The sequence below is a fragment of the Poecilia mexicana genome, unplaced genomic scaffold (assembly GCF_051168715.1).
Source record: "Poecilia mexicana isolate PSO_F unplaced genomic scaffold, ASM5116871v1 scaffold_13, whole genome shotgun sequence".
Classification (NCBI taxonomy): domain Eukaryota; kingdom Metazoa; phylum Chordata; class Actinopteri; order Cyprinodontiformes; family Poeciliidae; genus Poecilia; species Poecilia mexicana.
The window spans coordinates 26,542,972-26,677,802 of record NW_028263382.1 but is presented as its reverse complement, the minus strand read 5'-3'; the positions used below and the strand labels follow the sequence as shown (position 1 = coordinate 26,677,802).

Sequence of the window (134,831 nt, the reverse complement as noted above, 5' to 3'; positions counted from 1 at the left end):
GCTCTTCTACAGCGTATGTAGATACTCTGTAATTATGTTGTAATTTTAAGCTCTGGTGCTTTCATTGCTGCGTCCACAGAAATACGGGGAACTTTTCAATTGCAGCTCGTCATGCACTGGTATAAATTCATTCCAGATAAGATAAAGTTGAGAATGTGGCAGGAGCTGCTGTTATCGCTGACATCTGGGCTAACCAGTCAAATTTTATCCATCTGTTAATTTGATTCCACAAACATTAAAACACTTGGAGCTTCATGGGCTTCTGCACGTAGCATCCAGGCAAAGGGTGTAACTTTTTGTTGAAAGCTGGGGCACTAATCTAACATGATTCAAGATCAAATGAAGTTATTGTCAAACCCTCTCGCATTCCTGGCTCAACGCTCAAACAGGTGGGTTAGGGGTTAGGGTTAGAGTTAGGGGTTAGGGGTTAGAGTTAGGGGTTAGGGGTTAGGGTTAGCAGGTGTCACGGTTGGAAATGATGGAGGAATCGTCCAGTCGGACCGTCAGCTCCCCACAGCTGGAGAACGGATGAACAGCGACCAGACTCCCACAGAGGTCACGCTTTCCTCAGCGTGAGACAGGTTTTCTGTTCCAACAGTAATAAACTCAAACACGGCGTCAGAGCAAAGTTTAAGGCTTTCCCCACAGTTGTCCTTGCCAAAAGAGGAACTCCCGTTTTCTCTGAGCCAGTCAAATTTCGGTCAGCTGGGAAGGACTCCATCCCACACACACTGAAACACTTAGAGCTGCATGAGTTTCTGCACGTAGTTTGCATTCGAGGGTGTAACTTTGTGTTGAAAGTTGGTGGAGAAAAGCAGTATTTAGAGGGTTTGGCAGATGCACCCACATTTTTGCAAATGGAAGGCCTTGTGTTGTGCTTACAAAGGTCAAAACTTAAATGTGAATGCCACACAGTTTTCTTCAATAAATTATACGTCCTGATGAGCCTCCGCTGATTAATAGTACAACAACCTTTTAGCATGTGTTAGACATACTTAGAGTCATAAAGATGTTAAAACATAAGTCATCTAATCAATCTATATAATGTCTTTCACTTGGTGATGGAATTACTAAAGATTGAGCTTTTCATTGATGGAATGGGTCTGTATATTTGCTCTATGCTTGCCTACAGTGGAAAACAGTCAAATTTAGTCATATTTTCTGTGAAGAATACAACAATACAGTTGAGTTTCATTGCCTGATTTTATGAAGTGCTCACAAACATCAATAACATGTGCTTCCATAACAATCAAAATTTGATATATTAAAGAATTGGAACAGTCAGAATAAATTACCACTGTGTGACCCAAATGCTTCCTTGTCAGTGCAGACTTTATATTTTTCATGTCATTCTGATTCCACAGCTGTGCCTGGATTGGCCGACATGAACCTGTTGTGTTACTCATAGCAGATGAGACACAATGTGTCTTTAACATAGCAAACACAATTCCTTCACTGTGAAATAATACGATAAGACAAGTACTAGTTCATTTTCATATATTTTCATGTCGATTCTGCAGCTGTCCCTGCTTCCGTACTCTCCAGAAAAGCACATAATGTGCAGGATTCTATTCTTCCCTTACAAGAGCTGAATATTTTTCATTTTAATTTTCATTTCAGAATTTTGTGACTCTCCAAATTTGGTCTGTCTTCTGTTAGTTATCAAAACAGAGCAAGCCGTGCATCACGTTCCTCTGTGTTATATCCTGGAGAAGGTGCAAAACAAAGCTGCTTAATCAGTTTAAAACTCATTTGGACATTTTACATTGCAATAAAAAGGTTCATGGCTATAGCCCGTTCTTTTTTATTCATTCATTTATCTCATCAATCATGTCTAATACGGCAGGATTAAATCAAAGGCAACTGGATCTTTGATCAGTTTTACCCAAAGACATTTCAACACCTGTCCAGGAGTGTTTGTCACTTCTGGACGCTGGCAGGTGAACAACTTGGAGCTGGAAGATGAGATGATGTTTTGTAAGCACAGGGAGGCCTTTATAGTATCACCAGTCCAATATAAGTTACCAACCTGCTTGACCCTCACCTGGCTCATTTGGGTCTGTTTGGAGTGGATTGTGAGCTTAGTGAATCATTATAAGACTGCTAAAGTAATTTCTATGGAATGAGTTTCAAAACAGGGTTATATATGCTTGATAGACTCCAGATATGGCCTGTCTTCTGTTAGTTATCAGAAGAAAGACCAAAGCTGAAACCACATCCTTCCCACTTGGTTAAGTGTTTGTCATCCCCTTTTGACAAATCATCCATCAGTGCTATTTCTGGACATCTTTGTCCAGTACCTTGACAATCTTGTTGCCAAATGTGTGTTATTTGCTGTTGAGGTGCAAACGTATGGTTTGATATACTCCTGCTTTGCTGGCTCTGTTTTACCATGCATCAGTAGAGTTGCTTGGTTTTGCTGATGTTCATGTCAGTGCAGAAAAACAAAAGAGAAAAAACAAAGTCTCAGTTGTAGCACGCCATCCAGGTCACAGATCTTGGTTGAGTAGATTAAACAGCAAAGCTGCTCAGGTCTGGTTTCCTCCCACTTAAGGAAGTGGTCCAGGACTGGGACACTGTCCTGCAGAACCGGGGTCTGGTCTAGTTAAGGAGAGGATGGAGAAAAAGAAAACTTTGGTTAGTTGTAAGATATGCCTTAGATTATGTTTAATTATGAAACCAAGTAATACACGGGAAATAAGTCAGGAAATGTTCAGCTTTAAATTACTTTATTAAACAATAAATTAGGTTTTAAAAGTCTAACTAATTTGCTAAAAAAAAATGTTGTTGTTTTTTTTAATTAAGAAAATTAAATTCTACATTTGGACAGTCTGGAACTTGCTCAAAAGAATTCAGACACTTAAAAAAAAAACTTTTTTTTTAGAAAAGAAATTCTAATTTCAAAAAATGTAGGACTTTTAAAACTTTTTTGACAGAACTTTATTTAAATGTTTTTTCAAGCTAATTTTCCACTTCTTTGTGAGAATTTGAGTTTTCTGTGTGTTTATTTGAGGTTTCTGTGTTCAGTTCAGTCTCTGTGTCATCCTGTCCACCTCTTGATTGCTCCCAGCTGTGTCTCGTTCCCCTGATTACCCTCTGTGTATTTAAGCCCACCATTGTCTCTTGAAAGTTGTGTCTGTGGTCAGTCTGAAGCCAGGTGCTACCAGTGTGAGGCTCCTTGCCTCTGCTCACCTGTGCTGCCTGGATTTGTTTTTTGTTTCATTCATTAAATCATCATACTAATCTGCTGCCTCACCTTTCTGCTTCTGGGTCCAAACTAACAAAACCACAAATCATTGACATTCTCAAAAACTTTTTTTCATTAAAAATTCAGATTTTATCACAAAATTACATGCAAAAAAAAAAAAATATATATATATATATTCTGAAGATTTTTGAGGTTTTAGAGCAAATTTTTGATTTCTCAAACTTAACTTTTTTTTTGTTCTCTAAAAAAAAATTGTCCACACAGAAGTTTATCATGTCAGTCACAAACTCAGTCATGAGATTGATGTCATCTCCATGTGGTTGGCAAAGGGAAATCCAGTTTGTGGACTTAAAACGACCGTAGGGCTTCTTGGACTTCCTGTGGTCACTGTCTCACTAAACATTTCATTACAGGTAGTCTCTTGAAGCTCTCCACCTGAGCAAGCATGTGGTGACAGTGAAAAGAAAACTAAATTTTAATAGGAAGAAAGCTCCATTAGAAACGGACTCGGAGTGAGCACCTATCTTTCATAGCTAAATGGAGACAAGAAACAGCCAAAGAGGTTTTTCTTATTTCACATCAATGTTGTTTTCCAATAATCAGAATCACTTCCAGATGAACTCCAGACAGAAACAAAGTCAAAGTTAAAGACTTTGTTTATCTTTTCTCTTAATAAAGAAAAGATGTGTTTACAGTTTCTCTTAAACCAGTAAAGTTGCATCAGCAGAGAACCTCTCCCCATTGTAACCAGAAGCGATACCAGAAGGAAACCCACATATTTTGGCTGTTGAAAACATTTTTACAGGGAATTAAACAACTTCTTTTGATTAATGATGGGCTTGGCTCTAGATCAGCCAATGTGGGTCCTCGAGGGCCGGCATCCTGGATGTTTTAGTTCTCTCCCTGGTTTAACGCACCTACATCAAATGATGGCTCACTAGAGGCCTAAGAAGAACATTGACAAGCTGAGAAGGTTGTTTCTACCACCAGGGAGAGAACTAACGCATGCAGGATGCCGGCCCTCGAGGACCGACTTTGGACACCCCTGCTCTAGATTAACCTTTACATAGAAATATTACTGAAGGCGGAAAACCACTTAAAAGATGCCTTTACTGACATGGTAGAATAGAAGAAAATTGACAAGTAGTGCAGTGCTTTGATTTTCTTGAAACTATAAATAATTGTGGGATTTTTGATGCGCTTAATAAATGATATAAATAAAATAACTTTGAGGGATTTGGATTGTTAATATACAACATAGATTACCCGTTAATTAATACATCTATTGGTGAACAATGCTGTTGTTGAATATGGCTGCGGGGCTGCAGGGTACGAGATCTCAGCTCACTGCTTCCCCCTACTGGACGATTTGTGTATTAAGTGGAAATACTAAGCAATCGATATACATCTTGTACTGAGCGGTGTGGTGTGGGAAGGAGGATTCATCACTATTGGGTGTACAGCCAAAAAAAAAACAAAAAACAGCAGTTACTGTACTTCCTCCAGTTATCACAAAAACAACAGCTTTCAAACAGCCAATGCTTGGAAGCGTTGCCAGCTGTTCCTACACTGGCGACGCTGACATTAAACGGGTGGACTGCTGAATGTTTCTCTGCTACATTCTGCAGTCCACACACACACATACTTTCAGACACTGCCTTCAAATTAGACAATTATCTTAGCCTTCCTGAGAAGAAAAAGAAATGCAAAAAAGTTCTTGCATAAATGTCAACATTAGCGATGAAATATCAAGCAAACATGACATGTAGACACATACACAATTTATGAGTCATGTTATTCTTATCTTAATTACAGTCTTTTTAGCAACCAATAAAGTTAAAATAAAACCTCAATTACTGTAAAAGATCTGCTTCTGAGGCAGCCTTTCTCCTTAGTTGCCACAGTGCACACATTCGCATCACAACCAAACAATTTAGCACACTGATGCATACAACAAGCTGCTTACAATTAATCCCACATTTTGGAACCAATAAAGAAACGTTAGAGAACAACCCAGTGTTTCTAAATAATGCATTTTTTTTTATGTTGAATTATTTATTTAACAGTCTTCCTGGTTTGTGTGGGTGTTATGGATGTATGATTCTGTGCAGCACAAACATGTGTTTTGACCAAATGTCTGGACAAAAAGATGCTGTGACTCGGTGATCTCAAGCAACAGTTATAAATCTTGTAGAGTCGTTTTTCATGATTCTGCAGTCCAATAGTGAAATATTATTGCATTATAGTGTTCCAGTGGGCTGATATCCAGTTTCCCCCTTCCTTCCTGAGTTTAAGTCTTCTTGATGTCATCTCACATCCTCTTTTTTGAGCACTCACTCCAATGACCTTTGACCCTTCTCTAGAGCTTCTATGCCAGCAGCTCCTCTTTCCTTTGCTTTGCTGATCCATTAAAACTCGCTTCTCACTTGGTAATCAGCTAACCAACCCACCACTTCTTGAACATTTATACCTGATGTCTGGTCAGGTGTGCATCAGGTGATCTCATCAAGATTTAAGAAAGAAAACCTAAATATTTAATATGATCAGACTTATTATCACTTTTCTAATTATCTCTAATCCTTTTCAGTCCTCCTGAGAATTATTTCACTTCAACTAGAAAATAATTTTACTGTAATCAATGATCTTCCTCTTGTTCTTTCCTTACTGTTCTCTTTTAGCTTCTCTTGGCTGCTGATCAAAAACAAAAATTCAGTAGAACTGAATTGATATTGATATGTCTGGTTGTGGCTCTTTTGCTTCAATACCTCCAAGGCTGCCCTTAGCTGTTGTGTTGCTACAGTTATTTTGTTTTACTACTAAATTTCTACTTTCCACTTTCCACCCACTGGGGAAAGGGGGCTTGTGCCAATCTCCAGGGGTCGTTGGGAGAGAGGCAGGGTACTCTGTCAACAGGGTACAGATCCATCAGAGGGCTCACAGGACCAGAAACCATCATTTTCAACAAATACAGACTTGTTGAAAATGGCTAGGTGAATGTGTAAAGTTCATGCAGAAAGACCCCAGGCTGTGATTTGAACCCATGACCTTCTTGTTGCAAAGCAACTTCTCCAACAGCTCTTGAATTGCTAATGTTTCAATTTTCACAAACTCAATTTAGAGTTTTTAAATGTTTCATGAGTGATAAATCTTCAGATCTGAGGTTTACTTTTCAAATTTGATTAGTTCATTGAATAAACTACAAATGTCGCATAGCACTTTAACTGAAATGCACTGGTTTCAGGTTGAAGAAAAGCTTACCCATTGATGAACTTTGTAAAAGTCTGGAGGATCTCATTATTTATATTTGTAAAGCGTCCAGTAAAGGCTGGGTGGAGGTTGGCACTGACTAATTGAGCATGTAGACAAATGTGAAACTGAGCCCAGGAATTTACTGAGTTAAACAACCACAGGCTAAAGAATACATTTTTAAGTATCCCCATTGGGCCTGGAGTCACAAACTATCCAGCCGGTGAACTTTCTGTTCACACCTTAAATGGTGCCTGCCTGTTCTCGAGTGGCTCACATATCAGAGGCTGTCCTTTCCTGTTTGGTGCCCTGGGCAAACCACCTTGCCGGCACCCCCCTCTTCCTCCAATGAGGGAATGACATTATAACATGACTTAAAGCTCAAATAAGTGGACTTTACATAATATTGTCCACTTAATTGCTCTTCAAGCTGAGCCTCTGTATGTACGGTTGTTTGCCATGTGTCTCTCTGTTGCATTATGATGGATTAGAGACCAGTCCACACTGCGCCATTGACACCACCAAACCATGATCCTGAAGGATTATGGGACAAAGAGAAAGCACGACATCACCAGGTGACTCCGAACCCATCCAAGCACAGAACAGATGCTTAGAACAGATGAATGTGTAAATGTGCCAAAGCTTTCTCCAGCTGAAAAGAAACAAAACTGAAGGTATCATCTTTGACCTAAAGAGGAATGATCTAGAGTCAACGCACAGCTTCAGCTTTTGCAACAAGAAACCAGCGATCAGACCCGAAATCTGGGTGTAGTGATGGACTCTGACCTGAACATTTACAGCCACATATAGACAGTTATAAAGTCAGCCTTCTGTCACCTGAAGAACATTTCCCAAGTTGCAATGCATGGATGAAGCTCATCCATGCGTTGAACGCTGCTGCTCACCAGGAAGATGGAGCGCATCACCCCAGTTTTAAAGTCCCTACACTAAAATCTATCTCAGAAAATAGACTTTAAAATACTGTTGAGAGCTTAGAAATCACTGAACACAGTCCATTAAAGCAGTGGTCCCCAACCTTTTTACCACCACGGACTGGTGAAGGCTTTGCAATTTTACTGCGGCCCAGGGGGCGGGAGGGTAGTGCAGTAAAAATCCCCCCTGCTTCCCACCCCGATTGTCGCTTGGGATATTCGTAACTGATCCTCCTGTACTGTGAGGTGCGTCACGAGTGATCTGGTCCAGATGCGCCACAAAAACGAACCTTTTATTTTCATGAAAATTGTAACTCTCAATAACGGCAAATCAATGGGAACCCTGAGCTTATTTGTCTGCAATGAGACGGTCCCACCTGGGAGTGATGAGACAATAACACCTGAGGTGTGTTGCTTAAATGCACAGGGTGCTTGGTCTCTACGTGGCGAAGCAGTTTGAAATCTTTGTAGCCTCATTATCAAACAGGTCGCAGCATATTATACAGAGCGGGCTTGGAATGTGGGAATCACCTACCAGGTTAAATCCATTCTCCTGTCTCTTCTCTGGGCCTTCTCCCCTTTGCAAAGAAACTTTCCAAGGCCATCTGTTTCTCACTCATTTTGCTGCTTGTGGGCTCAATGTTGGTGCGCAAGACTAACCGAGAGAATCCAGTTAAATAATTTTCCAAACAAAAGATCTTTCAGAATCAAATAATACATAAAACGGACATATTTAATTATTTCTTGTGCGGCCCGGTACCAATTGGTCCACGTACCGGTCCACGGCCCAGGGGTTGGGGACGACTTCATTAAAGATCTGCTACTGTTGTTGTATCAACAAATGCAAGAGCCCATAGGCAAATTTTCAAAAGCCTTTAATAAAATGTTGAATTCCCCAGGTGTGACCAGATTGGAGAGCTTCAGGTCCTGCTCCAGCATTTTCCAGGTGGAGGGATCAGAAAAGGAGAATGCTTTTTGTTGTTTTTTTTTTTTTTGTTTTTTTGCCAAGCTCAGAACTACTAGAGGAACCCTGAATGTAATAAAGCCCTTAAGAGGGGCCGTTTAGGACAAAATCTATGTTTTGTCTCTCACACACTACGAAAGACTCACGCACACTCAAAAAATACTCAAATTGTGCATACACACTACTAAAATGTCACACACGCCCACAAATTTTCTCCTACACACATACACAAAATCCCAAAATTGCACATACACACCAACATGTCGCACACGCACACAAATTTTATCTTTGTCGCACACATACACTGTACTAACATCTCGCACACGCATACACAAAATACTACAATTGCACACATACACTACTAAAATATCACATGCAAACAATTTTTTTGTCTTAGTCACAAGACTAAGATTGCACATATAAACTAATAAAATATAGACTCATTATTTTGTATGTCAGAGACTCAGTTTTGTATGTGTGAGAGGGATTAAATGTTTTGTATATATGGAGACTGTGGTACTTTTTTGCATTAAATGTAACATGACGTGATGCAGTCAGCAGGAGAATGGATTTGTATATCAAAGTGTACCAGTGTGAGAATCTGCAAGTGTTTAAAGAATATGAAGTGCAATTGTGAGTGAGGTCTGTGCTAGTAGTGATGAAGAAACAACTCTTGCTGTGGCTGTTATGTTGGCATCTAGGGTGATGCCAACATATTTTTAAGATGCTACAAAATCCATGGGCACACCTTGTCTGGTAGTGATAGCAGGGAGAAATGCGGTCACTTTATTCCTGTTGGAAAACAAAATGCCCTTTGTCTTACTTGCATCCAGTAGCTGTAATAGTTGAGACTGAAAGCTGTTAAAAGAGGACTGCAAGCATCCAAAGGTAAGAGCAACTGATTTTGGCCAACAGTCAATTACTGAATTGTCGCCATACAATGCAATTTTAAACTTTTTCAAGTCATCTGTGGGATATTTTTCTTGGAACTGAACAAAAGCTATGGGTTTGCCAAGTTTCACTGGTTTAGGAATTCACAAAAATATGCCACATCAATATATTCCTCATTCACTTTTGTGGGTGTAAAACTCCAAGGGATGGTGATCGACACACCCAACCGCACAGACACGAGGCAAAGATATGCACATGAACATGTTTTGATGTGGAAAGAATTTTAAAAATTGTCACAAATAAAAGCTCACATGCTTAGGCAGCTGCTTATGTTTTAATGGAGTTGGAATGGAAAACAAGACAGAGAGCCAGAGTGGCTCCTGGTTCCCAGAGATTGTGGGAAAAGTGGCCCACCAAGGAATGTTTCTCACCACTCCTGTTCGTGTTTTTTCCCATATTTTTCCCCAAACTTGTTGGTTCACACCCAGATTCCTGGTCTGCAGAAACCAATCTACTCCAATGCTGAACTCTACAAAAACATTGATCCATTGATTATCACAAAAAGCAGCTTGATTGTTCATCTTTGTCCTTTTAAGCAGATAGTTTTGTGGGGCTGGTAGAGTTCCTTCCAGAGGTTTATGCCACTCATAAGCACACGGACCGAAGCGTGTGTGAGGCACTCTTCAGTGAGGATAGCTCGTCTCCATCCTCACTTGTCCTTGTGCAGGCTGTTTTTACAGCAGAGAGCTCCCTTCTCCACAGCAGTAAAAGAGTAGTAGTCCAGCAAAAAGGAAAAACAAGTAACTAAACAACAGGTGAATGCTACATTTCACAAAACTCATGAAATGAACTTTTAAAGTCTTACCAGATAAACGTTACCGTTTTTGCATAAGCGGTTAGCGTCAATACAGCCTCCCGTTTGATTTTATCCATCATTTGCGGAACGCCCTCGGTAAATGAAAAGGAGGAGCTTCGAGCTTGGGATGAAGCAGCGGAGCATTTTCCTTTTTTTAAAGTGAGATTTCTGTGTCTCCCAGTGGTCATTTTTATAAGTTCTTTCCTCACATAAAAACAAAAGCTGCTCAGATCAATATATATTAAAAAAATCAACATCAACATGAGCATTTAACATGATGCATGATCCATGGCTTCAGTCTTGTTGGACAGCCATAGCAGATACACGTATTTGGGTAGTACACAGTAGATGAAGCATTTAGACCTAAACAGAAGGTTGGGAAGATCAATAAAGGATAAAAAGGTTACAACTCTGTTAAAAAGCTGTGAAAAGGGTTTAGAGGAGGTTTGTAGGTTTATCAGATGTTCAAATAAAGGGAGAGGCTGTTTGCTACCATGCAATGTAACGTCTGGGTGCCTTAGTTCTACATTGGCCATTCTTGATGTTGTAAATTAGCCATGTTGGAACTTCTTAGAAAATACTGTCAGCAGTCCAGTCTAACAGGATTCAAGGATTTAAACATAGTTTCCCCTAAAATAAAAAAAATAAATAAAAAAAGTGGAGATGGTGAGAGCCATCAGAAGATACTCAGGCTATCACAGACATGCCCAGAAGAAATGAAAGTTCAAGTTGCTGATTGTCCATCAAACTAGAGAAGAAGATGGTATTAGACAGCGAGAACACAAGATTGTGTCTCTCTGTTAAGTGACAGGTAATGTATATGTGAGCACATTTATTGGTACATCTTGTGAAAATGTTTTAAAATCCTTAAAAACAGTTTTATTGGAGTAGCATGTGCTTAGGCCAAAAAGTGTGTAAGAGTGGCAGTGTATTTTTGAGATTTCTGTACCTCATACTATCCTGCTCTGGCAAGATAGTCCCAGTTTTTTTTAAACATTCATTACTACCCTGACTCGAGATAATGGTTAATTTAGTTGAAAAGTCATTTTTTTGTGATTATAGCCTCACTTATGTGTATCGAAATATGTGTATGTGTACCTCACTGGTATTATAGGTTTATTTGTCTTTCCTAGAGTGAAGAGTGACAAACAGCATTGCACCTCATGTTACCTTTATTATGATGAAGTCATGAATTCCTAATTAAAAGGTTCTGGATTTTAATCCAATGTTAGTTTTGCAACTTCAAGGACATATACACAAACACACACATGTGGCTATCTTTGTGGAGACTTTAAATTGACTTCCATTCATTTCTACAGCTCAAACCTTACCCCTATCCTAACCCTAACCATTATGTACCTAACCCTATGCCTACCCAAAACTCAATTCACACCTTAGTCCTAAATCTAATCCCTGACCCAAAAACAGCGTTTCCCCTTGTGGGGATCAGGCTTCGGTCCCCACAAGGGGCAGTAGGTCCCAACAACGTAGTGTCAGGAAAATGATCCCCACAAGGTATTAAAAACAAACGCACTCACACATGCACACACATACACACACACATAGATAGATAGATAGATAGATATGTACAGCATATATGGATATATAGATATCTATATATAGATATAGAGTTAAAGATATAGACAGACATAAAGTAAAACATTATGGATGAGAAAAGGAAGGAAACGGTCTCTGAATAAACCTTTGAAACCTGTGTCTTGTCTTTTACTGCCCTCTGATGGACTGTGAAAATCTCTGCTTGACTGGTAAAAAAACCAAAGGAGTGCAGTTGTGTAAACAAAGTGTCCCAATTTTGTGACTCCTGAAAACCAGGTTTACATCAAAACATTTTTACAATGATGGTTTGGAGACTAGAGCGCTCAACTGGTACTAAAGAAACCTTTTTTCATATTATCTGAATATGTTCAAGCAGAATTTTAAACAAAGGTTGAGTTAGGAAGTCGATGGACCAGTGGTAATTGAGGAAACATCAGTGGCATATATGTGCAGCAACTTGATATGCAGCATAAATTATGGAGCCTATTGCAGCACCAGCTGGGTATTTAAAAAAAATTAACATGAGCTGACAACAGGGATAAAATTCACAAGAGGATGAGTTCAGTGTAATGTTTGCAACAGAAAAAAATGCAAAGAAAATATGCAGAAAACTATATCCCACTTATTCCCAACAAGAGCTTATTGCATCAAAATTGTATAGCTAAACAACCTCCTGCTGTTCCTGATAAGAAAAAGGATTCAAGCTCTCTCCAGATCTACCGTCTACCCTCTTAAAGTTGTTGCTAACAATAGAAGAGTTCGTATCTAATCTGACTGAACACCTACTGGCTTAGTCATAAAACTGATGTGATGACACACGTCTAAACAAAACTTACAGCTTTTTCTGCGTATTTAAGCTAAAAAGCAGGGAACACGATGATAAAATGCCCATGCTACTTGTCAAAAGCTCAATTTCACTTGTTTCTTCTGATTTTCACTCACTTTGGATATTATAACACCATCTTCTATCCTTTCTTTTACGGGTTATTCAAACATGACTGTAAATCTGTGTTCCTCATTTCCGGTCCTGAGGGACCGCTGCTGTAATAGGATGTAGCTACTTTTTGCTACTTTAGTGAAATTTTAGTTGTGTCCCTCCTCCAACATACCTGAATCAAATGGCTTGATTCCCTCCTGGATTTGCAATAAAGTTCCTCAGAGTATCGCTAAGGACCTCATTATTTGACTTAGGTGTGTTGAAGCAGAGACACATCTAAAGGTTTGAAGAACACTGGCCTTTCAGGGCTGGAATTGAAGACCCACGGTCTAAGCTTTTAGTTGTGTGATGCAAACTAAAAGTTGACTATTTTATTGTTGTTCAGGAAATCAAGATAATAATCCATGTTATGTTGATTTCCTGATCAATACAGTCTCAGTAACTTATTGTATAAGCTCAGTTAAAGCATCTCACTTTAACTAATCTTCATTGTGGTTCTCCTCTGAAACATATACCATTTTAATGCAACATTGGCAAATATGTTATCCTTTAAATTATGTCTTAAAGTTCGTGTTTATATTAACTATTTCAAAATAGTTCATGAAAAGTAAAACTGGACTGAAATATCCTTTCTTGCACAATCATCTCCAAATATTTCAGAGGACAGAGCCAGTCTTTCTTCATATTTTGACCACAAAAACAAAACATTTTGCAATTCATAATATTCTATCTGTTTATTGCTTTTCTTGCACCATAAGGGTACATGCTCTGGATGACATATACTACTTATATTGTTGACTGATAATATTTTACTACACAAGTAAAGTTACAAAAAATCAATAATTTCTTGAAAGCATTTGGTTTTTGTTCTGGGAAAATGTCCCTATGCTAGATTTCTTTTAGTATCTTTGCGCACATTGCTTACCTAGAGTGGCAAAGAGTGTAGTGTGGCTTATTAAGTGTTAAATTATAATTAAGATTTAAAAATAAAAAATCAGTATTAAAAGAATACAGCAGTGGGTTATGTAGTTGTAATTCTGGTCAGTTCTGGAGATGTAGAACACCAGGGGAACAGCGGCGGAAGGATACAATTTTTTGTTTTAAAGGAGCCGAAGCACAACGCCGGCGTCGCTGGATTGAGGTTTCCGGGCAACACTAGAGTGCAGGCTATCCATATTTCCGAGACTGTAGACATTTATATTCCATCTGTTTTGATTGTCTTATCAAGGTGACATTCTCTGCGGTAATTTAAAGTAAGAGTCGCAAATCAAACATTTGTCTCCTTCGCAGAGCTTAAAAACTCAACGGAACAATGGTGAGTATCAAGCTAACACTTAGCATGTTAGCAAGGCTTCGCTGGCGTCTCGATGCTAAGGCTTAAGTGGTCGCTGTTGAATTAATTCGTGTTTTAACGTGAATGTTTCGTTTAAGCATTTGCAAAGACCAAAACTCTACTTGACACATAGTTTGTATCTTAATTTTTCAGGACGGCGGGGAAGCCTAGCAAACATATTTACCTAGTGGCGCTTCCTATTATTGGCAGTTCACTTAAATTTATAATCAGCAGCTCAAGTTAGAGAGCTCCCTTTAATTTTCTGTTATCCACAGTGGAGCGCAGGTTTCAGAAATTGTTACGGAAACGATTTAAAATGCGACACCAAGCAAACATCCAGGTGGTTGTAGTCTGCATGCATAAAGGTTGGCAGCATGTTTATTTTTTTTTAACCCGTCAGTGGGCGTGGTTGCAGCGTCTTTGAGTGGTTTTGCAGTGTAATAATAGTCGAAATCCGTAGACTCGTATTGTTTATTTAACAAGAACGCCTTCGGCGTTCGGGTTAGATGGCATGCTAACAACCATTTTGTCATTTCACGTTAGCTATTAATGCAGCTCTTCCTGCAAAGCGCATCAGCAGGATGGTTTAAATGCAGCTTGACATGCGCAACAAGCAGATGGGGGTTTTATGATATCTGATGACTGCAATTACATAACAATACGCCTTGCAGGTAGTAGCTGGCTGCACGCTTTTAGCTACAGTTGTCCACATTTCAGTCTTCCAGCTATGGCAGCACCACCATGTCACCATTCTTCTCGGTTACGTATTGCGCCACAACGTTGAACCGCATTCTGCTTCTGCTGAATGATCCTCTTTGCCACCCCTCCTCTCGCGTCCTTCCCCCCCCGCATTGAACCAAAACATGCTTGGTGCAGCAGCCGCAGTGCATCCTCCAAATCGGGAACTAACTAGTTTTGAACGGCCCAGTTAAGGAACACAAATGACTCCCTGCCTCTTTCCCGTCCCTGTGTGTTTCACTGTTGGACTTCTCTCATACTGTTGCCAAGAAAGAAAGAAAAGAAGAACGAAAAACAACGTGCAACATGTCAATTTTGTGCGCTATCATCCTGTGTCACATACCGGCATATCATGCTACAGTCTTAACCAAACTACAGTTTGTTTTCACTATTTATACTTGTCGGCTTATAATTTGACAGTTTTACCATCATTTCACAGCTGCTGTGCTGACTACATTTCTTACAGCAAATGTGTGTGTGTGTGTGTATATGTGTGTGTATATATATATATATATATATATATATATATATATACACACACACACACACTTCTATTCTCGACAGTGTGGATAGTCTTGCTCTCCTTCGCTTACCCTCCCACCCCCCATTTCATCTAACATGGTGACTCATTGATTTTGATTCGAAGAACACATGGCGTTACAAACACCTCAGGCTCTAGAAATGTTGGCTTTAATCTTTTTTAGTTTTGAAAAAGGACAACAACAAAAAAGAAATCTGCAAAGTTGCGCTATCTACATTTTGGAGGGAGAGGCACAAAATGCAAACCATCTATCCGAGTTGAGTTTTGTGCCAACATACAGTTATGAGCCCATCTTCATCACCTAATACAGTTTATTCAGCCTCGCAGTCTTCCTCAGGCTGCATAAATATTCAAAGCAGCATTCAAAGCACGGCCAAACGATCCGTCCTTGAGGTTGTTGGGTCTCTGCGGCCTGAACTTAATATTTGCCCATTAAAGAATATTACAAAGAGATGGTTAGCTGCTGTGATATTCAGTGTGCTACATAGGCGACCCTGTTCGTGTCTCACTAATTATAGCAGGCATGTGTATTTCGGGCTGTGGAGAATTTATACCCGTCCCTCATCACACTTTCTCAGCCTGAAGTGAGCACATCGCCTGACTTAGATAGGCCTCTTCAGAGTTTACAAGCAGGGGAGAATGATGTCTTGGATAAGTGTTAGTTCTGGTGCGAGAATAAGTACAGCACATGGAGAGATTACTTTCACACAGTTTGGAAATGCATTGTCTGACCTTCCAGAGCAGAGTCGCTTTTGCTTTTCAAATCACTTGTTGAAAGATCATTTGTATACAAAAATGCACAAAGTTTCAGATTTGGCAGGGTGGACCTTTAAAAAAAAAAAAGTAAACTCTTTAAAATATGATAGATTTTGCTGTAGAAAATTTATTTTAGGTTATAAGTAGTGGTTCAGCTGTTGCAGAATAGATCTTTTGCACACTTTGAGCTTTTTTTATTCTATTTTTACTCAGAGTATAGGTAGGGATATGATCCTTAAAGAGGCATTTTTATTCAGTCTTTTTTCTTGTCTTCTTTATCACCTTGTCTAAATTTGTGTCCTTGAACATCTGTGCAAGCAAACGCATTTAATTTACATTAAATTTGAATCTTGTAACTTGCACGTTCAATACATTCTACACTGAGCAGAAATGTGAAAAGTGCTTCTTTTCTAGTAGGTCTGCCTGTGCTTCACTCCGTTTTGTGCTTTTGTTTACAGGCTGATCAGCTGACAGAGGAGCAGATTGCTGGTGAGCGCATACCTCAGCCATGTTTGGCCTGCTTTATCTTTAGAAGCACCTTAATTCGTCACCAAATGTGAAAAACCAGCAAAGGTTGCGTTTTAGAAATGGGTTCATTCTGTCACTACAAGTATGGTTAAGATCTTGTGAATCTAATAACCAGATCTTTTGGGTTTTGAAAGACAAAACTTTTTGAGGAAATATATGCTTATTAGAACATTATTTTTACTTTTTACTTTTACAGTTTTTTTTCCAATAGTGCATGTTCTGAAGAAGGTCATATTCTATTATTGGCCATGATTAGTAAAGTTTTCAAAAAGTTCTAGTTCTTCTTTGTATTGCATGTCTTTGCAGATGTGTTGTTAATGCTCCACATAGTTTAATTATTGACTATTATTAAGAGTTTGTGTTAAATAAAGTCTGAAGCCAACTGGGGGCCACTGTTTCTGTTAATGTGCAGAGTTCAAAGAGGCATTCTCACTGTTTGACAAGGATGGCGACGGTACGATCACCACCAAGGAGCTCGGCACGGTGATGCGCTCTCTGGGACAGAATCCCACCGAAGCTGAACTGCAAGATATGATCAATGAGGTTGATGCTGACGGTAAAGAAACCAAATAAAATTTCTCAACCATATCGGTCCTATAAAACAAAGACACTCGTGTCTGATTTTTCTTTATGTTCTAGACATTAAAGTGTTCAGTAGTCACTGCAGATGTTTGTCCACCCCAGCCTTGAGACAATTCCACGTATTTTATACTATTGCTAATATTAAACAGTTATTTTGTTCTTGGTTGTGATGGTGTTCAGTAACAGTTGCCCTGTTAGCCAAATTAATGCTAACTTGTTTCTCTTTAACATTGTAGGAAATGGAACGATTGACTTTCCCGAGTTCCTGACTATGATGGCCAGAAAAATGAAAGATACAGATAGTGAGGAGGAAATCAGGGAAGCCTTTAGGGTATTTGACAAGGTACAGCATTAAATTAATCAGCAGTCCGAAGCAAAACTGGACAATGTTTTCATCTTGATACCGTAACGACGACAAGAAAAACGCATTCAAAACTATTCCTAAGTGGAAAAATGTCTGAGTTTTGTGTTGTCCTAAAATAAGACATTTTACCCAAATTATTCTACATGATGATTTTTTTGTATTGAAGTGTAATTTGTTTGTTAAACACATTAAAAAGATATTTGTTTTTAGTCGTAGTTGAACTTTCTAGAGACGTTTTAAGCAAAGATGCAGGAGAAATATTTTAACATCTTGGTTTTAAATTGTCTTTGGGTAAAGTAACTCATAATGAATATTAAACTGGGCTCCGTTTTTACTTTTTTGAACTAGTCTACGGAAACAAAGAAACTAGGAGACCACTGATAAATCATTTTCCTTATTTTTGGATGATCGTCAGTTCTTGCATGTGAAGAATTGACTTGTCCATTGACATTTTCTGCCCCCACAAAGGTCTGAAAAACGGCCACTGTCCTCTTTTGCTCCACTGTGAGACAAATCCGCCCACCAGATCACGTCTGCTGTCAACGGTCGCCCCGCTGTCACTGGCTATGTCTAGCAACTTCTCAGACCAAAATATTTATGAAAGCAGGTCAACATTTTTCTGGATATCGGTGATCGGCCTGAAAACCTGGTCATTTCCTCGTCTGTCAGGGTTTTGTATTAAACATCGAATTACCAGTTTGTTGGATAATTGATAAAAAGGACTGGCGTTTTTCCTAAAATGGAAGTTCAGTCACCAGGCTAGTCTATTTTCCCATGGAAGAGCCAAACCACAGAGAAGAAATTATGAATATTACAAGACATCATATGTGTGTCCTACCTTCCCAAAATAAGATTTTGTCTTATTTGCAGGACGGTAACGGCTACATCAGCGCGGCGGAGCTACGGCACGTCATGACCAACCTGGGTGAAAAGCTCACAGACGAGGAAGTGGATGAGATGATCCGCGAGGCCGATATCGATGGTGATGGCCAGGTCAACTATGAGGGTGAGTTGTCTTTACTACCAACCCATAAAATAAAACCCTTTTTTTTTTTAAAGAAATATTTCTAAACATGTATATCTAAAAAAATGTCACACTGTCTTCTTCCATCCAGAGTTTGTCCAGATGATGACCGCCAAGTGAAGAGAGCGCTGAAATTTCTCTCAATGTTGCTCGTCCCACTAAGATTACCGTCGTCTAAGAAACTTAAAAAGCAGGAACAGTTATCAAATGTCGAACAACCACCCCCTTCAAAAACCACTCGCCTGTAGGAATTCTCTCAATGTGTGCTTCAAAACAACCAAATAATACTTCGAAGGTATCTGTTTAAAAAAAGAAAAGCAAACAAACAAAAAAAAAAACCGACCAACAGAATAATCCCTAAAGAAGTTAAAGGACCAAGCTTTAAGAGGGCCAAAGTCCTCCAACTTCAGACCAAGAATCTGCTGAGTCACCCAGCTGCTGATTAATTTAGAGGAAAGAGCAACACAGAACTGGTAGAAGGATAGAACTTAAGGCTATAATCTGTACAGGGACGTTGGCTTTTTAATTCTTTCCAGATAGTCTTCAACAAGGGAAAACTGTCTTGCACCTGTGTTAACTCTTTAAAAGAAAAAAACACCAAAAAAAAAAACAACAACCATGAATCGAGTACTCTTCTTGCATGCACCCTTTTTGTGGCCGTCTCTTGTGACAACAAGGAGGCTCTGAACCCATCAGAGGTAGTGGTCAGTTTGTGTACACACTGGAGGTATATACATGAACATATAGCTATATATCTGTACAATTTGTCTCACTATTGATTATTGCAAGAGCAGTTAGTTGAGATGTAGGGTGTTTGTGCTCAGCTGGAGGCGAGCGGCTCGGGAGTTCAGGAACGGAAGAAGAACTTGAGACGTAAAGGTTTTCTTTTTTTTTTTTTTCCTGGTGGGATATGATGTTGTGGTGTTTTGAGCCGTAGGCTTTACGCCGCCTGCGGCACAGATCGGAAACAGGCGCGCTCTTTGCTGTTTCAGAATGACTATCGTGGGGGGAAGAAAACGACAAAAAAATAAACACTGTAATAACTGCAGTTGATACATTTGTTCCGCAAATGGATATGAAAAAAAAAATATATATATATTGATGTGATGCTTTTTAAATGTTACGTTAATGTATTGACAACAAACTTTGGTTACGAAATATATCTATAGTGTATCGTAAAGTTTGCATTGCCTATTGTTCTAGTACAAAGATCTGTGACATGTTTCCTCTTCGGATTTAAAATGTGCCATAATACTCTTTAAATGCATCTCAACCTTGCAAGGCTCGTAGTTCATCAGAATATTATAAATCAACCTATAACAATGTAAAACCTTTCCATGCAGTCGCACTTTGGTATCAACCATGTGGATGTTTAAAAAAAAAAAAAGAAAAAAAATGTTCTAAAAGAAGCAAAACAAACCAAATGTCACTGTTGCTGCTATAATAATGTGTATGTTTCACTCATTTATTGTATTTGTGTCAGCTCTTCAATTTGTAGTCCAGTGAGCAAACTCCAGTCTGCTTGTTGTTCTAATGCACCGAAATTCATATATTGTTCTCACAAATGATCCTTACGGTTGGGCTGCTGTATCTAATTTGGACTGTTGGATGGGGCAGGAAAATGCTTCCGTAGCGAAGACGTGCAGGATTTGGTTTAAAGCGTTTTCAAAGAGGGTGGATTCAGAGCGATTTGGTTAGAATAAATGATTGAAAACGATTTTTGCGCGGGGCGAGTTTTAAATGCAGCTTTGAGATGCTTTTTGAGACACGTTTGGAATAAAAATGTTTTAATGGACTAAAAGCTGAAGGTATCTCACAAATGTAAAAAATGTGATATATTTTCCATAAACCAATAAATTAAGCTTTACTTCACCCACACGTGTTTGGTAACCTTAATTTAAAATGATTTGCATGGGTTCAATGTACTCTATGCTTATTGACACAATTTTTGAATTGTGCACTGAGCCTTAAAATAAATCTGGCTCTTATTTCAGCTGAGTAATCGGATCCTTAAAGCTAAAAATATTTTAAAAGATTGAGGTTTGATTAGGAGTCATAGTCATGTTTAACAAGTCAATTGGCCAACATGAGATGATTAAAGTGATGCAAAACTTGCTGGCACTTGAATTGCCTTATTGCTGAAAATGTGCTATATAAATAAAATTCTTACCTTGAGATTTCACTATTTTCATTACTTTGTTTGTGTGGGCCGTAAAAAGAGTACAAAGTGTCAATTGAACCACAATGGCTTCAGTTCATAAATTTAAATGGGTCTTTACAGACATGAAAAGGAAGTAGGAAGGGATTAAACTGCACAAAATGACCCTGACAGGAAATTGGCTCCTTGCTTAAATTTGCCCATATTTACAGCTGACGCAATAAATCAAAAACTTGTAATAATTAGAGCTGTTAATGGAGCTGGATGAGGATCAAAGAGGGATGATGTAGAAAGTAAAAATGAAAAATTTCCAAAGCTCAAATGTAAGACAAAAAAAAAAACTTGCACCTTTACCAGGTTGTATAAAGTTGGCCTGTTTGCAGCTCTGAGATGCGTCTCTGGCTGTTCTGTAGCAGAGCTCTAATCCAGACAGCCTCAGACTGGGTCTGGGCAGGCCGGGTCGCTGCAGCCCTTCACTAGAGAAACTCAGGCTATTTTTAGTGGCTCAAGAGATTGCTACAGGAGCCCGTAGTAATCCAGGTCAGCAGGGGTCACGACCTCTCACACGCGGCCCTAAGACTGCTGTGTCGGTGAGCCAATGGCCGGTGGTTTTTATCTGGAGCAGCTGCTTCTGATTGGATGGGAGCCCGCATGCTAATTTAGTGCTTAATCCGATAAGTTGAATGATTTATTAAATTGGATCCAGCCTTGCGAGACAACAGCATTACCAGCAGGTGTGATCATCCGGCTCTGGTTGTGTAATGGCAGACTGGAGCGAGGAACAATGCCAGCACTAACGACTTAAGCAATCGAAATAAAAGCAAGGCTTTAAATACCTTTGACTGCGACAAGAGTAGAAACGTATACTTGATTTGTAAAAAACAAAAAAAAACAAAAACTGCTGCTTTAGGAAAAAAATTAAAGATTTGAACATCCTCTTCTTGGATCCCACTTCATGTTTAATCCCTTCAGATTAAATTCAACATAACCGTAATTTTAACCTTTAGCACTTTCAACAGCACAAAACAACAAAAGTACAAACTCACATATTGGTTTAATTTGTTGTTTTCCGTTCCTCCAGAGGCTGACGGATGTTAAAGCGGACACATTAAAGTTTTTTTTTTCCAGAAAACGTTTTGGGGTTTTATGAGACGTTTTCGAACAAGCCCTCATGTCTGTGGCTAACCGCTGATATTTTTAATGATTTCCCATTGTCTAAGCCCTCTGGGTTTTCCCCCCTCAGAGACAATATGCCATGACTTTCTGGGAACAAGAACCTCTCTGAATCAACATCAGGAAACCAGCTGCGATCGGGTACCAGCCCTACTTCTGCTGATGACATGATTGTTTTTGAACGGAGCCGACCACAGTTTTCTGGTTTTAAAAGTAAAACTGCAGGCACTCGTCATAACAGGGCAACTTTTTTTTTTTTAAGTTTGTTCAATTGTTTTCAGTGTGTGACAGATCTGAAACTACAGACTGAGCAGGACACTTTCACTACACAGCCACACTTTCGTAACATGTCAATAACTTTAACATTGTTTTGCAGTTGGTTAGCACTGTTGCCTTGGAGGAAGAAGGGCAAGAGTTTGAATTTCAGCTTTTTCTCCATGATGTCTGCATGTTCTCCACTTGCATGCATGGGTTTGACCCCAGGTACTGCAGCTTCCTCCCACGGTCCAAAACTAATTTTTAAATTGCTGTGAGGAGTAAGAGTAGTTCTTTGTCCAGTGTGTCTCTGTCTAAAACTCATCATTAGTGACACGTTTACCTTTTTTTTTCTCCTTCTGTAGAATTACAAAATAGTCTAGATTAATCTTACTCTTAGAATGTAAAATAACTCAAACCATACAGTTTTCAGAAATGGGAGTTATTGTCTCCTACACACTCTAGTTTTTAAACTCTACATGTAAGCATTATGCAGCTTTATTGTGGTCCACTATTGAAGACACTTTCTAGAAAGTGTTTTTGACAGATGACATGAACATCTTTTGCAATTTTAAAGCTAAAAAAAAAAAAGTTTGGAGACAATGAGGTATGAACATGCGTCACAGAAAACAGCCAAATACATTAGGATGCTGCAAGTAATATTGCTTTAATTCAGTGATTATACCTCTACCCATCTTAAAACTGCTTTTCCCACTGTTTTATTTTTGCAATTTTATTTTTACTTTCACCTCTAAAGAAGTTTAATTGTTTCTGGAAGACAAACATTTTAAAAATGATAAGCAGTTAACAGGATATGACTGATTTGATGGAAATCGACTCATTGATGAGCCGTGAAGGTGATGAAGTGAAGAAATTAGAAATATCACAGGAGGGTTAACACAAGATGGCGCTGTTTTACCGAGTTTAACTGAATTGAAACTTCCCCGCTTAGGTTGAATGCAAAAATAAATGCATTTAAAACAGGAAGTTGATCAGACACCAAAAAGTAAAAATAGTCACACACAGACACAAACAAAACATTTCTAAAGCTTGCAATAATTTATGAAACAGATAAGCACTCGGCTGGATGTGTGTTAGAGACTGAGTGTTTAAATGCGCCGCACCCTCTACACACATTTTTGTGTACATTTGCAATGTAACTTAATCGCCCCCCTTTGTTTTAGAAAAACAAAACAATTTTTCTTCTTATTCCTGCAGAAAGGCTTTGCGTAATAATATGGAAATTACAACATTTAGTGTCAACTCCAAGATCAGATTTTGATTTTAGGAATTACAGGCTTGTTTTTATTACTCTTACTTCTTTCAAGGGCTTAATGTATAAGTTAAAAAAAAGACACTTTTGCTTTCACACTTTTTATCTGTTGAGTTTCCAAATGTAAATTAGAACATCTACTTAAACTCAGAATATTTGGGCTTGAAAAGTAAGTCATGCTTCCTACGATGCTCAGTTAGAAACCTACTGATGAAAGACATGCACATGAGATTTTTCTGTCGCGTCGTCTTTCTCCAGTTTTACAGCCAGTCCAGTTCCAGTGTTTTAATGGCAAGTTCTCTCCCCTTTCTCCCATCACAGCAGTCGGTTTACGCTCCTCATGGGAGTTGCGAGAGAAGCAGCCGTTCATGTTCTGGAATGAAACCAGAACATGTGAAGAAAACCCATTCTAGAAGGTTTTCTTCTAGAAAGCCATCTGCACCATTCAACAGAATGTAGTTCATGCACGACAGAATGACAATATTACAACTAACTATAACAAATACATTTAAAAATTATGATTTGGTTTGTGAGTTTGACAATTGCTTGTAAAAAAAAAAAAGAAAAAAAAGTCTTCTTGTAAAAATTTTCACATCCTTTAAACTGAAGCTGCAACTGAAAACTTTAATGTCTTTCCTTGGGTTTTTTGGTAATAGACCAACACAAAAAAAGTGCATAAATGTTTTGTTGTGTATTTTTCACAAATAAAATTGTGAAAAGTCTGGCATGCATATGTCTAAACACCCCCCTTTTATTCTAATACTCATAGATCAACAACTTGAATTCAGAAATCGCCTAAGAAGTAAAGAGAGACCAGTTGTGTTTAATCTTAGCATAAATCCAGCTGTTCTGTGAGGGTTTTATAGATATGTTAGAGAAAACCAGTTTATGTTGTAGGTCACCAAATTGAAATTAGTTGTAGACTGCTGAGAAAATCGTTACTTACCCTGAAAAGGTTTGTTCTGTGAACTTCAATAAATAAAATAACAGAATTGTTTTGGGAGAAAGATTACCAGAAGGACACTTCTCGGATTACAAACCACAATGCGGTCGTTACAGGTAACAGGGCTGGCGCCAGGGCCATACATGCTGAATTTCCTGAAAACATGATAAAACAGGTTGAACTGATGAAACAAAGCTGTGATTCACAAATCCTCCTGCAGACTGTTCTGATGTATTAAACATTTCCAACAGAATCTTGTCTTTCTTATAAATGACTACTGTGTCAATTTTATTTTCTTTGTCATACCAGACAACAAAATTATTTCTATCATACAGTTTCTTTTAAACTCTTTAGTACAAAGGTACAGCGTACATCACAAACTTCAATCTCAGAATAACAACCATTTGCTATCCTGTAGTGTTACCTCATAAACAATATAAAATTTACATAAACATGATCACATAAAGTCAGAAATATGGCTTGCTAGATTTGACTTGGGTAACATATCTAAAGTGCCTTCCAACAACATTCAGAAACGTTTTATCTTCACATCTTACAGTAGCTTAAGCTTACATAAAAACTAATCATCACTTTCTATACCAGTGTAAGGTGCACTTGATTCAGCTAAAAAGCACCGCCGTTTTCCCGATTGGTGCCAAACAGTCTGGTTTTATAACAAACAGCAATAAACCACCAAATAACTCTATATTCTACTACTAAGTTAAGAACCGTGTGCACTTTACTAACCTAAAACCGGAATGAAACAAAGCTGTATTTTACAAATCCTCCTGAAGCCGGATGTCACGTTAAGCTAACAGGTTCTGGAGCGATTACACAGTCTTACACTGCCTCCTACTGGTAGCTTCCTGCTACTACAATGAAAATAATTCCATTACATCCCGAATTCTGATACTCGAGAGATTCTTGAGGTTTAAAAACACCTCATCTACCAATAGAAAAATAAATAAGAGAAAATTAGCCATTATTAATTGTATTTTTGTGCATGTCACAAAGTTGCTTAGACGAGATCTAAAGGCATATGAATATATAGTAACACTTTATTTGACGGGATGTGCATCAGACTGACATGACACTGCCATGATCATGAAGGAGTCTTTATGAATATCTATGACTGTTGTCATGAAGTGTCATTCGGTAAATAATGACACTTTTAATGCAAAGTTGCTCTAAAAATTGCCTTCAAAGTCCATTAAAAGTGGCAACACAGGTGTCGTGTCATGTTTATATCAGTGTCATGTCAGTCTTTTGCACACCCCGTCAAATAAACTGTTACCAAATATATTTGGGAGGAACCAAAAGAAGAAGAAGAAGAAAAGACAGTCCTCATGTGATTATGTGCATGACACTGGTATCACAGACGTGTGTAAGCAATTAAATGACACTGTTTAAGTCTCAGTTCACCAAAATGAAATTAGTTGGACATTGCTGAGAAAGTTGCTACTTAGCCTGAAGTGGTTTCTTCTCCTAACATCTTGCAATCATTAAAACAATAGAATGCATTTGGTAGAAAGAATGGCCAGAAGGACACTTCTCGTATTACAAATAACAAAAGCTATTCTTATCGTTTTACTTTGCTACATCATCATACATGAATTCAATTTGCATTCAAAGTACTTGAAATGAGGATCTGAAATTATTTTTCCAGTTTCTCTATGTGTGAAATGACAAAACAATTTCGCATTCCGTTCCACTTTCTTATTCTCGATCTTTCAGTATTTTTTTATTTTAATGCTCCAATGTGCCTCTAATTTTCTTTGTCTGGTTTGTGTGCTTGTGCAAAAAAAAACAATCCAGTTTAGCCTTTCAGACGATTTAGATTAGACCACGCAATCCAAAAATACCCCCCAAAAATGTTACATTGAACCAGGGTTTAATTAAATATCAGAACTTTTTGCAGCTCTAATGGTTGACAAGGCCTTGGCGTGTGTCATGTTGGGTGAGCCACAAAAATCAGATGATGGGACAACCAGCATTTCCACAGCTCCTTTGGAAATGTAGCCCTTTATCTTTGGAAAAAGCAACTTAGTTATGAGTAAAATATAGTAGAGGAGAAAAGAAAGCTTGAGTTGCTTTTACGGAAACAGAAGCAAAGAAAATCTTCTTAAATATAACAATTAAGACACTGCACTAACGGAGAAAAGAAGAAGAGAGCGCGCCGTGGCCGTCCTCATCATCTCCTCCACCGCAGGAAGTCTGAGTCATGATGAGTTTCATTTGAATGTTTTCCTTTTAATAAATAAAATCATAATTCGATAAACTGCCTTTTGTATTTCTTCAGATTTTCTTCGTCTGACAATAAGATGTGTTTAAATATCTGAAATGTTTGAGCCAAAAGATCCCAAAACAAAACAAAAAAAAGGGAAGACATCTGTAAATGGGAAAATACTTCACTCATGTCTAACATCGTCATGGCAACATGGTTTATAAATGGCATGTTTTGTTTTTTTTCTACACCATTTTCTGCTTCCTGTCTGCAGGTGACACTTCGGAGTATTTCCAGTTGTGGTTTAGTGCAAACATTTGAAGTTATCTGTTGCCCACATGCGCCTGCTTTAGTAACTTTATCTGGAATATAAACTTGTAAAACTTGCAACGATACAAACCCTGAGATCCAAACAGATCCCCACATCCGAACTGCTTCCAGTTTCAAAGCAGTATCACCAAACATCATCCCTGAGCTTTGCTCAGACCCTCAAAAACATGGGATGAGCAGGTGAACTTCCTGCACTTCCCACGCTGCTGGAAACGGTCTCTGCTGTATCTTCACAATCTGGTTTCGTCTAATAGCAACAGATCAGACAGAGAACAAGCCACAGACTGACATTTCTCTCCAGGCTCACAGCCATATCCCTTTCATAGTGTGGTTTATGATGTGGTTCCCATATATTTCTGTTTTGGGGGGTCAGCGAAAGTAATATGGGATTCGCTTTAGTTTCTTTGTTTTCCCTTCCTGGAACTCACAGTTCACAGATCGCCGTGCCTATAATGGCTTCAGTATGTTTGAAACGATATGCATCCTTTCTGTTTGTTGTCTGACCACATTTACCGACTAAACATTTTATCGCACGTTCTCACAAAGGTCACTTTCTCAATGCTTCTCAAGCGGCAGGGATGCACTGTCATTGGCCAACAGTTTTCCCGGCAATATCAACCGCAAAAAAGTTACTACAAGAACTCGCTGGTTAAAATGTTTTATTTTTTTTTCTTTAAACCTTATTTTGGTTGGTTAAAAGCACTATTTTTTTTTATCTTGTATCTCATATGGAAATGAGTTAATAACCACCTAGAAGTATAACTTGCACAAATATTAAGTTCAAATACAGTTCTTTGCAGAAATATTGAAATGCCTTGATATTTGTCACACGCCCACAAACTTCAAAATGTTTTTGTTGTTTTTTTGTGGCCGATCAAACACATAAGAAATTGTGATTTTTATTTATTTTTTTCTCTTTTCAACCTCCGACATCGCACGATGAAATCTGGTGAAACCAGCTGCCTTCATCTGATTATGACCATCATCATCATCCGTCTTCCTTTGCTTAGTTTAATCTCAGTATGAATCCGCCCATTCTGTGAAGCCCTCTGAGGTCTGTTAGGGAGAGCACTGGCGAACAGACGGCGTCATGAAAACCGAGAAACACGGCAGGCAGACACATCCAAGATAAAGTTGTGGAGAAGTTGAAAGCGGAGGATCAATCAGAGGAGCAGCCAAGAGGCACACAGCAGCAGAAGCTGCAAAGATTCACAGCTGGAGTGGATGAACGTATATAAGTAAACATAATATTTACTTATATTGACTCTATTGATCTGGGCAAAGTCACGAGAACCCCAGTTTCAAATGTGCAACAATTTCTGAAGAAGAAGAAGAAGAAGAAGCTCTGAGCAGATGAGACCAAATTTTCTTTTTTTTTTTTTTTTGGCCTCCATGCTAAGTGCCATAGTAAACTACCTCTACGCCCCACACTGTGCACACCACTTGTCACGGCAAGTTCTTGATCTCCGACTCCTTTTTCTTATCAATACTGAACTTATATTTGCAACTTGCGACTGAAACGTGATGCTAGTTTAATCTCGTATTTCCATGAAACTCTAAAATGTCTTTTCGAGACTCTTCCACCAAGAATTAGGCCGCTGTGCGATATGGCTCTCCAAATTTGATCAGAAAGACGTTATTGGTCTCACTCATCATTCACCGAGGCATCTCGGTCGTTTTTTTTTTTTTTTTTTTATCTCTAATATCGCATTAAGAAGATGCAGAGAAGCCGATCGTCAGACTTAATAGAAAAATGGATGGAGCTAAATGCAGGAAAGACCTGGAAGGAAACCTTTTAGAAGCTGAGAGCCACTTTTAAAAGCGGGGTTGGCTCTCCTTCCCACAGAACCCAAACTTACAACCAGAGCTACAAAGGAATGGTTTGTAATGGTTTTACAGTCATGCTTTGCTTTGTGTTGGTCAACCGTACGAAATCCCACCGCAGCACATTATTGTTCGTGGCTGCTATGTGACAAATGTGAAACATTTCGACGATGAAAAATACTTTTTCACCGAGAGACGACCATTACAGTTCGCTCAATTCTGTAAATACTGTTAGCTGTGTTTGGCATGTTTGTTCTGGCTTTGCTTGCTGGATGTGTCGAGTGTGTGTGTGCGTGTGTGTGTGTGTGTGTGTGTGTGTGTGTGTGTGTGTGTGTGTGTGTGTGTGTGTGTGTGTGTGTGTGTGAGTGAGAGAGAGAGAGAGAGAGAGAGAAAAGGAAGTAGAAAGAGAGAGAAATCTTTTTGCCAGCTGAGGCCTGTTTGGACAAAACGAAAACAAAAGAAGCTTCTGAAAAAAAAACAACTGCATAACTCAGAACAAGAAAAGAAAAAGAAAAAAAAAAACATTTTCAGGATCTATTACGGCTTGAATGACATCAGACGAGGTGAAACAACACAGCTCCGGCTCATTACTGGTAGTTTAGATACCTGCACATTGTCTGCTGGATTCCTCCGGGATTACAAAGGCCTTTCTTGTGTCTTGTGTTGATTTCCACCACCATTATTGTGTTTGTGGGTGTGTTTCCACGTGTATGTTCCTGCAGAGGACTTTCCAATGCTGAGATTTGCTATGCTTTATGAATTTTACACCGAATTTCTCAAGTGGGTAAGACGTTTCTGCACTTAGCCATCAATGGACAAGCGTCTACCGTTACCGTCATAAATGCTCTTTGTTTCTCTTTTTATTCCAATAGAAAGTAATCCTGGATCTGTAGTTTTGTTTTTTTGTTTGTTTTATTTTTTCTTGCAACAGCACACACTCTAGTCTCAATACTTCTGTTTCCTGACATTGGTTTTATTTATTGGCTGAGCTGATTTCATTAGTTTTCCTGTTCTTGATGTCTTCTAGACAAACAGGTTTTTAGACCGCCTCGTATTCTCATCATTTTGTGTTTTTAGTAAACGCACATTTACTGAAAGATTTAAAATCAGCCAATATAATCATTTAAAGTTGACTCACAAATATTTCCTATGGGAAAATTGCGCCATAACAAAATATTTCAAATTTTAGGTCGACTTACAAATGTTCCCCTTGGGAAATTGTAGCATAAAATAAAATATTAAAACTGAAATGAAATAAATAACTTGTGCTTGTTTAAGACGCAGCTTTGGCTACAGCTGAGCTATTTAAGGTCTGTCACTTTTCCAGCCCATTAAATTTTATTTTCTGTCATCCAGTCTTAACAAAAAAACAGAAAAACTGTTTTGCCTGGCTAGACGTAAAAACATCAACAAAGAGAGTGGGGGGAGAAAAAACACACACAAAAAAAGCAATTTTCCAAGAATATTACACATGACTGAAAAGAAATGCTTTGTAATTAAATCATTTAGTGTTTAACATTCCTATGCATTATTCGCGTTTGATCCCATATACAACCCAGTGGAAACACAAGCAGAAGAAACAACACAGGACGTGCTGGTGGGGGAAACATGCTTATTTGGTTGCATAATAGACAAACTCCTCGGACCACAAGGGCTTTGACCTAGCAAGCAAACAGTCGTGCAAAACAAACATACATCAAATGCAGACTTTCAGTAAATCCAATTCAATTCTCCACGGATCAATATTCCCGTCAAATTCTCTGCTTCCAATTAGAAACAAAAGACTTGGCGTGTTGCGTAACCCTGGTCCGGACACACAGATGCCACAGCCCAACCGAGTAACTTATGACTTTTAAAGTAATACACGATGCAGAGACTCTTTCCGAAAAATTACCCCCTTTTTGCGTCGTTACATCTTTCCTCCCTCCCCTCCGGTTCTCACTGCTCAGGTTCACAGATGATTTAAGCGACGGATTAAAAGGAGGGGGGGAAAGGGGGGGGGATGGACAGGAGCCCAGTTTGTTCTGACACTAACATAAAAGAGAAAATGATGCACACCAGGCCGAGCGTTTCCATCATGTGACGAGACAGATTAAACTCACGCCGGGTCAGTTTTTCAATCCACTTAAAAGTAACTGTGCGGTTGGTGGCAACTGTATCTAAAAAGCAAGAAATCCGAAAGGCGGAATGGAATCCAAACACCATCCGTCTTGAATGAGATGTTTTATCGGCCTTAGTGTAGTAGGAAAAAAATAAAAAAGATCAAATGAATCAATACGTTTTTTTTTGGATCAAAGACTCCTATGTTTGCTGAAGCCGTTGAAGCTTTTAGCTTATTTACTCAGGTCAAGGTTTGGGAGAAAAAAAGAAAGAAAACACTGCTTTTTATCTTTTTCACTCATATTATGTTTCACTTTCACAAAAGTACAGAATGTTAGAAAACACCAGGGCCGGTGGGATTTCAGGTTTTGTGGTTGTTAAGTAATTTTCATGCTTTCAGCTGTTCAGTGTTTGCCAAAGGCCAATTCAAACACTGTAGAATATGAAGTCATCTATTAAACGTACTTTCCTTAACACACCACATTACCGTCTCTGTATCGATCCATCCTCCTTTTGTTTTTACTCAAAGGCTGATTTACTTTGTAGTACTTTAATCTCTAAAAAATATCTAATTAATAGTTGCCCAGGTTGACAAGTATTTTTTTCTGCCTGCTTTTCCAATAGTTTTGGTAGAAACATTTTTAATAAGGCTCTTAAACTCAGAGTATGAATTTGGAAGCTTTTTGTTTAAAACATCTTGTTACAAACACACAACATGATTTTGTTTTTGTTTTGTTTTTTTCCCCAATTAAATCCCTTAAAAATATCAAACGTTTTGACAAAAAAAAAGTAGTTTACCACCAACGTGGTGTTTACCAAAGCATAATTAGCCAAATTTACATCAAATTTACAAAACTTCCGCAATACTTTCCGATGCCACAATGTTTTAGTCAAGATATGATCTGTTCTTCAATGAAGAATGAAAATTTTTAGACATTTCCATAGCTTTGAGCAAAGAACCAGTAAAAAAAAAAAAAAGCACAGTTACAAAGGACCTGCCAAATGGACGGGCAGCTGGCCAACTGGTTTGTCGGCTGAATCTACATCTGTTTCACATTTAGAAAAGCAGATAAAAGCCCACTGGTTCTAGCAAAGTTTATATAGTTTATATATATATATATATATATATATATATATATATATATATATATATATATATATATATATATATATATATATATATATATATATATATATATATATATATATTTGCCTATATATATATATATTTGTGAGATGATATTTTCTCATGCTTTGTTTCCCCCCCCCCCCCCTACATATCTAAACCTCAAAAATAGTTTATCATATTCCATAACTTAGCCTGTTCAGTGCAGAGTAAGGTCGTTTCCCAGGTTGTTAAACAGTGCAGTAACTTTGCCATGAATTTCTCTTTGCTGGAGTTTTTCCCTGTTCCTGTTTCTCATAGACATGTCACCTCAGTTTCACCGATGCGGCTTAAAAGCTTTTCACGATGTAAGAGTTTTATACCAGTCGATGTTGACAATTAACAATGTCGATAATTACCGATTAGTTTTTGATTCCAAACTGGTGGTGCGACGTTCCCTGGTTATTTATCTACAGTTTTCACTCCACGCCTTTGTTTGTTTGTAAGCAGTTTCTAAGGACAATGGCCAAACTTGAAACTGCTGCTGTGCAGGTTGCTCAACAGGTTGTTGCTAGGCAACCAAAGAGCGAGCGAGCTAGTTGATACCACAAACCTAGCTTAGCTGGTTGTGAGAGGTTGAGCAGCTAAAGCCTTTTCTTCTGCCTGCGTCTGCGTCTCCCAGAATGCTGTGCGGTTCTCGATAGGAGTTCAGTGAATATTCGTCCCGTCTACTGATGCCGATGACGTTTTTTGGCCACAAAACAAACACCGCTGCCTTTCACGTGTACAAATATTGAATTGTTTTGCTATGCAGCAAGCCTGCCGTACATCACTGTAAAATGTTCAACGTGTCGCAGTCTCCTCTCCTCATTTGGTGTGCTCACAAACAGGCCGACTGCTGTGAGGAGTTTGTGTGCACATGCCAATATTTGTTTTGAGCTTCTGTGTCTGCTGTTTATTTAAAAGTGCCACCTCGGTTTGTTTTAGGGGCGCTGAATCTGTCAGCACTCTGTGTGGCATCCTCATCTGAGAAACCCCTGCAGTAGTTAAAGGTAAATTGGAATAATGCCTGCCAGACAGGGAGAAACAAATAGCGTAACTCTCCAACATAAATCATTCTAACTCTCAATGCGGTTTGAAACGTCGAGATGTTTTTTTTTTTTTTTTTTTTTGCCCACTCCCCCTAGTGGCAGCACGTTGCTATTTCACGGCTTTGTCTGTGGAGCAAAAGCAAACAAGGATTAGCTGATTGAATTACATTTGTAGTCAATAATTTGCAACGTTTCTTTCCTGGTCTGAGATGTTGGATCAAATGTAAACCAGGTGAGGGAAGACTCATTAAGAACATCTTTTTTTTTTTTTTTTTTTTTTAGTAACTAGAGGAGACACTGTGTGAGGGATTTACTCCTCACACAGGGATTTACCTCCCTAACAGGTGCTGGTTTTTGTACTTCTATATTCTAATTTATCTGGTAAATGTATTTTTTTTGTTTGGAGGAAGTAACTGTCTTTATTTAATATTTTGTATTAATCATTCTCTCTTCTCTTTGAGGTCACCTGGTCTTGTGTTGCCATGGAAGCGCACCTTTGAAAAGTTTTAAACATTAGCCCATGAAATTTAGTTAAAAATGTATATATTTCTAACATGTTAAAAATGTCAGAAAGAACGAATAATATTCACATACAAAAAAAAAACAACTTTAGGGAGAAGCCAGTGCTTATCACCATGGCCATTTGCATCTAATTTTTGTTCCATGTCCCAATTTCTACACTTTCAAATGTGTGTAGACAGTGCTATTAAAATTATTCACAGTTTTAAAGCGACGATGGTGCTATTTATTTTTGCAAGCAGTGCCATATTACTGTGCACCCAACGTAACTGTTCCGTTTTTTTGTGATTAAAAATGATGTGTCAAATGTGACTTTTAAAAAGATTACATGAATTTATATATTTGGTATGTTTTTGGTGTTATATTCTCTGTCGGTGTTATTATTTATTTATTTATTTTTGGTCTTTCTATTGATTCGTTTTGTTTATGTTAGTGATTATTTAAAAAAAACGCGTACGTGTGCACAGCTTGTTTGTTTACACTTTTTGTGTGTATAATTTGAGAAATTGCGATTTAGTTTGATTGCTGATGGTTTACATTTGCTCTACAAATATTTACACTGGCCAAATTTAAATACACATATCATCATCATCTTCATCGTCATCATCATCGTCATCATCATCATTATCGTAACACAGCCGCCGTCCTTGCGGAACTGTTCTTCTGAACATCACCTTCATCTCTGACACACGTGTCGCACAGTGGGAGGGATTTTTGAATCGATCCGAAACAGACTGGGTGGAGCGCCGCAGCACAAACTTAAAGAGGAGGAGGGAAAAAAGCTTTGAGTCGATCAGTCGTGTTTCTGTGCCCGGAAAGTCCGTGCGGATCAGTCGGCAGAGCTTAAACTCAAAGTCTGCATCGAAGTATTTGCTGTCATTTTTCTCAGAGTAAAAAAAAAAAAAAGAAAAAGAAAAAAGAAAAATACGGAACAGCCAGAGCTGCAAAATGAGAAAGTTAGAGGAAGGAAAAAGTTGAAACTTCTTTATACATTTTTTTATTATTATTATTACTATTGTACTGCTGCTTCAGTGAGAGGTAAGTAACTATATCATTCATTGCAAATATGCTTGTGAATCATATTTTGACGTTGTGACAAAGAGCAAGACTTTTCTATTAGCATGATGCCACTTTGTGATATTTTAGGGTTTTCTGCCTGATCTAAAATCACTTTCATATGTTCTGCAGGACCTGCGTGCAGTGAGGGGCGATGGGGCTGTGAGGGTGTTAACACGAGGCAGCATCGCGCCCTTTACTCCGCACCCTCACTGTTTTGCCAAATGACTGTCTCCAGAAAACAGGATTTACGCTCGGATTGTTTTCAGTGAACCCTCCTCATGCTGGGAGACCCCGCTCTGGCAAACATGAACAGCAGCTCAAAGTGCCACGGCCAGCACTCGATTGTTGGCCAAGGCAACAAACCAATAACCATCACTTTCTTTTCGCTCGGAGTGGTGGGAAACCTGCTGGCCCTCTTCATCCTCTTAGTGCATCAGAAGGAGAACCGCTCCCGGTCCTCGGTCTTCTGCATCCTGGTGACCGGCCTGGTCCTCACCGATCTGCTGGGAACCTGCCTCCTCAGCCCGCCGGTGTTCATCTGCTACGCCCACAACATGTCCTTGATCGGCCTCGGCGGGGAGAAGCTGTGCGACCTTTTCGGCTTTGTGGTGAACTTTTTCGGACTGGCGTCCACCCTCATCCTGTGCGCTATGGCCCTGGAGCGCTGCATGGCCATCAGCCACCCGTATTTTTACTCGGTGCACATCCGCCCCACGTTTGCCAAAGTCGCCCTCTTCTTCGTTTACCTCTTCTCCTTGAGTTTCTGCCTCTTGCCGTTCAGCGGGTACGGTAAGTTCCGGCAGTACTGCCCAGGGACGTGGTGCTTCATGGATATGGGGGACGCCCCTGGCACCTGGGAAGAGCGTGGGAAATTGATCCTGGCCTTCTCGCTGTCCTACTCCTCGCTCAATGCGCTGCTGATCTTCGTCGTGTTCGTCTGCAACGGCTCCGTGATCGTCAGCCTGTGCAAGATGCACCGCAGCCACCTGGTGCGCCGTGGCTCCGTGGTGTCGGTGGCCCGGAAGAAAAAGCGGAGCTTGGCCTGGTTCGGACGCGGGGAGGAGGAGATGGACCACGTGGTGATGCTGGCGCTTATCACGATCATCTTTATGGTGTGCTCCCTGCCTCTAACCGTGAGTATATCATGCACCCCTCTTCCATCCAGGGCCGGGTTTTAGCGGGATGCGGGCCCCTGGGTTAGAGCAGGTTTTGGTCCCCCAATGCAAAAGAGCAAATCGGAGGAGAGAGGGAAAACCTCAACAGTTGTTTTTTCCTTTCTTTTACTGCTTAGTGGAAAACATGCTATGTATTATTATTTGAACGTCTTCCAGCATCTCTGCTGCAAATGAAAACTCTAAAGGCACATTTCAGCTACGTCTATATTTTATTGTTTTATTTCAGACAATAAAACTTACACTGGCAAAGATTTTAATATTTCTTGCAACGTAATGCCATTGCTATAGATGAACAACCTGTGTTAATCTACTAATGCAGATTAGCTACCGCACATTAGCTGCAGTGGCTAATCTAACACAGCAGTGGTTAATTAGCTCATTTAAACACTTGCTCTGCTTTTTTTTTTGTTGTTGTTTAAATGAACCAAAACACATCAAATCCCACGTCACATCTACATGTTAAGGTTGCAAAAGTCAATAACTGACCTACTTACCACTCTCTTGCTACTTTTATTATTAATTAAAACCTTTTGCTAACCTTGCTATCTCGTTGTCGTAGTGTTGACAGTTAGTAGCGAAGCACTGCGTCCCTTTTTCTTTCATATGTCACATATATGTAGCGCATTATGTTGACAACAGTTAAAGCCAGTGGTGGTCATTGTCGGTGATCTTCCACGCATGGCGTCATTCTGTAATTTGCCTTTATTATAGCAGCTGAGCAACTTATGTGTGAGAAACAAGGTTTCTCTTAGTTATTAAGGCCTGTGAGGAGCAGCAGACCCGTCTTTGAGGACCAGAGGCAGAACCGGTCATTGCTAAAGAAGCTGGTCGTTCACAGAGTCCAGTATCCAAGGATATGAGTGGAAGATAAAAAGCATTGTACGATGATCTGCACCAGCAACACACAGGATTCTCAAGCAAAATGTTTTCAAGAATTCATGGCAGCGGAGTCGTCACTCCCAGACAAACCCTAGACATGGGCTGCAGGTGTTTTACCTGGGCTGGGAAGAAAAAGAACCGATCTGTTGCTCAGTGGGCCCAGGTCTTCTTTTCAAATTAATGCTGAGTTTGTCGCAGAGCAGTCGCTTACAGCTGACGTAGCCCCACGAGGCTAGAGGTCACAGAAATTGCTGGAAATGTCAACTTTTTCTCCAAGGTTGTGTACTGCTGCTTCTAAATATTGGATTCTCTGAAGAAGGATGGCTCTGCTTTTGGAGAACAGACTCCTGGGCTCGTGGATCAGTTTGACTAAATATATAGCGAAATGTAGGAATTTGATAATTGCTCTTCCGTTTTTGCCAGTTATTAATATTCCTAATAATATGTGATAAAATCTAGCTTATTAGGATGGCCTGTTATATTACATGGTTCCAGCTCTCAACAGAAGTCCCTTTAACTCACATGGTTCTTTGGGAACATTAACCATCCACCGGTGAATTAAAGCCCACAAATGTCACATCTAAATATAGCACAGGGTTGAGTTACGTCAGAGGAGGGGATGAAGCGCCATTGTTTTCAAAAATTAATTTACACGATAATCTGGCAAATTAAGGCACCTCACAGTGATATAAGTTTCTGCGTAAACCTATAAGATTCATGTATGAAATCTGTTCATTTCACAGATGAAATCTTAGGCCCCTCCAAGCTGCTGCTGGTCCGGGTTTCGAACGTTGAGTCATCATTTGTCACAACTGGAAAACTAGAAAGTTATTTACAGAAAAGTGACACAATAGCTTGTAAATCCCAGAGCTCCACACTGCAGTCAGAACAAGTCAAGGAAATGTTTAATCGTAACATAAAACAAGTGGCTTATGCTTCCTGTTCTTTTGCTCTTGAAAGTGGTAACGTCAGAGCAGGTATGTGTATATATTCCCATCTGTCATTCTCCACTCTCGGTCTTATATCATCACGCTTATGTAAAAGAAGCTTTCTTGGGCATGGCAGCTGTTTTGGAATGTGCTTGTAAGGCAGAGTTTAAGCCTCTTTAACGGCCGTGTTGTGTTTAGGTGTGTCTGAGACGTGCGAGTTTGTTTTGAGGAGTAAGCCTCACATTTTGCTCCTAGTCTAGGGGAGTGGACCTAACCTGAAAACCCTGGAGGACTGGTCCTGCCTCTCTCCACTGGGGCAGAAGGTTGCTCTCCTTTTTTGTCGGAATCTGAGGTCAAATCAGTTCCGCAAAACATTTGCTAGAAACACTAAATAATGAGCTCAATGCGTGTCACAAAACGCGTGTTTCATTGTAAAACAATGTTTGCTTTTCTTGTCTGGTCTTGGTGATAAAGTGGTTTACGGAAAGCAGTAAAAAAAAGGGTTCATGTTTTTTGCCATATGCTAGTTTGTGGTCTGTGCCTGGATGCTTGACTCAGCTCTGGTTCATGATGGTATTTGACCTAAATCACTGTCGAAAACCCCAGAGGGGGAAATGAGCCTTGATGACAAAGTTTTCTTCTCATCCGTCTGAGTAAGATTCAGGAAAGCCCAACTTTGGTGCCTGCAAGCATTTTAGTAATGCAGTGAGGCGTTCGAGTCAAAAGAGATTTGGATCTGGAAATGTCCCGAGTGTTTTGGTGCCTGATGTCAATTTGAATTTCAGCAAAAATAAAATACCAAATATCGATATCACACATAACTCTGCCTCCCTGACAATGACAGATATTTTTGTTCCAGAGTGGGGTTAACTTGGTGAAGCTGCAATTATGCATCTGCTCTTATTTTCTGCTCTGCCTTTGCTCTCACTTCTATATGTTTCAATTGATCAAACAATATTCGTTTTTGATTCGTTGCTAACTCTTGGGGAGATTCACCGTTTTTCTTTTTCCCAAATGCTAATATTGGCTCTCGTTGTGGCTTGGAGTAAAAACCAACACTTTCTAAACGTCTAATCCTTCGCAGATGGATTTAGAGCTCTGTTTAAATGACTTTGGATCAAAATCATTTGTTGCCCTTTGAGATCTTTTAACCTGCTTCATGTTCTGTTTGTGCAACTCCTTGAGTCCCCGGGTTAATGAGTAAGTAGGATCCTATTTGCTCACACTTCACACTCAAGTGTTGCATCTATAGCTAAACTTAGCTTTTCTAAAGACTCTGGTTAGTCATTGTTTGCTCAGGATCTAAAGAGGGTAAAAAATGACATAAGTTTGGAAATGATTCTGCATTTCCATAACTTTTTTTTTATTTTCCCCAGTTTGATATTAAAATGTTCTGACAATTATTTTTTAGTATGTATTTGACTTTACAGCCACACCCTTAAATAACTCTGGACTCTATGCTAGAGTGTTTTTTTTAATGAGTCATTGATATTTCAACTCCTTATACAGTTCAGTGTGTTTCCTGTTGTACAGAAAAAAAACAAAGATTGACTTCCTGCTTCATTTCCTGCTTTTTACAGTGATTTTCTGTCACTGTCCTTTGAGTGCAAGTGTTATATGTCATTGATATACCATTGATTTCATTTTTGGCCACTCTGATTTTAACAACACTTTCACTGTTGTTACTTTCCTGTTCTCGTCACGCTCCGATCTTGACCAGGACTCACTTTTAAGAGATTTTAGATCTGGATCAGCAGCTGCTCTCTGCCCAGTGAAAGGTGTTTGAGCTCAGCAGGCCGGATGGGCCGTCTCAGTCTGGATGTGAAATCGGATGGTGAAAACAAAAATGCTTAGAGTCTCCGGCGAAAACCTGGATTTGACTAACAAAACAATGTGCAAATCCTTTAGTGCAGATTTGCTTGCTGCTGATAGGTTGTGATTGTTGACAGTCGTCTTTTCCAAACACTGTGACATGACGCGCTTTCCACAAAATCACAGACAGCTTTCAGGACTTGTTGGGGAAGGCAAGTCCTTGTTTCAGGAAATCAAGTGCAGAGTTGCGTTTCCAGCACACGTTTTGTAATGTTTTACATAATTTAGCTCTCTCGTGCCAAGCGTGGACACACGTCTAGAGGTCTCTGTGCCTGTTTGTGCGTGTAAATCTTTTCCAGTTGCACTCGTCACTCTGCAAAGCCTGATTCTACACGTACAAGCAACAGTAACCTTTTCCAGACAGACCTGAGCTGGTGATTAACACCCGCTGGTTTGGCTCATAGCGCAACAGATGCTGGAACGGGAAGGGGAGAGAGAAGCAAAATGTCTGATTCAGTCCCGTGGGATGTTTTCACACTAAATTTATTACAGCAAATTTTTGTCTTGACATGTACCGGAAGGCTAAACGCTGCGTCCTTATATGTTGCTCTTAGTGAACACAGCAAGAGCAAACCACAAAACCATGAAACGACAGTGTGTTTCCGGCTTATCCTTGCATGTGTAAAGCACGTTCTCCGAGGGCAGATATCGAGCTGTGCCAGCGTTGTCACCATACTGATACAGAACGGTGAAGGAAAGAAAGCAGGGAGAAGAGAGTAAATGGTGTCTGTTTTCACCATAATGTTGGCAGGGAAGAATAGTAATTGCATGATCAGAGAGAAGATTGATCATATCCAGTTTTTCTATTGGCTCTCTACCGTGAACGGTGTTTTCAGATCTCGTATTTAGACTTCAGGTTTCAGCAGATCCTCGTTTACTTTGTGGAAACTAGGAGACGTCTTGTCGAGCAGTTGGGGAAGATTTATTTCGAAGTCAAACTTCACATCCAGGGACGTTGCGTTCAAGGACGTGGTAAAACGGAGCTGTGGCGATAGTGGTTGGCATAAAGCTGCTGTGTGTCTGAGATCGGTTCAACTTCTCAGGCTTGTCTCCGTATATTACCCACCACCTCTGTTAGATTTATAGCCTATTGTGCCATTACAGTAGTTGGCTCGGCTAAAGTGTCATTGAGCAGTAAAAGTGTGAGGTGATGAATTTTATTACTTCAGAGGATCTGTGAAAAATGCACTTAATTTGTTTGTTCCCAGAAGAAGCCTTTGATTTATTTATTTTTTTGTACTCAAGTCACTGACGTATTTAAAAATGCATTACCAGATATATATGTATGTGTGGTCACCGCTTGTTACATTTTTCAAATGCTTTAATAAAAGTCGATATCGATAAGCAGTAGATCACTGAAGAGGGTCTTTAAAGCAAGATCGCTCTGACCAATTTAGACGTTACAAAGTTCTCAGCTTTTGTGTTTTATATGAAATTAAAGCAAACATCAGAAGTTACAAGCTTGTTGATTAAACAAAAGAAACAAATATTCCCTCTACTTGGTTTCCATTGCTTCCAATAAATGTTACCATGAGAACCATAAATCTCCCATAAATCAGTAATCAATACCAGGATCGGTGAAAGAATGTTTAAAGATCTTTCTTTTTCTAGCACCATTAAATGAAAAAACATGTCAAATGTAGCATTGATCGCCTTATTTCTTTAACTAATTCACAAAAAGTTTCCATTAGTGTATATGTATATTTAACTTACTCAGACATACTGCATTGACCGCTGCGTATGTAAGATAAAACGTCAGGAAGGCTCGTATTGATCCATAAACTAAATAACTACTCCACTCCGCTGGAAAGGGAAAGTATTACACTGATAAGAGTAGCTTTAATACCTCCATTTTGCTGCACTGCTATTTCAGAATGAGCATTCACAGACGGCGCAACTTCTGAAGTGCATTACTTCAGCTATTTATAGGTTTTACTTGGATATGGAAATGATCTGGCAGAGTCCAGACATGGCCTCTGCGGATCCTTCTGACCGTGAAAAGGCGTCTGTGGTGAACCCTGGAAGAGATTTATGAGAACTGGAAATGGACAAATCGATAGAGATTCTGAGGAAGCCTTTCTTATTCGTAACCTAGCCTCGTTTTTTTTTTTTTTTACTACCAACTCACGTAAAAGTAGTTAGTTTGTTATTCCTTGTTCAGAAAGGAAACGATGTGCAGCTTCCTGCTACAGCTCCTTTCACCATTGTTATGATCTTTATACTCCAGATGTTAATGATGTATGTTTGAGTTTTACCTTCTAAATAAAGACAAAAAAAAAAGGCCTTCCAGTGATTTGGGGTAAAAAATGAAGACAGCAAACCAAATCCAAAAGTACTCTGGGGAAATGTCCGCTGAGAACAAGATGAGAAAAACCTGGAGAGCAAAGCTGCCTGGGAAAAGAAAAAGCCAGAGATCCAAAACCCTTTCTGCAATTAACAACCTACTTGCTAGAGGTTCTGCTTATAGAGCCAACTTTACGTTGTTTATACAAATTAGCGTTTGTTTCCTTGTTAACTAGAGCACATATATTCCTTATTACAAAAGGCCACGAGCCACAAAAAGTCCCGTAGCAGTGACTGACGACCCCTCCCAAAAAAAAACGCAAGTGGGAATAAGTAGTCACTGGATGACGGCGCCCGCAGCCAGTTGGATCCGGATCAAGCGAAAGAAACTTCTCCAAATCCCCAAAAGGTCAAAGATGATTCAAGACTGAAACGTTGATTCTTGCCAAAAAGAGTGAAAATGACTCAGGTTTTTTTTTTATTGCCACAGATGTGGAACAAAAATAAAAATGACTGTGATGTTATCAAGTGGTGATGCAGAGAACTTACTAATCTCAGCGGTGAAGGTGCTGGGGGATCTACCATGTCTTTGGGTTGAAAAATGTTAGAAGTTGGCAGGAAATTTGACAACATGACTTGGTGCCAAATGTAATTGGGAAGACATTATTGACATTACTGTAACTCCAACTATAGAGTCTTCAAAAAGGCAAACACAAAAAATATATATAACTTAAATAAGAAGAAATTTCATTCACTTCAGTTAAATACTAATTAAGTAATCGACATTTAGATCTTAATACAAACTGTTCACATTCAGAAGTAATATAAAATAAACATTAGCTAAAATGGACAATGATGAGGATTTTAATGTTTAGCTAATTATTCCTAAGGTACAAAATTCAAGTGTTATTGTATGACATGTTCTTGTGTTTTTCCATTTTGTTTAATAATGCCTGGTTGTTATTTATTCAAGCGAATGCAGTATTTGCAAGGAATACTCTGATTGGATGAACAAGGCCTGTCTGGTTGGCTGGTGGTGTGTTTTTTTCTTTTAGTACAGACACAGAGTCGAGCGCAACCCGTAAACTAGAGATGGGCGGATCGATGCAAAATACCGACGATATCGATACCATATCGGTTTTAGAACGATACAAAGATTATTTCTTGTTGACAAAGAAATATGTGCTCACAACAATCTCCCTGCTCAGGCTGGTGGGAAAAACATTACATCATCTGCAGAAAGCTCCTCTTATAGTCGCACTTTCAGAGTTTTGATTATGTGGTTTTGTGGTGTGGCTGAACATTAGTCCAGTATTATCCCACAGTGAGGCAGCAAGTTGGATGACTTGGTATTTTTGTGTTTTTATGAACCTCTTTAAGCACTTTGAGCCTTCTTGTTGCTGACATGTGCTATAAATAAGCTTGATTGATTGATTGATTGATTGATTGAGCCATCATTGAGGAATCATATAAATGCCAGTACAAATTGTCCACTTTGATTGAAAGCTACATAAATTCAGAGGTTTCCAATCAGGCGCTGAGACGGCACCATTTATGTATTTTTTTTATGTCACTTATTTGTCCCGTTGTCTTTTAATGCTGCCCATGATGCACATTTTGAACATTTCTAAATTAACTTACCCAGTTTTATGCTCCTTTGGACGGGAGTGTGATGTTTTTTTTTAATGACTGTATATCATTAATCTTGACATTTTGCTCTTACTGTAAAGTATTTTACTCTCATTTTTCATTCTGTTTTACACAAATTCAATCTTGTGCAGTTCTAATTTCTTTGATTGCCACTTTCTATCCTATATAGAATCTCGTCTTTACAGTACTACGACGGGTCGTGATTTCCTTTAATGGCCCCATAGGACCTGCGGTGCATTGGTTGCACCGGAGCATCCGCATTGATGCAAAGCTAATTTTAGCTCTCAGAAGAGGAATCACAATGGAAATCGAATCCAGAGGTGGGGAATATCCCTCGACCTTTGCATGGGCCGTCGGTATCGGATGTCTCTGCGTGCCGTGGAAGTGGTGTGGCATAATTGTAGAAAGACACACGCTGCGACTGCTTTGTGTTCCCGTCTGGTTTTATGCTCCAGGTGCTGCTGAGACTTTAGCGCTCCGTCCAGGCTTCCCAGGAAAGATGATGCTCTGCAATCAGCAGCTCGCTTTGTGAAGGGGAACAATAAGAGTTGTTTTTTTTCTTTTTAATGGAGAGAGACACAATCCTAAATGTTTGTGCGTGCGTGTGTGTGTGTGTGTGTGTGTGCGTGTGTGTGTGTGTGTGTGTGTGTGTGTGTTCCCGTTCACGCTCACGTTTATCGTATGTTTTGGTTGTCGTCAGGTTACCGTCCTGCCAGTTTTATTGTTCACAATCTATTTAGTTTGCTGCCCCTCCTCCACTTGTTGCTGACTGAAACAAGGGTACAGTGCTTTTTTCTTGCATGCAACAAAGACAAACGAGGTGAAGCGGACGGCGTTCAGATGATTACGACTCGTATTTTTTGCTAGCAGCTACCAAGATCCTCCAGGCTGCACCTTTAAAGTCCTGACCTGCTTTGCAACTCATTAACCTTTTTTTTTTAATGTTGCCTCTTGTGCAAAATGCAAATCACAGCAAATCCAAAACATACATAAAAATAAATGAAGCTCAAACTTTGGAACATGCTGAGTTTGATCACACTCCTCCCTGAGTTCACAACTTTGGGTCATTTTCCAGGTTTTGAGTAATTTCTAGTGAAAACATTGATTACAGTGGAGAGAGCAGGAGGTCAATCATTTCCCATGTTTTTCATTAGTATTCACAGTCTCATGAATAACCTCCTTGTCCCCCCTAAAACAGAAGTTTTCCACATATTTTACTCTTGTTGCATCATAAAAGCCTTTAAAAATATATCAAAGATCGCAGGGAAGAAAAGAAAAACAAACGTTTATTTTCCAGAACAAGCCACAAGCCTGTTTAATGATTGTGCTAAATCTTCATCCTCTGATGTTTCTGCTGACACGATGATTCCAAAAAGAAACTTTGCAAAGTGGTGGTTTGAGCCAGGCTATTATTGTCTGGTAATAATAAACATTTGAGAAGAAAATTTAGATATTTCAACAACCGAGGCAGAGTTTGAAAACTCCAGTTGTTCTTGCACACGGCTTAAGTTTTACTTTGTGCAAAATTTGATCTGCATTTCGTAAAAAACAAGCATTGGCTAAGATTTAATGTGGTCCCATTAAACTCGTGTAGTATATGCATCATTCTGTGAATATAATGGCCATGCTGTCCACCGTACATGTTTTTTGATTATCCCAATAAAAAGAAAGTAAATAAAAAAACAAATTTTCCCAAGAAATACAGACAGGCATTTCATAAAACAGCTGCTCAGTGTATCAAATTCTGTAATCACTCCGATGATGTATTTTTTTGATAAGTTATGACGTTATTACAGATCCTGTGGAAACTTCTGTCAAGGTGTTACATGAGGACATCATAATATTTCTGTTTGGTGCTTATTTTCACTAAGAATATTGTGAGGAAAAGTGGTCACCGCGTTTTAAAACGGGTAAAACACATCTCCCATTTAAATAGTTGCTTTCAGTTTTATCTCAGATTATTTAGTAGGAACTGCCTGCTGCTCTTCTGTACAATATTGGTAAGGTTTTGGTGTAACGTGTAACGGCGTTTCTGCACAGCTCCTTGGATCAAAGCTTGCCGATCAGATTTAGCTCTGCACTTCAACTAGGCCATTTCAGGACCTTGGTGCTTCATATTCAGCCGTTTTGCTTCAGATTTTTTTCTTGTTTAAACTGCAGTTGCACTGATAGCTGGACGTAAGTCAGATTTATTTTTTTTAAAAATTTGGGTAAACAGAGGGATTCATGTCTGACTGTAACCTGCTGACAGACCTGTGCTAGGCAAGGCAAGGCAAGTTTATTTAAACATCACCATTCATACACAAAGCGAAGCGCCGTACAAAGGAAAGACGGAAAGAAGTAAGAGCATAAAAGTGTTGCATGAAAGAAAACAATACATGTTAAAGTCCAGATATTAAACTAATAATTAGTTGGATTCTTTGATCAAAAGCTGGTGTAAACAAGATGAATTAAGGGGACTAACAGTTTCTGCACACAACAAACCAACATTTTCAAAGTGTATGAAACATGTTCACCTCGGAGATGTTTGGTCCGAGCAGCTGGATGACGTGTAATTGTTTTCAGGGTGGCGGTTAAGGGGTTAAATGAACTGCAGTTGGCTCTGTTGCATAAGGAAGGATGCTTGTTTTGTTTGGGTGCTTTTCAAAGCTCATCTGAACTCTCGTGTGATCGTCCTGGTGTGAAAACACGCCTATGTCAACTCTGCCTTTCAGTTTTACAAAAAGCGGCTAATGCGCCGACAGCTTCACGACTGACTGGGAAATCCCCTTAATAGCCCCTTCCAATTACAGTTCTGTTTTTGTTTTTGAAGTCCTCTTTTAAATTTTAAAATTGCGTTATTGTCCTGCATTTATTTCTTTTCGGTCTGTTGTGAAGCACTTCGTGCAGCATGAGTTGTTGGAGATGGGGCGTGTAAACTTTCCCTGGAGCTTCTTCTCCCATGTGTAGACTATAATTACAAATAAGCACATTATCACTCCCCTGGGCAATTGCAGTGAATTATTTCTCTTAATGAAAATGCAGGGCATCAATTGAAATATAAATGCTCTTAAAACGGGTGTGTGCGTGTCATAAAGGTTGTTGTAAATGGCCCATCGGGTTTTATACTACCCTGATCCTCGCAGGGTTGTAGCTCATCACTAAAAACCACAAACACATTCTCAGACTTAAGGGCAATTTAGAGAAACCCATTAAGTTAACAAGCTTTTTTATTTATTTATTTTTTAACTGTGGGAGGAAGTCAGAGTTGAGATAACTCACGCCTGCACGTGGGAAACAAAGGGAGAATCCTGCAAAAACACAGCACCATTCGCAGCAAGACAACAGCTGCACACTGTGTCAGGGTGCAGCTCTGAACAGTTGCAGCACATGTATGTTTTTTTGTTTTTTTTGCAGCCATGTACTGCTTTCACCTGCAAGTTATTAGCAGCCGTCTACGTTTGGAGTTTCGGTTTGCCGTGATGTGTGCCAGATCTTGTTCATCCTGTCATTCAGCAGCTTCCTCGCTTGCACACCATTACATTAATTGCGCTCCACACCCAAGGATAGTGTCTCAATCCAAGGGCTGCGACCCTTTTGTTGTGTCACTCTGCAGTGAGGGGAAGGAGATCACATTGCACACTCAAAATGCACCGGAGCAATTTAAAGAGCAGAACATTTGAACGCCTGTGTGTGTCAATATTATCGTATTGCATAGTTGGAGATTTTAAATCGTCTACACATTGTTCAATTAAATGTTAAAATAATGCTGTAAAAAGCTTTTCTTCGCCTCGATGACACGAAATCACACAATAGATTAGGAACAACCTTAAGAACAAACAGGATAAAAAAAAAATGAGGGGGGAAACCACTAAACGTCAAGTAATCCATCTCTTTGAACATGATGATTTTAAAAAGAACCTCAATATTAGACAAACATTTTCAATACACGGCAAAAAATACAAGATCTTTCCAAGTGTTCTTGATATGGTTTATTGTGCAAAATATCTCAGTATACTTGAAATAAGAAAAAAAACTAACTTCTCAGCAAGATATATGAAGATATATAATATATATTCAAGTCAAAATTGATGGAAATGTTCTGGTTCCACTTGCAGATTATGACAAAAAAAATGTCTTTTTATAAGTGGAGTAATCTGCCAGCTGGTCTAGTTCTTTTTTAAAATAAAAAAATGAGGAATTATTAATTTAGAACAAGCAAAGATTACTTGTATGTTAGTTTTGCCTTCTTTTAATTGTACCAGAAAAAAAAAATTGTAAGATTTTGTGTTTTTGCAGTCAAATCTCTCCACATCAATATTTCCTTGAAAAATGAAATATTAATAGAGGATCTGAAACGGTTTTTAAACTGCTGAATGAAAATGTAAGCTTAATCCAGTTAGCCGTCAGCGGTAATTGTTACACCTTTGGAAATTACATGACAGCTGGATGTGTGATGTCGTGCTTGTTTTGTGCTCCACCTTAGCAGCAGCAGAAGATTTACGAGCTCATATAAGTTGGCTGAGAGACGGCAGTGAAATACAATCCCTCACGACAAACACAGCATATATGAGGCAGAGCGTGGTGATCGTCTGTGCAGGTGCTGGAGAGCAAATAAAAAGGAAATCAGATGACTCTCTAAAGAAATGAAACCAAGATATTAAAAAAAATAATAAATCGAAAAAATCATGTATGTCTTTAGAAAAAGATCATTTTGTCACTAAGATGGAAAAAAGTGCTGCATCTTCTTTGGTTCTTTACCACTAATGACGCAACAGTTCAAAAAAAAAAAAAAAAGAAAGAAAGGAAGAAGGATGTTTGCACTCCAGCAATAAATATCGCCCCTTGTTCTTCAAGTTCAGAGGGCTGAGTTAGGGAAGAACTTAAGGCGTCTTATCTGAATGGTGTCGTTGTTCAATATTTATTTATTCTTTTGGGGGCGGAGAACTTCGCAATTTTTCCAAAACGTTTGCGCTCGGCACATGGAGCGCGTTCTTCCTTCACAGAGCCTGAGCGACATGCAGACAACAGGGATTTAACAGCATCCACAAGATGATTGTTACCAGAAAAGGGCTACGTCGCGTTCTGGGATTTTAAGGAGCAGTGCACACAAAATGTTTACTAAAAGCAATGAGAAGAAGTTTCCACTGACTTTTCGTTGCTCTGAGCGACCTTTGACCTCTGCTAAAACTATGTCAGATGCAATAGCTGGTCTCTTGATACGTTGTTAGGAATCACCTTCTAGGATTTGTCCCACCGGGCTTTTAGTTGTGGTCTTGATACAATGGTGTGAATTATTGACAAAGATATGCATTTAATCTGCATGGGGGCCAGTAAACAAGACACGTATCCAGAGGAAATATCGGTGGCAAACACCTCAGAGATCACAGGTACCACAGTAGACAGAGTAAACCTACATTAAATCTGTGATTCAATCCCCAAAACGCATCTGGAAGCTACATGTATCTTTCTTAAACTATGAAAAATAACATGTTTATTTGACAAATGCCCACACTAAATATGTTGAAGGGAAAAATCATTGCAGGTTCTGATTGGACTGTAAAGAGTTAAAATGTTAAAGCACATATATCGCGTCTTGCTGTTTTAAGCGCGTATGCTGAGTCGTCAAATTCATTTCCCTCATTTCTTCTGTTGCCTCATAAATGAGCCAGTCAGAGTGCATTTTCTCTGAACGTTGCTGTTCAGTGACGGCCTGTACTTGTACTTTACGAAGCGTAGAGGATCCAAAACGCTACATTCAGTCATTCACCCATTCACATACACACACACACGCGCACACACACGCGCACACACACGCGCGCACACCCGTTCATACGCAGATTAGTATTAGAGAGATTTTGATTAAAATATGGTTGGAATTTCACAGAACAAAATCTGTGCCGTGTTTTGTGGAAAAATCTGTTAAAATGAATCCCATTACTTGTTGAAAAGGGGCGCTGAGACCTCCATTTTTCAGTCTCCAGTTTGTTTTATACATTTTTTTTAAATTTTCCTCTGGAAGACACAACATTTCTTGTGATTTTTTTAAAAGTATTCGTAAACAGCCGTTATCCAGGTTGATAATTGTTTGCTTTGTCATCTTTTATTGGCCTTCTTCGCTCATTTTCAGTTCGGTTCACCATCAGTTTCAGCATTTCTTAGTTATGTGTTTCGTGACAAAAGATTCTCAGCGGTGCACTGACTTCCTTAATTTTAGGAGATAACCATCGTCTGATTCTCACCAATCTTATGCCCAGATCTCCTGCGGAGGTCTAAAAATAACCGCCGTCTTCTTCTGATTTCCCGTGAGAAAAGTTTGACTGGCAGACCGGCACACCAGGTCATGTCTGCAGTTATCAGTAAGTCGCTCCACTGTTGCCAACGCACAGACTTTCTCGCTATCTTTAGCGATATTGCAAACAAAACAAATCAGTGTCAACCAAACTCGGAATCGGCGTTTCAGGATCTTTCAATGATTGCAATCGGCCAGAAAACTGCAATCGGTGCACGTCTTTAAAGGCAGTGTAAACACAAAAACAGTCATGAGAGACACTGGGGAATGTTATCAGGAGCTCTTTAAAAGATTTACAAGAAAGTCTGAGAAGGGAACAAAAGGACCTTTACCTTTTTACTCATTTGTCGTCACCAACCTTCACATGCTGATGAACAGAGGAGCTTTAGAATAACGTGAAAATGTGCCAAGAGTCTCGTTTTAAACTGCAACTAAAAGATATAAGAAGACGGCAACATTTTTCCCTTTGCTTTGTTCCATAACTTTATGTATCAATACTCTGTTAGATGAGAGCAACATTGATGCGGTTTGTGTGTCTACTTGTTGCTTTTGAGCACAGATGTGTTGCTATTAGAGTAATCCATCTTTGTTATTGTGTGCTGTTTGCTTCTGATGCTGTTTGGTGCTGCTCCCCAGCTGATGCCCCCCCCACCTCCCGGTCACTGAGCCTGCGACACAAATCTGTGGATCAGAACGCCGAGAAAAACTCAATTAGATTCTAACCTGAAATCAAACTTCATGTCGAATTAGGCTAGGTGTAATCTCCTTTAAGAAACCAAACAAAACAAAGCTACTGGAGCGTCGTCACCGGTCTCGAGACAAAACCGTTTTGAAGCCGAAAGTTTGACATTTGTTTATTTGACTGCACTTGTGACGAGTTGGTGCATCTGCAGGAGAGTCCGCAGAAGCTACATGCACAGATTTGTTGTTTGTTCTCGGACGTCTCTGCTTGTTTTTGAAGGCAGTGTTGGATCAGAGTGGCCACAACGCTGTGCGTCGGATCACTTTTCAAGTCTATTTCAGCACTTTTTGACTCCCACTCGCCATGAGTCAGAGAATCATTTAACAAATTTGTTCTTATAATGACAAGAATAATTGCGTAGAAAGTTTGAAATACAAAAACAGAGCCAAAACATTAGACTAATAAAAACCCTGCACTAGTTTTAGTAGAAGTGTCCACTTCTGCAACCAGATTCCTGCTACTTTCCACTTCGATATTTTACTTTTGCAACACATTCAGTTAAGTTGTATGAAGACATGCCGAACCAGAAGCTAATAAATATTGAGAATATTCAAACACGGGTCAAGAGGCATTTAATATGCACTGTCCTGAGCTTGGTGAACACAGTTGATGTAGAGATTATAGAGCTTTTCTGATCGTATCGCCCCTCTTGCATGCTGAGCACAAAAATTAGCACAAATGTTATCACGTCCTCACCAGTCGCCCGCTGTCGTCATCTGGGATGGAAATGATGGATAAATGCACCAAAATAGGAGCTGCTTCAAGCGCATGTTATTTATTGCCAGTGAAAACAAAGGACACAGTTTGTAATGTTCAAATATGTGCAGCTTCTGGCAGAGAAGAAGACAAAGTGCACACATGGCAGACTTCCAGGTGGCTTTCCGTGGGAATGTGCATCTCAACCAGAAAAGTAATCATTTTTTGAGTCATTTCCAGCAGTAATATTAAACAAACAGACCGTCCGGCATTAAAGACCCGTTCTTTGTGCTGGTCAGATAGTCTCGGTTTGTGTTCGCCAAGAAGATTTTCGTCACGTCTGTCACTGATTTTTAAGTTTTGCCCCTGCATGCGGACATTTCAGCATGATCCGGGAGGAACACCAGCGCTCTTTTGCAAGACATTTCGCAACTCGTTCAACTCATTTTTCTAGCTACTTATTGGCACACACCTCCATCAAGAGCTGGGCATTCGCTCTTCGACATTAGCTTCCCCTTTTTTTTCTTTTTGTGCAGCTTCTTGTTTTTGTTTTAATTTCGTCAGCAGTTTCTTTTCCAGCTACCGAGGTGGAAAGTCACTAATGGACTTTTAAATGGTGTCATTCCCTTGATGGGACTTGTCTGAAGATAACCACAGGCTGTCTTTAAAGCATTTTCTCTCCTCTCTTTGCATGCTGCACTCATACATGCAGTGTGATGGGTGCAAATAAACAGATAAAGCTATCGTGACAGGAAAAAAAAAAGTGATTCAGAAGGGTGGCGAAAACACCCACTCGTTCCTCGTCTCTGCGTTTTTTCCCTCGGCACCTTAAGCATCTCAAACTGTCTTTGTGGTTGTGAAAATTCCCCTCCAGAGTCATCTTTTTAATGTCAGAGTATTATGGCTGCACCAACTGGTGGAAGACATGCTGCAAAAAAAAGAAAAAGGGGAAAAAAAAGCGCCTGACCTGCATGTTTTTGGATAGTTGCTTTTCAAGTAACATGCAAGATGCCTAATGAAGTTATTTTGCTTACAGATTTTGCTAAATTAAAAGGAGATAGAGGCGGTTGTAATTGTGCAAAAGTTATAGCTATTTAGAGGATATGGAAGATCTATTATCAATATTTAAAAATATAAAAAGTATATGTATAAAATGCATATACATACATGCACAGTACAGAAAAGAAAGCAAATATTTGCCCATATGACTCAGCTCACACACAAGTCACTGCTGAACTTCCGCTGGTGGCTGGTTGCTGATGAGGTCGAGCTACAAGCAGCCAGAGTAAATGATGAGGCTGATTATTTAATTTCTCCACATTGACAGCTTGGGTTTAAATTTCGTTGGTACGAACGTGTTGTTTTAAACTTATAACACTTATTTCCCCCCACACTACTGTGTGTGAGTGGCTGCAGTCTAAGTTGATGTTCTGGAGAAATTTAGCCTTTGCTTTACTGTCAAGTGACTTTTTTTTTTTTTTTTTTAAAGATTCACGTTTTCTCAAAGTTCAAAGGTGAACGCATGCATGGAAGCACTTCAGGTTGGGTGATGATAAACTGGAGGCATGGCTGGTCTGCAAGCGTACAGCAGCCTCTGTTTCAACGTGCAACATGTTTCTGCTGCCCGTTAGCACGAACACGCTAACGTTGGCGTCGGATTTGTTTGCCACCACTGGATTCACAACAGGCTTAATTTTTGGCAGAGAAACTGCACCATAAATCTACTTAGTGAGGCTTTATCTACCCATTTATCACCTTTGTAGCAGTTTGCTCATTAATCTCACTATAAAGCACATTAAACATGTCTGTGGAGATATGGAACTTCTTCAGACGCTGAGTATTTCTGTCCAACGTCTCTGGCGGGTCGCGGGTCTGCATCCTGCCTCCTCTCATGCCGCGTGTAATGATGCGGCACTGCAACCGAATCAGGGAGAGTGTAAGAGAGAGAGAGAGGTAGGAAGAGTCCAGCAGGACTGGTGGATGGAGAATAATGGGTCGCAGAATGTCGACATCCATTACGGGGTCTGTTTCCTGAAGCATGCGTATTATCTGCCCCAAATAGCGTCTTGAGTGTCTCTGACAGGATGTGCTCATTTACACCAGGCAAAATGGTTTAGGAAGGTAGGGAAATGTTTGCCTTAATAACCAGTTTGGCTTGAAGAGTGGATTCTACAAACAGATTAGCAATAAAGCGACGACGAATTTCCTGGTTTTCATTCTCTGTAAAAAAAAAAAAAAAAAAAAAAAGCCTAAACCTGCTTTGTGGTCATTAATACACAGCAGCACCTCGCAAAAGCATCCAAAAGCATGTTGCTCCTTCAACATTTCTTTTGTATTCTGTTGTGCTGTGACCAACAATCAATGCATTTGATTTTTTATTTTTCTGACAAAAAAAGAATAAGACACATATCCGCAAAGATGTGAATACGTGCGAAGTAACGCCTTTTTTTTTGTTGCTTGTTTACAAAAAACTCAGAAAAGTACAACATGCTTTTGCATTCTGCCCCATTTGCCCTAACAAGTATATAGATAAAGTGAGGGCTCAGCGATTTGTTTGAGATCACTGACAATGATCAGTTTCTCTGATTTGACCATTTATAGGTAAATGTTTGAGTAAAATGAACATTGTTCTTTTATTCTACAAACTACTGACATCATGTCTCTGAAATTCTAAGCAAAAGTTTAATATTTACTTGCAGAAAATGAGAAATGGTAAAAATAATAAAAGCGATGCAGCGCTTTCAGACCTCAAATAATGCAGAGAAAACAAGTTTATATTCATTTAAATAAAACAGCACCAATGTTTTCACTCAGGAAGAGTTCAGAAATTAATATTTGGTGGAATAACCAAGAGGTTTTCAATGAACTCAAAATAATACGCGGATAAAGTCATAATAATATGAAAATTAAATGGTAATTTTGTGAGAAATCTGATGCGGAAATAAAATTTCATTTTTTCCAGAGCTAAATGTGAGACAATGTTGGGAGAAAAATGAATACTTTTGCATCGTACTGTAACTCTATCATCTTCCTTTAACTCAGAAAAAAGCTTGCAGAAGGTTTGCAACTATGAACTGTTTACACAGTATGAGCACATTTGCTTTTGCAGGCCTAATACATCCTTAAGCATAACAGGAACATTTAAAGTGCACCTGCATGGTCCCCCGTTTCTTTTCTGCTTCTGCTCTCTAAGCGCCCAGTGATGCATTATTATGCTCCTGTTTAAGGAGATCCTGACATGTCATCAGTCTCGGCCCCACAGCCCGCGGTGCTTGGAAAAGAGAGAGCGGCTGGTGATTTGCTCCCGCTCTCCGTGGCGGCTCAGAGTCCGCCGAGAGGACCATAAGAGGCAGGGTGGCACGCAGGAGCCAGAGCCAGGGTGGTAAACGCAGAGCGAGACGCTCACCGCCGAGACGAGGCGCGTGTGTGTTTGAAATGTTTTTGGCAAGGCTGCGTGATGAATTAGGCGGGATGATAACTTTGTGTGGAAATAACAAATCGCTGAACCAGAGCAGCTTCTTGATCAGAAGCCAAGGCTGTAAAGGGATTGCTCGCTATTGTTCCCAAAGACGTCTAAGATATTTCATTTCTCTGATGTTATCAGAGGAGTTTTCTGGTTTTTTTTTTTTTTTTTTAGTCTTAATCAAATCTTTGCGTCATGCCTTAGTCAGTAAAGGATTTATATAAAACATGTCTTTTGAACCTTTTTACTCTGCTGCTGTAGAAGTATCTCATCACTTCCTCTTCACTGCCAAAAAAACCCCACAAAATCTTACCTGGTATTTTTGGTCTGGTTTCTGGTTTTTAGTGCACCTAAAATAAGACAAAACTAATTTACCTTCCAGCAAGATGTAGGAGCTTGTTTTATAAAAAGGTCTAGTTCCACTGGCAGATTATCTCATTTATAACAATACATTTTTTTCTCTTGTCATCAGTTTTTGGCAATATTAAGGAATTATTGACTTAAAACAATCTCAAAAAGTTAGTTCTGTCTCATTTCAAGTATATTCAAGACGTTTGATGCTAGAGACTAGACGAAAGATATTTTGTGAGATTTTGTCTTTTTGCAGTGTTGTTCCTCAAAGCAGGGGTTTTATTTTGGAAATAGTTGTACACAGACAAATATCTCTCAGTCACCCTTGAAGGGAGAGTCTGTAAATCTGGTACAGACTAGTTCTCTGAAAATTTGACTTTCATGTAATTTACCCACTTTTAGGTGGCAGATCAGTTATTCAGCCACACTGTCACAATGAGTAATGATTTTTAATCTCCTTGGATTGTTAATGTGACAAACCACAGAGTGACATAATAACTAGCTGATTGGTTAAATAAACGACTTTATTGCTGTGATAACTTTATTTAATGTTTTATTTTTTCCTTACCTGTTTTCTATCTAGTAGGTGATTTGCAGAATAATTTTATTTCTGATTAATGAAACGCCTCTTGCCTACTGGTGCATTGATTATCTTTTAAAGGAACCGGTTATTTAAATTTCAATCGTTTCAAAGTGCCATAAGTAAAACATCTACTTCCACTTCTCGGTTCCCTCCGATGACTCATGAATTGAAGTGAACTTTTGGAGCCGACGGCAGTGAGGAAGTGGGATTTAAACCGTCTCACAACTACGGACACGAAGAGCTTGATGAATGTGGTGAGCAACGGTGTGCAAAACCAATTGTTGCAACTTCTCTGCAACCACAAACCAAACTACGTTTTATGTTAAAGAACAAAACAAATGTGGGCAGCGGAGGGGGTGGGGGGATGATGCACTTTTTTTTTTCTTTTTACAGCTTTTAGTTTGTATTTCTACCTGTTTGAAGCATCTAAAGGGGATATCGCTTTGCCCGTCTGGTACGTTCCAGGAGGCTGAATGTAATAAAGGCACTCATGTTCAAAAGTAAGAATTGGAAACTCATGTGCCTTCTGCTTTCCAATTTAAAAAATACACACCACTCAGTTTGTAATTGTACATCAAAATAACGGAAAAGCTAAATTGTTTCTTTGTTGAGTTCTTTATCAGAATTGACTTTGGCCCTCAGAATAAATGATATTAAGCACTGAAAAAACCAACTACTTTATTGAATGTCTCAATTTAAACATGCTGGACTTATGCTTTCTTGCGTTCAGTCTTTTATCTCACACTTTTAATTTGCTACATAAATGTTCTTGAAGCTGCAGCAGCTACTTTAATGCACATGCACCTTTAATCGATAACATGCGGCCCAGTTTGACAGAACTTTTATGAATCTGAAACTTGCAAATGGAAGAGCACACAAAAGCATTCGCAAAGAGCTGATTTGATTACGATGTAACTTCCTGGATGGCTAAAGCTCATAAAATTCATAGTGACGGACGCAAGAGGCTTCAGGTAAAACTGGGAGACGCTAACTTGGCTCGGTTTATCGCGGTTTTCCTGGCACTTTGTTTGTTGTGTGGTGCACAACTCGACACCCATACTTCATCTCTCAAGGGTGTTAGGTAATAGCTCTGATGCAATATTGGTTTTGCAACTACAAAAAGTTCCAGAGTGATATGTACTAAAAGCAAATCAACAACATCTGGACATTTGGTTTGTTCCACCCTGCATAGCGAACGCTCTTGCTTTTAATCTGAGGTTGCGGCCAAGAAGACTGAATTAACCAAATCTTTGATTCCAGATGGAGTTTTAGATTAACATACAAAAGAAATTACGTCTGAACTGAACCAAGTTCTGCTTGTTCTAAAGTCATTTTTGAGGTCTTAAAAATGCTGCGTGAGCAAACCCGCGCACTAAAAAAGGCTTCAGGCTCCATTCCTCCTGCATTTCTACCCACACAGCTGAAATCCGGCCTGATCTCCTGCAGGTGTCTCCACGGGTCAATGCAAACCATCCCCTCTGTGTGAAACTGATGCGCGGGGCGGCGAACGCAGTCAGGTCTGCGTCTCGTCCCTCCGGTAGGTTCATTTGTCCTCCGTCTGGTCTCGCTCACTTTGGCCCCTCGCGCATTGTGCTGAGCTTATTAGATTTCAGTCCAGGCCCTAGCAACAAACAAAACATTTACGCCAAGGCGCAGGGGCCTCTCAATCAGCACAGGTCATTAATTAGGCTACTGTTTGTTGGATATTTCATGAAGAAAATGGGAAATTGTTGATAGAGGAGAGAAGCAAGGTGGCGAGCTTCCTGGGCCAGCTGCTGCGTCTCTCTCTCTCTCTCTCTCTGCCTCTCTCTCCCCACGGTGATTCAGCAGCCAGCTGCTGCCTCTTCTGTCTGGGCCGCCTACCTACAGCCTGTCAAACTTCAAATGTAAAACCTCGTAGTTAAGCCTTGCACGCTCATGGTTGTTCACATTCGGGCCACTTTGTTTTTGCGAAACAGAAATCTCACAATGTTTATTTATTAGAGAGCCGCCTGGTGATATTTGATAGTGCTTTGTGGCATCCGAGTTAGAGAAACCACAGCGTGAAGCCGGCACTGTATCTTGCTACAGTGCAGGAAATGCTGCACTGTATTTGTTACAGACGCATCGGCTTCTGCAAACAGTATTGTTGCATTTGTTTAAATTGAAACGTCAAGAAAACTTCAAAACAGTCAACAGCCCCTAGATGCATCGCAAGAGTTTCCACGCCGTGTCGAACGCTCGACACGGCTGACACGAGTTTGAGTCGCGTCCCGTTGACCTTTTGGTCGCATGTCTTCCCCCTCTCTCACAACTCTTTTTCCTTTACTGTCAAGTAAAGGCCATTAAAGCCACAAAAGTTATTAAAAAGCAAAAACAAAAGAACTTCACCAAAGCTTTCTCTCTGACCCGTCTGCTGTGCTTCTACTTGGTTCTCTACGATGCCCTTTGTTCACAGAACAGCTGTTTTTGCTTCAACTACATTACATACATAAAGCCTTTACTAATTACATCATTTATCTACATTATTTATCGATCTAGATTGGTCTCTGGATCAATATTTACTGAAATAGAAAGGTGTCACCATCTTCTGCGAAACACCATACAAACAGACAAAATGTTTTGTCTGTCAGGAAACAACTAACACAGTTGTGGTAAAACAAACCAGTCTGTGGATGCTTCATCACATCCCCAGGCCTGGTACTGCAGTGGCTGCAGTGTGTGGAAATGCGACAACCTTGGTTGTAGCTAAATAGTCTGAGAAGCCGGCGGTAGTCTTCATTGTGAGGCAGGCGTTCAAGGAGAGTTTTCAGTAAAGAAGTTTGTTTATCAGAAACCATTTCCTCAAGTTGCCCTTTTGCACGTTGAAGAAAAATACGACTGTCAGTTTCAGTTGTCCTCCCACTGATGGAAACGCTCTTTAAAAATCAACAACACAGTGGGGAGAAAAAAGCAACACGAGGAAACAAATCAGTGCATTAGCTGGTTTTAAACAAGAGTTGTTTGCAGGGTCTTCTGCTTCATCCGTCACTGATGGAAAAACCTGTAAGGAGTCGTTATGCCTTTGCACGAATCCTCTTGATTCTTAGACGTTTGCGTCATCAAAAAAAGAAGAAGAAGATAGATGTTTTATATTTATTTTATTTTTTTATTTTGACCCATGAAAAGTAAATTCTGTGTCTAATCGCAACCTTCTCTCCTCCTCAGATTGCCGGCTTTATGAATGCCGTTAAGCCGTTCTCCGGAGACGGCGAAAACTTCAGAGCGTTCCGCTTTTACTCTTTAAACCCCATCATGGATCCTTGGGTCTTCATCATTTTCCGCAAGTCGGTGTTTCGTCACCTCTGCTCGCTGCTGTCCTGCCGGTTCGGCAAAGGAGCCATGAAGTCGACGGATCACTGCGCCTTGTCTTTCCCACTCGACCACTCCATACCCCGCAACCCGTGAACACAGGAGCTGCACTTACTGACAAAACTGACTCTGCCACAACCCAGAGCAGACTCGTGAGCTGGGAAGGACGAAGCAGTCCAGGCAGAGAGAGTGAGAGAGAGAGAGAGAGAGAGACTGTCTGGTCTGAAAAGACGATTTAACAAACCTCTGGAGTGAGAAGGATCTTGAATGTACAGCTTGTAGTCAAAGACAGATGATTCTCTGAACGCGTCTGTCGCCGTCGTTCCACCTCAACGCCGCAAAAGGAGTCGTGCCAAAAACCGAAGCCCGGCTGCTTCGATCAGAGCGATCTGATAAACTGTTGTGGATATTTAACATGCATTACTGTATGCTACCACTTTCCTCACAACTATTTTCTGAACACACACACACACACACACACACACACAGTGAAACTTTTGACCTCTACTGTTCACTTGAAGCGTTTGACCTCATACTGTAGCCATGGTCAGGGATGGGTGACTTCAGATCAGCACGTCTAATTAAAATGAGTTGTGTGTAGAAACTGGTGGGGACTCAACACAGAACGAATCAGAACATGTGCAACAAACTCGAGTCATAATACAAAAACCGCAGCCTGAAGTTGCTTTCGTATCAAATTCTGCTCAGTTCGGTTTGTTTTCGATGCGCCGTCTCACTGCACATCAACTCCTATCCAGAAATACACGATTAAATGAATCCAGCCATTTAGGTAGCTTCAAATTACACGTACTAGTAGTATCACCCTAGTTAGGCTGGAGAGCAGCCACATTCAGTTTGTAAAAGATTTTCTGTTTAAAGGAATCATGAGTAGTTTAGAGCAAAACCACTTTAATTCATGTGTGCTTCTTGTTCAGTGTTGTTATCAGTATAGGCTTGTGGAGTCAAGTGTTAGTCTTATATTTCTGCAGGTTCAGGTGGGACTTGTGCCGTTTACAGACATGCAATCAGTAGACCTACTTCTTCCAAGTTTTGATCATGGGTTGTTGCTGATCTAAATGTTTGTTGAATGTCTGTGGTCCATGTAATGCATCTTAAAAGCTCTATAAATCCTGTGTAATCATGGCTGTGTTCATCTCAGAGGGTTGTGAAAGAAATTTCTACCGTTTCAGAACTTCAATTGTTTTTAAATGACTAACAATGGCTAAAATAGTTATTTAATGTAATTTTTTATTTATTTTTTTCCATTAGAATTTCTGTGAGTGATTCAACTTTGTGTCATTTTCATGGATATATGACCTGGGTGACATCAGAAGATGCTCTTCCAACTAAATTTTCTGGAAATCAAGCTGGTCCAGTTATGCAAAGCCATATTCACGGCAATATAAGTTAATCAAATATGATCATGTTCAAGTCCAATAACATGCTAAGCAAACAATTATCAAACAATGTCAGTAAATCTTGCTCTGACTCCTACTAAAACATCGTCCACCTCAGGAAACACAGTACACTCCTCATGTACCTGAGGTAGACGCCGGCCCCCAGCTGATCCCGTCCTGGTTTTAGTCACGTTAGTATTTTCACTTCCTGTTTTAACTATTTGCATCAGCAGGTGTGGAAGACGAGTCGACGCCTGGTAGGCATTTCCTGACATTCGGAGATCAGTACACGTTTTCCTCACTTTGTCTGGTCCTTTTGATTTTACAGAGTTTCTACAGTACAGCAACAAAACCTCTCAGGCTAAATTAGTCAAACGTCCTCTTAAAGACAAGTCTGCGAGCTTGTAGAATTTCTCTGGTGAATGTTAGATTTTAAAGCCTTATGTCTAATTTTAGACTAGATTTTGACTGATGGAGCAACAAAGTCCTGAATCCCAAACTGGCAAGTTTACTTCAAGTATTGGTTAATTCTCAGAAAAAAAAAAAAAAGTGAAAAATTGTTGATATGTTTAGTAAACACTGACCCACCTGCAGAAAATGAATGTAGTAAGAAAATTTAAAGAAAATCTGGTGTATTATGTTTGGTCCTGGGTTTAAACTATGGGTGTTCACTTGATGGCTTGACCGGACCTTAAGCTAACTGTACTAAGTTTTCCTTGGGTGTAAGTGTGTGCTTGCATAGATCCACAGTTGTGCCTCGAGCTTCTTAAGCAGGGACATTAAATAAATTATGCTTGTGCGTTTGATTTTCTAGTTTTACTAAATGTAAGATTCAAACCAAACCAAACATCGTAGTATTCCTTTAATGTCATCTACAGTCCTTTAACAACATTCAAGTATTTTTTTTAGACCCACAGTGGAGTAGAAAGATGCCCCAAGATGACATTTTGTCAGCGTAGTATAACCCGTGTAGTTATTGTATTAAATGCACATGATTTCACTTTTCCTTCTCTCTGTTGCTGATTTCAAAGCTATCAGGAGTGATTTGTGTCGAAAGCTTTCCGCTTTTGGAGACGTCTGCTGCTTCAACGTGCACTGTGAGAGTAAACTGTTAGATTTATGATGACTAATTCTTATTTAAGGTCAGTCACTGTGCTCTTGTTATAAGATCTATTTTTTATGGAATGCAACAGGCATGGTGAGGTGGTTTCATATATATATATAAAAACATTTTTTTTTACATTTTACTGTATACAGTCACCTTTTGCTTATATGCATGACCAGTGCAATTTGTACACGTTTCCTCCTGCACATATTTCTCTGTGAAGTGTAAGTAGTTATTTGAGCTGTAAAAATGGAGTAATGCAATAAAATATTTCCACCATGAATAAAAAATGTGAGGTCTTCTTCAGCAAGAGGTATTAAAGCATACAAATTAAGAGTCGGTGGCATTTTCAGCGGAAATCATTTACGTTCAGAACGCGATGCTGAGTTTGTCTACTGGGAATGTCGCGGTGTTGCCAGAAGCACTTTTATGTTTACAGATTTATAAGGGCTGTAAAGCAATATACCATTTCAATCCAAGTACAACAACTTTACGCTTATTTGACAAGGGCAGCGATGTCTCAGGGATTCTTAGAAAACAGCAAACGCCTCATATGTTGGCATCAGCCAACTTTTCCAAAACTCCACGGAGCCAAAAGAATAAAAATATTGACAGCATCTCCTCTAAATGCATTGTTACAATGAAGCCCATGAAGCTGTAAGGCTGTAGCACCACCTAGTGGTAATCCAAAGCTAAAACTGAAGATAGCGATTGGGTCTCATTCATAACACTGTCCTCTGCAGAATGCGTTCATACTTATGTACTTTCTACATCATAACCACAAACTGCAAAGCATTTTGTTCAATCTGTATGTAAAAGACTAAAGTATCACATAATTATAAAATAGCTGCAAAAAAACCTGTACAATATTTCAAAATCCACCCCGGGGTTTTGAAATACCCAAGAACATATTCCCAGGTATTTCATGACATGGTGATGGCATCACCTTTCATTCTTCAGCAGGGTCAGGATCCTGAAACGGTACAACAATTTTCAGATTTTTGTAAAGTAAAAAATAAAGTTCAGATTTTTTTCCTTTCACTTCACAAAGTTCAACCAAGTTTATGGTTGAATTTCAAATTGAATTGAAGGGGTATGAATATTTGTGCAAGGTACAGTGTGTTGCTTTCTAGAGGCAAAGCTGGTAAAATAAAAAAATTAAAAAGTTGGCAAATTTCCACAAATTTATTTGGCAAACAAACATCACATCAAGGGCTTGAAGCAGAAATACTTCAGCTACATGAGGAAGAGGATGTGGCTCCTGATCTGTGTTTAAACTAGCCGAGTGAAATGACCAAGAGAAACTTATTTGCTTTATTTAACTCTGCAGACCATTTTCTATGACTAAATCGTCATCCGACAGATTAAACTTGGAGCAGCACCGAAAGCTTGACGCTCAAATGCAGCACATGTGCCAGACGTTTAAAACCCTGCTACCATGACAACATATCCTGATAATTAAATCAACACAGCTGAATTTCTACGAGTATCCTCCTGGGTTAAACAGCTTGATGACGACGGCTTCGTAAGGCTGCAGTTTGAGAGAGTACAGATACGTCGAGCCCATGCGGTTCATTCCTGTGCTGGCCACAAACACGCCCTTCTTAGGCAGGCCGGGAGCCCGGGCCGGATCCAGGGAGAGTGGCTCGGCCCACACGTTGAGCAGAACGAGGAACCGCACGCAACCCCAGGAGCGCAGGAAGGCCAGGACGGGACGAGGAGAAACGGAGGAGTTGGAAAGCGAACTCGAGGAAAAGTTGGAGGTGGCGTTGAAGGGGAGGAGCGTCAAGCTGCCGTAGAGAAGAGCTTCTTCTCTGGACTTGGTGTGGCTGAGAGTGGAGAAGAGAGCAACGTCCGAGTGCTTTGACTCTTTGTCCTAAAAGGTGCAGGGCGCAGAAATAAAATGCATTAAAAAAAACAAAAAAAACAGGAGACAGCAAATAGTGAGAATAATCCTTAAGAAATCTGGTCACACATTTATCTCATTACTCTGTGGGCTCATTTCTTTAAATCTGATAAGATTTTACCCAGGTGTGGTCGATCTCTTCCCCGTATCTGAAAGCAGGTGATCCTGGCAGAGTCATCAGCAGCACCAGGAATAGCCTCTTTAGCTCAACAGGCACTTCACCTCCAACCTGCAGATGTTACAAAATATTACTGGAATACATACAACACCACAATGAGTTAGGAGGAATCTAAGTTTTCCAAACGTAACTTACAACCAGATTTAAGGGGTTGAATTTTTGATCATCTCACATGTAAAGATTGTCTGCAATCTTTACAAGTCCAAGAGTCAATTTTTCCATCACTCCAGCTAAAGAAACCCGATTTAAAGATGAATATGTTAAATCCCCTTCTAAAAAAATAAAAAGATTAATAATAATTATAATTATAATAATCTACTATAAGAAATGTTATTTTCAAAGACCCACAATTTTATTTCTGTTTTCAGGTTTTAAAAAGAAGAAAAACTTTTGCAGAGGATGAGTGCATTTATTACCACTGGATTCTGATTCTTGTAAAAAAAAAATGCATTTCTAACCTAATAAGAAAAATATATATAAAATACTTGTACTTTTAGAATCAGTCTGTTGTGGAAATGTAAAAAAATAAAATAAAATAAACATGGCAACTAAATTTCTTTCCAGATTTCAGTTTTTAAGTCTTGTGCGAGTGCAAATAAATTTACAGTTTTAAAGGGGAGGGGAAAAACATTTTGCATTTTTGCAGGACCCAATATAAAGTTGTGATAACATTTCATTTCAAGCATTCAGGCTTGAAAGGAAAGGAAATACCAAAGTTGCAAGTAAATAACTCAAATCTTCCAGCATCCTTAAATACGGCAATTTTATCTTTCCATGTTAAACAATTTGCCCTTCAGTGAATAAGATACATTTCAGTTCTTGCCTTAAAAAGAGGCCAAGTGCCATCTAGGGGCTCCTCCTATTTAATATCTACATAATAAGACTATAAACACATAAGATTAGTTACCATATGCAGATGATGCACAGCTCTATGTTACAATGTCATCAGACCAACACAAAGCTATTTAAGAACAATTCAGTGCCTGTCACCCAGTTCTAAAGTCTTTTCACTGGTTTCCAGTAGCCTGAACATGCACAAAAAAAAAGAATCACACATCCAAGTACATTTTAAAAGTTTTATAAAATCCCTACTGTACACTTGAGATTTAAAAAAAAAAAAGCACACACACGTTCCTAAAGCAAGGGTTAAGACCTTGAAAGACGTTATTCAGCAACTATTTGACTCTGTAATTCTCCAGAGTTTTAGTAGGAAGATATTTATTTCATCCAGGTAATGTGGAGGGGAATAATCTAATCCAATCTGCCTTTTTGGACAGTAGCTTTCCAAACCTGGAGATGGAAACCACTGACCTAGACAAACCAAGTTAGATTAAATAAGCTTGCATAAAAATAATCTTACTGTCCAGCTGGTCCACACGTCTTCCTGTCGTGTTTGCAGCCACGTCTCTACAGCTCCAGCTACTTCCTCAGCAGAGAGAGGCTGCTCCGACTTTGGTAAGATGGACCTTATGACCACATTTACCAACGTGAGGTTCTGAGCCGAGGCATTCAGCGGGCGCAGAACATCTGAGGTCTGTTCTACCAACAAAATCCTGCAGTAAAACATGGACTCGCATATTTATTTGCGCATCTTACAATGCAAAAAGAAAAAAGGAATAAAACTTGGACAGTAAGTTGCACCTTTCCTCCTGCTGAGTGTTAAATTCCTCAAAGACTCTCCTCCACTCCTGCAGAGTCTGATATGTTTAGCACAAAAAACATGAACTCATGAGAATAGCGCTTTTACCAAGATTAAAGACATCAGTAACGCATTTACCTCCACCGAATATGCTGGATCAGAGTCACAGATGACAAATCCGGCCACACCTTGCTCCAACCAGAACCTTAATGCATCCTGGGGAAAATGAAATGCCTGTTAATGAGCACGTTGGTGCGACAAGCTACTGGGTCGTTTTCACTCGTACAGTATCTGAACGGTTCGACGGTTTGTTTCCGGGCATCTCCTCCTGTCCCAGCAGATTCACATCACATATGTTCAACACCACCCTTAGATCTGAAAGACCAAAATTCCCAAACATGATGTTTATGCAGGAAAACTCCAATAAAAATTGAAGTAAAAGTAATTTTGCTTACCTGCTTTGTTGCTCTCTGCAAGCAGATGTTGGATCTGAGCCTTTGTCTCCAGGGCCTCACTGAGGTAAGCTGGAGTTGCCTTTTTATCAAACACACCCTGCAGGATTAGAGCGCCAACTCCCAAAGACCTGAGGTAGGGAAGGCGCTCACACACCGCTTCAGAGAAAATATTAACGTTTAACCAGATGGTAACTGATTTCTTTAAACACAACAACTTTTCTGTCTAAATACACCCTTACAATCTGAATGATGGGCCAGCATCAGCAGTCTTTGTGAATTGTTGGTAGATAAACAGCCTCAGCCAAAACAAAAACATGCCATGCGTTATCTTTTCCATCATGTAGGATACAGTCACCTCGTGCACTGCAAAAAGGGGCACCGTCTGTAACATTTGATATTTTAAATGCTATGTACCAAACCAAAGCTAAAATGCTGAAGCAGAGGAAGGAAGCTCCACATTTAGCAGTATCTTGAAGTAATCATCTTCTGTGTGAAGACTTTATCGGCCTGTATCGTGTCACCGAAGGAACTTTGACCCACTTTTGTAAACAGCAACGCTTTGGTTCTGTAAGATGTCTGAACTGTGACGTTTTGAACAGTTCTGACATGGACCAATTAACATTTCACTAATTTAGGATGTGATTCTTTACTGAACAGTTCTTTTTTTGGACAGTTTGCTTTAGATTGTCTTTGTTGTCCAATCTGACAGCACAGCTCTGCTGGGATTTACTAGAATTTTTTTTTTTACAATTACATAAAACATAATTATGCTGGGTTTTAGGTGTCAAATGCCAAATTAGACAGAACTTGATCATTTTAACACTGAGCTTAAAATATATTACAAAATGTAGGTAGGGAGCAATTGATATTGGGCTTAATTGGGCAAGATAGCAATTTTCTTAGTTTTGTAGATTATCGATTCTGCTAATGCCAAACAGGATTTTGAAACTGATCAAATAAGTTTATGTACAATCCATCCTCTATGTTGGTTTGCCATTACATCTCAAAGACACGTTGGTGCTAAATTTCAACACGATGTCATGGCACAAGTGCTTCAGATAAAACAACTGATTTGTGTCAAATACTGGATCAATAGGAATTTGTCTGCAGTAAGACTGGATGTGATTGTGTGGCATTTCCCCAACAATGGACTGAATAATTCACAGCTCACAGTAGGTATGTAGCATTTGTAGACCTAAACAAACAATATCACTTTAAAATGCAGTAAAATAACCCAAATTATGGATCAACTTATAGCCCTAAATTTAGATTGAAACCTGTGAAAATGTGTGACCCAAACAGAAAATTACTCACAAAAACAGGCAGACATTTTTAAAAAAAGAGAGAAGAAAAGATTGCCACACGACTTTCAGCAAATATTCTTTGATGAATGTCCCACTCTGTGGTTAGAATATGCATTTGTTTAATCAAACCAGCTGATTATGGGGATGGGTAATTATAAACAGGTCCTTTGGCTGATTTTTATTCATTTACTCAAATTTTGAGATTAATATTGATTTAGAGAAAGAAAGGCGACTCAAATGTTTAAGGGGACCATGCAGTTAGTGACAGATTCACAACTGTCAAAAGGAGCCAAACCAGCCACAGCAGACGTGGTGAGAGAAAAACTACTTGCAAAAATACAGCAAACTCTCCACAACTATGCTCAACAGTTCATGAGGCTTTTGTTTATATCCTCAAACATCTTCAGGTTTGATATTGTTCCAGAAGTAGTAGATTGGAATATACATTTGTATTTTTTGATTAAACAATTTTATGAAAATGGTGCTACATAAAACTGCACAAATAAGGAATAAAAACCTTTTTTTTCTTTGGCCATCTAGTAAATTAGGATTTACAAAAAGCTTAACATTTTGTTCTAATCTACTGGATAATTTTTTTTCATAATTTAACACGTTTCAAAATCACACATTTGTCGTCACATTTCCGCTTGTTCTTACCGTTGATGCCCCCTGACCTCTCGTCCTGCACGTGCGGGCTCGGTTCGGGCTGGATCTGGTAGAACAGACTCTTCTGCCACCATTTCAGCGTCGCCGGAAACGGTTTCGGGTTTATGACAACGATGGCGACAGCCAGCATAGTCATCCATGCCAGCCAGAACAGCACCACCAGGTAGCAGCGTACCGCCCTCCAGCCCGGACCCCCGGCGGCGGCCTCCAGCTGCTGCCTGTTCATTGGCTGCCACTGGTGCACCGGCTCCGGGGAGAGCAGAGGGGCTGTTTCCGAGGCGCCTTCGCCGCCCGGCGGCCCGGCGTCCGGCACGCTGCCGTAACCGGCTCCTGCTCCCGCGTTCAGAGGCATGTGGACCCTGCTGCAGGTCAGTAACACACACCAGGATAAAAATCACTGGATGTGATTAAAGGTCAGAGACAGAGCTTCCTGTCCTCTGGTCACATTAACACGATGACGCGCGTCTGATCTGCTCCTAACTTTTACACAGGTGATTTAATCAGTTCATTATTTTGGCTTGTTGCTGGTCACGTGACTCAGACCAGACCTGCTGCCCCATTATGGCAACACTGTGAACGTTTCCACGTAGGTTTCCTCCTACAAAAGTCTCCATATTAAAAAAAACTATGGTGTTATATAAATAATATAAGCTTGCTAAAAGTGCTAGTAATTAAAATATAAATAATAATATTACAAAGCTTTGTTGTAGGTTCTATCTTTTCCTCTATCTCTTTTATTCTATCTCTATCTCTCTAGCCTCTTTTAACTGTGCACATGCTGCAGCTTACACAACCATGTTTATGTGGCAGTCATACATAAACAGACTGAAACTGGTTAGACAAGCCTTGGAGGGAACAGATTGCAGAGAAGAATAAAAAGCTAAACTCGCGCTACAATCTTTGCCTCTCTTGGTTCCATCCATAAGGTGAGTTAAGTGAATGTAACGCTGCATCTGTTCCATTTGTGTGACACGTATGGCTGACCATTTTTCAGCATTAAAGCCTACTTTTATTCATATATAACCAAATCTCATTATTTCTCAAAGTAATTTACACTCAGGGGTTCTGGTCGGGTCCTGAAACTGGTAAACGGACCTAGTGGAGCACAGAGACAGAAATGATAAATATAGATAGTAAATAAAAGTTGAATAGCGTGGTTTTAAAATCATCCAGACTCTCGGAGAACTGTCAGAAATGTGTTACAGCCGTGTTGGGGCCCACACAGTTATGGGAAAGATGCTTACTTTAGAGTTGTCTACCTGACTGTCACTGCCAGTCTGTGGTGATATTGCACTTTTGCACAGTATTCTAGTTCTTGAGATGTATCTATAATTATAATTGACTGTTGCTCCAAAACTTACATAAGAGCATCTGCCTTCTGGCCTCTTTGCTCTGCACGACGACGTTCCTGTCTTAGGAAGTTTCAAAACATTTCACCTCCCCAGGACAGTCCTGTGTTGTTAATATGTATGCTTTTCATCTTTGTATGTTTTTATTCATTTTCCATCTTTTTGTTAAGCATTGCACAGGATTAATAATTGTTACTTTAGTCTAAATACAGTATAGTAACTTGTTTTTAAAACAGACAAAAATAAGTTACCTTTGGTTATTTTTCATGAATGTGTACTGGAAATTATTCATTGACAATCTCTATTCTATTTGAACTTGATTTCTGCTAAAATTAACCAACTTTACTGGGAAAACTGACTGGTAGTTTAGAAATATTTGCCAGTAACACAAATGGTATAAATCAGAAAATACTACAAAGTAGTATAATAGGATTTCTTTCTTAATAAGAAAAATACACATATTGGATCTGCAGGCATTTCCCGAGAGCATTAGCTGGACTTATTCAGTCTTAGTCTTTAAAAACAGCATCTCAGTTCAGCAGAAGGGACATTTAATCTCAAATGTCACACTTGCAAGACTCGGAAATATTAACATTTTTGGTGAGCTGCAACATCAACAAGGTCTGTATTGTCTTATGCTGGAAAACTCAACCAATACTCACTTTTTTTCCTCCAAAAAGCTCCAGGTTTTCCTTCACTTTCCTCCTTTCTGTTGTCCACCAGCGTTCCTGCTATAGCAAAATGTCGGAGTCTAATTATTTTATGATCTGACTTGTCAGGATTTTGTATGGCAAGAGGACGGCCTGTCGAATACAAACTCTGCTCAGTTAATTAATAGAGAGGTGCGAATCGTCCCCACACCACTACAAGACATTCTGAAAACCCCATGACTGCTGAACCTGACAGCTCCCTGAAGTCCATCATAGACTGTAGGTGGCTTTAAATGGACACACTATGTTTTCTAGTGGTGAAATTAGGAAAAAAGCAGAATTTAAAAGAACTTGTTTCCACCATTTGGCTTTCAGCTTTTACATTGTAGTCCAGGCAGTTTCATATGTAGTTAATGTTTAGTGGTTGGCCTCACTGTGGGCAACGACTGGTTTGGGACGTCTAATGATTGAACAGTTCTTCTTCAAGGAGGAATAGTTATACGCCATTACTTTCAGGGATTTTTAAAGCAATGCTTGGCTGCACAAGTTTGCTTTTATTGTGGATGTTTGTAATCTGGGTTATTTATTGAAAAAATAATATATACAGTGGTATGAAAAAGTGTTTGGTCTCTTCCTATTTCCTATTTTCTTTGCATTTTACACTTACACTTATTTAAGTGTTTCAGAACATGAAACCAATTTAAATATCAGTCAAAGGCAAAGTCCAACAACATGAATGTTACATTAACTAGTTACTCTAAACCCTTAAGTGTAAGTGCGTGTTTGTGGATGGATCCTGTGTGAAAACATTCTGTCTCGTAATGGACTGGCAGCCTGTCCGGGATTTGCCCCGCCTCTCGCCCATTGGTTATAGATTGGGAAAAAATTATCACCAACTCAGTATAAGCTTATAAAAATGCAAGCCTAACTAAATTATTCACAGCTTAGGTTTGACAAACATCATTGAAGGGAGTAACGAGGCAGCATATCTATACCCCATCATATATGGTAGCACTTGTTTTGCTGAAAGTCCGACGTCAGGTTGCTGTCTGTTACGGACTTGTTTACACAAAACAAAAAGAACATGTGACCTGCAAAAGCCCTAATTCCTGGAAAGATCCCACAAATGTGACGCTGCCTTTCTCCTCTTGTGTCTCCACCTCTGACTTTCTGCAGTCATGGTTAATGTGTCTTTAACATTTTCTCTCCATTCATTTACCTCTGTTTCTGAAGACTTCAAGATTTCCAGAGATCAGACGAGTAACGTCTGTTTCTTTTCCTGTGTGGTTTGAAAATGAGCCGTGACCCATCATTTGTCATTTCGATCCTCATATGAAGAGTTTCTTATCACTCAGAGATGTGGCGTAATGGGAAGTAGCACATATACAGAGCATTTGGAAAGTATTCCCAGTGTTATTGCCTTATTCCAAATTGTAATATTACATTTCATAACATCCAAGGTTACTGTACACCTAAAGTAAAAACAACAACTAACATCAAATGGTGAATCATATGGAACAGTTGGGCTTTAAATCTGTATTTGGCAGCAAGTCTTTAACAATTATGTTGCTGTCATTTACTTACATTCAATGTTTCGGTGATGTTCTGTTTGGTGCCAGCCATACCCTATAAACTGATGGCCCAAAAAAGTCACACAAAAGATGTGAATGAGGAAAAGTGTAGAAAATTGCTCTCGGGCAGCTAAAGTTTATTTGTAGTTACCCAGATTATAATTGATGACAGTATGAAGTCGAGATAATTCTGGTGCTGAATCGCAGATTACATCATAAAACCCTGCGATTTTGAGGTGCACCTAGTTTTGATTGCCGCCGTACTTATTAAGTTGAGTGTGAGTCTGAAAATCAGAAAACCTTGTTACCATAACGAACTGTGAACACAGAAAAACACAGTATCAAAAACCAACACAGTGATCCATATATTCTTTTAATTGACCGGAAAATAAAAACATGAGGACAAATTCAGGGTGTACATCACAGGAAGCATTGTCCTCTTGGTTAAATGCTCAACTAAAATGTAAAACTTGAAGCCGGTGTTGACTCTGTGGTTATGACATTAGCTTGAATCCTCCTCAGATCCCCCAATGTCCTGCAAAGTTGCAATTCAATGAGTTAGTCCAGTTGGAACGTCTAAATGTTATCAATCATTTCTAAATTGTAAATTGTTCCAATCCTGTAAAAAATTCCCAATATCACTCGTTGATTTTAATCGTTTCTCTAATGCTTGTCAAGGGCGAAAATTCTCACTTTAAATTTTTGGAATTTCATCCCATCTGCTACTCAATATTTTTCATTTTTGACTGGACAAAAAGACAAACATATTGAAAAGCAGTAATTGTGTTCAGCAGTGATGGCTGAATGAAATGCATGAATGTCTCACCATAGGTTCCTGCGTCCTGAGATTCATGATGTGTTTCTGATAAGCTCCTATGATGCAGTCTCTCCTGCGAACACAGAGATGGTTCAGTCCACACATTCCTGCTTTGATCTATTAAAGCTGACGGTGATTATTAATCATAAGTTATTTAACTCACTTGCTGGTGATGCCTCCCCCTGGTGGGAGCCCCGGTATCTCCTCTGCAGCCAGGAACTTGATCACATACAGAAGGTCGGGATCTTCATCTTTGGATCGCATCATCTGAATGATTTCTGCGGAGGCAACAATTTGAGATGAAAAATGCACAGAAGATGAAAGCAGCCTGATAAAACTTAGTGGGAACTTAGTTGGAACTTCTGCAAAGCCATCCAATCACCTCCCACTTTCATGTCAATGTGCTGCTCCAGGTTTGCCTCGCGCTGCAGTGCCTCCTGCGACACCTGGGGGGCGCCTGGGAAGCACACGATGATGATGCTGATGTTATCCAAGCTGCCCTGCAGAGGGAAGCAGAGGATTAATTCAGGTAAGTCCAAAATTATTCATACACCAAGAGGATGTAGAGTTAAATTAGCTTCCTTTCAGCAAAAACGCTCGTCCCTGAGAGGAAATGAGACAAGAGATAATGATGGTAAAAGGTGTTGGCATCGGTTTTGAAAAGTTAAAATTTTGAAGAATTAAATAAACAACATAAAATAAAAATAATCATGATAGCTTTAGTCATTGAACAAGCATTTTAACACATAAACAAGACAAATTTTTTCTATATTTGGTCTTGCTTTACTACGTTCCTGTGGGGTTTTTTGTTGTTTCAAATAACTGTACAAGTCATTTCTAGGTTTTCTATTCACATTAAGATCTTAATAGCTATATTAAATAGCACTTAAATTGTAACTGAAAAGGGTGAAAAACTAGTTGGCACCTTAATAATAATAATAACAATAATAATAATAATAAGAAGAATATAAGTTATTATTATTATTATTATCATTATTATTATCATTATTATTATTAACAGTGGTAAACCTAAAACAAACATTAAATAAAATATGTCAATAATCTTCTAGCTTTGCTACTCATTTAATTAAATATTTCCAGTATTATATTTTAATTACATTCATTTTATCATGTGTTACTTTAACTAAGGGCTGTGTGATAGCTCCAATATTAATCAATCTAATGTGGCAAAAGAATGGATCAATAACTATTTGTAAGCAGGTGGTCAGATCTGAGTAATTTCGGCTATTAATAGTCATTTGTTGCATTTGCAGTTTTTTTTATAATTGGTGATGTTAATAGGCTACGTACGGCATGTAGCTTTTGTAAAATGCATCTTACATCATGACTGTGTTACTGCAGAGCTGTGAGGTCAATCTACTGGAACAGGAAGTGTTGCAGATACACTGAAGCCTTTTCAGGTGAAATAAATAGCAGCACACAGAGGGAAGGATTAAAACTCAGAGGGGGAGTGTCTTCCACTGTTCTGCTGAGCTCTCGTCAACGCGCTCACACTCAGTGTTAATCCCGACCATGTGCAGCTTTTCTTGCTCCAACCTAATGTTTAAGGATCTCTTAGTGCGTCTATATATAAGTCAGGCAAAGCGCTCAGCGGTATTTTTGATCAGCCAGGAGTAGAATCCACTTACGTAACAATCAGGTGCGTCACTGAGAGCCTGCTTAGCTCACCTTTTTGTCAGTGTGAGGCTACTGATTCATAAATCTGCTTGCTGTAGCGTCTAGTGAGACTATAAACAACCGAGTTGAATCTAGTGGAGTCTGGAGAAGTTTTGGCTGTAAGTTCACTTCAGAGCAAAATAATGAAACACACACTTGATTCTAGACTTGCCTGTTGAAATGATCTGTATTATGGTATTGGACTGACAATAATGTAGGACAGTAAAGTCTTTTATTAGTTTTGGTAGTTGCTAAATGATTGCAATAATCTAATAAAAGGGAATGAATGGACAAATGAGTGAAATAATCAAGTCTGCTGTCGTGTGGTTAAATTGGATATTAGAGTTGCGATCTTGAATACTTATTATTTTGCCATTTATTGCTTTGTTGTTATTATTAGCATCAGGACACAGAAAAAAAAACTAGAATTATGTGTGTTTTTAGGTGGGAAAAAGTAAACCATGTTCCTTTCCTTTTATGTAAAACGTACAAAAACAAATGTCAAAATCATTGGCCCTGTAAAATAATCCACAAATAATGAGCCTAATTGGCCCAAACCCAAAAGTCATCACCACACTCTGATGCAAATAAATGTTTACATTTATCAAACTGCTAAGCATTTTATTTAGAGTTTCTCTCTGATAGTGATTTCAGCTTTTCTTTCATATATGTCCTGTTAATTCATAATAACACATGAAAGAAATAAATGTGCTACAGGATATTTGATACAAGAAGCCAACAGGAAATAAAGAATTTGCTAAATTATTCATATTTATTTCTAGATATGTGATTCCTAAACTAGTTGATTTTTCTTCCTTTTATCTACTCCTTTAGAAGCTCCTACTGAAATATCAAATCTACGTCTTAATCACAGATTAAAGATTAATACTGACACCTCTCGGTCCTTGTGTAATTTACGTTGGTCTTACGTCTCACCTTATAGAGGCAGAGGTCAATGACTTGGGTACAGATGTCTCTCAGGTCATCGCACACCTGGAGACGGTTGCGTATGAATGCGCACAGTTCCTCGTTACCGATGGCGTCCCACACGCCGTCGCATGCCAGCACGAGGAACTCGTCTTCGGGTGTCCTTTCCAGTTCATACACTTCCGGTTCCGGTGACACCAGTTGCTCCGTTTGTGGTCTCCAGTCCACTTCCTTGAAGTCAAAGTCTCCCAGTGCTCTGGAAACGGCCAGTGAGCCGTTAATCCTCTGCAGGGTAACCGAGCCGCCGGCGTTCTGGATCCTCTCCTTTTCCCTGGGATTAAACGGCTTGTGGTCCTCTGTGTAGAAGACCACCTGGCCATTGTGGCAGAGGAAGGTGCGCGAGTCCCCGCAGTTGATGAAGTAAATGTAACGTGGAGAAATCATGACAGCCGCTGCGGTAGAGCCGCTTCTGTCCCAGCTATCCTTGCGAGCCATTTTGTGCATGTGGCGATCGATGCCCAGGAATCCCTCACGGATTCCCTCCTTCACCTGGTCAGGGTCCTCGTTTGCTTTGATCCCACCTGTTGAAAACAATATTTGGGAATTCAGATAAATGTATGCACTGTATGTGGGAGTAATGATTAAGTCTAGGGTTCAACAAGACTTTATAATGTCCATTAGTCTACTTTTCGACTGGTTGCTTGGGACCCACTTGTAGGTTTTAAAATATTGTACTGTGAATCTAATGGTGGGTTTTGGTATAAAACAAAGAGTTGATGGAGAAGCACTTGAGGCTCTCCAAGGGCATCTCTCTGTAAGAGATGCCCAAAAGGCATCTCTGTAAGCCCATAAGGCTTACAGAGATGATCTTCTCTGTAAGCCTTTTGGGTTAAGATTTATTCATTCATGGAATCCCCAAAACATGTTTTCAAATTCTTCCAAGATGTCTCAACTCTGTTTTAAACCCTTGCAAATGCCTGTTTTGTTGTTTCTAGTCCGTAAAAACATCCAGTCCCAGTAAACTGTAAGTTTTGCATCAATATTCAACCGTATTGAAGGTATTATCAGCATTAGTTGTGTACCTGTTGTCAGGATGTGATCCAGCAGGTTTCTGGAGCAGTACTGGGCCACTGTGATGCCTGCATGTCCATCAAAAACAGCGAAGTACGCCCAGTCCTCCAGGTCTCCCTTCAGCTGGGGCAAACAGGTGTGGGCATCTTCCATTTGAGCCCTCCAGCCCTGCATGCTGGCCACAGCGTAGTTCAACCCCAAACTAGAACCCCCTTCTGCAACATGTTTCTCCAAGTTGGGGCGGTCCAGGTAGGGGCTTGGCATTGCGTCTTCGTCTTCTAAATTGTCCTCCTCCTCACAGCCTCTTTCCCTGGATCCGGCCTTGAAGAAGAACGTTACCATTTTCTCCGTCTCTTTAACCAGCTGCCGGAGAAAGGAGGGCACCTCCACATTGCTGGCACGCCTGGCCGTCCTCATCACGCAGCGGAGCCTTTGCTCAAGCTTCCTGCTCGACCTGCCGGCGGCCCGTCTCCTCCTGGTGCTCCTCCGCCGGCCGTGTGTTTTCCTCAACAGGTCCAGGGCAACACTTAAGCTGTGCCAGCCCTACCAGATAAACAAATTGCTTTTAATGCAAAAAATAAAAAATAAAAAAACAAAAAATGAGGGTTTTTAATTTAAAAACAAGAGTCCCGTTTGCTCATCCTTAAGCCGACTTGTACAATTTCCAGCGTCTGAGGTCCTTCGGCCCGTCTTAATCTCACTCCTCTCTCCGCCTTGTTCTGACGGTCACTCCTCTATCACTTAATCTGTTTAGTTATCCATCTTCTCTGCCCCACCCACTCATCTCCCTTTCTTTCCTATGAAACTCTGCTGGATAATCACCTGGCCAGTGAGGCACAACAGATGACCAGCATGTGCACGCACACCCCCTGGATTATTAAGAGTACATTTTACGCAATGCAAAGGAATCCCATTATCAGACTCAGCAAAGGGATTGCATGAGTGATTTGTTTTATCTTATTTTGTATTTTACTCACTAAGCACCTTGCTGCTCTGCTTGGGGACATTCTGTTACTGTAAACACGATTCATCTGAAGACGTTTAGGACATTATTGGACATGTGAAGGTTTTATGGTTTAGCAGATGCAGCGGGATTGCTTCTACTGTGAACATTAACATCTGAACTCCACAGCAAAAGAACATATAAAAATGTAACATGTTCAACATGAAGATGTTTTTGATTTATGATGTCTCTTGCGCAATATAAATGATTTGCTGCAGATCTGAAACACAAATGTCTTCCGTTTACCCACTGGCTCTAGTTTAAATACAGACTCTAGGCTTTATATTAGTTTTGATTTCCTGAGGCGCATGGCTCCCGAGGGACTTTGGCCTGCTCTGCTTTTTAGAAACTAAATCAGATCCAGGTTTCTTGGCTGCTCAAAGTTTTAGCTTCCTTAACAGACTTCTGCAGAACTGAGATCTTGACTTTGCCGCATCCACTCCTTGACCTTTTTTTGCTCTTTCTTTAGCCATGTACTTGTTGCTCAGCTGATATGTTTGTGGAGGTCATTGTCATGCTATTGTCACAACCCATCTTTAGTGTTCTGGTTGAGTGACGAAGGATGTTCTTTAAGGTCAGATACGACCTGGTTCTTTGGCTTCTTAATGCAGTGAAGTTATCGTTTATCCCAAGCAGAAAAACTGCCCCACAGCATCTTATCTCCACTCCCATGCTAGACCATAAAGAATGTTTTCTTTGGGTCATAATTAGCATTTCTCTTCCTCTGAACACAGTGGGTCAAGCTGATTCCAAAGATCTTGATTTTGGTCACATTTGACCGCCACGATATCTCAAGACTTTTTCAGAATATTTTAGAGATTATCTTGGGAATTGAAGAGAGGTTTGCAGATAAGCCCTGATCTGGTCATTAACAAACTAGTGTCATGTACTGTAAGCTGATCCCTCCCCGTTTTCATGATTAGCTTGACCCTATGAGGCAACATGTTGACAGGATAGTTGATGACCATCCTGTATTTCTTTCTTATTGAATTACTCTCCCCAGGTTTTTGCTGATGGTCTTGTTCTCTATTCCAGCTTTGGTTGGTCTCTGATGTTCTTTTAACTATTGTTTGGTTTTTCCTGTGGTAGGGATGATGCTGTTAAGGAAGAAATAGATGGATGGATGGATGGATGGATGGATGGATGGATGGATGGATGGATGGATGGATGGATGGATGGATGGATGGATGGATGGATGGATGGATGGATGGATGGATGGATGGATGGAGAGGAAATCATTGCTATGTCGTGTTAACAGTAGACGTGTAGCAGTAATAATGACTCTACTAATTTTGTTTAAAAAATCTGAACAAGTTTGTTTTGTTTTGTTTTTTTCGTACTGAACAAATGTACTTAAATTAAAGGTTGGATGTTTCTGAATTGTCATTGTGACGACTGCAGACTTTTCACACATCTTTATCAGGGCCGTCAAGAAATGTGGAAGGTCCTATGATTAAATGTAATTTAAAAAAAAATAAAACGTACATTACAGTCAAATGCTATAAATTGTCATATTCGAAAACACCTGAATCCAGGAAAATTATATTAACAGACAGTTCTTCATGATATAAATATCACAAACTTTGATATTGTGACAAGAATAAATTTGCATTCTAATTTGCAAATCCTTATGGAAGAGTATATTGTAAATTTTTGTTATTATTGTAAATATTTATTTAATTTATTATAAGTTAAAAAGAAAAGAAAATCTGTGAGATTTAACTGACTTATCTCCTTTCTTCTTTTTCTTTTGTGTATTTTCAGCTCCCGACCTGGTTAAGTGGTGCTAAAGACTTTATGTGACCCTGTTCTCATCCAGTTATAAATACAACTAAACCTTTTATTAACTTACCCTGATCTCTGGCTGCAGGTCGTCGCTTTATTTGTGTTTGTTTTCCTCGAGTAAACACGCACACGGTGATCGCATTTGCACTTTCCCACTGTGACCTCAGTCAGATGCTAAATGACTTCTCTAGTTTGGTGTTTGATTGCCGTGTCTGGTAATGACCATTAATATAAAATAAAACAGCCAAAAATATTTATTCGTGAAGAAAACGTAACATAAAATGGTCACTTATATAAAATATAAACAAAGTATACTAAAGTTTGTGGTTGTCTATGAATACTTCTTTCTTTTAAGTTTTAAAATTCCATTTCACATTTTCCACTTTAACATAAATATAAAAAAGAAACAAGAGAATTATGAACACTTTTCCTGTTATGCGTTTTGCCCTCCCAACTCTTGTACGTTTCTGTCAGGATCAGGTTTATTCTGGCTCTTCACTGCCCCCTACTTAACATCTTTTTCATAGCTATGCTTTAATTTCTTTAATCATTGCATATGACAATCTTTAAGATGAATATGTAACTCACTAAAGCAAACTTTCCTTGCAGGCTTATTTTTGCATTATGATGAAGCCTGCATCATCATCTGCACGTGTGCTGCATTATTAATGACTTAGCCCTCCCTGCCTCCTCCCTGTCTCCTGCTCCTAAAGCTGGAACCACGTGATTAGAAACAGATAGACATGGACTGGCTGTGAATGAAAAGATGACAACAGGCGCTCACGCTCCTCTTCCTTTCCTGTAGCGTACGCTCCTACGGCTGCAGTCGCAGCGACGCAAAATGAGATGACGAGCGGAGGCGGCAGAGGGGAGGATGTTGGAGTGGAGTGAGGCAGGGCGGGGTTGCTGAGTAACAGAGGCAGGAGAGGAAAGAAGCTGCTTTCACAGGAGACGGATGAAGAGGGTGAATCCACGCAACGTGAGTGCCGGCAGTGGATGAGGGAGGGGGGCTTCCAGACTGGATGGGCCCAGCGATGCCTTGATGGAGTATGGGCCAGGTTTTAGGATTCTCCCACTGCCGTAAGTCTTGTTTGTGTTTGTTTCTGTGCATGCTCGCACAGCGGCGATCTCGTAGATGTGCATAACCCGCCTTAGCACCTTTTTCTCACATCATCGTATGCCTTAGCTCATCCCGTCTCCCTGTCTATCCTACTTTTACCTTGAATAAACAGTAAATGGATCGCTGCACTGCAGAGGCACTCTTATTGTTTTCATGTCTCAGTTTGCAGGTTGTGTGCAGAAAGCCTTTGCATGGAGTCATGTTCAGATCGTAAATCATCCCTTCCTGAATGCTTCTGTTGTGCTTTGAATTTGTGCCCCCCAGTCTAATCTAAAGCTAAGTTACAGTAGTCGAGTGTTTTCCTATGCTCACACTATTCTGCTGCACAGAATATGCTGCATTCAGTGCAATGGCTGCCTGCTTGATTTATACATGCTGGCAATCTAATGCAGTGAAAGCCTTTTACTTCTGCCAGAACCACTCAATATTCAATGACCTACAGTATGCACTCAGGAGTGATGAACACACTGTGTTCCCTTAGTCTGATATTTTCTACCAGCATTAATATTTGTTAGCCTTAGCAGCATCTTTTCACATGAAATGCAGGCAAGGAAAGAATTATAGTGCCCTTACAGTTGGTTCTTGTGTGGTGCTGCAGTGTTTATGGGGTTTGTGTGTTCCTGCTCATCTGCAGTACATCTGTGCTGAGCTATATAATGGAACAGTTTATCTCTCTGGATTTGTTTTTATGTCTCAAGACAAGTTTATTTGTGAAGCACATTTCAGTAACAAGGCGGTTCAAACTGCTTCACACCAGAAAAAAAATAAAAATCTTTACAGCAACCAATAACGGAACAGCAATTGGTTACATTACAGTTTGTTAAATGCTAAAATAAAATAAAAAATCATCAAGCAACTATATGTAAAATGTGATTACAGTGGCAGCTCTACTTTAGCCATGATTTAAAAGAACTCAGTGTTTCAGATGTTTTGTAGTTTTCTGCAAGTTTGTTCCAGGTAAAACTGAATGCTGCTTCTCCATGTTTGGTGTTGATACGACAACAAGCCGTTCAGTGATTTATAAACTAGCAACAGTATTTTAAAGTCTATTCTCTGAGCTACAGGGAGTCAGTGTAGGGACTGTAGAACTGGGATGATGTTGCTATATCTTCCTAGTTTTAGTGAAAACAGGATTTTGTTGGAATTGTTCTTTAAGTGATAGAAGGCTGACTTTGTAACCGTTTTTATATGTCTTTGGAGGTTCGGGTCTGAGTCCACCGCTGCTCCCAGATTTTGGGCCTGATCTCTAGTTTCTAGCTGTAATAACTGAAGGTGCTTGTTGATGTAACATGTAACTACTTTCTTCTAGAGGAATATGGCTCTGTGGCATCCACCCCAGACTCAACACCTCCGTGCACCGATGGTAAGAAGCTCTCGCCTCTCCTCTGTACCTCGTTTAGTTTTTATTTACATCTTGGAATAATAATGTCGCAATTACTTTGATAGCAACATCAAAACAAGTTTCATCTGAAAACCTCATGTGTTTCTACCTTTCATCTGTCAGAAAAACAAAAAAAAAAAAAAAACAGAAATGTCTCTTGCTGATCAAATAAACTGCTTAGTGTTAGGACTACTTGAAGACGTCTTCATCATCGTCTTTGTAAATCAATGACTGCTTGTCTTGATTTGTATCCAGGCGGCAACGAGGAGTCAGAGATGTGCGATCTGCAGACAGCCAGAGAGTGGTCCGATGACGACGAAGAAGTGGAGACAGGAGATCCAGACGACGACGAAGGACAAGCTTCCTCCCCGTCCATCTGGGGGACTCCTCGCCAGCACTCCTTCGAGCTGACCTTCTCTTACATCGCCATCGCAGAGGCCGAAGCGGTTGGGAGCTCACGCCACCATCGTGAGCGACGCAGGGGTGTCCCCCGGCTGGGACGCGCTCCTTTGATTCGAACTGACACGTTGGAAATGCTGTTAGACTCCCCTGATGAGGACTGGGAGCCACAGGGGTTTCTCAATCAAGATGAAGAAGAGCCAACATCGGAGACTCGAGCGCGGGAGTCGGAGGAACCACGGACAGCAGGTCCTGTGGGAAGAAGGGAAGGGGAGCAAAGGGAAACTCTTACAGTGCAACCCGCTCCTGGACCTCTGGACTCAGAAAGCGAAAGGACAGATGCGGGAGACGGACGAGAAGAGAGCGCAGGTCAGAGTGGTCAGCGAACCTCTGAGATCCAGCAACGCAGTTTCTCACAGATAGATTATTCCCCCAATTCGTCTTTCAACCTTTTAAAAATTATTAGATTAAATATTTTTGCTTTTGTTGTTGTTTTGAGAAACTCGTTTTGCTTCACAAATGCTGCACATGTTTACTCCTGGCGCTGTCAGCGTTCAGCTCATCCCTGCTGTCTGCAGCCATTAGTATCAAACGTTCGCGAACCCCGAGCTAATTATAAAGTCTGACACTCAGTGACCTTTTTCTTCAAGGGGTTCTTCATTTCATGTGGCACAGATGAGCAGAGTAAGACATCAAGCCATATGTCAGAAAGCCCTCACATGAATTGAATGCTTATTTTTTACATACCAACACACTCACTGGCCACTTTATTAGGCACACCTCACTCCTACGACGTTGGACCCCCTGTTTGCCCTAAGAACCACCTTAATGTTTTATAGATTCAAAAAAGTGTCGGATACCTCAGAGATTTTTGTCCACACTGACATTAATTTCTGTGCTGCAAATCTCTTGCCCCATCCCATCCCAGAGATGCTCGTTTGCATTGAAATCAGTTGAGTGTTTAGAGTAATTTGAAGACGTGTACTTAATAAAGTGGCCGGTGAGTACATATGGTAAGGCATTACATCATCAGACTTGTGAGATTTTCTCGTTACTGGAGCTGATGTCACACAGCAGAAAAGATGATTCTGCAGAGTTTAGGAGACCCAAAGAAAGAGCTGCATTTTTGCAACGGTGCCTGTAATTTATTTACTTTATCACCATGGTGACATCAGCTTCTGTTTCCCGGCAGCAGAGGATTCACCAACCTCGGAGCCCGAGTCTCCCGTCACCTTGGAAACCATTTCAGTCAAGCTGCTCACCTCTGTGCGACCCACAGACCCAGCGCGCTCGTCTGCGGCTTCCGTAGGCCGCAAGTCTCAGGAACAGCTGCTCAGAGATCACTGGTTTTCAGCACCGGACCTGGCAGAGGATCTGACCGTATGCATCCACATAGCAGGTGCAGGATTTCATCGCTACGTTTTACTAACATATTTTTTGTTTTCTGTTTTCATTTCTGCCTCCTCAGATCTTCTGTGTTTTATGCTATTTTTGCTCAGATTCTTCCTCACAGCTCACAAGTCAATGCTTTAATCAGAGATACGCTCAGATTTCCCTCTCAGCATGTACCTTCAGGGGCAGGCAGGCAAGAGATCCTGGCTGTCCACTGTCTCCATAGTAACCAACTCTCTGGAGGTTTCGGGAATGATGGGCTAATTGCAGGGGAAACATTCCAGGCTTTAGCTGACTTTTTCAGGCAGACACACCAATGATACCGCTATCGGTGTGTGTCGTGTGTCTCACAGAAACTAGGGCGCGCGTGTGTGTGTGCGTGTGTGTGTGTGTGTGTGTGTGCAGTTTCTTTGTATGCAGATTCGTTGGCGCTAGTAGGAAGTTCTTGAGTGAGTGAGGCAGAGAAGGGATCATTAGAGATAAGATTCAGTCATCGTGCTTGATGGGTTTTCAAGTGGACTATTGCAGTGGTCAGACAAGGGCTGTGTCTCACTTAGGTGAGGGAGGGATTTAAAGCCTGCTGATAATTTTGTGGTCAGACAGATAACAGACCTAGTGTAGTGTAGTCTTAAATAAATAGGTCACATGCAGAGTGTCAACATGAGAATTGTCCTTCTTTTTATTCTGTTACTTCAGGTACCAAATGCCACATCTGAATAAATGTTTGCAACCATTAAAATTTGACACTGCTGAGTGGGGAAAAAACAAACTTTAATAATAAAAAAAAAGTTTCCCTAGTTTAGAACTTTTAATTTGATCATAAAGTGTTTTTAATTCTGGTTTGCTAAATATACCATGTATATAAATTTAATTAATGGTTGAGTTGAGTATTAGATTTAGATTTAGAGCTAATTCCTTATACAACTGCCTTACTTGAATGGGCCTCCGTGTAATACCAGGAAATCAGGATGCCATAAATTGTTAATTAAAAGCTCCTGCTGTTAGTTATCAATATACATGTAATATGCATTCCTAATTACTTCTTTCAGGTCTCTATTCTCAGCAATTAAACAATGTTTAAGTAAAAAAAATTTCTTTTACATTTTTACAGAAAAAAGTCCCAAAGCAATGTACATGAAATGATTCATTCTAAAATTGAGAATAAAAGTAATAAAATAAACAAATAGCTTAAAATAAAATAAAAAAAATCAGCTTGTTAGAAATGTAAGTCAAAAAAATCAAGCATCACTACTATTTGCAGCAATCCAAATAGATTATGGGACTTTCAAGAACATATTTTGGAAGATTTATTTTTTCTTTTTTCTTTTTTTTAATGCAAATATGTTGGAAGTCTTTTCAGTTTCTCTTGGATGGAAAGAGAAGCAGACTTTGGCTTAAAAAAAACAGAATTAACTCTTCTCTGGTAAATGACAACCAAATGGCCATTATTATTTCTTCTCATTGGACTTTGCTTTAAAAGCTGATCGATTTCAAAACAGTGAAAAGAATTAGCTCCATGTTCTCTGGCAGGGAGGCTTGAATAGTGGAGGGCGATTCTGTGGACCAGCAGATTATTTTGGGCTGTTGGGCCTTTGCAGTGCTGAGTGAGCATTGGACGGCCAAAAACAGCTCAGGGGGGAGAAGGGAGTTGGTTCAGTGGGGGAGACAGAAAGGGAGAGGGAGAGACTGGAACAGTGACCAAACATGGCCAGTAAAGGTGAGACATTTTAAAGAAATTCACAATTTTTTATGCTTGTGTAGCTAAAAAGCATGCTTTGAAGTGTTAAGCCAAAATAAGGAGAACAAAATACATTTGATTTAAGTTAAGAAAGGCAGTTGAAAGAAGCAGAGATCTCTCATCTGTCTTAGATCCGTTTACATTTTGTTTGAAACAGAGTAGAAGACAAGCTACAGGTGTGTTTGACTTTAGGCTGATGAGCTGCTCAGGGTAACTAGCTGGAATCTCTATCAGTGGCTTCAATTCAAAGACGTGTTTGCCATTCAAATGAGTTAAAACGGTGCTGCTACGGTATCAGACAGCTGTCTGCTGGCTGGCTTGATTTTACCGCTTCAGGCTGGACAGCTGGGACATGCACAGACATTTCAGTGGACTAGCAAACAGGCGGGCATGACCTGACCGAGAATAAATGAATGGATGGTTGCTTTGAGTAGACATTGCCTTGAAGTTCATTTTATTTTCACCCAAAGTTAAAAATAAACTCCTTTACTTATGTTCACATTGTTATATTGAGTATTTATTTATTGATTGCTGCCTGGTTGCAATTATTTCCTTTAAATTTGCTTCCTTCAGGCAAGCAGATACAAATGTATATTTACAGTCATATTAAAGATATTAAAATATGAGGCTTGTTTTATCAGATTAAACATTCCTTTTTAAATAATAACCTTTAAGTAGATTTTAAACAGAAGTTTCATTAAGCTCATATTTCTGTGTGAAATGTTATTTTTAATTGGTCCGATGTGATGTTCTAAATCACGTGTCATGTTTTCATTTGCTATGTATATACATATTATTCCTTCCATGTCCCTGTTAATCTACTCATGCATGTTCTTAAGTTACAAACCGTAGGAACGTTTGTTTTTAAGGATCTACACTGCCATCAAAAAGCATCTTCCTCTATTACAGATCTCTTCTGATTTCTGTTACGGTTCAGCCCAAACCAAAATTTCCTCTGTTTTTGGTGAGTCGTTCGGAGGTGGATTTGCCCACTGGTGTCGCAGATGATTGTCAATCTGCATAATCCAGGTGAACCTGAGCTCTTAGGTCACAAATTGATTGCAGGACATTCTTCTACAGGATTCTCTGGTTCCATCGATTACTCAAGATGTTTTTAGCCAGTGATATACAAACCTTTGAGTAATTTTTGGTCAGTGTTGTTTTTGTTATTGGGACTTTCCCATCCTGCCTCCTTCTTAATTATGGAGCATAAATGTTGCAGAAGCAAACAAGGCCTACGGTGCTTTAAATATTGTTCAGGGATTTTTGTGACCTCATGCTTTTTCCATTTTTTGTAGGCTGGCTAGTCCAAGGAAGGTTCACCACTGTTTCATGTTTTCTACGTTTGTGGGTAATGGCTGCCAGCGTGGTTCACTGGAGTCCTAAAACCTTAAAAATAGTCAGTTACTTTGTCTCGTATTCATAAGACTGGGGCATGATGTAGTGATTTCTACATTTTTTGGCCTACTTCATGGTGTTTGGCAGGTGCTATTTCAGTTTTTGTCAAATTCAGCAGTGAGCCACTGGAAAAATGAAATAAACAAATTGTGGTTGATCGCCGTTATGTCATGCGGTTAATTTTTAACATAACATCCAAATGGTCCAGAAAGCACTTATCCCTTTATTGCATGAAAACATATGTAGAAAAGTTCATTTTGTATGTAGTAAAGTTGTTTAATCTGATGTTAAATATTATCACGTTTGAGTAAAAAAGCAAAAGCTTATAGAAGAAATCTGTGAGGGAGACGCAAACTCAAGGAAGAGTACTTTTGAAAATGGGTGAATATAAGATGAAAACAAGCGTCCTTTCATCTCTCACCTACAAACAAATCATTTACCCATGTAATTGCTCTTATTATTATCCAGATATTATAGCATAGGCCTGGTGCAACAGATTCTCTCAGGAGATGTTATTAATTGTGGTCATATAACCACATTTCCTTAAAGTAGACTAGGAGTAAATTGTAGAAAATTGCTGTAATGTATGATCTGTCGATGTAGGTACGAAACATCTCGTATTGTCACGATGAACCATCCCGGAGCAAGTGGCTCCACTTCTTCTCTGAGAAAGTCAGGCACAAAATGACCAAAACTACCAAAGTGGGAAGTTATGAAAGCAAAAAGAGATAAGGAGCCAATAAAAAGTGATGGTTGGTTGACTCTGTTATTTGCTTCTGTATTTTTTAATTATTGTTTCTTTTTGTTCTACTTATGGAAACCTTGATTACCGCAGAGATGCTTCTTTTTAATTGTGCTGCTTCTTCACTAGTACTGGAATATGATACTAGAGATAAATTAGTGCTGCTTGTCGGTGTGTTGAGCATCACCCAGAATGACAGCCAGCAGGACTATTGCAGGGAAGCTGTGGGAATGAATTGTGTACTGAGGTGTTATAAATAACCCACCCACTGACAATGCTCTCTCTTCAAAGAGGCTTCCATGAGTACTTAGCTTTTCCTCCTGTCTGCGTGACAGACACCCAGAAGTCTGTGTTTACACAACGCACTGTTGTTGCTGTTATAATTGGTTGTGTGTGTATATGCATATGGAAAATCCCTGAGTATGTACATTTAAACAGGATGTTTAGTAAATTGGTTAATATCCATGAGTGCATAATCCCTAAACTGCAAGAAACTTTCTGTTTGAATTATTTAGTTCAGAGGTTGGACAAAGAAAACCCTCCCTTACGGGACAGGAAAAGCAGCTAAAGTTCAATGAAAAACTGCAGCAGGCTTTCAGAAAGCCTGAGGAATCATTGATCAAGGTCACTCTTAATTGTTAAATTAAAATCTGCTTTACTGGAAGCAAACGTTAAAGAAGCGAGGCCTGGCTCAACGGCTTCTGCAAAGAACATGGATATAATTGTCTCTAGCAGTGTGAGCGGACCACGGGGTTCAAATCTCAAACAAGACCCCACTTTGTTATATTTAGCCTCCAAGACTAAAACAAGGCGAAATTGGTTTAATGTGAAGTAAACAGAGACCAAAACGTTAAAGTTAAAACTGTATGTATTAGAGATGTCTGATCCAACTGTTCCTGGCAGACAATGAAACCATCAGGGTGCAGATTATCGGCCTGACATGTGACAACAGGTGCTGGGAATTTAAATTCCCTTCAACCGCTGGCTTTTTTTTTTTTTGTTGTTCCTCTGAAGGCTAAATTCAGCCAAGGCTTGAGCCTGGAGCTGCTGGGTGCTTTCTCAGGCTTGATGACGAAAATACCTTCTTTTTTTTTTCTAAATGTTTTTCCCTCCTTATTCTTTCTTCTCAGTAATATCTATTCCCTCCTTATTCTTTCTTCTCAGTAATATCTATTTTCCTGCTCATCTGTCTAAAAGTACACCCATTTTAAAACAGAGAAATGAAAGACTAGATAATATTTAGTCATAATTTATAGACAACGTTGGATATTAGGGGTTCTTAGGTTTGGGAATTAATCGAGTACCTGTGTTCCGACTTCATAAATATTTTCAAAATGTAATTTCACTCAAATGTTTGGTCACATTTAGAGTCCTGAACCACTTTTGTCTGTCAACTATCATTTGTTTGACCTGTCTATCAGTAATGGACCTCATCTACTGGAAGGACACAGAGAGAAGTGGCATGGTGCTCACTGCCTTGGTGGTGGGCTTACTGTCCCTGTTCCAGCTCAGCATCATCTCTGTGGTCTCCACCGTCTCCCTGGCTGTCATGTGCTTCACCATCTCTGTGCGCATCTACTACCACTTCCTCCACATCCTCAGCTGGGGGGACGGAGAACATCCTTTCAAGTAAGACGGGTTTCCTTGGATCAAGGCATCAAAGAAACGTCCATGCAGTTTTAATACTCCGATTATTTCCCCGAGTCCTCCACTGGATCAAATATGTAGGCACAAAGGAAACACAGATTCCCTGGAGTTGGACACCTGCTTGTTTTAAATGTGTCGCTGTGTGTAAAACGATGTGCAGAAACTTATTAATGATTTTTATTATTATTATTGCATCTAAAACAGGCAGGATACTGCATGGTAAATATTTTGCTGTCTATATTACTACAACTGAGCTTTGTTAATGAATTAGTTTTACAATAATATTGAGTTGACTGAGGACTCTTTAGACCTATACTGCCTCCTTAACAATTAGCTCAACATATCAGTATTTTAATTATATTTGAGTTGATTTATTGGCTTAATGAGTGTGTGTTTCTGCCAGGTCATACTTGGATCTGGACATCAGTTTAAGTGGAGAGCAGGCTGACATCTACATGCAGAAAGCCATTGTTCTGGCTCTGTCTGCTGTTGATGCCCTGAGGAGGCTGTTTTTTGTAGAAAATCTTTTTGAATCCTTCAAGGTAAGCTAAGCATGCCAATTTAACTACGTTCACTCTATTCGTCTACGTGGTTTTGTTTATCTGCCGTGAGCGATTTTAATGAACCGTGTTGTTTTGCTTTGCTTGGAACCTCCAGGACTCATTAACCCAAACATCTGCATGGCTTCATGCTCTGTCATTTGGCTCTTATTATCAGTCGTGGTCCATCATCACAGCTCCGTGGTTCCCTGGTCACAGCATTGTTACGCAAACTCAAAACAAAGACAGCAGCTGTCACTTTTTATGATATAATCGTTTCAGAAAACAATCCGGCACAATCAAATTAAACAGTATTAGAAGCACGTTGTCTGCACTGCCAGTGCTGAGTCATTATTTTTGTCCCAGCGTCATATATTTACTAGTAAAGTATGGTCTCATAATCTGACTGCCTCTTGTTTACAGCTACTTTAAGATGATAAGCTTTGATTATTCTTTTTAGAATAATTTTGAATGACTAGAGTTAATTTACCGTAACAACTAATAAAAGGTGTAAATTATGAACTTGTTTTGGTTCTGATGTTATTCATAAAGCCTAGTTGTGACTCATGTGTCCCCATCCCCTGTTTTTAGTATTTAGTTTCTGATTGGTATTGTTCTGTACGGGTCTCTTGTTTACTGAATCCATTTGTTTCAGCAAGGGAAGCATGTTGGCGTAACTTCCTTCCTAGTTACTACCTCGTATCTCACTGCCTATCACATTCCTGTCAGGACGATAGGACCGCGAGGTAGCTGAACTTGTAGCCAAACTTGATTGACAACTTCACTTCAGGACCAGCTAACTACCATTAAAGCATACACAAAGCTGGAGCAGGAATAACATAGTGTCCACCTCAAGGCTGAGTTTGTAATGTAACGATTTAATAAGAGAGGAGCAGTGTTGTCTGAGAGTGACAAGTTGGAAACCTCACTTACCGGCACCCTACTCAGGGATTTAAAAGTGCGTGCCATCGTTATAGATCACCATTTTTGACAAAACGATGCACAACATCATCATTCTTATTTTTGCTGACAACTTTAGAAGGCAAATACTTTATTCTGTTGCAGCGAGCTGAGTGGTGACTGTAAAACTAAAATCTGATAACATTCTCCATGTAACCTGTTCATGTTTACACTTACAAAGACACCGCCATTTCACAAAAAGCACGGCATTAAAATGTGGGGTTTTTGCGTGAGAATACTGGTTTTTTTTATTCACACATACAGCTTAAAAAAATGTAATATTGTAGAAGAATTATATATTTTTTTTGCCACATTTCAATAAACAAAAGATATTTATTATATAGATTTATTTCACAAAGGATGAAGTATTTCAAGCTTTTATTTAATGTAATCTTTTAACTACTTTTTTCAGTTTCTGGAAAAAAAGTGTTTTCAGCTGTACATGCTTGTTGAGATGTTTTATCGTCCATACGTTTTCAAACAGAAATTTTAAGAGTGCTGACTCTAAAATGTGACAAAAATTGTCCCTCTTACATTCACCTTAACCGTGGTAGAAAGCGAACACCTCACTTTCTTATTTTAGTCATTAAATTTGGACAGAATAGAAATATTTATAGCAAATGACGATCCCTGGGAGCTGGTTGAGCCCCTTAATCCCTGAACCTCCTAGCCAACTGTGACCCTGCTGGTATGCTAAATGACACACACACCAGTCAGCACACAGAGACCCCCGGGATAAGACCGAGTCTTTTTCCATGTGAGACGGGGGTGTCCCATATCCAACGAACTGGATCCTGTAAGCAAGACCGAGAAACTGTCGGCCATTAGATACTGTGAACTTTATGGAAGATACTGAGACAGGCTAGACGGCAGAAAGATGGATGACGTTCTAAAACTGGAAGTCAAGAATGTTAGCTAAACCTATTTGCACGTCTTTGATGGAAGTTGAATAAAATGTCTTTGTTTATTTACCTTTTTAATTCTGTTTTATCTTTCTTAAATCTCTAGTTCCTGTTTCTGATGTACCTTGTCACATATCTGGGAGGCCTTTGCAACGGCCTTACCATCCTCATCATCAGTAAGAAACTGAAATCCTCACTGGAGACGTAAAACGTATCAATAAACCCTTCGGCTCACACACGAACTCTTTCTTCCTTTCCTCCCAGGTGTGATTGCTCTCTTTTCTTTGCCCCTTTTCTATGAAAGACGGCAGGTAACATTTTTTTATACAACAACGTAAATATTAGTTTCAACACAACAGATTCGTATTTTTTTGTACAAACTGTGATGTTACAGGAGCAAGTGGATGGCTTTATTGGAAAAATTCAGGTCCAAATTGACAGCGTGAAGGACTTGTGAGTATGGCGCCATCTATTGACCCTCAGTGGCTACTAGCACAGCCACACAACTGTTTTCATATGGATGTTGTTCACAGTGAAGCTTAAATACACACTTGTTTTTCAAATTGGGGAGAGGGGGAAGGATTTCCCACAAAACTAGTGGAACGTTTGATGTTTTGCTTTATTTCATTGAATGTTCATAAATAAACCATTAAGGAGACTCGGTGATATTGTCCATACTTACACAAGAGCTAAAGTAGCATTATTGTGTTTTTTTTAAGCAGGCTGTAATTGCAGGAGCACTAACCCCTCCCCTCTCTCTCTCCCTCTCAGTCTGCGAAGACTCGCCCAAGGCGGCGGCCCTCCTCCTGATACGACTCCTGGTGGTGCCAAGCCTAAAACCCAGTAAAATCTGATGGACGACAACTTTAGGAGAAGCTACCAGAGTTGCAGATTGCCACTCAATGTCTTACTCAGCAGTCTGTCCCTTAGACCTCCAGCGGATGGCACTGCAGACACTGGAAACCTGAAGAAAAGAGCAACGAAGTTCTGTGTACTAAGACTGTGTCTCGTTTCTAGAGGTTAGAGGACGGCTCTCAGTTGCTCTTAAGGCGAAGTGAGAGCTAATGGATTCTCGGTGAAAACAATCTGGTAACATCATTTTTGGAAACATAATTTTAGCGTTACAAAGGAGATTCGATGAGCATCTCAGTTAGAGCTGTTGTACTAATGTGCTAAAGAAGGCGAGTGGGAATTTCTCACCCCGACTCGGTCAGTCAGGTGATTTAACGTATATGAGAGGACAAAAACAGGGATCATCATGGCAGCATAAAATGACCACATCTACTTCTTCTTCGTTCAGATACATTTTCATCCTCACAACTGTGTATCTGCATGAATGCCAGTGTATTGTTTTGAATGTGTGCGTCTGCTCTGACAAATTTACTGATTAATTAATCTGTCGGCCCCAATTAAAACAAATTTCTTCTTTATTTTTTTTCTAAAATGTTCTTTTTTGTTGTCACCCCGGCTGTCATTCACTTTCCTTTATGCGTCTGTGACTTCGGCTTTTGCTTTGCCCTTTGTAGGTGCAGCGAGAAAGCAGAGTGATAGATGAGATTTGCAATAATTTTTGCCTAATGCGATGCACCTGAAGTGGAAGCAATGTGCTCGTATGTTTTAGTTGCCGTGTGTCCGTTTAGTGAAAGGTTGAAGATTTTAAACAGTCCTCCCAGTGCTCTTATTGTGCTCTTCTCCAGCTGTTGATGAACTCTGAAAAACTGAGCAAGCGAGATGCAGCAGGTGCCTTTCTGACCGCAGGTCCATGACATCATCACAGTACTTACGGCGACCGCGTCTCTGACCGTCACCTCACACAGAATGCTGTTTTTGTGCAATTACCTTATTATATACACGTCTGTACGCCGGATCTTAAACGAAATTGTAACAAAATCAGTTTCAGGAATCTCAAAAGCATTCAGGATGCTCAGCTATATAAACCCAAACTTTCTTTCAAGCTAATTCTTCAAAGCGTAACGTTACTCCTATGCCTTACTGTTACTCAGCTCATGCATCCGAAAGAGAAGCAAAGACGTGTTAGCAGATGTAAACTCCAGTACGAGTGAGGATTATTACGGCATTATTCCAAAACGTGCTCAATGTGTTACTCTGCAATGGCGTCTGGATGTTTGGTGCCTTGCAAAATCACATATATCCACTGGACCTATTCACATTTTTGCCATGCTGCAATCAGAAACTTTGATGTTTGATTGGGATTTTATGCAATAGACCAACACAGAACAGCTCAAGCTCAGTTTGATTGGATAGAGAATCTGTTTGCTACAGATTCTCTGTTTGCTACAGATTCTCCACTGGATTTATGTTTGAACGTTTTCTGGGCTACTTTTTGATCTGAACCATTGTATTGTGGCTCTGGCTGCATGTTTGGAGTCAGAAGGTGAACATCTGTCCCAGCAGCACAGTGCTTTGCAGTCTAACATGACTTTTACTGAGATTCTTCTGAATTCATCGCTGTTATCAACTCTCAGTAGTTTCCGCCTTAAGGGTGAGGGTAGCAAGGATGACGTTTCCCTTAACAGATTTTCCCACCAGAGCTGAGGTCCAAAGTTATCATGGCTGCTTCTGGTTAATTTTCTCCTTGTCTGACCTGTCAGTGAAAAGTGAACCGCCATGTTTTGGTGGCTTTGCAGTCATGCCATTCTCTTTACATTTTATTTAGTCGCTGAACTAAATAGTGCATCATAAGCTTATCTTGTAAGCTAAACCTGATTAAAGCTCCTCCTCACCTTCGTCCCTGACCCGCCTGCTTTGCTCCTTGGTCTTTATGATGCTGTTTGTTTTCTTTCACAAATTATAGACTGCTTTGCTTTGGTCTGTCACATAAAATCTCAACAAATTACATAAAAAAAGTGTAGTGATAGTGTGATAAAATTCAGCCTCGACCGTATCCCCCCACTATATGCCCCTTTCGCTTTTTAGATGTTAGCATTAAACATGGAGAATAATCAAGAATTGGTTTTCCACTTTGCCTTAGCGTCTTTCCTAACATTTTTCTCTGGATGAATTAATATCAGCTCATGCGCATAAAATTAGTACAAGCCAAGTTTACTGACAATGGTTTTCCTGCAATTATGCCCATAAACATGTTTGTGTTTCTGGGATTAAAATGAGCATTTCTCTAATACGTCCTAGTTCAAGTCACTCGAACTATTCCTACAATTAAAACACTGTCTTCATTTTGTGCTCCGTTATTTGCGTTTCACCCACCGTCTCGACCCCTCTGGATACAGGGTTGCAAATCCGAACCTGAAGTGACATTTAGTCCTTTTAAAAAAACCAATGATGATATGCATTGTAGTTGTACACCAATTATTTTGTATTCTGGATCACCAGACTTTTATCCTTTGAAGAATAAACACGTGAAACTCTCTTTTGTCTGACTTTTTCAGATGTTGCATAAGGGGAAATCCTCAGAGACCGTTAGAAGTGTCACGTAATTGAACAAACCTGCACTTCAGTCAGACCCGTTTTAGCCGAAATACAACAATCTCTCATAACAGTGACAGATTAAAGTAGATTAAATTTGCTGGCGTGGCACTTTTCTTGGACCTCCCAGCTTTTTTTATGTGCAGATACAGAATTCCTGAGGATAAAAGGACCAGTGGCAAAGACCACCCAGAGCAGAACCACATATCCGACTGTGCATGCTGCATTTTGTACATGTTAGAAGAATCCCATAAATACAGATAATTTGATGTGCAAGCATCATTGTAAACACTGAGCCCTATCATATATTGCTCATCCTCACATTATCCTCCTCTTCATATGTGTTGACCAATCAATCTTGTGCTTCTCCGGTTCTAGTTGAACTTCTCGGATTACAAATTGAGACCGGTCAGTTTTAAAACCGGCTTCGTTTTCGTTTATTTAACAGTGAGAAGTCCCAATTATGCTACAAGTGATTTACTTAAACAGGTTCACACAACGCTCCTCTGTCTCTATAGTCTCACATGCATTTTTGGAGCGATGAATGGGAGGATGCAATGTTTGATTCAGAGTCCTATAACTTTTAATCTGAATGGTGAACTAAAAGACCAGCAGGGGTCTTGATGGTTATTTGCCACCAAAACACTGCAGTTTTGTGGCAAATAATCCGACAGAAGAGCTGTAAACCTTTTTTAAAAACTGAACAAAAGGTTACATTTGCACTCGGTATGAATAAAGACTTAACCATAAGTAGGCAAATCGGCCACCCGAAAATATAAAATGTGAATTTGAAAACTGCTAAAAGGGCTATGCACATATTGTATCCGCCAGGTGGCAGCAAAGGTCCAAACGTTTTACTTCTAAACTCAACCTCTCTGCCTGATGAGGTGAAATATGATCACCTGAGCGACATGACAGAAAAGACCCAATCAGAGGGCCGGTCCGTTTAGATCGGTCTATCGGTTAGTCGATAGGCATTTCTTTTTATACAGTCTGAGATGCTTTAAAATAGGTCCGGGAGTCTGAGTCAGGATAAGGTGTCAGTTCATATGGCACGTTGAAAATTAACATCCAGGTGGTTTGTAGCGTGTCGCCGAAGACTAGTCTGGACATGTCCGCTCCAGATAAAAACGGTGACCTCACATCAGCTGTGTCGCTGGCTTGTAGTTTAACCACTTGAGACAAACTACCCAGATAAGTTAGGCAAACTTTTAAAGTGAAAACAAAAAAACATACAAAGGTAAGGTAGGTAGCAGAGCCTGCCTGTGGTATAAGCAAACTAAACTGCTACTTAGAGCCACCAAGATGACAGGGGGGCTCAAAGCCTAAATTTTTAGTGAGTTATGAGATATAATAATAAGACTCTGTGGGCATAAAATATCTTCTGGAAACTGTTCCTTTATTAATTATATAAATAAAGCCAATATTACTCTCAAACAGTGATGTAGACACGTGTTAGAGGAACTCCAAGACAAGTTGTGCAAAAGTAAAAAAAAGAACAAAAGCAAAAACGGGTGGCTTGTGGTTAAAAGTGCTAACTGCAGGTGGGCTCCCAAATGAACTTGTGCTTGGGGCCCCCACCGCGCTGGGCCCGGCCCTGATGGGTGGGATTAGTCAAATTACGCGCCACATAAAGAGCACGCGACCCGCCCTGCTGCTGAGAGCTGCGGAGCGTGAGATTGTTGCGGTGATGGTTCGGCGTCCTGCCGTCTCAGTGGCTCATCTGACAGCGCGCTGGAAGGCTGCAGAGCTTTTGTTGACGCCCTGAGTCCCGATCAGAAGCGACTCCCGGCTCTGTTGTTGCGCGGACAGAAACTGGCTTCCATGCTGTGGGGGGTTTGTCTCGAGCTGTGGATGAGATCGCGGTGAATCGCTGGGACATTGAATGTCACCTGCAGACGCAATGGATTACGGACGGACTATGGCCCCTCCGGTGCCGCCGCACAAACCCCAACCCGCCCGGCCGGGACAGGGGCCGGGGCAGGAGCGGCTGCTGAAGTGCGTCCTCCTCGGGGACGGAGCGGTAGGGAAGACCAGCCTGGTGGTCAGCTACACGACCAATGGATACCCGACCAAATACGTCCCGACTGCTTTTGATAACTTTTCGGGTAAGAGAAAGCTTCATGTTCTTATTTTTGTCCTGGCTCGACTGAAACAGCAATATACGGTTGACGTAGAACCGAACTGACGAAACACTTTAAAATATTTAATTTTACACCTTTAAAGTAAAGTCAGCTTCATTGGCTCTTCTTGTTTGAGTGCACAGATTCTCTTCCAACCCCACCCAAAATTCTCCTGTTTCCTCATATTCTTCCTTGGCATGATGGATGTCTTTGCTGTTCCTGTTATCTGTCCTCCATTGGAGGTAAAAAAAAAAAAAACTCAAGAGGCATCCTCCCTGATGTGGCCAGGTTTCCATTTGGCACGCCTCCATTTTCCAGGCTGACTGAACTAGCCCCTGCAGGCATTGTTTGTGCTTGGAAACATTTGTCCTAAACCTGAAATCAGTGTTGTCATGGAAACCAACCTTTTTTTTCTTCTCATCCTTTTGCTTTCTGACAATCACATCATCAAGGTGTGGGACCTGGAAAAGATTATTATTATTATTATTATTATTGTTACTGCAAATTGCAGAGAACACACCGTCTCTGCAGTGGAACATGGTGGTGGCAGCACCATGCTGTGGAGATGCTTTTCCAGTGCTGGGACAGACAGTCTGTGTCGATGAGATGTAGGGCAGTTGTGGAAGGAGGCCTACATGGAGAGGTTAATTTTCCAGCTGGGTAATGATGATCCTAAACATACAGCCTAGTCAAAGTCCACACTTAAATTCACTTGTAAAAAAAAAAAAAAAAAAATCTTCCCAAAAGTTCTTAATTCATCCTGACTGAGCTTTACCTACATGCAAAAGAGGCTGTGGGAATTGATTCAGTCTTGATGTGCAAAGCTGGTTGATGTGTACCCCAAAAATATTTGCTGCTGCAGATGCATTAAAGTAGTACTTAAGTTATATACACTGAAATTTGTGTATATAAATTTAATGAGACAATGTAAAAAGTTCATCCACTTTTTTTTTTTTTTTACCAAAAATAATGAAGTTTCTGCAAAACAGCTATTCCGAGTACTTTTTTTCTTCTTCTTCTTCTTCCTCCCTCCAAACCCAGTTTATTCTCGGAGCAAGGAGATAAATTAACAACTTGGCTCTAACCAAGCCCATAAAAATCACTGAGTGAGAACACACACCGCCCTTAGACAAGTGCTGGCTCAAGCCCGCCTCAGAGAACAGAAAGTGTCTCTGGTTCAGGGGTTTTGAATTGCACAACTCTGCCTATTGTTGGCGGCCTTGACCCGGGAGCCCTCTTCTCTACACTGGAATGGGCACATCTGTTGCAAAGGCTCTGAGGCAGAGATTGTCTTTCGCCTTTTAACTGACAAGAGAGCGATTGTGTTGTCGGGGGGCCCTTAGCAGTGATGTCACTTCCCCAGCGCCCAGAATCAGCACGCACGCACGCACGCCGCCTTGGAAAACTGACTTTCTGAGCAGTTACGCAACGCCACAGGTGGGAGAGACGCAGCGCAAGAGGCTGACGAGGGGGAGTTTTTTTTTTTTTTCTCCAGAAAATCAAGAGTATCATGTGTTGGATATTAGGAAATGATTACCCAGTGGGACTCCCTCCCTCGTTTTCCTTCTTTCATGTCTGCCAACTGTTTTCTCTTCACTTCTGTGAAAGCTGCGATAGCTGGATAGCTGCCCCCGTGCATTAAATGTTTCAGCAAAACCTTTTTTTTTTTTGTTTTGATCAAGTGGCATGACCGACCACACATACTGCAGGCGTGCTGGAAACGTTTCCATGTGCCCGCTGCTTTGCTTTGTGTTCAGTCGGCTGAAAAGAACAAAAAGATCCTGTAATGAAACTGGCTGTGAGGTGACTCACCCACTTCTTTTTTTTTTTTTTTTCCCCAAATCTGAAAATTAGGCCTATTTAAAGAGAGAGTTACTGGATAAGCAAAATCTACTTTGTTGTTTTTTGTACTCACCCTAAGTTAGTGTACCGTAGAGAGGCTACTGCAAAGAACAAGGCTCACTGGGGTTGTTCGCTCTGTTGTGCAAATAATTTTCCCTACTTTTGGCTTCCGTTGGACTATCCCCATATAAATCTATTTGAAAATATGATCACATGCATGTGCTGTACTGTTTAGGAGTACAGTTCTTCTTCCCAAGTGCAATAATCATGTGTATGTTTGCATTACAGACCTCTAACTGTACGGGTTACCAGATATATTGCCAGAAAGGCTGATTACATTATAAATACAGCTGCTTTCATCAATCTTCCAATAAATATCACCAGATACTGTCAAGAAATTTGAACTCAATATTATTGACCCTAGAACAAACCCTTACTGCATTTAAGGTTGTAATTCTGTATGCATTGTGCGTCTTTAGCTTTACGTTTTGACGTTTGTGTCTTTCCGTCTACAGCTGTGGTTCAGGTGGACGGGAGCCCAGTGAGACTACAGCTGTGTGACACTGCAGGACAGGTGAGAACTGTTCACCCACAGGTGCATTTGGCATCATCTTTCATAAGGCATAACCCCACAAGCGTTTAAGTGTTACCAATGAATAGCATATTGGTTAGCTGTTTCCATTTGATGTATCTTTGTCTCCCTTGATTAAAACAAATGAAAGTTTTTATCATCTGAAACACTACAGTTTGTTTTGCAAATCATCGCCTAGTTGCTCCAACCACTTAAGCTATTAATATTAACTTTAGATAAAGGCACTTGACACCATGTCGTGAAGTAAGCAGCTCTTATTTTGAAGTATGAGAGGAAGCACTTCTTGTTTGAGTTGTTTCATTGACCCAGTTAGCTGACTTTTCGTCATTCAGGCTGACAACACTTTCTTACGTTAGCACTGAAAAAAGTGCTTCACGCCCACGAAACTGTGCGACTTGGGAAAAGAAGTGAAACATCGACAGAGTAAGAGACAAAATTATAACGGTTAGTGCGTAACATCAGAATACAGCGACTGGCTAGCTGTCAGCATCTAATGGCAGACGTCTGTATGCGTTACACACCTCGCTATTTCAGTTCTATAAGAAATCTTCTAGACCGCACTTCATTACATCTCGTTCAAAATCAAAAGTAGTAAACTTCAAATGAAAGTTCACGATATCAGAATTTGAGGAAAACACCCGTTTCCCAAAGATACTCGAGCCTATTGGAAGTAAAAACGCGCTGTTTTGGAAATATTCCAAGCAAGAAAGGTTCAATGGGAATGATTGGCCTTAATGGGTATTGGCTGGAAATATAAGCATTATTTATTTTTTTTCATTTACAAAAAATAATAATTAGTCCTTTGTTTGGGCTCATAATACGTGGTTTCAGTGATTCCAGAACTGACCTTAACATGGGATGCAGGAGTGCACAGTATATGTAGGAGGCGTGGCCTTGCTATCAATAAGCTGTTCACTGTTTGCATGTGACTGGGGATTAGCATAGATATACTGAGAAGTTCTTCAAATATGGTTGTCTAAGTCAAGATTACGCTAAACTATATTTTCCCCTAACTATATTTAAAATTTCCGTTGAGGAACAATGTTGACATATTTAATCCCTTTCTCCCTTTAATTAGCTGCACATTGTACAAGTTTTTTTTTAAAGTAAATTTTATACAAGTTTCCTAGATTTCTGAGCCTTGGTCAAACATGGGTTTTAGAGATTCTTTAATGTCTAATGTGAAACCTACATTGAACCACAAATGGAGAATTTTTAGTCTCCAAAAGAGTACTGTGAAATTTTCATCCCATTTTGTTTTAATCTCGTAAACTAGGTGTGAATATTGGAATACATTTTTAATCTCCAAATTTCAAAGCTTCACCTCAAATCTTTGTGATATTTTGACTCTACATACAAGTGGTCTGAAACTGATCAAACGGGTCAAAGCTTTAGCATGCAAACAGAGCATCTGGTCTGCACGCTGCATTTAGTCTTAATGGATTAAGCTCAATCTGAGAGAGTTTTTGCCTTTTCCAGCTTTCACGTGTCAGGATTTGCCGTTTTAAATCGGACATATTCACGTGTAGCAAAGATGTCATCTTGTTGGATTTCCACTAACACTCAAACTTAACTTTCGCCATTTTCTGCAAACAAGAGCAGTGTTTGTCATGTATTTATTGCAGTTGTCCATTTCTCTAACGGACACAATAGGGAAACGATTTGCCAGGTAAATGTATTCATTATTTATGTGTTAATCCAGTATTATTCTCATGGCGGATGCTAGGGGGTTACTTTATAATCCAGCTCAGTAGTGCAGCACCCTGCTGTGGAAGCAGCATGTTTGACATTCAAAAAAAAAGCCACAAAGGCGCCCCCAGTTCTATCCCGCATCATAAAGGGTTTTGACTTTTGGAACAGCGCCTTTCGACAAACCCCAAATATGTGTAAAACCTCACGGCTCGGTGCAAGCTGTACTCCGTGTTACCACCTCACACCCATGCGAACAAGCTTGGGCAAACACGGCTAGATTAAAATCGTCCCGACAGTTGCTGAACTGATGCAATAGGGGAGAATGAGCCAGAAAGAACAGAGATGAAAGGGGGAGCCAGGGTGATGATCATAGCTGCTCCACACTCTGTGACGTAGATGTTTGTGCAGATTGACCCACATCTTTACCACGTCTTGCTTGTTTGCTGCTTCACTCTGTTCAGCTTTGAAATGCTGAGATTTTCAGATCGGAGAGAGTGCGTTTTAGACTTTAGAGGTCCGAGCGTTAGTCCAGGGAAGGCGAGGGTTAAACCCCGAAGGAGGAAGCGGTTTTGCTTCAGGTTTCTGCCAACTTTAATCTGCCAGCTCAAGGCTGTGGGAGGGCCGTGTCTGTCAAAGCGGAGTGGCTCCAATGTGTTAATGTAAGAGATTTACTGCAGATGTGTTAAATGAATGGGTACGACTTGTCTGTACTGTAAATTACCACATTATAAACACTGTTCAGACAGTCTGTTTTAGCACAGCCATTGGCACAATTCCTTATCCTCTGTACTGTGTGTGGTCAGAATAGGGGCGACAAAAAACTTCAGTCATAGGTATTTTAATTCTCTCTGTAAACTTTTAACTAACCCTTTCAAATATATTTTTTATATAAAATCTTTAAAGAAAATTAGCACTTATAGTAACAAAAAAAAAAACTGAAATTCTGTCTGTTTGCAGATGAGAGGGTTTGATGCAGCGTCACTGTGGAATTAGTTACATTTTAACCATAAGCGCGTTTAAAAACGGAAATAGACCTTTAGTCCGACCACAATTGGCAGCTACACAGCAAATGCTAGCTTTAGACCCGGTAGCGGTTCCTGGTTAGCCTGTGGTGACCGCTCTTTAACACCATTTGCAAATGTTATGTACCTTTTCCCTCACTTTGTCACAGTAAGAACCCAAAATGCTGTCGGACAAATAATATAAAAAGTGGTGAATCTTTTTAGTTTCACAAATTAAGGTGTTATGAATATGTTAGGTTTAGTCAGTCTATGTCTGACTGGTCCGTAAATTAGTTTTCTCAATCTAACGCCGTGGTTTTTATTTGTACAAATGGAGAGAATGTTTCATGAGTTTCCGTTTTTAATAAATCTCAGTTTTTTTTAAAAAAAGTTCCAAAACAGTACATATTCTTTCGAAAATTACTAAAGCAACTGCTAACGTTAGCTTCCTTAGCGGTTTACGATTAGCTAGTTATGCTAGCAAGAACTACTTCCTTTCTTTCTTCAAAATAAGAGCATACAAAAGCTTAGATTCATTTCACCAGACTAAAATGCATGTTTATTGCACATGTGGACTTCTTGCTCTGACGAGAAATATTTTTATTTCACGTTGAGATCTCGTCACGCCCCCAAACATTCCTCATTTCCTCTTTCTCTTGTGTCCAACAGGATGAGTTTGACAAACTCCGCCACTTCTGCTACAGTCGCACCGACGCCCTGCTGCTCTGCTTCAGCGTGGTCAGCCCCGCTTCATTCCAGAACGTGTGGGAGAAGTGGGTCCCCGAAATCCGCCGCCGCTGCCCCCTCACCCCGATCCTCCTGGTAGGCACGCAGTGCGACCTGCGGCAGGACGTCAAGGTGCTGATCGAGCTGGCGCGGCGGAGAGAGAGGCCCGTGGCGGAAGAGGACGCCAGAGCGCTCGCAGAAAAAATGGGCGCCGTCACGTACGTGGAGTGCTCGGCGCTGACTCAGAAGAACCTGAAGGAGGTGTTCGACGCGGCGATCTCTGTGGGGCTGCGGCACTCCGACAGGAGGGCGCGCCGGGAGAGGAAGGTCCGCAGCACCGCCGATAAAATGAAGATGCTGTCCAAGTCGTGGTGGAAGAAGTACGTGTGCGTCCAGTAGGAAGGGCGAGTGATGGAGGGTTTTTTTTTTTTTTTTTGTGGAACTGACACGAAACTGGATCTGCTGTGGTGTCTAGAGAGAGACTGTTGAATGTAAGGACGATCCGAATGGACGGAGCGGACGGTGCTGAGCTGAACTCTGTAGGTTGCAGATGGTTTCATTTCGCCGAGGAAAAAAAAACCCAAAAACTAAAAATAACCAGCAGTCAACCAAAAGCAACAGTGCCAACATCACATGGATTTTGTATACTGGACTTATTCAAAGAAATGTGACTTGGAGGGAAGCTAATGATTAGCTGGCGATGATAATTATGCTCCTCATTTTATTTTTATTTTTTTCTTTAATTTAGATCCTTTTTTGTGAGATTATTTGTGTTTTTATGCTTGTCCACCCTGTTTCAGACACCATGGCTTTTTACCGGATGATTTCCAAATGACCATAAAACAAGAAGTTAAATGGGTCAGTGTGAACTGTTTAGATAATGGAACCAAGTAAAAAAAATAATGCAGTTATTTAGTCTGGTAAATCACAAACAAGTCAGTTTGTTTTCCTTCAAATTTCCAGATGGCTAATATGTTTCCGATTACAATCAAACTTATTAATGCATTTTATAAAAAATGACAGATTTTTTAAAAATTCATTTTATACTACAAATTTAACACAGTTATAATTTAAGATGTTGATGCAGACATAATGTCTTTTTTTAAGAGATCTGCAGTGTAAACTTTGTACGTTAATGCCTCAAGAAATCAAAATTACAAACTTATTTAAAATCTAACCAGTGACGGTTATCCAGGCAACATGGTGCAACAGATGAGACTCAGTTTAGATCTTTGAAAGCTTCAGTTCTGTAAACTGGCTGAAAAAGTTTATCGAGCTTTTTTTTTTTTTTTTAATGTATTTCGTTCCTGTTACTACACAACTGCAGAAATTTATAGGTAATTTGCACTTGCATACAATTCACAAAGATGACCGATATCCAGCCATGCGGTGGTCTGGAGACCAGTCGTTGGATGCAGTTTCAAGAACGGAGTCATGTTCGCTGCAAAGCGAGTCCAAGTTAGAAGATCACTGCGTGTTTTCATTGTAAGCTAAATCTCAGAAAGATCAGCGTGAAGCTGCTTCCTCTTTCGTAACCGAATAAATGAGGTAAAATGACCAAAGAGACTGATTCTTGGTTCGCTTCTTATTTTTCAGAAGCCCATCCGATCTGTTGTGTCTATTTATCTGTTCCCTCCAGGCAAAAAACGACAACTGAACGACCTCGGCACACGAAAACCTTACATCTTTGAGAATGTTGCATAGAAAATATTTGCCATGTGTGTAATGCCATCGTGATAAATCTGTGTGGATGTATACAGCAAGTGACTCATTCGCAGGCCGTACTGTACGACTCTACATGGAATGAGCTCCTGTCTGATACTAGAGAGGTTAAAGCTGGATGAGCGGAACTAAATAAAATGTGAAATATATCACCTTGTTAGGTTTTCTTTCTTTTTTGCTTCTCTATTGGAAGTGTCCTCGCAGGAGTTGATGGCTGGGCGTATTGCTCTCTGCTAAAGCAAATGTTTGAAGAGGGTTAAATGAATAGATGTTTATTCCGATGTTTTAAGGTTGCCGTGGCAACATGCGGTGCAGAACCTGCTCAAGGTCACGTTATGTTTGAAACGTGTGTGTAAAGGTAAGCTAATAAATTATGTAGAAATGAGACTAAAAACCTCGGTGGGTAAATATCGACATCTTGTCTCTGACAAACATGAGTAAGATGAACTGCGTGTGCTAATCAGAACAACACTAACGCGTGATTTTTAATTTTAAATTTTTTTTTTTTTTGTTGCTGGAAAAGGCGAGCGAATACACACTTTTAATTTTTTTTATAGATTAATGGTAACGCTTCAGATACCACCAGCACACACCTGAAACATGTATTTATCCCAACGCTCTGCTGTAATCCCAAAAAAGGAAGACATCCACTCAGTAGTGTTGTTGATTGTTTTGCCAGAAGAAATTCTTGATCTCAGTGGTGACTTCCTGGTTAAATAAAATAAAAAGAAATGACATGCGGAGTAAGAGCCTAGTTTTTCATTAAGCTGGGGCCTTCTGTGCGGCTTAGTCTCTCTCCTCCCCGTTGGACAACAAACAAACAAAAAAACTTTAAATCCAGCTGGCGCCAACACTGGACCCATTTCAACAAACAGCCTCCCAGGCTTCAACTTTAACCTTAGAAGCCTCACTGCATTCCTGCCTGACCTGGATTTAATGTGTTTGTAAAGCCGTGTAGCACAAAGACATCTGGATTATTTTTGGTCTTGCCGATTTACATCTGTGCTGAGAATGTGGTTTATTTAAATCTAGTAACCCAGATAACTTTGAAATCACATCAAAAACAAAGTGATTGTCACCTGCGCTAAATTATGACAAAACTATTTAGCATACAGTACAGTTTTATTACGCAAGAGAAAAACAATGAGATTAGCTGCTGCCCTGGACAGAAAACACAACTCAAAGCAGCATTCATCCTCAATGATGTAAAATAGTAACAATAACATGTTCTTTCTTTGTGTTCGGGAGTAGCTTTGGGTCAAAGGTCATTGTACAGTCTGAAAGTGCAAGTTGGCAGAGTTTTCCTGGACATCAGCTGCTGGTCGGAGCGGAGCCTGCCAGGAACGTGGGAACTGTGGCGGCAACGGGTCCTAATATTATCCTCCAGCGGTCGCCATGACAGCTCCTGTAGCCAGTGATCATCTCTGTTGTGTTTCTAATGTTTGATGGACGACCGAGTCCCATTTGTCTTTAACCGATGGATCAGAAGTGGAGTGGGACTCATTTTCAGGAAACAAGAGTTTCAATTCAATTTAGATAACGGCCTATCATTATTATTAAATTATGTAATTATAATCTTACATGTTAAGTCTAAAGTAACTCACTTTTCTGTAAAGCCTTTTTATTACATTACCATATTTTTTCTGAAATATATCCCATGGTTTCTTCGCAGTGTTGATTTAGTCCATGATGAGAGCACATCTTTAACAATAATCCCTACAACTCCAACCTTTTCAACAATATCGGGATATATCTTTTATTCAATTAAATGTCCAGAGAGATCCAGACCTTGCAAATGAAATAAAGGAGTGAATGACAGTATCAAATATGAAACAAATAACAACTAAATTTTAAAAAAAGTTTCATTTTCTCATAACGGCATAATGTCTTTTTCCTCTCCAGTTAAACGGTTCCATCACAACTTTGATTTCACAAATATGAGAACACGAGTTCAAGGGCAAATCTCCAAATCTTCTGTACAGCATCAACATTTTAGACATCATGAACACGACATTTATCCAAAATAAAGGCTCAAAACAAGCTATTCTCTCAAAGTCAGGAAAGTTCATGGTCACTGGGGAGAACGGCGGGGTGAGAGAACACCTTTTAAGATTTGCACGATCTAATTTGGCATCATTTTGATATTTTTTTTTTGGCATCGTTTGATTTCGTCTGGGGCGTCGCTTGAGCTCTGCTTGCTTTGATAGTATTTGAGTACAACTTATGTCCAAATCGACCTTTTCGCAGCAGTGGAAAGCTGTACTTTCAATCTCAGATAAGTGTTGGGAACTGATCTGTGACTCATTCCCGACAATAAGTCTTTGGTAGTTTGGTCAAGATTACACATTTTAACAAAGACATTAAAAAGCTGCAAAAGTGGACACATCCATAATTCACAATCACTGGTCAATGAAAAACGATCTGAGGCACAGAAAGAATAATGCTGTTCACTATTGCTGCTAAAATCACAACAGTGCAGTGTGCAAGTGAAAAATATAAATTTACATTTGATCAAACTTATCTGACTTCAAAGATTCAACCTCAGGTATTTTGGTGGCATCAAGACCTGTAACTACGGCGATTCAGATGATTACGACTCCCTAAAATAGACCTTTTCTTCTTTTCATAGCTGTGTGTCTCCACCACAATATACAACAATTTTCAGAGAATGACAGTCGGCTCTTGCTCCTGTTTATAAGTCCAAATAATAGGTTAGACAACCAAAAGAGAGCTTTTGTCTGGCGGGCTGCAGATGAGTACCTTGTCCAGCTTCAAAGTGGATAAAACTAAGGTAGGAGGAGTGCCAAGTGGTTTAATTATTATAGTCTGGATGGCTCCACTTTCCAGCAATATTTTAGCAAGAAGCCCCCATTGTTGTGTCTTGACGAAGCTCCCATCTGTGAAGCATCCTGTGGTTTAACTTTACGGCTTCTGTGATCGACTGTAATTCCTGTCTGTCTGCTGAAAGGTTATTGTCTGCAAAAATAAAAAATCTCCATCAGTCAGCCATAGAGGCAACTGATGGAGTTTGGGTCAAAGGTCATTGTTGTGTCAAATCTGACCCAAGGTCAAAAATGTCAAAAAGAAACATTGAGAAAATGATTTACACATTATTCATTTGACTTCTTTCTGTTTGCTATGTCCGAACACCTAAACTTATTCCAGAGACATAAAAGTTTGTTTTTTTACTCTGTCATACAAAGTAAAATACGTAAAACTAAGATGGCACCACAACGCAAAGCTGGAAGGACTGATTTCTTAAAAAAATATTATTAATGCCAGTCTAAGTTGACTTTGTTTTGGAGCTGCTGGGATCACTTATTAGCAAAAAAGGCATTCAAATCACCGCAGAGCTTTGATCTAATAGTTATATGTGTGTTTAGTCCAGAAACGGCCGCCGCAAGTCGTTTCCCTCTCATCGGTCTCTTAACTGTTGGGTTGATTCAAATGCAGGCAAATCACCGTTCATAAGACTTGTAACTCTTCCTTCAGTGAGTAGCAAACATTAAAAACAGCCCAAGGTAAAATTTGCTTAACAGACGTTCAATGGGACTTAAACAGACAGCACTATCACAGAAAGTTGCTCCGTCTTTCCAAAGAATGCCACCAAGCCGGGTGAAGCCTCCGTCAGCTGCAAAATCTCAAGTAGTCGTTGAACCTTGCGGGCCTACAAACACTCGATTGCGTAACTTCTGGGAAACATTTAGGTAACAAGTGAACTTTGACTCCACATGAAAGCGTGCCGCTGCAGTCAGTTTTGACGTCTCGAAGCCGATGACGGCTCTTTCTGGTACACCTTGGGTAATTACCAGAGCAATGACTTGAGCTCAGCCCTGGGGGCCAGGATTACAGATGAACATTAAACATATTAAGCAGGCCTGCGGGTCGGGAAGGGATCCAACCGGCGGACCGTGGTCCACCTTGTACATTGTCTCACGGATTAAGCGCTGCCCGAGCTCTTGTAATGTGATGCAATACGTCTGAGGTCCTGATTAAAATACATCCACACAGACGGAGCAGAATTCATTATTCTCGACTCAAATCTGCCTCACAGAAATATGTTTAAGACGTCAGTTTCTCTTTTATAACCCCGTGGTGGCGACTTACGTCACCGACTTGCTCTGGAGTGTTGAGGGGGACGAAAGGTCTCAAGGGCCGAGTTTCTGTGTGGTTATCAAACAGCTGCATGAGAAACAGGAGACGGGAGAGCAGTTCACGTTGGTCTGGGAGGAGGAGGTTGTGTGACATAATGTGAAATTACATCCCAGTAACACAGGCGTTACGTCAAGGCCAACAAAACAAGTGTAATCCATGTGAGGGAGAAGTCTTACACTTAATTCAGGCTTAAATTTAAGCGTGTCGTTGTGTAAAGTCAATTATAGATCTCCATCACAAGTATCAGACTCAAATAATATCCCAGACATGTTTTTATTCATGCTGTTAAAGTCGGATAATACCAGGAGAAAAACGAGGCCTGTTCTGTGTGCTAAATGGACACGACATTGTGGAGACACAGGAACAAGCTTCTGTAACATCAGATACAGATGTTGCATGAATATTACATTTATTACAAAATTGAGACAGAGGTACATTTTCAAAGGCCAAATATCATTGCTGGAAAATGTAAAAAAAAAAAAAAATAATAATAATAATAATAATCTTGGTATCATAATTAAACCACAATCCACATTTAAATTGTTCTTTAAACTCAAAAAGCAGCACTAATACAAGTCCCCAAAAGGTCTTTGGAAGTGTGTTGCTTATACACTTCCACATACCGTATGAACAATAACACAGTGAGATGATAAACGCCCTTTAGCTGACTGCTATCAGATGTAGGCGCAGTGTTTGCGGTTAATTGTTTTCACATGTCACTGAACTTTGGAAGTGATTTCTTCCTCCCTATAGATCGGATTTCATTGCCGTTTTCTAAAGAGTCAAAGATCACGGCTTTTCATTCACAGAGTTTACTCCTGTCACTTGCAAGGATTCGCAGCACTCTTCAAAATCTGTATTGGGTGCATTATTTTCTATTAAAATAAAATAATTAGAGCCTGTTGCACTTGTTTTTCCATCTGCGTTTTGGAACGCTTGTGTTGTCGGCGTCAAAGTTTGACATTTGTGTGGCACGCAGAAATTGTCCATTGCCATAGAAATTCAACGACCGTACAGCAAGTACGGTCAATTAAATAAATAATTAAGATGAAAAAACTATACCCACAAAGTAAATTTAAATTCTACAAAGAATTTTGATTGAGTTTGTTCCCACAGCTTCCAGAGTTGGATAAAATTTCAGCCTATGTATTTATTTAAAAAAACTAGAGTCTTTCCATGGACCAGAGTCACCAACCTGCTGTTAGCTAACAGCTAACAGGGGGTCGCCTGTCTGGCATGTTACAGTATGGCAGTGCAAGCGGGATTATGTTTTAATAAGCTTATGCAAACACCCCCCACTGTGCGGTCTCATTATGGGAAGCTAATTGAGTCTCTGTGTCCCGGGGTCATCGGGGCCTCTTTGAACCACTCTGCTATAAAGAGGCCCCGTCTCTGCCTCTTAAACATCTGTCCTGTGCTCTAAAAGAACATGTGTCTTTCTGCATGAGGCAAACCTGTTTTCCGACATCCCTAAAAAAAAAAAAAAAGAAAGAAAGAAGAAAAGTTGATGTAAAAGTACCTGTTTGTATCATCAAAAAGAGACGGCAGGAGTTTAGGTTTCTCGATTTGCAAAGGGGAAAGATTGGCTCTCTAAAGAAAATCAGGTCTTCTGGTATTATGAACACCTCATTCCCAGTAAAGAAAAGCTTATTATTTCTTAACTATGCCAGTAAGATCTCGCTGTCGGGCACCAGTGTCAAACTTCAGTCCTCCAGGGCCGATGTCCTACAACATTTGGACGAGTCTCTGCTGGGATCAGATGCACATGTAAAAGTTGCAGGACGCTGGATCGTGAGGTGGCCAGAAACGGGCTGAACGAGAAACTTTTCAAACATCTCACAGCAAAAATTGAGAAGTGGGGCAAAATTTCCTGAGCTTGATGCCAGAGACCAATAAAGGCTTGTGGCATAGGGGTTCATCCTGTAACTGGTGGGTCGCCAGTTTGAAGACCCTTCTTTGTCTTTATCAGTCATGGTGACCTTGAGCGAGACACTTCACTTCACTTGCCTTGCCTGCTGGTGGTGGTCAGCGGGCCCGCTGGTTCGCCACTAACAGTGTGTGAATGTGTGTATGAATGAGTCAATGACTGAATGTAGTAGAAAATGTCTGAATTTTATGAAGCGCTGCTCAAATGCAGGCCGTTCATCATTCAAGTTACAAAAAGGGAGTAGAGTCTGTTTTTAGCGGTTGTAGGATTTCTCTTTTGTCGTTTGTCAAAGACCATGAGGCATTTCTTCCCCCTAGCACTAGACACATTAGTTTGTTTTGATTTTATTTACCCAGAATGCCTTGCGCTATAGTCCATTTCCTGTTTTCGAAGTGGTGCTACAAAAAACATTTTACCAAAGTCTTTTCATTTGGTCCACATTTATTGACATGATGATGTCTTCAAACAATTAGAAAGTATGATTAAGATGTTTTTATGTTTCATGTTTTCAAACACAAGATTTGGTCTTTTGTTAAAACTCCTGTGGTTTTAACAAAACACTGTAACCCACCTCTGACGATCTTTGAGCAACTCAAGCTGGCTGATTTAACAGATTCTTGAAGACGTCATCTCACCGTATCGTACCAAACACATTGAGGCCCGGTTTTTCAAGCACTATTTATGTGGCAGCTTCAAACCAATCTCAGGTCCTTGCGATCTGTTCCCTGTCTGCAGCTTCGCTACACAACAAAAACATCTTTACCATTAAAGTCTGCGGTTAATAATCGACTTCAGTCACGTCGGATCATCGGTCGATGCTGCAGTCGTTGGGGTTCAGAGGCGCACATTGCAGATTTATGCTCTTTGTAGTTCAGACACCAGCCAGATGCTGCATGCCTCTTGATAAGGACAACATCTGCTGTTCCCGGAGCGTTTCAAGTTGCCTGCCCTGCTCTTATGTTCTCTGCTTGATGCCAAATTGTATCTGGGGCATATGAGTTCCCCTACCAGCGGCAAGCGATACCACAGTCGAAACTGGAACGCAGACTTAAGAGTGTGATTCGATAAGGTTTTGATCTCCAAGAGAAACGGCTTTTGCCGGGGGTTTTTCTCGGTTGATCAAATTCCCTGTTTGGATCCAACAGAGCCGCTGATGTCAGTGACGGTGGCTTACGGCCGCGGCCCACTCAGCTGATGTTATCTGATTGGCCTCCAGATTCATGCATTGTTCTCTGAGTAGAGACGGCTCACTGGCGTTGTGTTCTCGTTCAGTCCGGGACGTGGGTGAATATTTTCCCTCCCCCTTGTTCTTCTGTGTCTCTTGCTTTCGCCCTTGTACCACGCTTCTGCTCATGTCATCCCTCATCAGTTCATTTGGCTGCCGTTTCTTCTCTGGGGTTTTGATCCCTCATGTGGGACGGATAAGCATGCAGGACGTGCGTTTATGAACTGGAAAGCTTATATATGATTTAGTGGTGTTTGGTGTTTTATTGTGGTTTGCTTCCCCTTTACATAGACTTCATGTTTACTGATTTATAAAGATTTGTGAAACCTTCGATAACTGAAAAGATTCCTTTTCACAATGAGCATTTCAAAATGTTCAAGTAGACCTGATTTGATCAAAAACAAAGGCTGTTTGATCCGTAAAAGGAACAAATTGCAACAAACCTATCCGCAAGCTTGGTAGTCATTGATTATTTCAAAGTTGGAAGCTGATTATTTACCTTCCTCTGTGACTCATTAGTAGCTTAACCAGCTCAACAGAACCTTTTGACCAAAGTGTTTCTTGTTTCCAAGTAAACATAGATAATGTGGATCTACACATGGAGGCCAGAGTGAGCTTTGTGGTCATAAATTTTAAAGAGCAGCAGTAAAAGTTCCCCTCAAAGGAAAACGGAGCAGATCAGTGAAGATTTTCGAGCAACAAAAGACGTCAAGCTGTGATTTAGGAACGACGACGTATGGAGAGCCGATGGTCAATAGTTGGGAAAGTAATTATTTAAGCTGCGTCTATTAATGAAATTCACCTTTTTTGCTTCTTTGAGTTGGTAAAGAATTAACACCACTTAGAAGTTTTTCCACACTTTATCACATAAAAAAACCACACAGCGAGGACAAAGTGGCGTCTAATCGTGAAGTGTATAAATAGGACGCCATTCTTCCAAATAGATGTGTGAAAAGTAGCACCTTCCTCTGCAATTAAAGGTTTTCTTTGAAGATTTATAGACAAATCTTTTTCACCGTTCTGTTTTTCACCGCAGCACCAGCTCTCCTGTCTAATTTATTCTCCTTTCACTTCACAGTCATGCTCTACCCTATGTTTATCTATTGCATAAAATGGCAATAAAATATACTGAAGTTACTGGTCCCAAAGAGAAGAAACATTTTTGCAAGGTCTGCAAAAGTCTTTTAACAACATTACAAATGCTTTCTGGACAAATAAATAAATAAATAAATAAATAAAAATGGTAAATGAGAATATATATTCATCTTCATTAGTTTCTGACACGCAATTCCTCTGCATCTACCAGCACACGTCTGAAAAAGCAAGCTGATTGCTTCCACGGCTTCCAGTGTTAGCTTGTTACCATGCCAACCATGACAAGCTAACCGCTGCGTAGCGCCAAGGACGTGTTTTTAGGATTTCAACCAATTTTTTCTTATCAAAAGAGGCAGTTATTGCAAACCAGAAATAATATCCTATAAAGTATTTTATTTATTTATTTTTTTCAAATTAGGATCCGGATTGTAGGTGTTGAAAAGTGTTATTTTGGGATCCGTTTCCAGGCTCGTTTCTCCGTCTTCCACCGTGTGACCGCTGACACACGGCGTTTATCTCATACTGAAAGTTTGTCCTTCTGAGGCTGCAACCCATTACGTTGCAGCATCATTAGCGCTAAACTGTTTGCAGTGACTAAGTGGCCTATAAACGAGACTGTGATGTCTTTATTTTTGGCACCTGGTCAGCACACATGCTCTCCTGCTCCTCTGCCCGAGGAGCTTCATCCTGACTGGAACCAGAACCTCTCGTGGTCGGGGACACTCTGTTCTCTCCTCGGCTCTAATGTACTTACTGACACACACATGAAATCTGGACCCGGACCCCCAAAGGCTTTATTGCCGAACACTTGGAGCGAGCCAGCTGTTGGCAGGTCCAACACCAGTTATGCAAGCGCTCTTGACGCAACCAAAAAAAAAAAAAAAGCGTTGTTTTTTTTTTTTGTTTGTTTTGGGGTTTTTTTCCACCTTGCATTGCTGTGCAAAGCTCCTTATCAGAAACTGAGATAACACCTGCAGAAAGTGCTCCGTGTCTCTGTACCGGTTTAATTTTACAGCTCGTTGGGAAACGGCAGGATTCAGCTTGCATGTTTGACGCACTTTCGGGAGTTTGTTCTTTCTTTGGCACATTTTGTTAAAATGTTCTTTGGTTTGTCCTCCTTATTCCCGGCCAAGTCCTCTTTTGTGTCCTTTCACACCCACGCTCCAAGTCTGCTTCTCCAGAGGTTTCCCTTATCCCACGTATGAATATCTGCATTCATTTTCCCCATGCGACGTGGAAAAAAAAACAAAAAAAACAATGCTTCATTCATCAGTCGCTCGCCAGTAGCATGACCGTCGTCTTTTTTTTCTTCTTTGTCCATCCCCCACCTTTTGGTTTCATAACACAATCATTCATGGGTTTTGTTTTGTTTTGGGTTTTTTTTGGGCATATTTCATAAGAATTGTGTAAAGCCTTTATCAAATCTCCAGATTATTTACCAATCCACCCTCCTTGACCGCCATCACCGCATTAACACGCACGCACTGCGTGTTTTCCTGAGCCACCGGTGTAGCTGTCGTTTGTTTTTGGACAGTGAGCTCATGCTGAGTTTGTTCACTCAAGTCAAAATGCAGCTCTGCCCTCGGTGGCCAGTAATCACACAGAGACAACTCAACAAAAAAACAAAACAAAACAAAAAAAATGTGCTGTTTGAGCGTTTGTGCTGCATCCACAGCAGGTAAGGAGCCCCCCCTCCTCCCCCTGAGTGCAGAAATAACCCTCAACAGTCACCTTGCCTCCACAAAGGGATATAAACGCTTCCATTTTTTACTGCCTAATTGCGGAAGCCATTACTGCCATCCACAAGACGGCGGCCGTAACTACGGAGCTAAACTACCCACAGCGACCTTGTGACCTCAGCCTCCTGGCAAGCTTTGAAACCTGAGAAAGCGGCCCTAAACTCTGACCTCTACCCTCCTACCTCCCATGGTAGGAGCAGCTCTCCCCTCGCCCTCCCCCCCTTCGGACAGGATGTGACCTAAGAGGGGGGCCCTGCAGGGGGGGCCTTGACCCCAGACATTGTCCAGACGGAGAGTCTGAATCCAGAATGTGACAACAAAACAGGAATTGTTTGGATAATTGTCAAGAGAGACAAGGGAGGAAAAAAAGTTGTTCTTTTTAAATGCCTAACTTAAAAAATATAAGAGATAAATAAGATTGAATACTAAAAGTGACTAAGAGCTGCACTAATCACCAGATGCTACATATATATATATTTTTTTTTTTTTTTTTGTCAAAGTGTGACACGGTTTCCTCCAAGCATGACACCCAGCATTCACACCAAAATGTACAAAATTGACCGTTCATACCTTTTGGCAAACTCCACACTGGTCATCATGAGCCTTTAAGGAGCGGCCGCTTCTGAATCCTTCACCAGGTTTCTGCCTCAACACAATCCTGTCTCAGAGATCAATGGACAATTCCTTTGATTTCATGCTTAGTGTTTGACCTTTAACCTTCTTCTATCAAAGATGTGTTTCTTTCCATATCAAGTCCAATCGACTGAGTTTACCACAAGCGGACTCCATTTAAGCTGCAGAGACATTTCAGGGACGATCAGTGGAAGCTGATCAATTTGAGCTTCATCGGTCATTTTGCGTGATTGGTGTCTGTGTGTAATTTATTGTAAAGAAATTAATTTTACATTTTGGAGTAAGGCCGTAACGTTCCAAAATGTGGAAAACTATAACACCTTCCAGATTCAGTCATTTTTAACGGGGATGCTGTCTCGGTTCATTTTCTCCTCACTTTTTAAATAAAGTAACTTTCATGCTGTCGCAGATTTCTTTTCTTTCCACGGTTCCTCTCTGCCCAATAGTCATCCGTTCCCGTCCACAAGTCAACATTGTGAACCCATTCAGTCGCCTTATTCAGCAGCGTTCATAAGAGCAAACTTTCTTTGTGATGTCAACGTGGATCCGAGTCATCCATTCGCTTTTTGTTTCTCTGTTTGGCCAGAGCTTTTCCTGGAAGCGCTCCGCTGAAAGCTCGCCAAGCCAAACCGGCCAATCCGAGCTCCCCTATTGAGTTCGGAAAACGGCTTTGATGCTCTCCACTTAGGTGTTTTTTGTCTGTTTCCTTTTCATTCTGGACAGCTGATTCTTCTCTTTGTTGGCCTGCAGAGTGTCGGCCAAACAAAACATCAGGAAGAGCTCAGCTGCTGAAAGCAGGGAGAGCGTTTGGACATGTTTGGGAGAGGGTCATGACGTCTGGTGTGTGTCAACGGTAAAGCCGCTTTTGATTCGAGAAGATTGAGAACAAAAACCTGCTGCAGGGTTTTATTGACTCTAAGCACTCACCGTCCAGCGAAACGCTGCTTGGCTGAATGAAAAATATCCCTCTGGAATATCTGAGCCCACCAGATATATGGGACTCCGCAGATATGGCTTTGTTCGCATTGTTTCCTAACTATTAATAAAGGGAAAACGTCAAGTGGAATGATGGTTATATTTAAGCTTGCTTTAGCAAAGTCATTTTTAAACCACTTGCCACTTGTGTGTTTGATGATTTCTGAATCCCACCGTCACACAAAAAGGTCAACGTGAACAACGGGAAACAGTCAAATCTGTGATTTGTTCCTCTAGATCTTTTCAGTTTCAGCCAAAAACAGGAATTTTAATGTGAAAATCTTAAAAGGTGTTGGGGGGGTGGGGGGGGGGGGGATAATGAAGCACTAAAGCAGTTTTTGTTCTACAATGCAAAATCCAAAAATTGCATGTGAGCATTTAAGGTAACATGTTAGCTGTTTAGTATTCCTTATGTGGCCCAAAGCCTCTATATGTCAATCACAATGAATGGCTCTCTTGTATGCATGCAACGCAGAGTGGGTCAGTGTGCCCTGATGCAGCCGCTGATGCTGGGATGTCACTAATAACAAGCACAGATTTGACTGCAGGAAATTTTTCCAGGAACCAGAGTAGTTTTCCAGGTCCGTTCTCCGCCCTCCCCCATTTCCACTTCATTTGTCTGGGTAAAAAAAAGGATGGAGATATATTTTTATATTTATATGTAATATTGTTAAAACTGTTAAAATGTATAATAAATCTTTGTTGTTTTCACACCTCTGTTTGTTTTTTTTAACCATTTCTATTCCGAGGAGCAAATGATAACAAATAAAACTCACGGAAAGAAGAGTGCAGACGTCGTTATTGCTTCATTGCACTAATTTAAAATAAAATCCTCTCAGTTTGATGCAGTGACATTCCACAGCTGCCAGGAAACACAAAGATAGATCAACATCTTTAGAGACTGACTTAGAAAATAATTGTGCTTCAGGAATAAAAGTCCATAACTGCAAACGAAACAAACCGGTGTCGTATTGGGAACTCTGCTGACTCAGGTCAGGTTTTTTTCTTGTGATTTTTCTGGCCTGTTTTCAGTGCCGAAGGTTCTGGTTTCTCCTATTTCAGCTGTGTTGTTGTCACCTCTTATCTCCTACATTTACAGTGAAGTCAGAGATGATACATTTTCAGTATTTAAAATGTAACTTACTTTCCTCCTTAATTTTAAAATAGGCTTTGTTTGGAAATGGAGAATGTAAGTAACTCTCCGATTGTGGATTTTCTTCCCTTTGTATCTCAATTAAATTACAAGTCCAGCTTTAGGAAAACGACCCCGGTGCTGTTGTGTGCCATCCTCACAGCAAATGTTTCACGTGCTTTTGGACTCGTCGACATGGCTACATATGTAACTTTTCAAGTTTTAGACACCCTAGTTGACTTACAGGTACTTGACAGAAGACTGAATAGATCACACGGGGGGAAATGGTCGCATTTATGAGGTTTGCAACAGCGAAGTCTTTGCTAAAACTTTCGGTCTCTGGGAGGAAACCTGGAGACACAGGAAGAGAGCGGAGTGAGAAGCTGCAATTTCTGGAAACTCCTCCGAAATTCAACTAGGCAGACAGAGAGAGAAAGAGAGAAAGAAAGAGGGAGGAAACGCATAACGAGGATGAAAATAGAAGGGGTTTAATAAAATAAATTCTTACTCTTGGTTTGACTGAGGAAGGAATCAAATTACATACGCCGCCACACTGATTTAATTCACCGAAAAGTTGTTTTAGCTGCTTTGTGACTTCTTCATCGGGGTCAGCCTTCATTACTGACGGGATTACGGTGGAGGAGGCAGACACAGAAAGAGATAGGCTGAATACCTCTTTGCAGCAGCTTCCTAATTGGTCTCATTACTGGCTGACTTCCTGAAAGCCGCTCTGACCTTGACCTCTGAGGAGTCTCACAGCTACAGCCGCCATCATCTGTTAACCAACGTGCGCCACTGCGCACGCGTTTAATCTTTTCTTCTGTAGAAAATAAGAAGCAGAAGCAGTTGTTAAAGCCAATAAAGGTCAAGTTGATGTAAACCTGTAACTTCAGACTATTTTTCATGAAAGCATAAAAAAAAAAATGTGCTAACTTTATGATGATTTATTAGCATATTTTGGACATAGGTGCCAACATCAGGCTTCACGTACATAGTGAAAAGGCTTCCCAGTTAGGAAGAAGCGCCCACATTTCCAAATTGCACATAAAGGCTTGTTGCTGAGAGACCAAAGGCTTTCGGCACGCGGCTCAAAAACTAAATGTTTCCACAAAGTCAAAGTCAAAGCTATATTTAGGCATGGAAACGAGAAGGCAGAAGCAAAAGCAGGTCTAAACATCAACGCTTCGTCTTTGATAGACATTAAACAAAGAAGTATTGCTTTGTCTCATTATGACAAACAGGTTCTTCCCATGCCTTCGTCTCATTTTCCGTCTCATACACACACACTCAGTCACCCCGGTTGAGCTAACCATGAATTTGACTGAGCACACACCTCTTCTGTCTGATGCTCGTCTCTCATTATGGCGCAGTGCGACTCCTTACGCCAGTCTGATGTGGAAAATAAATGTTTGTCCGTTGACAGCGCTCGCCAGCTGCTGCAGGCATTTCACTAACTATGCAACCCAGGCGGTAAAAATGCGAATATCCAGGTCTGAGACTGCAATTCAAAACAACATTAGCGCGTTGTTGTTTTTTTCCTATTCCATTCTAGTCAATGTTTTTTATACTAGACTTTATGATGTTGATGTTTTTCACCTTACAACAATTATACACCTATTTGTGTAGCTCTACCCCTCAAAGCCCCCATGAAGAGACAGTTGAAGAAGCACTAAAATGTTGTAAGGTGCTGTTGCCTGAACGCCTCCATCAGGCAACACCTCAGCTTTTCAAAACAAAACAAAAAATAAGTTTTTACATTTCAGACCATCTCCTGCCTGTCATTAGTATCACGTTTCCATCTAAGTCTGTTAAAATGAGGTCGAAGTTCTGTTATTCATGGAAAACCTGAGTGGTGCCTGATATGTGTTTGAACGGCGCTGTCGTCGCAGCGTCCGTCTGGTTTTCCATCTGGAGAAGGACGAGTAACAATGTGTCTTTATCATCACGGCTTACTTTAAATTCTGAGCCCAAAGCAGCGTACGGTCTTCGTGGTCGCGGTACGCGTTGTTCCAGCGGAGCGGACACGGCGGAGGGTGCTTTTAAGAAAAACTAAAACAAATGGGATCTTCTTGTTGGTGGGACAAAAATGTAAGCGTGTGCAGGGGTCAGCTGGTGGGAGTGAGAAGCACGATGACGGACGACACAGAGCGTATCTGTGTCTGCGTCAAAGGGCCTTATTGACGAGACGCTGGAGTGTGGCTGCTGATGATAAACAAGAGGCCGCATTCTCTTAACTCAACAGGTCGCAGCATGGTAAGACGGCGTACTGTATGTCCGCCCGTATACATCGGTCTGCCCCCGTTACGTAACCCGCCCCGCGCTCTCCTGTGAACAATGGACTGACTGACAGAAACCCGTGCAAACAACAAGACAGAAACACTCGAAGACAAAAAGCTTTATATACAGAACAAATTTCCATCAGACCCCCCCGCCCCCCTCCTCCTTCACCCCCTGACTGTTTTAGCTAATTACTGCACTCGCAGCTGCCGCCGGACCCCGCCGACTCGTGAGTGGTCCAGAGACTAGAAACACCCTGGAACATAAATATAGAAAGATAAACAGAGCTGACAAGCTGCTGGATGAGATTGCTGCGTTAAAAAAAGCCGGTGGCCTATTTAAGAAACTGATGTGAGCGCCGTCTGGTTTCACCCCCCAAAATTAGAGAGGCAGCAGCCGCCACAACAGGCGAACCCAGACTTGGTGAATATAGAGACCGGGGCGTGCCAGGTCATGCTGCTGAGGGAGATAGAGGAGAACTTTACCTTTTTTTTTTTTTTTTTCAAAGCTGTCTCCACTGCTTTTGTGAAGAACATGGTTAACGTAAAGGTTTTTTTTCCCAGGTTGATGTCCACTCTATATGCACTCGATTTGTTTTTTGTTTTTTTAGAAAATTCACAATTTTTTAAAAAGAACTTTAGTGTGAACAAGCCCTAAATCTGTTACTGCTGTTGCCCCTGTAATTTCCAGTTTGTGAGACAATATTTCAATTTCTATTTTTTGGGACATGTATAAATTCTTTTGAATTGCATTAGATGGACTCAGACTCAAACTGTTATAACAATATCTAAGGACACAGCTGATCAATCCATTTTACTGGGCGGGCTTGCAGCATCCCAAAGTGATTCAACCTACATCTCAAAGACAATAACTTTTTAATAAACACGCGCAATGATTCAGCCACATTTTAGGATTTAAGCTGCTTCTGTTCAGGAAAGCTCAAGTTTTGGTCCAAAACCAAACAAAGCACCTTTCAGGTGGAGTAAAAAAAAAATCAAGATATTTGATTTAAATCTGAATTTTTTTTGCATTCATTAAATGTGTTAGATTATGCATTTTTATCATTGAAAGATCATTGCAAGAATTGTACTGTTTATCCCTCAGTAGTGCAGAGATGCTTGTTCACACTTTTCATAACATATTGAAATTCATTTCTGGTCAAGAGGAGAATACAGTAACTCCAGCAGCGGAGCTACTTGAAAACTGAGCTACAGCAATGCTGCTGAGAACCGGAAAAGGAGGTCAGATCACACCAATTATCAAATCTCTGGATTGGGAACATGGGGATTTATGTTTTTTTTTTTTTTTTAAGTAATAACACCCTGCCAGCTTGCCTTCCACAGGTATCTGTTATTCGATTTTATCCTACAAGCCCTCCAGAGCCCCTCAGGCGTTTTGTGAAAGTTGTTCTGTTGGTACCGAGAGCTAAAGCTAGAACTCAAGGTCAAGAATCATATATTCAGGAGTGCATTGGAAATATTTTCACTTCATATTTACTAAGAAAATTAAATGAAAAACTCAGCTTGAACTTTATCAATTATTTAATTTTCATCTATATATTGGATATTCTTAATTAGTTTATCTGTTCATCAATTTTTGCTCAAATTTTGGTTCTTATGCATTTTTCATTTGACATTAATGCCTTCATTCGTAGTTATATTTTAAATCACGTTTGATGTGTTTTAGATTTCCTCTTAACTTCTTTTGCTTAACTGACTAATGGAGATGCTTCATGTGATTCATTAGCAGAAAAACGCTCTGATTCACTGTCACGTCTGCTTGGTCAGTACAAAGGTACAAACGTTGACAACAGCAGATGAACAAGGGAGTCTGCTTCGCCATGGCAAAGTGACGTCTCTGCTTGTGAAAAGGGCTTTTGTGGGTCCGTGCCTGCGAGCGGATGGAAAGTGGGCAGGATGTGATGAGTGCTGCTTTACGGCCCGCTGATTGACACAAGCCCCGAGGCTGCAGAGACACAGGATGACATAACCGGGGGAGAGGAGCAGAAACAGTAAATGATGGGTACAATGGTGCAACTCCAGGCAAGAAACAGTGGAAAAGGAGACGGAGGAGGATACAAGGGGGGAGGAGGACAGGCAAAGACTGGGGCAGAGGGTAGAGATAAGGAAGAGGGAGGTGAGATAAAGAGAACAAAACAACAAAAACAAAAAAAAACAATGTGGAAACTTCTCTAAAGAGAGCTGGGAGTACAAAGTGGAGGCAAAGAGGGAAACAACATGGTAAATCTTCTGTTAGTGAAAGAGTGAAAGGCTATAAAAACCGTCCTCTGAATCAGTGAAATACGCTCCCCGGGCTTGCTGGTACTTTTGTAGCTTTGACGTCAAAACCTCTCGGTGAGAGTGAGAACAGTAAATATCAGGCCGGCTTTGGAGAAGGTTTGTGGGGATTAGGCCCAACAAAGGGCACCTGCTTACCGTAGCTGCTGCTGCTGCTGCTGCAAAAAGGGTATTTACTGGAAGCCAGGCACATTCAAGCTGCCTTTGAGGGGTTGCTACGGAAAAAACTAGTGAACTTTGTTCTGTTGTGGAGCAGGCGAAGGCCCTTCCAGCCCTCCAGATAAGAGCGGGGCAGCCTTTGTGTCAGTGTGATCATGGGACCATGCAATAAAAACAGCTCTGGAATGCTTGTAGATGTCCGTTTGTTTGTTTAAGCCCCCTCTAATACATGCGCTGCACACCTGAACAACTCCAATACGCCCTGACCTCGTGGACTCAACTGTGACTGAAGTAATATGTTCAGCGTTTGGAAATTCAGGGAGTTGCGAGTTCAAACAAACTAAACGCACTTTTTTTTTCTAGACCCAGTTGTGAGGGATAAGTCAGGTTCTCTGATGTTTTTATCAACAATAGCCCTCCTACCTGACCGGACCCATGAGCAACCAGCATAACTTGCAACATGGACGTTGCTGAGAAACCATGTAAGAAGCTCGGCAACAATTTCCCGTAAAAGCGTTGACGTCTTATTCAGAGGGTCAGTAAGGGGACAGGCTTTTTACAAGAATACGAAAGCCGTCCAATACAATAACATTTTGTATTTTAGCAAAACAAAGTCTTATTCTCCTAAGAATATTTCTTGTTTTGAACTAACATATCCTGCCCAGCGTTTCATAGGCAATGGAGCTAATATCTTTGAACCGTCACCTGCACACTGTTCTGGTGCAAAACCCTTTAAAGGTTCAGTATGGAACTTTTATTAAAAAAAAAAATCGATCCCCTCCACCTTCTCCCTGATTGCGACCGAAGAAACCAGAAACAACCAATCAGAGCCGGGGGGAGGGTCTTAGCGCTGCCACTCAACGTGACACAATCGCTGCTACGTTTGCTTATGGCGGAGAAACAACTCATTGTTACAGGAACACACATTATCCGCCATTATCGGTGGCTGTGCTAACTAACTAGCCTAGCATTCACAATGATGAATACAGTTCAGGATGCAAAAACTTTCATCAGCTGCTTGAAATGGGCTTAATTTCTAACATGTTAGAGCAAAAATAGGAATTCTGAATCTAAGTGTTTCCTATTTTGTCTTTGCAATAGTTCAGTTAACATCTGCAAACCAAATGTGTCCATGTGGTCCCACATTCTGCATATTTATGGTCACTGTTGACCCGAGTTGAAGGCTTTTTACGGTTATGTGGAGTAGATCTTGAAATGCGGATAGCGTAAGGCAATATGGTCATATATTGTTGCTGAAGTTGGTATCTGACTGAGGATCCAAGATATATTTCCTACCACTCTTCTTTGTTGTTGTTTTAGAGTCGGGAGAATATTTGATCGTTTCTACTGGTCGCTGGTCAAACTTTAAGTCCTACACTAAGCATAATTTTAAAAACCAAGTATGAGATTTATTTAGGAAAACATAGGTTACTGTTTTTATTTTGGGCCTCATGGTAACCTTAAACTTAGGCAGCAGTAAAAATCTGTGTTCAAGCCCTTAAAGTTTGTTAACCACGTTCGTGCAGGAGCTGCCACTGACTGACTGAGGCATGTCTTTGCAGAATGTTGTTGTTCTGCACGCAGGCAAAAACATCTACTTAAGCCTTTTAACACGTTTCCCAACTTCTCGCTTTTATTTATTCCAGACAAATATCTGCGCCTGCTGGATCAGAAAATAACACCATTAGGGGGAAACTGTTTTTCACGTGGCGCGCAGTTTAACAACTGGGAGCGAGGGCCGATCGGTAATTGATAAAACATGTTGAGCGGCAGTGACAATACATTTTTGCACCATGAGTAAATTGCAAAGTAGTAAACAACTTTTGGCAGTAGGATAATTAAACAAGACAGGCCCTCCACTGTTCTGGGTCACAATGTTATCTTGTTCATTTAGTCTCAACATGCAGACCATGAATGCGGGCACTATGCGAGTGCACAGGTCTGCATCGGTAAATGCAAAACTATCTAAACTGTAGTCGCACAGAGCGTACTTAATTCATTCATGGATATCCTTGTACCTCTCCGGAAATCTAAGTAGTAAAAGAACTTTCTTCCTTGGTCTGTAGTGTTCATCCTCCAGTTGTGTCCATCTCCGTCATTAGCAAGCTGCTGTCCTAGCCAACTGGGTGGTGAAAGTATTGCCTCAGGATTTAGGGTGGAGATGCACCACAGAGCCAGGACATGTTCTGCACCAAACCAGAGCAAACGCTTTGTTGTTGAGACGAAAGGACACACATTGGCAGGAAACCAGACATCCCTGTGCAAGGTTTATCTCTCTTTTATGGCAACCTGCTCCTGCGACTTTCTGTTTACGCCAGGCTGGCAACTGACTACTGAAAACTACCCCACAGAACCCTAATTGGAAACATCCATGCTATCCCTTTTGGAGCTACCATAAAAATCTGTTGATTTGGATAAACACCTCAACACCAACTCAAAGTACCTAGAGTCTTTTGTCTTTTTTTTTTATTAAATCTACTCACAGATTTCATATGGGAGAGTAAATTAAATCAAAAAGTTTACTCTCAACATAATTTAGTTTAAGCAGTGCAGCCAAGCATGAAACAGCGAGATTACGCACCCCTGCTGGGGCATCAGGCATGAGAGCAGAGTCCCCTAAAGCTCGGTTTCAAAAGGTTTAACTCAGAGCTCAGAGCGGTTGATCAAAATATTACATTTAGAACTACATGGGCCTTGCATCTCACTAGCCCAACATCAGTTTTTGATGAAAGAAAAAAAAAAAAAACAGTCAATAAATGTTCAGCGTTTTGGAGATTTTGCATTTCAGTGGATTATTTTGGTCCAATAATGAGCTCTTGAGATGTTTTTAGTATATTCACTGTTCCTGTCATTTCCTCATACTTCCTCTCTCTAAAAATACCATAGAAACCTAATTTTAACTTTTCCAAGTGAGGAATCGTATTTACCGTAGCAAAAAAAACATCCCTTTTATCTCGTACTTGACACTTCCCTACAGCCTCCAGCTACGTCTTTCACCTCCATCCCTCTTTTTTACTGCATTTTAACCACCTGTCTACCTTACTCTCTCCCACACAACAACTTGTGACGTTTCAGCAGATTTTCATTCCTCAAGACTATATGGCCTCTATGGCCTACCCTCCTCTGCATCCTGCCTGGATAAGATGCTTTAAAATCATTGGAAAAGATTCCCTTTATCAGTAAAGTTTGCAAAAAACTGTGTTTTTTTGTTTCTGACAGTTCTTGGTTAGTTCAGTTACAAACTGCTGAAAATAAAAGACAGAAATATTTCATAAACACGTTTTGTTATTATAAAACACAGCAAACTAATGGTGGTTGAGGGCCGCACTGGGTTAACTCGGTGAATCTCATCTGTCCGTGTATCAATCAACACCAAACCTCTTCTTTGTTCTGTCACAATTATCGATTTATTTAATTTTGATTATCATGCTCCAAACTTTGCAAGGACTGACCACCCAGCTCACCCGCTTCCTCATACACACACAGAGCCAGCAGCAGCCAGTCACCTTCCCATTCATACTTGATGACGTCACTCCCACATCGACACGCCCACCACCAGGTGTCAAAGCCGCTGCTCCTGTCATATCAATAATTACATATTTCATTCATATGGCTCTTACAGAGCCTCAGTGAAAACGTGTTTATTATTATTAACTCTTTGGTGCAGAAAACTGATTTAAAATCGATTTATTTACTGCATGTTTATGTCTGTTAAGGCTCAGATGGAACGGCACTGAAAGCAGCCCTTTAAACCATTCAGACTAGAACACAACAGAGACACAATCAGATGACTGATTGCCCCGCGATAATAACTCAATAGTCCATGGAAAAACCTTATAAGCTTGTATTAAAGCAGAAAGTACGGCGGCCACCGTAAAAAAAAGGCTCACAGTATCAATTATGCCGCATGAACTGATCAGTAGATTACTGCGAGGGAACGCAAAACCTTTTGCGAGGGAACGCAAAAAACAATATATTCCCCATGTCCCCTGGAAGGCTCCGTACAAAACCACTCGCACCTATTTTTACTCTCTCTCTCTTTGTCATTTAAGCACACCCTTTGCCATGGCAACCGCCACGAGCCGGGCTCCTTGAGCCGACCAGAGATTACGTTAAAAACATCACAGTCAGTCCCTTACGATATTAGGTTTACAGGCTTGATATTTATTTTTGCGATAATTGATAAGCCTCCCTGAACACAGCGGTGATTGATTAGTTAATTTTAAACTCCTGCTCTGCTAGTTATTTTGGTAATGGAGCCGAAACGCACAGAAGTGCGTTGAAACAATAATTATTGAGATTATTATTGTTGTTGGGTCATTAATTTGAACACATTTTGATGATTTTTTTTTGTTCTTTAATAAAGTTAAAGAACTTTATTATAATTATTGTTTTAAAATAATAATAATAATAACAATAGTACTAATAATAGTACTATTATTATTAAAATCAATAGCAATAATACTTTGTTATTATAATTTAATGTTATTATTGATATTGTTTAATAATAATAATAATAATAATAATAATAATAATAATAATAATAATAATAATAATAGCACTATTATTATTTAAGAACATAAATTAGAATAACTATGTTATTCTAATGTTATTCTAAACTAAGTTATTCTAATTATTTTTTATTGACACCTACGGAAAATTTAGACTCTCGGAGATGGGAGGTAAAGCTCCGCCTCACAGGGGACTCTGCCAGACGTTCCCAGCAGACCCTCACAACATGTTTGGGCCTGCCAGGTCTGACCGGCTTCCTCCCCCACCACCGAACCAACTCACCACTAGGTAGTGGTCAGTGGACAGCTCCACACCTCTCCTCACCCGAGTGTCCAAGACATACGGCCAAATCGTTCTCTAGGCCAGATCTCTTTTGGGTCTGGTCTTCCAATGCTGCTTTTCTTAGCGCAGAAGTTAAGTTTTTACACTCAGTTCTGCATGACTCAAACTGTTAGCCCTTTGCAACTGCGTCACTTAATCATTTTAGGCGCCATGACGGACTTCAGGGTATAGTTCAGGAGGCTAGGGATTAAAACAGGGATTTTAATGGTTAAATATTAAGTTTAGAATGACAATGGTATATTAGAACCATTAATTTAAGTAGGATTTTTCATCAATCTATCAGGTTTAAAATTTTGAATCATACTTAAGAATATCTTAAAAGTAAAATTAAATGTAACTTACAAACATTTGCTCCTGCTGTTGTTGCAAAATGTGACAAGAAATGTTGCCTGCTTGGAGAAGAGCTACAAAGAAATAATTATGGTTTAATAATTTTTAGGGCTGAAACGATTCCTCGAGTGATTTGAGAACCTCGATTATTAAAATTCCTCGAGGCAAACTGATCTGCCTCGAAGCCTCGTTATATTATGTTTTATTATTTAGCGCATCGTGTTCCGGCCGGGCTATTACTTGCGTTGCACAGCGCTCTCACTTCCGCCTGACGAAAGCTAACTGTTAGCAGCATGACGTCCAGCTTTCAAGTTCGGCCTGGGAGGATTTTACTGATTTCTGATAATGTCCTGGTTTTTGTCGTTTTTCGGGGGACCAATAACGCATTATATGCGTAGCTTTACTGAAAATACCGGGAAATACATTTCATATCATCCCGGTTGCAGCAAATGGGTGGCGAAGAGCATCGTGACGTTACATACCTGGTAGATGTGTTTCTGTGTGTCCAGTCAAATCCCGTCGCTAACATAAACACAGCCCTATAAATGTCTGGGCGAGGTGAGAGTTCATCTATTAATGTGCGACTGGAAAATCAATTTCATGTGTGTAGACCTTTATGCACACTCATGGCTGGGAAACACTGATCTGCAACATAAAATGAATAAAGCTGCTAAACAATAAAACCAGCTTATTTAGCACATCCTTAAAAAAAAAAAAAAAATCCCATTCACAACGTGTTCATGAAACACACCGGAGTTACCGACTCCTGTCTCATCACCTCTCAAAGTCCTGGGCTGAAAATTTGCTTCTGATGTGCTAAAATATTTATTTCTCAGTCATTTGTTAAACCAGTACCAACTATAACCTTACAAGGTCCTCAGTATTCCGCAATTTAGCGCACTATGGTGAAAAGCTATCATAAAATTAGTCTTTATTCTCGTCCAACTTTACTCGTATTTAAAACACAAATCAAAAACTCAGAGCCTGGCACTTATACTCCATCATACTCAAGTAACTGTAGCTCACAGAAAAAGGCCAGGAAATAGACAAAACCTGTCTTTTTATTGTTAATGCAAAAATATTATACACTTTTCATCTCATCTGACAAGCTGAACTATTAGCAATATTCCTGCACATTTTTCCACAATAAATGTTAAGAACTATATACCTCGTGGAAAACTAAACTGAAGAAGCTGACAAGTAATCAACGCTTACAGTTCTAAAAAGTTTTACTACATTAAGTCTAAAAATGCAAATCCCAGTGAATCATTTGCACTTTTTCAAACTAAGTATAGTCTTGATTAAATATTAGTGATACACTCAAACTGATTTTGGAAATTATTTTGAGGCTTACAATAATAAAACAGTGGTTTTGATAATAAGGTCATACAATGTTGGAGCCAGTGGTTTGTACGATAAATTATTAAATATGAACAGATTCACAATAGTATTTAAATTCTGGGGAGGGAAGGGCACTAAGGGGGGTGGGCGCAAATAAAGTTATGATCCCTAGGGGGGCATGGCAGAAAATAATTGAGAAACATTGCACTAAGCGCATTTACCAGTATGTTTTGGCTAAACATTCTGATCTTAATAAAGGATATATATATATATATATATATATATATATATATATATATATATATATATATATATAAAAAAATATATATATATATATATATTTTATTTTTTTTTCTTTCCAAATTTGCGAAATTCTAACACTTAGAAGGGTTTATAGTATTCTCTAAGCCTGTTTAGATATGTCGTCGTCGTTTTTGAATGATTTGACCTTCAGGTTTGTAATTGTTACATCCTGCTAGCAAATAATCACAGATAAATTACTTGCTCTGTTTGGAAAACTAGGGATTTCATCAGCACCTTCCTGTTTGCAACGTGACCGTCTCTCCCAGCACACGCCGACTTGTCTCGGTTTGTGGAAATGCATAAACACAGGCACGTGGTGACGGCTGCACGCACAAACAGGAGGAAGGAACAGACGGATGCAAGAAGGGTAATTAAACGTTGGCATCCACGCAGCAGGCTGGCGCAGCGTGACTAAGCTTTGCTGTGTTTTGGACCACCTATCGTCAGCACTATGCAAGGTGTTTGAGCTTCTTGTTTACGTATTTGTCACATTTTCCTGTCACTCCTGTTCAGTTCAATCTTTTTCTTTTTTTTTTTTTTGACATTTTACGCATGTGCTCGAGCAAACGATCGGCTTGTGAAGCTGACTTTCCGAGACGTTTACGACAAATTCTGAAACCTCAACAGCAATTAAAGCCGTAAAGTTTGCAGGAGCGTCACCAGACAGCTGGGGATCTCTGTGCCTTCTCCATCAGACGTCAGGATAGCGTGCAACATATCCTAACATATACAAATATAAGACAAATATCTGTGGGACCATGTTTCCCCAGTCACTTGTTTTTTTGTAAATTTGACCTTTGTCTTTGCAGAGAAAAGCAGAGCTCATCTCCGGTTACTCTCCATCTGCCACAAGTGAAGACCTCAGCAGTAAACATGTCCTCTTCTCTTTGGTCCCCACGCATTAATTAATCCTCTCCGCTCGTGTGAAGCCCCGTCTTCAGTTGCGAAATCAGAATCAGACTCTCTGGCTGGGTAAAAACAAAGATTGGGTCACTTTTCTGCTCTGAGTGGATTTGAGTTGTGTAGTATTTTCGGAAGCTAAATAAGCATCGCACAAACCATAAGGACGCTACTAAAAACTGTTTTCTTTACCCCCGCCCCCCCCAAGATTTTGTGAACTGATTGAGATGGTTTGTTTCCATAAAGATAAAGAAAAGTTGATTACTATTTCAACCTAGTTCCGCTTATTTTTTCAAGTGTGCTGCTCCTTAAGGTCTTTTTTCCTTGTAATTTTTGATATGTAGTCCTATTCAGTAAATTCAAATAAGTGTTCCAATGAACCCAGGTTTATGTTTAAATTTTTTCTTCTTTATTGGGCTAATGTAGTCATTCATGATTTTTTTTCTGAGCTATAAGCATTTAGTGAATTGAATTACTGAAAAACATGAACTTTTCTATGATGTTTTTATTCAATTGAGTATAAATACAATAGCATATTTTTTAAATTATCTGTATTATTTCATTAGCTTATTCACTTTTTCATTCATTTCTATTTTCTGTGAAGCACTTTGTGGTTTTTTATCTCCAGATGGGGAAGCATGACTAAAATGTACTTACTTTTTATTTCTATTTTATTTCTTTAAAATATTTCAAACCCATGTACTTTAATAAATCAACCAATCAATGAAACTTGGATGTAAAAGTCACCAACAGGTGATAGTTGGATAATGCCTCGCTTCTAACGTTGCTACATACATATGATGCATCAGTCAGTATGTGTTAAAAATTCAAAATAGTTTCATAACAAAAATATTTTTGTGTCTTGAGGGTAAATTTTCTTAGTCGGGGAACCCATACAGAACACCTAATGAGAGAAATGGGAGTGTGCTAATTCTTAAAATAAAAGTTTCGACGCTCCAATTGTAATTAAGCTACTACATTTCATCGTTACAAAAAATATAGTAACCGATGTGAAAAATGAACCTGCTGAAAAGTTCTAGAAGAACACAACCAATATGAAACCAGTGGATCGAACTTGTTTGTTGACTCGACTTGGCGCACTTATTGGTTGATTCGTCTCTTTTCCTCTCTCTGCTGTCACCTCTTTGCACCCAAAGCACATAGTCCAGAGTTGTTTCGTTGACACGTCTACATTAGATATTAGACTTCACTGTTTTTGTGTTTGCTTTTACAAAGAGCAGAGATAAATGTTAATGTATCTTCTGAAGGCCCTTAGGCGTCTGCAAACTTGTGTTGATGTTACTGCGGCTTAAACCGAGTCGTATTTCATTATCGCGTGCACAAAAGAAAGAGACTGATTTAGACACGAAAAGTGATTCGGTTCAGTTAACGTTTCTTCCCCGAACCTTCATTCGACAAAATGTAGAAAAGGTTAGGATGACAAACAAACGTATAAAGGGATAAAATGTTATTTCCTTTGCTTGGAAGATGTAAACACATTTGATGAAATATGTTTTCCCGTCACCAGTTGTTCATCCTGGGTGGGATAGTTAAGTGGGTTTATCTGTCTTTGTATGAGAAAGTCTAAAATAACTGAAAACACAATTTTCCAAGCTCTCCTTTGTTTCTGCAGGAAAATCCCCTTTTGTCCCGATTCCTTTAAACAAACACAACCCCTTCCTTTAATTTAACATAACCGCAGGGGCTCGAGTAACACGAACCATTAAATCATATCTTCACTATCACCTGTAAGTACACACCAGGTATTGTTGTTGTTTTTTTTTTAAAACAAAGAAGCTCCCAAATCCTCCTCACGGGGTTGTCTTTGCTTGTGATTCTTGCGAGATTTAAGAAAAGCTCATTTGAAAGCAACAAAATTAGATCATTTCACACTTTTTACCCAAAGGCTTTGGAGGAGGCACCCAAGACAAGTCAAACGCTTGTGTTTGTTTTAAAACGCGACTGACAGAAGCCTGAAAGATTTCCTCCCTGCCTTATCTCCGCATCAATTAATCAACAGCTTGTGTCTTTTCAGCGGACACGCTCTCAGGCCTGCACGCATGCATTCCTGCGCTGAGATGAATGGCGGCCATTGATGCGTCTCCCTTTTGAGGCCCGCTGCCAGAGCGAGCGTTGTGCCGAGCAGGTGAGTGGTGGAGGGGTAAACCGATCTCCCCCTCCCTGCGCGCTCCCCTTTTGCCCCACCTCTCAACCCAATAGACACACACACACCCTGGATTATTCATGTTTTTCCCTATGTTCGCTGCTTCCTCGGCCTCACGTCTACCTGCCGGCGCATTCTTGCTCCATCCATGTCAAACCGTTTTTTTTTGTTTTGTTTTTTCTTTCTTTTTGTATCGGCACTCTTTGTTGTTTTGCTTCCTCTCTGTCACTTTGTCTTCATTACCCAGCTTGTCGAGCCGTCTCTACCCGTGTTACCCGTGTCTTATCCGTTGTGCTTGGGTGACCCGTCTCTCCCCGCCATGACACGAGGTCAGGACGCTGAGACAGACTGTGAGAACATAAGAGAAGCTGAGCCAATAGTACAGTTTCTTTCACATCACTCTAATAAAGTCTGTTGTAAACACATTCGTGATTCATTTTTCACAGCTTGTCGAGGCCTCAGAGGTTTGTCGGTCAGCAATAGTGAACAAACAGCATCATGAAGACAACAGCAGGCGGGTCAGGGATGAAGCTGTGGAGAAGCAGGGCTAAGTTATAAATCAATATATTATAGACTATAAATGTAATGTCTCTGGAGGAGCAGCAGGGACCCACAGCTCAGGTACAGGAAAATCTGTTAGCAAGTCAACTAAGAAGTCAGACAATCCACAAATCAGATTTTTATGGAATGTTGTTTGTACAGCTTGTCCCACTGAGATTCAGGATTTTACCTGGTTTGATCAAATAAAACAGGCAACAAATTGCAAATAATATAAGCAGTGAAGAAATCCGACTCAGTTAAATAAGACAGTTTTAGCTTAATTTAAATACTCAATGAAACACATTATTCTCATTGCATAACATGGCGGTGGCAGCATCATTATGTGTGGAAGCTGCTCAGAGACGATAGGAGGATTGTTGGGACTAAATGCCCAATAAGTAAAGCCACAACACCGTTGCATGGGGCCTTAAGCAGGGTTTTGGTAAAGGGCTCCACTTCCTGTTGCAGACATTAGCATCAGTGACGGTGCCTTTTATACAGCTTTAATGGAATCTGAGAGAGGTACGTAGGTTTAACTGGTTGAGCTTAAAAGCAATCGCAGATAATTGATTCTTATTTAACGAGATGTCAGTGTTGTGTTCAAGACCACCTAACCCGAGACCAAGACAAGACCAAGACCAGAGTGTATCAAGACCGAGACAAGACCAAGACTTTTGGGGTCCGAGACCAAGTCAAGACCAAGACCGAGGGGAGTCGAGACCGAGTCAAGACCAAGACCAGCGGCCCGTGCTACATGACACAATAAAATGTAAAATATGATCGAAATTGCTTCTCAAAATAATCTGAAAGATCCATATTACCATAAAACACCTAGATATTAAATACTTAATACATTTTACTAATATTAAATATTCCATTTATGTGCTAAAAAGTGTGATGGTCTCGTGCCATCCCTAAAAAGATAACGCCCTGGGCATTTGCCCATATTGCTCATATAAGAAACCACCACTGTCTGCACCATTAAACATAGCAATTGAGGCAATGCCCTGATGGTAAATAACACTCAACCATGAACACTGACCAAGGAGCAACAAGCAAGAAGTAACCAAACAGAAGGCGCTCATAGTGACTGTTTTCACTCTCTATCCCAGTACATGAAGCCAGGTAGTCTGACACCATGGCAGACATTACAGCTGCCACTTTGAACAAAAACAATCAAAGAGCAATGTGCATGCTCTGCGTGCTCTTTTGTTCTTGTGTTTTAGTTATTTGTTAATTTAAATATTAACGTACATAATAAAATAAAATAATGATGCAGTGTACACAGAGCATTACAAGAACAAAGAACAGGTGTTCTGTCAGGTCAGCATATGTTGTCAGATAGTCATACGCTTAGCTCAGATATGCATACGCTGTCATTACCATATGATTTTATTTAATCAGCAACATAGAATCATGACGTAGATCATCATACACTTGGTTATTAACAGTTGTATGGCATCCAGCTGCAGCCAGACCTGCTTTAAACACACTTTGAAACCACGACAACGCATGTATATCCATCTAGTTATCACATTATGTCATATTATAAACAATTTAATTACTTATTTTCGTCATAACTTGTTGCGTATACTGACAACTCCACTGACGGTCGGACTTAATGCGCATGCGCTGGCATGGTACTCACTGCATGTATGCTATTCTGACAGCGTATGGCTATCTGATAGAACACCGGCTATATCTGTCAGACACGTCATTACCATAAGATTTCATTTAATCAACAACACAGAATCATGACGTAGATCGTCATACACTTTGTAATTAACAGTTGTATGGCATCCTGACTTAGCGGTTAAGTGAGTTTTACACGGGTGTGTGTTGTAGCTAACTCCAGCTGCAGCCAGACCCTGCTTTAAATACACTTTGAAACCTTGACAACACATGTATATCTATATAGTTATCATTGAAAACAATTTAATGACTTATGTTCATCATAACTTGCTGCGTATGGTGAACTGACAACTCCTCTGACGGTCGGATTTCTTAATGCTTAATGCATGTATGCTATCCTGACAGCGTATGGCTATCTGATAGAACAACGGCTCTCAGTGAGTGACACTCCAGTCCTATCTAATAAGTAAAGAGCCGTGCAGAAGAATTGACTGTTTCTGAATGTCACCTCACTATATTGCAGACTTTTGGACATAGCGTTGTCCCATATATGCGACAAGTCAGTCAACACCTCCGCACAATAATTCAGCATAGTGAGTGATAACATGTTTCATCACAATGCTTATGTGTCTCTGTACAGCTAGCTTTGCTAACATCACGTTAACGGAGCTTACCTTCTTTGAGCTACTTTTCTAAGTGACGAAAAAAGTTAGACGTTGTCCCCACCGTCTGTGAAAGCGAAGCGCTGCTGAGTTAGCTGTGGCCATCGGATTTCTTACTATTTATGCAGCGCTATTATATTACTGACGATTAGACAAACATTTTCTGCCACTGAGAGAAAACCACTGCGCATGTCCTGGAGCGCCGCGTGCGAGTGAAAGGTGGGGAGGGTGGGGGGAGTAACAGAAACACGTAGTTGCTTGGATTTTAATTGGTGCGTTTTGCATCCACTGAAAACAAAGATGTTAACAAATAAAGTGGACAGAATGCTGTACGTTTAGTGATATTTTCACAGTTGCGGTCTTGACTGGTCTTGAAATAAAATGCCGAGTCCTCAGCGCCCGAGACCGAGACAAGACCGAGACCAAATGCGGTCGAGTCCGAGACGAGACCGAGACCATCAAAAAATGGTCTTAAGACCGGTCTTAAGACCAAGACCAACTTCGAGTACCACAACACTGCGAGATGTATTAGAAAAAAACCAAGCACAAAGAAAAGATTTACAACTTGGCACCAGATTGTAACCATGTTAACACAATAATCAAACAGTCTTTGCGTTTTTACAAAGTAAACTTTCCAATTCCTTTAAATCTAAATATGTACTTAAATTAGCATTTTTTAAGTTAATCCAAATCAAATTTAACAGCTTTTTCTTTCTTCAAAAAAACAATAAAAGTTTTAGATCTATAATCTGTCAAAATTTAAGCTGTGGAGGCCATAAACTGTTGCTTAGTTTGCTTGTGCTTTGGGCCGGCTCTAAACCAAGAATCTGAATGTTTCAGACTTTTTACTTTTGTCGTATTTTTAAAATCATGTAATCGTACATCTCACTTCTTTA

At 40.1% G+C, this 134,831-nt stretch overlaps 6 protein-coding genes across 6 annotated transcripts; 4 read left to right on the top strand and 2 right to left on the bottom strand.

The window, feature by feature from the left end:
* Nucleotides 1-13,703: 13,703 nt before the first annotated feature.
* calm3a (calmodulin 3a (phosphorylase kinase, delta)) lies at nucleotides 13,704-20,329 on the top strand. The gene is made up of 6 exons (XM_015014025.2): nucleotides 13,704-13,906; nucleotides 16,418-16,448; nucleotides 16,900-17,043; nucleotides 17,306-17,412; nucleotides 18,304-18,439; nucleotides 18,549-20,329. Exons 1-6 carry the CDS (start codon nucleotides 13,904-13,906, stop codon nucleotides 18,575-18,577), a joined length of 450 nt encoding a protein of 149 aa, XP_014869511.1. The 5' UTR covers nucleotides 13,704-13,903; the 3' UTR covers nucleotides 18,578-20,329.
* Nucleotides 20,330-33,872: 13,543 nt separating this feature from the next.
* Nucleotides 33,873-61,527, top strand: ptgir (prostaglandin I2 receptor). Its single transcript, XM_015014011.2, has 3 exons — nucleotides 33,873-34,490; nucleotides 34,641-35,644; nucleotides 58,592-61,527. The coding sequence occupies exons 2-3, from the start codon at nucleotides 34,790-34,792 to the stop codon at nucleotides 58,829-58,831; spliced, it is 1,095 nt and encodes a 364-aa protein (XP_014869497.1). The 5' UTR covers nucleotides 33,873-34,490; nucleotides 34,641-34,789; the 3' UTR covers nucleotides 58,832-61,527.
* Nucleotides 61,528-62,403: 876 nt separating this feature from the next.
* LOC106934218 (amino acid transporter heavy chain SLC3A2) lies at nucleotides 62,404-67,889 on the bottom strand. The gene is made up of 8 exons (XM_015013984.2): nucleotides 67,377-67,889; nucleotides 65,416-65,571; nucleotides 65,247-65,335; nucleotides 65,099-65,176; nucleotides 64,963-65,018; nucleotides 64,682-64,874; nucleotides 63,265-63,372; nucleotides 62,404-63,113 (listed from the first exon to the last, which is right to left on the bottom strand). Exons 1-8 carry the CDS (start codon nucleotides 67,735-67,737, stop codon nucleotides 62,718-62,720), a joined length of 1,437 nt encoding a protein of 478 aa, XP_014869470.2. The 5' UTR covers nucleotides 67,738-67,889; the 3' UTR covers nucleotides 62,404-62,717.
* Nucleotides 67,890-71,315: 3,426 nt separating this feature from the next.
* Nucleotides 71,316-75,970, bottom strand: ppm1na (protein phosphatase, Mg2+/Mn2+ dependent, 1Na (putative)). The gene is made up of 6 exons (XM_015013999.2): nucleotides 75,459-75,970; nucleotides 74,386-74,957; nucleotides 72,155-72,272; nucleotides 71,936-72,050; nucleotides 71,782-71,845; nucleotides 71,316-71,490 (listed from the first exon to the last, which is right to left on the bottom strand). The coding sequence occupies exons 1-6, from the start codon at nucleotides 75,862-75,864 to the stop codon at nucleotides 71,458-71,460; spliced, it is 1,308 nt and encodes a 435-aa protein (XP_014869485.2). The 5' UTR covers nucleotides 75,865-75,970; the 3' UTR covers nucleotides 71,316-71,457.
* Nucleotides 72,201-93,840, top strand: rtn2a (reticulon 2a). Its single transcript, XM_088011959.1, has 10 exons — nucleotides 72,201-72,301; nucleotides 80,665-80,718; nucleotides 80,992-81,504; nucleotides 82,328-82,534; nucleotides 87,827-88,034; nucleotides 88,456-88,594; nucleotides 90,560-90,629; nucleotides 90,718-90,764; nucleotides 90,848-90,906; nucleotides 91,225-93,840. Exons 1-10 carry the CDS (start codon nucleotides 72,244-72,246, stop codon nucleotides 91,298-91,300), a joined length of 1,431 nt encoding a protein of 476 aa, XP_087868085.1. The 5' UTR covers nucleotides 72,201-72,243; the 3' UTR covers nucleotides 91,301-93,840.
* Nucleotides 93,841-95,537: 1,697 nt separating this feature from the next.
* Nucleotides 95,538-103,744, top strand: rhoub (ras homolog family member Ub). The gene is made up of 3 exons (XM_015013951.2): nucleotides 95,538-96,005; nucleotides 98,378-98,436; nucleotides 101,817-103,744. Exons 1-3 carry the CDS (start codon nucleotides 95,783-95,785, stop codon nucleotides 102,270-102,272), a joined length of 738 nt encoding a protein of 245 aa, XP_014869437.1. The 5' UTR covers nucleotides 95,538-95,782; the 3' UTR covers nucleotides 102,273-103,744.
* The last annotated feature ends 31,087 nt before the right edge of the window (nucleotides 103,745-134,831 follow it).

Bases quoted from the DNA above. Each gene is read 5' to 3' on its own strand.
- LOC106934218 (XM_015013984.2), bottom strand. From the start codon at position 67,737: ATGCCTCTGAACGCGGGAGCAGGAGCCGGTTACGGCAGCGTGCCGGAC. The intron at 65,572-67,376 runs GTAAGAACAAGC...TTTTCTCTGAAG, and splicing joins GAGGTCAGGGGGCATCAACG to CGGTGTGTGAGCGCCTTCCC. The intron at 65,336-65,415 runs GTAAGCAAAATT...TTGGTCTTTCAG, and splicing joins TGCAGAGAGCAACAAAGCAG to ATCTAAGGGTGGTGTTGAAC.
- rtn2a (XM_088011959.1), top strand. From the start codon at position 72,244: ATGATGATGCTGATGTTATCCAAGCTGCCCTGCAGAGGGAAGCAGAGG. The intron at 80,719-80,991 runs GTAAGAAGCTCT...ATTTGTATCCAG, and splicing joins AACACCTCCGTGCACCGATG to GCGGCAACGAGGAGTCAGAG. The intron at 88,035-88,455 runs GTAAGACGGGTT...TGTTTCTGCCAG, and splicing joins GACGGAGAACATCCTTTCAA to GTCATACTTGGATCTGGACA.
- rhoub (XM_015013951.2), top strand. From the start codon at position 95,783: ATGTCACCTGCAGACGCAATGGATTACGGACGGACTATGGCCCCTCCG. The intron at 96,006-98,377 runs GTAAGAGAAAGC...TTCCGTCTACAG, and splicing joins TGCTTTTGATAACTTTTCGG to CTGTGGTTCAGGTGGACGGG. The intron at 98,437-101,816 runs GTGAGAACTGTT...TGTGTCCAACAG, and splicing joins TGTGTGACACTGCAGGACAG to GATGAGTTTGACAAACTCCG.
- ptgir (XM_015014011.2), top strand. From the start codon at position 34,790: ATGCTGGGAGACCCCGCTCTGGCAAACATGAACAGCAGCTCAAAGTGC. The intron at 35,645-58,591 runs GTGAGTATATCA...TCTCCTCCTCAG, and splicing joins TGTGCTCCCTGCCTCTAACC to ATTGCCGGCTTTATGAATGC.
- calm3a (XM_015014025.2), top strand. The intron at 17,413-18,303 runs GTACAGCATTAA...TCTTATTTGCAG, and splicing joins CCTTTAGGGTATTTGACAAG to GACGGTAACGGCTACATCAG. The intron at 18,440-18,548 runs GTGAGTTGTCTT...TCTTCCATCCAG, and splicing joins TGGCCAGGTCAACTATGAGG to AGTTTGTCCAGATGATGACC.
- ppm1na (XM_015013999.2), bottom strand. From the start codon at position 75,864: ATGAGGACGGCCAGGCGTGCCAGCAATGTGGAGGTGCCCTCCTTTCTC. The intron at 74,958-75,458 runs GTACACAACTAA...TGTTTTCAACAG, and splicing joins GGATCACATCCTGACAACAG to GTGGGATCAAAGCAAACGAG. The intron at 71,491-71,781 runs GTGAGACATTCA...GCAACTTTGCAG, and splicing joins TCAGGACGCAGGAACCTATG to GACATTGGGGGATCTGAGGA.